General features: G+C 44.3%; 3 protein-coding genes across 8 annotated transcripts; 2 read left to right on the plus strand and 1 right to left on the minus strand.

Moving 5' to 3' along the window:
- The first annotated feature begins 9073 nt into the window (after window positions 1-9073).
- LOC109883347 (small nuclear ribonucleoprotein E) lies at window positions 9074-12784 on the plus strand. The gene is made up of 5 exons (XM_020475367.2): window positions 9074-9372; window positions 9843-9869; window positions 9989-10051; window positions 10173-10251; window positions 12543-12784. Exons 1-5 carry the CDS (start codon window positions 9319-9321, stop codon window positions 12596-12598), a joined length of 279 nt encoding a protein of 92 aa, XP_020330956.1. The 5' UTR covers window positions 9074-9318; the 3' UTR covers window positions 12599-12784.
- A 10979-nt stretch (window positions 12785-23763) lies between these two features.
- Window positions 23764-74239, plus strand: LOC109896257 (transcription factor SOX-13). Of its 5 annotated transcripts, none has more exons than XM_031817691.1 (14): window positions 23764-24023; window positions 59715-59934; window positions 60135-60249; window positions 60656-60742; window positions 60914-61086; window positions 61197-61265; window positions 61379-61493; window positions 63200-63273; window positions 65249-65411; window positions 67270-67388; window positions 68169-68274; window positions 68526-68696; window positions 71061-71277; window positions 71719-74237. In XM_031817691.1, the coding sequence occupies exons 2-14, from the start codon at window positions 59716-59718 to the stop codon at window positions 71990-71992; spliced, it is 1902 nt and encodes a 633-aa protein (XP_031673551.1). In that variant the 5' UTR covers window positions 23764-24023; window position 59715; the 3' UTR covers window positions 71993-74237. The 5 variants fall into 5 exon arrangements, with proteins under 5 accessions (XP_031673551.1, XP_031673658.1, XP_020346130.1 ...); XM_031817798.1 differs by having other exon boundaries at window positions 23787-24023; window positions 61382-61493; window positions 71719-74238; XM_020490541.2 differs by lacking the exon at window positions 23764-24023 and adding an exon at window positions 37441-37648.
- A 406-nt stretch (window positions 74240-74645) lies between these two features.
- LOC109896245 (ethanolamine kinase 1) lies at window positions 74646-100188 on the minus strand. Of its 2 annotated transcripts, XM_031817890.1 has the most exons (10): window positions 100079-100188; window positions 99772-99945; window positions 82302-82439; window positions 81962-82083; window positions 81457-81597; window positions 80358-80500; window positions 79632-79715; window positions 78876-79036; window positions 78702-78775; window positions 74646-78152 (listed from the first exon to the last, which is right to left on the minus strand). In XM_031817890.1, the coding sequence occupies exons 2-10, from the start codon at window positions 99916-99918 to the stop codon at window positions 78080-78082; spliced, it is 1083 nt and encodes a 360-aa protein (XP_031673750.1). In that variant the 5' UTR covers window positions 99919-99945; window positions 100079-100188; the 3' UTR covers window positions 74646-78079. The 2 variants fall into 2 exon arrangements, with proteins under 2 accessions (XP_031673750.1, XP_031673714.1); XM_031817854.1 differs by having other exon boundaries at window positions 99772-100135.
- Window positions 100189-115432: the final 15244 nt, after the last annotated feature.

Below are 115432 nucleotides of genomic sequence, written 5' to 3' on the forward strand. Positions count from 1 at the left end.
AATGAGCGAGCTAGGTCGGACGTAGTCAATATAAGTTCAGCACCTTTGTAATGTACAGCAACATAATTCAGAACATGTGCCGTTCTTACAGTGTTCTCCATGTACACCAAGTCAGAACCATAGGATAAATAAAGGGGTCATACAGTATAAGCAGACAATGAAATCTCTTAAAATATTTGATGATTACATTTCTCTAAAAACAGGTTATAGGCTACATGTGCACCACCAAGTCAGAATATTAGGTGAAATTAAGAGGTGAAAATAGACCAAATTATTAGGGTGAGGCACATGGGCTACTAACAGCTTACTACACAACATACACTTAATATTACTTTCTTAGCTACAGTATACATATCTCCCTGGCATATTACATCATTTATGCAGCAGCATACAAGACATTTTTGGACTCACCTTGTGCTGTGCTCACTTGAACAGGAAGGTGGCGCGGATGTCCTTCGTGTGACAAATTTTGTCATCAAACTTTGTCATCAAAGTCTGGCATTCTCTGGATTTATGGTGCTTTCAAGACAACTGGGAACTCAAACAAAAAAAGGGTTGATTCATGATGACATCAGTGATCTTCAGGTCGTATCTCTAGAAAGAGGCCCAAGTTCCGAATGTACAATTCCGAGTTGGATGAAAGTTCAAAACGTATTTTCCCAATCGAGTTCCCAGTTGTCTTGAACTCACTGAAGTCAAATTTTGCAGTTCTGAGTTAACTTGTTTTGAGCGCGGCACAAATCATGCTTCATTGACAGCATGGCCAATGTTGAATGTTTATCATTTTAAATTAGGAAATGAGACCCTTAATCTTAGACTTGGGACCACACAGTCACTGCACTGAATAGCAGGATAATTATTGCTTTGCAATGCTTGCAGTTAGCCACTGATTCCTTCCAAACCACTCATTGTTGAATTTGCGATTTCCAACTTGTGTAATGTTTATGTCCAATGGCCGATGAGCACTGATACGTTTTATCTATTATTTCTCTTAATTATTTCTCTTCATATGTCAAGGAATAAAAAGGATTTGCCAGTAGATTGTCAACTTGATTCACAATGATGACTGCTAGCTAAGATTTGAAAGTATGATGTTGACATGATCAGTCCAATCTGTAGATATGTGATTTAATGTAATTTTATCTGTGGCCAATGACCTTGAGCCTTCTTGGATGGGCACTTCTAATGTAACTCTATGGCAGCACCCAAGGGGTTTGAATTTTCTAGCTCCATCCTTAGACTTGGAGGTGACTTAGTGTCCCCATGAGTGACAGAACACTGAGTAAATCACGGCGCAACGCTCCGTATTTTCTGCTGGCTTGCCCCATCACAGAAAGCACCGAGCTAGGCTGAAACACTTGCATTTTGGAGCTGCCTTACTCAATAAACAAAAGAGACCATGTTTGTATGCAGCTTTAACTCAGTGATATCAGTTTGCAAACAATGTAAAGAAAAAGTGACATATATTAATGTCAAAATAACATGCAAAACAGGAAAGAACCCCAAAATTTTATTTTAGGCTCTGTCCCACCTGCACTGAATGGCCAGTTGCTACTGCTTACATTAATTTGGGATCCTAGGCCGAAAGCAGACATTTTGCCAATCATTAATAGACAGGACAAAACACATATCACAGAGACAATTATAAACAGCTGCCTCTGATTGAGAACCAATCTAGGCAACCATAGACATAAAAACACCTAGACTGGAAAAAAAACATAAACATACAAAAACCCTAGACAGGCCAAAAACACATATATCACCCTCGTCACACCCTGACCCAACCAAAATAATAAAGAAAACTAAGATAACTAAGGTCAGGGTCTGACACTGATGGCAGCACATTCTTGCATAATCAATGCTTGGAGTTTGTCAGAATTTGTGGGTTTTTGTTTGTCCACCCGCCTCTTGAGGATTGACCACAAGTTCTCAATGGGATTCAGGTCTGGGGAGTTTCCTGGCCATGGACCCAAAATATTGATGTTTTGTTCCCTGAGCAACTTAGTTATCACTTTTGCCTTATGGAAAGGTGCTCCATCATGCTGGAAAAGGCATTGTTCGTCACCAAATTGTTCGTCACCAACCTGGATGGTTGGGAGAAGTTGCTCTCGGAGGATGTGTTGGTACCATTCTTTATTTATGGCTGTGTTCTTAGGCAAAATTGTGTGCCCACTCCCTTGGCTGAGAAGCAACCCCACACATCAATGGTCTCAGGATGCTTTACTGTTGGCATGACACATGACTGATGGTAGCTCTCACCTTGTCTTCTCCGAACAAGCTTTTTTACGTATGCCCCAAACAATTGGAAACGGGATTCATCAGAGAAAATGACTTTACCCCAGTCCTCAGCAGTCCAATCCCTGTACCTTTTGCAGAATATCAGTCTGTCCCTGATGTTTTTCCTGGAGAGAAGTGGCTTCTTTGCTGCCCTTCTTGACACCAGGCCATCCTCCAAAAGTATTTGCCTCACTGTGCGTGCAGATGCACTAACACCTGCCTGCTGCCATTCCTGAGCAAGCTGAATTAACTTTAGGAGACGGTCCTGGCTCTCCTTGAAGTTCTTGATGATCCAATAAATGGTTGATTTAGGTGCAATCTTACTGGCAGCAATATCGTTGCCTGTAAAGCCCTTTTTGTGCAAAGCAATGATGATGGCACGTGTTTCCTTGCAGTTATGTCACGACTTTGGCCGAAGTCGATGCCTCTCCTTGTTCGGGTGGTGTTCGGCGGTCGACGTCACCGGTCTTCTAGCCATCGCCGATCCATTTGTAATTTTCCAGTTGTTTTGTCTTGTTTTCCCACACACCCGGTTTTCATTTCCCAATTACTGGGCATGTATTTAACCCTCTGTTTCCCCCATGTCTTTGTGTGTGATTGTTATTTGTTCAGGTCGGTATGTTCCGGCTGGTTTGTACCGGGTGCTGTTTATCACCCATGCTTTGTGGCAACCGTTCTTTTTGCACTTTGTAAATGGTTTACTTTGTGCTGTTGAGTAAAGTGCGTTGTTTCACTCATCTCTGCTCTCCTGCGCCTGACTTTATACACCAGCTACACCCACCATCCTGACAAGTTAACCATGGCTGACAGGAAGAACAATGATTCCAAGCATCACCTTTTGAAGCTTCCAGTCTGTTATTCAAATTCAATCAGCATGACAGAGTGATCTCCAGCCTTGTCCTCGTCAACACTCACACCTGTGTTAAGGAGAAAATCACTGACATGATGTCAACTGGTCCTTTTGTGGCTGGGCTGAAATGCAGTAGAATTTTTTGGGGGGGATTCAGTTCATTTGCATGACAAAGAGGGACTTTGCAATTAATTGCAATTCATCTGATCACTCTTCATACCATTCTGGAGTATATGCAAATTGCCATTATACAAACTGAGGCAGCAGACTTTGTGAAAATTAATATTTGTGTCATTCTCCAAAATTTTGGCCATGACTTTATTGAAGTGTCACTGAATAATAAGGTATCTCTGTAAGATCTTGGTCTGTACCAGTGTTTTCAATAGGAAGTTATTTTCAACCACAATCTTACACAAGTGGCAATACATTACCCCACTCTACTCCATGCTGATCATTCATTTACACAGGAGAAGTAATGCATAGTGGGAAACGTACTGCAGCGTCCCCCCTTAACACGATTCTGTCTGGAGAAGCCCCTGACTGCAGTGTGCAGTTCGGGGCAGGGCTCAATGTGGGCGGAGTCAAACGTCGGGGCCGGGCTCAATGTGGGCGGAGTCAAACGCGTTTAACCAGAACCCTTCCCGTCTCCTTCAAGGTCACCCAAGTTGAGGTAAACGTCGAAGGTATCAACGTCAATGAAAGCCAATCTTAATCGAACCTAACCTACATGGATAAAAATATAAACCATGGAAGTAAGTGAGACTGTCATTATGCATAATGTACTTTGTAATATTCATGTCATAACAATGCAGTGGTATATTTTTATATGACCAACTACGGCACCGATGTTAGCATGGCGTTAATTAGCACCCATTTGCACGTGAGCTAGCTAATTGCTCACAATTGGGGAATCTTATTTGGACAAATTTGCCTACTTGAGCAGTAAGCCTCGGTTTACATGTATCGTTATGTAATCGATTTGATCATTGATTTTCTTCTGTGTTTCTTCAATGTCTGCCTTGTTGTGATTGGCTGGCTCTAAATGTGTATCGTTGATGCCATTCCCTTAGTTACACATAGCGAGTCTACACAGCCTACACATAGTATATACAATAATGAAATCCCCTGGTGCCAACATAAACTCAGCAAAAAAAGAAACGTCCCTTTTTCAGGACCCTGTCTTTCAAAGATAATTTGTAAAAATCCAAATAACTTCACAGATCTTCATTGTTAAGGTTTTAAACACTGTTTCCCATGCTTGTTCAATGAACCATAAACAATTAATGAACATGCACCGGTCGTTAAGACACTAACAGCTTACAGACGGTAGGCAATTAAGTTCACAGTTATGAAAACTTAGGACACTAAAGAGGCCTTTCTACTGACTCTGAAAAACACCAAAAGAAAGAATCCCAGGATCCCTGCTCATTTTCTTGAACGTGCCTTAGGCATGCTGCAAGGAGCCATGAGGATTGCAAATGTGGCCAGGGCAATAAATTGTAATGTCTGTACTGTGAGACGCCTAAGACAGCGCTACAGGGAGACTGGACGGACAGCTGATCGTCCTCGCAGTGGCAGACCACATGTAACAACACCTGCACAGCATCGGTACATCCGAACATCACATCTGCGGGACAGGTACAGGATGGCAACAACAACTGCCCGAGTTGCACATCAGTGCTCAGACTGTCCGCAATAGGCTGAGAGAGGCTGGCCTGTTGTAAGGCGGGTCCTCACCAGACATTACTGGCAACAACATCGCCTATGGGCACAAACCCACCGTCACTGGACCAGACAAGACTGGGAAAAAAGTGCTCTTCACTGACGAGTCGCGGTTTTGTCTCACCAGGGGTGATGGTCGGATTCGCGTTTATCGTCGAAGGAATGAGCATTACACCGAGACCTGTACTCTGGAGCGGGATTGATTTGGAGGTGGAGGGTCCATCATGGTCTGGGGCAGTGTGTCACAGCATCATCGGACTGAGCTTGTTGTCATTGCAGGCAATCTCAACTCTGTGCGTTACAGAGAAGACATCCTCCTCCCTCATGTGGTACCCTTCCTGCAGGCTCATCCTGAGATGACCCTCCAGCATGACAATGCCACCAGCCATACTGCTCGTTCTGTGCGTGATTTCCTGCAAGACAGGAATGTCAGTGTTCTGCAATGGCCAGCGAAGAGCCCGGATCTCAATCCCATTGAGCATGTCCGGGACCTGTTGGATCGGAGGGTGAGGGCTAGGGCCATTCCCCCCAGAAATGTCCGGGAACTTGCAGGTGCCTTGGTGGAAGAGTGGGGTTACATCTCAACACAAGAACTGGCAAATCTGGTGCAGTCCATGAGGAGGAGATGCACTGCAGTACTTAATGCAGCTGGTGGCCACCCCAGATACTGACTATTACTTTTGATTTTAACCCCCCCTTTGTTGAGGGACACATTATTCAATTTTGGTATTGTTATTATTATTTACTATGATCATTATTGTTGTTATCATAACTGTCAAACTTAACAACCTATTATTTCTTAACTTACAGTACGCTCTATACATTGAAATGGAAGCACAGTGTGATTTCCCTGAGGTATGTATAAATTATGAAATTCTCATCACTAATGGATATAATGTTTTTTGGGATCCTCATTCGATCGTGTGATTTTCTTTTTCAAAGGAAAACATGCAGTACATTAGGCGATGGTGGTGCCTAGTTCTCCTGCAGAACTTTCTCATGCCGTAAGTCTTGAACATTATAAAAACTTGTCATTTGCATCCTTAAAATCACATGTTTCACTGTAGCCAGACTGACCTGAATATATGTTCATATTGAATGTATGTCACTCACTAAGGTCTGAAGAAGAGGTTGAAAGATCGAAAAAGGCAGCGAAAACAAAAACACACTTCAGGTAGGAGGTGTCATATGATGAGTGGTATAGTCTAAAACCCATGTATAAAGACGTACCCCCCCCCCCCCCTCTCATATGATGAGTGGTATAGTCTTAAACCAATGTTTAAAGACTTACCCCCCCCTCTCTCATATGATGAGTGGTATAGTCTTAACCCAATGTTTAAAGACTTACCCCCCCCCCCTCTCATATGATGAGTGGTATAGTCTTAATCCAATGTATAAAGACTTACCCCCCCCCCCCCCCCCCCTCTCTCATATGATGAGTGGTATAGTCTTAAACCAATGTTTAAAGACTTACCCCCCCCTCTCATATGATGAGTGGTATAGTCTTAAACCAGTGTTTAAAGACTACCCCCCCCCCTCTCATATGATGAGTGGTATAGTCTTAAACCAGTGTTTAAAGACTTACCCCCCTCTCTCAAATAATGTGGTATAGTCTTAAACCAGTGTTTAAAGACTTACCCCCCCCCCCCCCCCTCTCTCATATGATGAGTGGTATAGTCTTAAACCAGTGTTTAAAGACTTACCCCCCCCCCTCTCAAATAATGAGTGGTATAGTCTTAAACCAGTGTTTAAAGACTTACCCCCCCCTCTCTCATATGATGAGTGGTATAGTCTTAAACCAGTGTTTAAAGACTTACCCCCCCCCCTCTCAAATAATGAGTGGTATAGTCTTAAACCAGTGTTTAAAGACTTAATCCCCATTCTCATATGATGAGTGGTATAGTCTTAAACCAGTGTTTAAAGACTTACCCCCTCTCTCAAATAATGAGTGGTATAGTCTTAAACCAGTGTTTAAAGACTTACCCCCCCCCCCCCCCCCTCCTCTCATATGATGAGTGGTATAGTCTTAAACCAGTGTTTAAAGACTTACCCCCCCCCCCTCTCAAATAATGAGTGGTATAGTCTTAAACCAGTGTTTAAAGACTTAACCCCCCTCTCATATGATGAGTGGTATAGTCTTAAACCAGTGTTTAAAGACTTAATCCCCATTCTCATATGATGAGTGGTATAGTCTTAAACCAGTGTTTAAAGACTTAAACCCCATTCTCATATGATGAGTGGTATAGTCTTAAACCAGTGTTTAAAGACTTTCCCTCCCCCCTCTCATATGATGAGTGGTATAGTCTTAAACCAGTGTTTAAAGACTTAACCCCCCTCTCATATGATGAGTGGTATAGTCTTAAACCAATGTTTAAAGACTTACCCCCCCCCCCTCTCATATGATGAGTGGTATAGTCTTAACAGTGTTTAAAGACTTAACCCCCCTCTCATATGATGAGTGGTATAGTCTTAAACCAGTGTTTAAAGACTTAACCCCCTCTCATATGATGAGTGGAATAGTCTTAAACCAGTGTTTAAAGACTTACCCCCCCCCTCTCATATGATGAGTGGTATAGTCTTAAACCAGTGTTTAAAGACTTAACCCCCCTCTCATATGATGAGTGGTATAGTCTTAAACCAGTGTTTAAAGACTTTCCCTCCCCCCTCTCATATGATGAGTGGTATAGTCTTAAACCAGTGTTTAAAGACTTAACCCCCCTCTCATATGATGAGTGGAATAGTCTTAAACCAGTGTTTAAAGACTTACCCCCCCCCCCCCCCCCCTCTCATATGATGAGTGGTATAGTCTTAAACCAGTGTTTAAAGACTTAACCCCGCCGCCAATATATTTCAGGATGTAGAAGATGTCCCCCCTAAGAAGTCACAGCGTGTCACATCAGCATCCAGCTCTGCAGGAACAGGTACTGTAAAGGCTATTAGCTAAAGTAAGGTGCACTCTTTTACACACATCCCTAGAAGTTCCCTTACATTACTTAATGACCACAATCTGCTTTCTTTCTAGATGATACTGAAAACAAAATGCACGACAAACTGGGAGCTGTGAACTGGGTATGTAGTCTGTGTGTAATGCTGAAGGCTTGATGCATGGCAAGATATAATAGTTGTGATGACTTGTTGAGTAGTTATAGATATCATTGAAAACCCCTTTAGTAATAGTGTTTTTTGTTTGCATGGTGGTATTGTGAAAATGGGGTGTAATTTGTCTTGATCACCCAATGAGGCACTACTCTTAATATTTATTCTTCCTTTTTCTTCAAGGAAGCAGATGTTCTTCTGAGGGACAGCCTAGAGGCAGCAAGGTGGTGCGAACGACAAACATTTAAAGGCACCATTTCCCTCCCAGGTGTAATTGGGATGGACGGGGAAGACCGTATTACACCTCTTAAAGAACTACGGTTGTATGATGGCCTGGATGAAGAGGAACATATTCTCCTCAAGGAACCATTCATGTTCTCATTCAAGTTAGAGAGATGAGATGTTCCATGTGGAGGCAGTTGACAAGAAAATGACTGTCTGCCTCTTCTGAGGAGCAGGAGTGAAGCCATTTTTGAGGAGTGGTCAAACCTTGTTTTTGTCTGCTGTGTAAATTGTGTTATGTTGTTTAGTAAAGATGACGTAGAAGTCACCCGAGTCTCTGATCTCTGTACTGGAGCTGGTATAACTCAATGTACAAAACACATTCAGCTTGTCAGTATGTCTATATGGTATAGTCTGTCTCCATTCTCATGAGGAAAGTAAATAGCATTATAAATCAGGATAGGTAGTAACAATGTATATATATATATATATGTATATATATTCTCAATGAAATAATATAATCAAGTTATAATATTTATCAACACAATTTTAACAGTACATGACATAATTCTGTTGTTCACTGCAACAATATCAGTAGCTTATCTCAAATATAGTATCAAGCAAAAAGTGTTACAACACATCTGCCGGACCACTTTATATAATATTTCTTATGATCTTCAAAAATTAAATATGTTTGTATTCAATGTGTCTTACGCAAACGTGTGTTGTTTTTATTCAGTGTGTGACTGAAACCTCAGATGGACAAAAAAGTGGGTGGGGTCAAACGTGGGTGGGGTCAAACGATTGACTCCGCCCGCACCGCTCCGAACTGTACAGTGCAGTCAGAGGTACTGTCTGTCTGTGTCTGGTAGGGAATCTGCAGTAACTACCTCCCGCCCACATTGAGCACTGCCCCGAACTGCACAGTGCAGTCAGAGGGTCTGTCTGTCTGTCGGGAATCTGCAGTAACTACCTCCCGCCCATAGGGGCACTGCAGCACAATCACTCTGCTTGTGCACGCGGAAGGCCTAGAGCGCGCCATTGAAGAGAACTCCAACGTGATTATTTCAATTTCGCTGTCGGACTGCGACTGAAATGTTTTGCTGAAAAAAAAGGTTTTTAGACAACTAAGCGTTAAACCGACAAGGAGGATGGCGTACAGAGGACAAGGGCAGAAGGTCCAGAAGGTTATGGTGCAGCCAATCGTATCCTTTTATCATGAAATACTCTGTGCAGTATTGTGTTGTAACGTTAGCCTGCTATTTTGCTCTGACTTGTGTCTGAATCACTGTAGCTAAGTTAGCAGGGTAATCATAACTAGCTAGTGGTACGTAGCTAGCTAAGTTAGCAGGTTGATCATAACTAGCTAGTGGTACGTAGCTAGCTAAGTTAGCAGGGTAAACATAACTAGCTAGTGGTACGTAGCTAGCTAAGTTAGCAGGGTGATCATAACTAGCTAGTGGTACTTAGCTAGCTAAGTTACTCATTAATGAGCCGTTGCTATTAATACACATGGACCTTAGAGTTTCAGCAAGGAACTGAAATACTATGGCCGGGTATGTAGCTAACTTAAATTAACTATTGAGATAGTAAGGTTGCAAATGGCCAGAAAAACCTGTGTAGCCAGTTAAGAAATATGTTTGTAGTTTCCTTGACCCTCCCCTCTGTCCACCAGAACCTTATTTTCAGGTATCTACAGAACGTAAGTATTTCAGTCACATGATTTTATGTTCATGGTTGTAAATAGTCCTCGTACTTTCATAATACGTTACCTAGCGAGCGATCTCTCAAATGTATTCAAAGCCTCTCTTCTCCTTGCAGCGTTCTCGGATACAGGTGTGGCTGTATGAACAAGTGAACATGCGGATAGAGGGCTGCATCATCGTAAGTCCTCTTCCTCCTGTGTTTCCTCCCTTATCCTACTTGGCCAAGGCTCCTGAAACTATATCTTGGCTGCTGATGCCTAGCTGTGTAGTTGAAACAAGCAAATCTCTCCCTCTTTCAGGGCTTTGACGAGTACATGAACCTGGTTCTGGATGATGCTGAGGAGGTCCACATGAAGACCAAGAACAGGAAGCCCCTGGGTAAGTCAGTTTTTCTGTCTTTCTTACCTCACATTTCTCAGTGTCTGTAACTGTGTATTACATGTTGATTCATACACATTTCAGTAATAAGACTTGCAGGCTATTGTCCACATTCCACTATCAGTTTGTCTGGGACTAGCCTCGGAGCCCCAGGCTTCTCACATTCTGTTTGAAAGCCTGGGGAAGTTCTCCTGAGGAAGATTATTTAAAAAAGGGGTGATACAGTGGGGCAAAAAAGTATTTAGTCAGCCACCAATTGTGGAAGTTCTCCCACTTAAAAAGATGAGAGGCCTGTTATTTATCATAGGTACACTTAAACTATGACAGACAAAATGAGAGAAAAAAATCCAGAAAATCACATTGTAGGATTTTTTATGAATTTATTTGCAAATTATGGTGGAAAATAACAAAAGTTTATCTCAATACTTTGTTATATACCCTTTGCTGGCAATGACAGAGGTCAAATGTTTTCTCCAAGTCTTCACAAGGTTTTCACACACTGTTGCTGGTATTTTGGCCCATTCATCCATGCAGATCTCCTCTAGAGCAGTGATGTTTTGGGTCTGTTGCTGGGCAACACGGACTTTCAACTCCCTCCAAAGATTTTCTATAGGGTTGAGATCTTGAGACTGGCTAGGCCACTTCAGGACCTTGAAATGCTTCTTACGAAGCCACTCCTTCGTTGCTCGGGCGGTGTGTTTGGGATCATTGTCATGCTGAAAGACCCAGCCACGTTTCATCTTCAATGCCCTTGCTGATGGAAGGAGGTTTTCATTAAAAATCTCACGATACATGGCCCCATGCATTCTTTCCTTTACACGGATCAATTGTCCTAGTCCCTTTGCAGAAAAACAGCCCCAAAGCATGATGTTTCCACCCCCATGCTTCACAGTAGGTATGGTGTTCTTTGGATGCAACTCAGCATTCTTTGTCCTCCAAACATGATGAGTTGAGTTTTTACCAAAAAGTTATATTTTGGTTTCATCTGACATTCTCCCAATCTTCTTCTGGATCATCCAAATGCTCTCTAGCAAACTTCAGACGGGCCTGGACATGTACTGCCTTAAGCAGGGGGACACGTCTGGCACTGCAGGATTTGAGTCCCTGGCGGCGTAGTGTGTTACTGATGGTAGGCTTTGTTACTTTGGTCCCAGCTCTCTGCAGGTCATTCACTAGGTCCCCCCCATGTGGGTCTGGGATTTTTGCTCACCATTCTTGTGATCATTTTGACCCCACGGGGTGAGATCTTGCGTAGAGCCCCAGATCGAGGGAGATTATCAGTGGTCTTGTATGTCTTACATTTCCTAATATTTGCTCCCACAGTTGATTTCTTCAAACCAAGCTGCTTACCTATTGCAGATTCAGTCTTCCCAGCCTGGTGCAGGTCTACAATTTTGTTTCTGGTGTCCTTTGACAGCTCTTTGGTCTTGGCCATGGTGGAGTTTGGAGTGTGGCTGTTTGAGGTTGTTGACAGGTGTCTTTTATACTGATAACAAGTTCAAACAGGTGCCATTAATACAGGAAACGAGTGGAGGACAGAGGAGCCTCTTAAAGAAGAAGTTACAGGTCTGTGAGAGCCAGAAATCTTGCTTGTTTGTAGGTGACCAAATACTTATTTTCCACCATAATTTCCAAATAAATTCATAAAAAATCCTACAATGTGATTTTCTGGATTTTTTTTTTTCATTTTGTCTGTCATAGTTGAAGTGTACCTATGATAACAATTACAGGCCTCATCTTTTTAAGTGGGAGAACTTGCACAATTGGTGGCTGACTAAATACTTTTTTGCCCCACTGTATATGGCGGAGTCCAGATGGAAACTACTGATGTGTTACCACTTATTAAACCAATCAAATGTTTTGCATGGGTGGAGGTCCAAACGGAGGTGTTTCTGAACATTTGTCTGACTTGCAAAAAGCTAGCTCGCATACGATATACAATTCGCACAGGATAGGCTACCAAAAAGTTGTTTGATGCGATAGGAAAAGAGCCACGGACCAAACAAGGAAATGCAAGGATGTAAAATGCCTCTTCTGGTGGGGAGCACCTTGAAGAAAGCACTTCAAACCAGATGACTCTTGTGGCCTAATGCCATCAAATTGATAAAGGCCACTCCAGTTGACTAAGTCTGTAGTTTCTCATTCGTTGTCTATGATTAGTCATCTTTTCTTTGTCGGCAGTCTGAACAAGTGTCTCCTGCTGAAGTGTCAGTTACTCTAGACTGATCACCTGTCTCTATCTCCTCCTATCCACCTCCTCTCTCAATCGCTCCCTTACATCTCTCTCTCAGGGAGGATCATGCTGAAAGGTGATAACATCACCTTGCTACAGAGTGTTGCCACTTAACTCAACAGGACAACCTCCATCTACAGCCAGCAGACAGATTTGTGGATGTTTTTCCCCATTCTATTTTGTAATGTTTTTCTTTTTTTTTTGCAAACAATGTTGAAGCTTGATAGTGTTTGGTACATGAATAATGTAATTTTCCATTTATTAATGTTTCCTCTGAAATAAATTGAGTTTTGTTTCTTAGTGGTTCTCATTTCAATAATGAAATATCTATTTACAACCAATTCCTCTTTATTATCCCAAAGGGAACATAGCGAGCATGGATCATATACGCATCTCTTATTCTGTTGACCTGTATTCCTTCTGTTAATTGCAAAAGACAACAAATAGAAAAATTAACAGTTGAGTGTTACTTGGTTTCATTTGGCTACAAATTCAATTGGAGCATGCTGCTAGATGCATTTTATTTGCAAGCAATATTGACCATCATACTGGCATCCACTTTTATGGTCTTGGGTTAATACTGTGAGGATCCACCAGGTGGCGATATGCGCTGTGTACTCTTGAGAAATGTAGATATATTTTCAGCGTGGATTCTATACTTCTCTCAATTTTTTTTGCATCCAGGAAACATTGCCTGCGACATTTCAGATACAAGACTGCTGACTGCATGGTACCATTTACGTCAATCAACATTTCCACACATCTTACCATAAGTGGCCATAATATTTCATACGGTATTAATAGAGTATTATATAAAGCAGGATTGGCCATTTCACTGTTGGGTACAATATACCTGTAACATGATGATCGGAGTCAGCGAGGCCAGCCTTGAGTTTGCAGTTAACAATAGTATTAATAACATGCAACACTAGGCCGGCTGGCTATCTGGGGGAAGTGTGATGGAAACGAGCAGCCGAGGACAGACGGGAGTTCACAAGTGGGAGAAGGAGCAAGGAGCTTCAGCAGCGAGGGCTGAGGTGTCGCCTTACTGGTCAGGAGCCCTGCGCCTCATCTTAAAAGGAAGGGGTGCCACAGCTTGTGGCAACATGCGTCGCTCATCAGGCATCGTCAAGTGCCAGATGACTCTTTGTGCTATGAGGGGAGGAATGGGCTGACTCTCAATGCCACACGCCTCCCACACATTCTTAAGTCAGGCTGAGAACAGTGAGGCTCTACAGACGTTGGCAGTTGACTGTCACAGTGGTGCAGTTCAAGCAAACTAGTTTTACTTGAGGATTTCTGTATGTTGTAAGCCAATTTAAATGATTTTGGTGGCCTTTCAGCCATAGAAAGCTTTACCGGACACACTCATACGTAACATAGCATGCATATCATACAATGACATAACATAGTCCTCCATAGGAGTGTTAGGGCCAACTCCCCTTCTCATCCCTCTCTGTCTCCCCACTTCCAGACAAAGGACACAGTGCACGGGGTAAGATGCCCCCCCCCCCCCCCCCCAGAGACTATTTCCCCTCCTTAGACCACTCCCTAAGCCACCTGACCCCTCTCCTACCTTGGCTTGGCTCAGCAAGGTGTGGGTCTGTATCCTGCCTACCTCCCTGCCTTTCTCTCATTCTGTCTATTCATAGCACCTTCATTGAACATGTTTTGGGGCTCAGACTTGTGTGGTGGTTATTTCTTTTGACCTCTGCTCTGTCTATGGCCTATATCAAAACTTCATGAATAAATATAATTCAAAAAGTTCAAATACACAACATCAATACAGTAACAGATGTATTGTGATGGGATTGTTATTTCAACCTCTGGGTGGCCTTGGTACCTATTCTGACTCGCAGGGTAGTATGTTTGTTAGTCTGTGTGTCTCCCTCTAAAGCCAGCACCCATTGATAGCATCATATCATGACCTGGACTGAGACTATGAAAGAATAGGACCAATAGGTATTAATACATGGCTATTATATGCGTGTTTATTTAGTTGATTGAAAACGTGGGTTGGAGGTCCACCTCTTCTTGTTTAAAATAAAAGGTGCTTTCCGTGGAGTTTTTTTCTTTCTTTATTTTTAAAGGTTTATGTTTCTCACAAATAAAGCATTCAAATTCATCTAACCAGATATGATGTGTTTTTAAGTCAAACTGGAGCAGCAGATGCAGCTAGCGATAGCTTGTGGTAATGAAAATACTACTTACTGTGTCAGCAGAAAGATAGACAGCCATCTCTGTCTTTTTTTGTTTTGGGGGTAGAAAGGGGGAATGTGTGTAAGTTTGTAACATTAAGCAACGTTAATACAACATCAGTTTAGCTAGTGCTTAGCATGATGGAATGGCGATAATTCATTGAGAAAATGTATAAATCTGGTACCTCAGATTGCTCTCTATGTTCATCTCCTCAGAATCAATCAAATGTACAGGTGTATGTATGACATCTTACCTGCAGAGATGCATTGTGTCAAACATAGCAATCTGTCACCATCTCTGACAGAATCCAGGAGAAACTGTCAGAGCAGAGCTGGGGAACTTCCAGACTGTTCACCTCAGACAGGCAGACTTGGTCAGAGCAAAAAGGAAAAAGAATCTGTTTTCAACTTGTTCACAATCTTCATACCAAACAATCCCATTGAATGGCCATCGGCTTGGACCTGTTCACGAGGCCCTTATCTTGTTTTCACAGGGCCGTCGCGATGCACAATACATGTATTTCCCCCCAATTAACACCGTGAATAATACACAGGTCGCCTTTAAAAAAAAAAATAGAATTTGTGAAAATGAGGAAATGTGGAGGCTTTTTAATTGTGTGACTTTGGCTGGAACACAGAATCTGATCTACAGTGGCAGGTTTGTTGAGGCCAAACCTGTACCAGAGGTGGGAAAGTCACCCCAGAATTTTGGGAAAATAGGCTGCAGGAATCATGTTAACATATGAATCCTGATGCTTATTGATCCTCTATGATCAGTTATTCAATGTCTTAACGGTCTGTTGATATCTTACTGAATCTCGTGTATTAGAGCTAGGCTGGGATGAAGGCTAGCACACATAATACAGTAGCTCTTCAGGACCAGGGTTAGTGACCACTTCTGTGGTTCACTGTGTTCAAACAAGATCTATTGATTTACAATGGATATTTCATAACAATGGAAAAGGTCCTAGCTGTGCACGGCCATGCGATAAGCCTGTGAATAGATTACTACTTCTCTCTTCACAACGACCCTTTATTTTCTCTGCAGATACTGTATATGTAGCTGTTTGTAGCTTTTTGTGATGTTACAGAATGAGAGACATATCTTTTCAGATGATTTACTTCCTGTTTTATCTCATCATGAAACTGACACCTGTTTAGCACACAGACACACACACACACATACAGAGAGTGGCGGTGGCTCCAAATGAAGTGCCTAAATGTGTGGAACAAAAGATCTGCAGGGGAGCAAAAGGAGAAGCGGAACAAAAAACAAACGAGTAATGAAATTATAACAATACGGAGAGAGGGAGAGAGAGGGAGAGAGAAAGAGAGTTGGGTGCGGGTGCCACAATGGCAGGGAACAATCGTGCCGCGTCAATGGAAAAAGAGAGGTGGGGGAGGGCTTTCTGGACAATAGAGCCGGTGACAGGAGCACAATGGCTGCAGTGTTTTCAATTAGACATTATCTCATAGACAGAGTGGCAGGTCTCATTGTGTGAGGGGGCTATTTCAGGGCTGCCTTTGTGTGGGGCAGTGCCGTACCCACCTTCCCTCAATCCCCCTCAACCCTGCCGAGAGACTGTACCCCTCCTGCGCCCCTGTGTGTGCGTGTGTGTGTACACCCATGGAGAGAGAGCAGGCCTTTATGCAGCCCTCCGTCAGGACAGGGGAGAATGTGGGTGGCTGCTGCGACTGGACCTCAGACCTAAATGTGTGGAACAAAAGATCTGCAGGGGAGCAAAAGGAGAAGCGGAACAAAAAACAAACGAGTAATGAATTATAACAATACGGAGAGAGGGAGAGAGAGGGAGAGAGAAAGAGAGTTGGGTGCGGGTGCCACAATGACAGACAGACAGACATGACAGACAGACAGACAGACAACAGACAGACAGACAGACAGACAGACAGGACAGACAGACAGACAGAACAGACAGACAGACAGACAGACAGACAGACAGACAGACAGACAGACAGACAGACAGACAGGACAGACAGACAGACAGACAGACAGACAGACAGACAGACAGACAGACAGACAGACAGACAGACAGGACAGACAGACAGACAGACAGGACAGACACGACAGACAGACAGACAGACAGACAGACAGACAGACAGACAGACAGACAGACAGACAGACAGACAGACAGACAGGACAGACAGACAGACAGACAGACAGACAGACAGACAGACAGACAGACAGACAGACAGACAGACAGACAGACAGACAGACAGACAGACAGACAGACAGACAGACAGACAGACAGACAGACAGACAGACAGACAGACAGCCAGACAGACAGACAGACAGACAGACAGACAGACAGACAGACAGGACAGACAGACAGACAGACAGACAGACAGACAGACAGACAGACAGACAGACAGACAGACAGACAGACAGACAGACAGACAGACAGACAGACAGACAGACAGACAGACAGACAGACAGACAGACAGACAGACAGGACAGACAGACAGACAGACAGACAGACAGACAGACAGACAGACAGACAGACAAAGACAGACAGACAGACAGACAGACAGACAGACAGACAGACAGACAGACAGACAGACAGACAGACAGACAGACAGACAGACAGACAGACAGACAGACAGACAGACAGACAGACAGACAGACAGACAGACAGACAGACAGACAGACAGACAGACAGACAGACAGACAGACAGACAGACAGACAGACAGACAGACAGACAGACAGACAGACAGACAGACAGACAGACAGACAGACAGACAGACAGACAGACAGACAGACAGACAGACAGACAGACAGACAGGACAGACAGACAGACAGACAGACAGACAGACAGACAGACAGACAGACAGACAGACAGACAGACAGACAGACAGACAGACAGACAGACAGACAGACAGACAGAAACAGAGATATATAGATAGTGAGAGATAGTAAGAGAGAAACAGAGATATATAGATAGTGAGAGATAGTAAGAGAGAAACAGAGATATATAGTGAGAGAGAAAACATAGAGATAGATAGCACACCTGATAACACACCTGATTCCAACCATTCAACAGCAATAACACACCTGATTCCAACCATTCAACAGCAATAACACACCTGATTCCAACCATTCAACAGCAATAACACACCTGATTCCAACCATTCAACAGCAATAACACACCTGATTCCAACCATTCAACAGCAATAACACACCTGATTCCAACCATTCAACAGCAATTACACACCTGATTCCAACCATTCAACAGCAATAACACACCTGATTCCAACCATTCAACAGCAATAACACACCTGATTCCAACCATTCAACAGCAATAACACACCTGATTCCAACCATTCAACAGCAATAACACACCTGATTCCAACCATTCAACAGCAATAACACACCTGATTCCAACCATTCAACAGCAATAACACACCTGATTCCAACCATTCAATAGCAATAACACACCTGATTCCAACCATTCAACAGCAATAACACACCTGATTCCAACCATTCAACAGCAATAACACACCTGATTCCAACCATTCAACAGCAATAACACACCCGATTCCAACCATTCAACAGCAATAAGAGGCTTGACAAGCACAAGGGCCCTGGTTTGAGGCCTTCTCTTGGCTATCACCCAAATTGTTGTCACAAATAGATTGGCTGTCACATCAAAGACATTTTTTTAATCAAATAAAAATAAAATATTTGTCACGTGCCGAATACAACAGGTGTTGACCTTATCGTGAAATGCTGAACACAACAAGTGTAGACCTTATCGTGAAATGCTGAACACAACAAGTGTAGACCTTATCGTGAAATGCTGAACACAACAGGTGTAGACCTTATCGTGAAATGCTGAACACAACAAGTGTAGACCTTATCGTGAAATGCTGAACACAACAAGTGTAGACCTTATCGTGAAATGCCGAATACAACAGGTGTAGACCTTATCGTGAAATGCCGAATACAACAGGTGTTGACCTTATCGTGAAATGCCGAATACAACAGGTGTTGACCTTATCGTGAAATGCTGAACACAACAAGTGTAGACCTTATCGTGAAATGCTGAACACAACAAGTGTAGACCTTATCGTGAAATGCCGAATACAACAGGTGTAGACCTTATCGTGAAATGCCGAATACAACAGGTGTTGACCTTATCGTGAAATGCCGAATACAACAGGTGTTGACCTTATCGTGAAATGCTGAACACAACAAGTGTAGACCTTATCGTGAAATGCCGAATACAACAGGTGTAGACCTTATCGTGAAATGCCGAATACAACAGGTGTTGACCTTATCGTGAAATGCCGAATACAACAGGTGTTGACCTTATCGTGAAATGCTGAACACAACAGGTGTAGACCTTATCGTGAAATGCCGAATACAACAGGTGTTGACCTTATCGTGAAATGCTGAATACAACAGGTGTTGACCTTATCGTGAAATGCTGAACACAACAGGTGTAGACCTTATCGTGAAATGCCGAATACAACAGGTGTTGACCTTATCGTGAAATGCCGAATACAACAGGTGTTGACCTTATCGTGAAATGCCGAATACAACAGGTGTTGACCTTATCGTGAAATGCCGAATACAACAGGTGTTGACCTTATCGTGAAATGCTGAACACAACAGGTGTAGACCTTATCGTGAAATGCTGAACACAACAGGTGTAGACCTTATCGTGAAATGCTGAACACAACAGGTGTAGACCTTATCGTGAAATGCTGAACACAACAGGTGTAGACCTTATCGTGAAATGCTGAACACAACAGGTGTAGACCTTATCGTGAAATGCTTACTTACAAACTCTTAACCAACAATACAGTTCAAGAAATGGAGTTAATAAAATATTTACTAAATAAACTAAAGTTGTAAAAAATCGAATCAATCCAAAAAGTAACAGGACATTTACATAACGATAGCGAGGCTATATACAGGGGGTACTGGTACAGAGTCAATGTGGAGGCTATATACAGGGGGTACTGGTACAGAGTCAATGTGGAGGCTATATACAGGGGGTACTGGTACAGAGTCAATGTGGAGGCTATATACAGGGGGTACTGGTACAGAGTCAATGTGGAGGCTATATACAGGGGGTACTGGTACAGAGTCAATGTGGAGGCTATATACAGGGGGTACCGGTACAGAGTCAATGTGGAGGCTATATACAGGGGGTACCGGTACAGAGTCAATGTGGAGGCTATATACAGGGGGTACCGGTACAGAGTCAATGTGGAGGCTATATACAGGGGGTACCGGTACAGAGTCAATGTGGAGGCTATATACAGGGGTACCGGTACAGAGTCAATGTGGAGGCTATATACAGGGGGTACTGGTACAGAGTCAATGTGGAGGCTATATACAGGGGGTACTGGTACAGAGTCAATGTGGAGGCTATATACAGGGGGTACTGGTACAGAGTCAATGTGGAGGCTATATACAGGGGGTACTGGTACAGAGTCAATGTGGAGGCTATATACAGGGGGTACTGGTACAGAGTCAATGTGTGGGGGTACAGGTTAGTCCAGGGCATTTGATTAGTTGTTCGGCAGACTTATGGATTGGGGGTAGAATCTGTTAAGGAGCCTTTTGTTCCTAGACTCTGGTACTGCATGCCGTGCGGTAGCAGAGAGAACAGTCTATGACTTAGGTGACTGGAGTTTTTGAAAAAAATGTGGGCCTTCCTCTGACAACGCCTAGTATAGAGGTCCTGGATTTCAGGAAGCTTGGCTCCAGTGATGTACTGGGCCGTACGCACTACCCTCTGTAGCGGTCAGATGCCGAACAGTTGCCATACCAGGCAGTCATGCAATTGGTCAGGATGCTCTCGGTGGTGCAGCTGTAGAACTTTTTGAGGATCTGGAGACCCATGCCAAATGACGACAAGACCTCAAAACAATTTCTGTTAAATTGCCTGCGTTCACTAAAACTATCAGTTCAATCGGGTCCCTGCGGTCTGTCTCAATAGGGTAATGTTTGTGAGAGGGAGTGGCACTGTGGCCGTATGTTTTTCCGATGGCAGATGTGTTGTTTTGCTCGAATCTGCGGAAGTGGTGTCAGAACGGGGGTGTTGCGGTCCCTTCGCTTCTGAGAAATAATGCGAGCGCTTGTTATCGTTTAAACACGTATGACGCACACAAATACACACAAACACACACAAACACACACACAGGAGTGATGTTTTTGCTGTTCTCGATAACAGCCTACTTCTCCCATGCGGTTGGTGTGTGTATCCGTCCTCTTCTGTTTCCCACCCCGCCTTTTTCATGTTGGTGAAGACACCTTGGTTTGTGTAAGTGCACACATAGGCACATCTGCTTCATCGCTTTGGCTGCTATCAAATCTACTGGAGTGTCAGCTAAGCAAAATAAAGTCAACCTCACGAGGAGCCACACAGCTTTGACTGTTATCTCTGTCGTCACTGGGTCTTCCTTTGATGCTCACAAGATTCCATGGTTTTGCTTGATGTTCTGGCTGACATTGTTAAAATACACGTTCACAATCATATTAGTCATACGGATGGTTATTCCATTTGGCAAAATGTGTGTGAACTCCTCAAGGAAAACATGACCCATCAGCCCCCTCTGCTAGGGTGCGTGATACAGCACAACAGGGCATTGTGAGTATGATTGTCCTTTATCCCCAAAACATGTAGAGGCCTATCATAAGCTTTTAGGATTGTCCTATGGCCCACTCATTACTAACCAAAGGCCCCTGCAGACCAATGTCATGGTTTTGGTGGTTTAGTGGTTAAGGTCTTCAGTACATTGTGTTGTTGTGAACACTGGTTGGGATTGTGGGTCTGCCGTGTTAGAGATGGACTATGTTCCACCAGCACCACAGGGAGAGGCAAACAGTGTGCTGATATTCACTTGCTTCAGTCCAACCCACCAGTGGTGCTGAGAGTGCTGTTAGATTAGACAGACAGGCAGGCTGACAGATCAGATGCAGGAGAGAACAGAGAGGCCCACAGTCAGATAGACATCTAATGAGTGAGGGCAGAGAGCAGGCAGCAGTGTGGTCTGATACAGATCTTAGCCATCAGGGAGGGCAGGGGGCTGCCAACCTCACAAAAGGGGGGCAAAGAAACAACCTGGCACACAGGAAGAGAGTGTGGTAATCTCAGTCAGTTTGGATCGTGTCTGTTATGACATATATCACATGGTGCTGATGTGCTGATGCAAACACACATAACGGACATAAATTGTTTGGTTTGTGGGGATAGGTCGGCTGAAATGTGAAGTTTGACTCTTTACTTTGCCTAGGGGCAATTCTGGTCCTAGGAGGCCATTGTGTGCAGGCTTTTGTTCCAGCCCAGCTCAACGCACACATACCAGATTAAACTAATCAAAATATACCAGATTAAACTACACACATACCAGATTAAACTACACACATACCAGATTAAACTACACACATACCAGATTAAACTAATCAAAATCGATGATAAATTCATTATTTGAATCAGGTGTTCTAGTGCTGGGTTGGAATAAAAGTGTGCCCACCCCTGGAATAGGGTTTTCACACTCTCTCACACTCTCTCTCTCTCTCTCTCTCTCTCTCTCTCTCTCTTTCTCTCTCTCTCTCTCTCTCTCTATATATATATATATGAAAGTGGCTTAACAACCTTGGCTCAGCTCAACTCAGTTCGGTTGGTTTAAGCAGGCAAGGTAGAGAAAGATGCATGGCCTGAAAGGCAGAGGGGAGAATAAGGGTGCCAGATCCTGAGCCTGGCAAACAGTCTCACTGCAGCTCACTGACACCAGAGTGACTCACAAATAAACAGAGAGAGTAGAGTGCACAGAGAGGAGGGGGAAACAAAAAAACAAATAAAAAATAAGGAGATGGGGAGAGATTGTAAGAGAGAGAGGGAGAGAAGAAAAGGAGAGAGAGCGAGGGAGAGAGAAAAGACGAAGGGGAGCGAAAAGGAGAAGTGGAGAAAGGGTTCTGTAATCCCGCAATAGTGGTGTTGGGCCGTCACCATGGTGACAGGCACAAAGGCCTGTGGTTGGCCATTGATGGCTAATTGTATTCTTCACAGCTCTTTTGTTAATTGTTGTCTGCCCAGCTCCTACTTCCTGCTGGGCCACAGCACAAAGGCAGGAACAGGGGGGATTAGAAATGGCACATCAGCTCCCAGCTAGCTAGCTATAGTCTCTCTCCCTCTCTCCGAGCCCTCGCCTCTCTCACTCCCTGTCAGTCCTTGCCCCTCTCTCTCTCATCTATCCGAGCCCCTTTCTTTCTTTCTTTCTTTCTTTCTTTCTTTCTTTCTTTCTTTCTTTCTTTCTTTCTTTCTTTCTTTCTTTCTTTCTTTCTCTCGCTCTCTCTCTCTCTCTCTCTCTCTCTCAGAGTCCTTGACTCTCTCTCACTCTCCCTGCCAGAGCCCTCGCTTCTCGCTCTCTCTCTTTCTCTGACTGACTGATGGACTGACTGGGTGAATGACTGTCTAGTTCTGGCATAGGGCCTCACTGTATTTCTCTGTGCTTCTCTGGTCCACCACTGTATGGCTCCCATCCATGTAACAGATGAAGCACTATGTGGTACAACTATTAAAAATAGGCTTCTGTTTCTAGCTGCAGACAGTACTCTGAAGTCTTACTCTAAGGTGCCACTTTAAGGTGATAGTAGGCACACTTACACTTCCACCCAGTGTAAACCAACATCACACAGAAGGTCATGGGGATCAAACACTTTTCTCATGTTTGGAATACTTTCTCCAATAAGGGATGTTGTGTCCCATGTATGTTCAGATTATACACACCTGTTGCTGAGCAGTTTTAGGTTAGGTACTTTTCAGCACTAATGTATGCTCTCCTTTACTGTGTGTGTGTGTGTGTGTGTGTGTGTGTGTGTGTGTGTGTGTGTGTGTTTTGGAGGGTAGGGGATGGGATACCTTATTGACAGTTTGATTATTGTGTCAAATGAGAATCGAGTGCAGAAAAGACCTTTCTTTCCAGTCTAAAGATCATATTGATTGGATACCCGGGCCCTTTACTCATTATCCTCTATCTTCCAAGCCCGCTGCCGCGACAGTTAAATGAGTCCTTTGCCTTTAAGGGGGAGGTGAATGGCAGGGAGCGTGAATGTTGGACACAAAACACCAGAAAGTAATCGGGGAGAAAGCGGGGTGAGGTTGTGTGAGCGTTGGGGAGAACTACCGCGACGCTGATAGCAACTATAGGCGCTCATGTAACTCTGTCCTCGTCTTCTCTGTAGACCGAAGAGAACTCGACACAACGCACCCTCTTGTGCTTTGCATGCGGTGAGCGATCAAGCGCGAGGGCTCGGAAAAACAGCGGTGGAGACGGAAGTTTGGAAATCCCGGGCGCCTCAGGAGTGGTGAGTGAACAGCGCGGCACTGGAAAGCTCCAGACGCACATAGTATTTTTACATTTCACTTGATCCAGGATTGGTGTGATGACTCCCGACACACTGTCCTACTTGTTATCGACAACACATACAGTATTATCTATTGTCTATACAATGACATAAAGCATAACTTTGTGTGCTTCGGGATGTTTCCCCCCAAATAGAATGCGCCCGTCCTGGATCGCGACTGTTTCGAATCACAAAGGACAATTTGCAACTTTCATATGTGCACCATATTCACAGCTAATATCATATGTATCAATTACTCAGATCAGGCCATCTTGCCTATTCTTCAGTTTGATTCTGTGTGAGTGTCAGTTAGTGTTTTTATAGGCAGAACAGTGACGATGAACGCAATAAGCAAGAGGAGAAGATGCCAGTTCTGTTGGCAAATGCAAATTAAACAGTTTCATCTACTTTCCAGAGAATAGTTGCTAGTGTTAAAACGCAGATGTTTTAAATATGTGTTCTCTCATGGGTCATGGAATAATTATTATATAAATACTTTGCTGGGGAGGTGTTGGGTGTTTGCATGGGCAGGCAAGGCATCTGGCATAATGGCCAAATGCCAGACTGCTAGTCCATTTTGGGCTCATTGAGGAAAAAAAGTGGGCCGGTGTGTGGGCATCAAAGAAAGAAATTGGCTGGTGTGTTTGAAATGCCAGGGGCGATTTCTGGTCCCAGTCTGCCCCTGGGTGTTTGGATGTGTAGATCTTGGTAGTTTTGGTAGAGTTGGAGGATTGGTTGGAATAGGTAAGGAAAGAGAACATGCTTCATAATTCAGTAAAGTTTTACCTTTTGTAGAGTCTATGTGCAATCTGCTCTTCTAGATCATATGGACATAGCTCTGGGTGGAGGTGACAGAACATGCCCATTGAGCCAGATGAGGCATCTTTAGTGGTGTCCAGTCTTGATGGTTGGAATGAGTCGATTGACAGCACTAGACAGCAGAGACGTCTTCATGGACAATGTGTGTGCATTGTGTTTTATAAGCAAAGTATGTCACTAGTGTGCAGGGTCTGGGGTAGGCATACCCTACTGTGTGTTTGGTTATGTGTGTTGAGCATGCTTGGTCTGGGTAGTGTGTGTGTGTGTGTGTAATGGGACTGTGTGTGTGTGTGTGTAATGGGACTGTGTGTGTGTGTGTGTGTGTGTGTGTGGTAATGGGACTGTGTGTGTGTGTGTAATGGGACTGTGTGTGTGTGTGTGTGTGTAATGGGACTGTGTGTGTGTGTGTGTGTGTGTGTGTGTGTGTGTGTAATGGGACTGTGTGTGTGTGTGTAATGGGACTGTGTGTGTGTGTGTAATGGGACTGTGTGTGTGTGTGTGTGTGTGGTGTGTGTGTAATGGGACTGTGTGTGTGTGTGTGTGTGTGTGGTAATGGGACTGTGTGTGTGTGTGTGTGTGTGTGTAATGGACTGTGTGTGTGTGTGTGTGTGTGTAATGGGACTGTGTGTGTGTGTGTGTGTGTGTGTGTGTGTGTGTGGTGTAATGGGACTGTGTGTGTGTGGTGTGTGTGTGTGGTGTGTGTGTGTGTGTGTGTGTGTGTGTGTGTGTGTTAATGGGACTGTGTGTTGTGTGTGTGTGTGTAATGGGACTGTGTGTGTGTGTGTGTGTGTGTATGGGACTGTGTGTGTGTGTGTGTGTGTGTAATGGGACTGTGTGTGTGTGTGTGTGTGTGTAATGGGACTGTGTGTGTGTGGTGTGTAATGGGACTGTGTGTGTGTGTGTGTGTGTGTGTGTGTAATGGGACTGTGTGTGTGTGTGTGGTAATGGGACTGTGTGTGTGTGTGGTGTGTGTGTGTAATGGGACTGTGTGTGTTGTGTGTGAATGGGACTGTGTGTGTGTGTGTGTGTAATGGGACTGTGTGTGGTGTGTGTGTGTGTGTGTAATGGGACTGTGTGTGTGTGTAATGGGACTGTGTGTGTGTGTGGTTGTGTGTAATGGGACTGTGTGTGTGTGTGTAATGGGACTGTGTGTGTGTGTGTAATGGGACTGTGTGTGTGTAATGGGACTGTGTGTGTGTGTGTATGGGACTGTGTGTGTGTGTAATGGGACTGTGTGTGTGTGTGTGTGTGTAATGGGACTGTGGTGTGTGTGTGTGTGTAATGGGACTGTGTGTGTGTGTGTGTGTGTGTAATGGGATGTGTGTGTGTTTGTGTGTAATGGGACTGTGTGTTGTGTGTGTGTAATGGGACTGTGTGTGTGTGTGTAATGGGACTGTGTGTGTGGGTAATGGGACTGTGTGTGGGTAATGGGACTGTGTGTGTGTGTAATGGGACTGTGTGTGTGTGTGTAATGGGACTGTGGTGTTAATGGGACTGTGTGTGTAATGGGACTGTGTGTGTGTGGGTGTGTGTGTAATGGGACTGTGTGTGTGGTAATGGGACTGTGTGTGTGTAATGGGACTGTGTGTGTGTAATGGGACTGTGTTTAGGTCTGTGTGTAATGGGACTGTGTGTGTGTGTGTGTGTAATGGGACTGTGTGTGTGTGTCTGTAATGGGACTGTGTGTGTGTAATGGGACTGTGTGTGTGGTGTAATGGGACTGTGTGTGTGTGTGTGTGTAATGGGACTGTGTGTGTGTGTGGTGTGGTGTGTGTGTGTGTGTGTGTGTAATGGGACTGTGTGTGTGTAATGGGACTGTGTGTTTGTGTGTGTGGTGTGGGTGTGTGTGTGTAAGGGACTGTGTTTCTGTGTGTGTGTGTGTGTGTGTGTGTGTAATGGGACTGTGTGTGGTGTAATGGGACTGTGTGTGTGTGTGTGTGTAATGGGACTGTGTGTGTGTGTGTGTGTGTGTGTAATGGGACTGTGTGTGTGTGTGTAATGGGACTGTGTGTGTAATGGGACTGTGTGTGTGGTGTGTAATGGGACTGTGTGTGTGTGTGTGTGTGTGTAATGGGACTGTGTTTAGGACTGTGTGTGTGTGTGTGTGTGTGTAATGGGACTGTGTGTGTGTGTGAGTATGTGTGTGTGTGTGTGTTGTGTGTAATGGGACTGTGTGTGTGTGTGTGTAATGGGACTGTGTGTGTGTGTGTGTGTTGTGTGTGTGTGTGTGTGGTGTGTGTGTAATGGGACTGTGTGTGTGTGTTGTGTGTAATGGGACTGTGTGTGTGTAATGGGACTGTGTGTGTGTGTGTAATGGGACTGTGTTAGGTCTGTTGGTGTGTGTGTGTGGTGTGTGTGTGTAATGGGACTGTGTGTGTAATGGGACTGTGTGTGTGTGTGTAATGGACTGTGTTTAGGTCTGTGTGTTGTAATGGGACTGTTGTGTGTGTGTGTTGTGTGTGTGTAATGGGACTGGTTTGTGTGTGTGTCTGTGTGTAATGGGACTGTGTGTGTGTAATGGGACTGTGTGTGTGTGTGTGTAATGGGACTGTGTGTGTGTGTGTGTGTGTGTGTTGTAATGGGACTGTGTGTGTGTGTGTAATGGGACTGTGTGTGTGGTGTGTGGTGTAATGGGACTGTGGGGTGTGTAATGGGACTGTGTGTGTGTGTGTAATGGGACTGTGTGTTGTGTGTGTGTGTGTAATGGGACTGTGTGTGTGTGTGTGTGGTAATGGGACTGTGTGTGTGTTTGGTGTGGTGTGTGTGGTGTGTGTGTGTGTAATGGGATGTGTGTGTGTGTAATGGGACTGTGTTAGGTCTGTGTGTGTGTGTAATGGGACTGTGTGTGTAATGGGACTGTGTGTGTGTGTGTAATGGGACTGTGTGTGTGTGTGTAATGGGACTGTGTTTAGGTCTGTGTGTGTAATGGGTGTGTGTGTGTGTGTAATGGGAGTGTGTGTGTGTGTGTGTGTGTGTAATGGACTGTGTGTGTGTCTGTGTGTAATGGGACTGTGTGTGGTGTGTGGTGTGTGTAATGGGACTGTGTGTGTGTGTGTGTGTAATGGGACTGTGGTGTGTGTGTGTAATGGGACTGTGTGTGTGTGTGTAATGGGACTGTGTGTGTGTGTGTGTGTGTGTGTGTAATGGGACTGTGTGTGTGTGTGTAATGGGACTGTGTGGTGTGTGTAATGGGACTGTGTGTGGTGTGGTAATGGGACTGTGTGTGGTGTGGGTGTGTGTGTTGTAATGGGACTGTGTGTGTTGTGTGTGTGTAATGGGACGGTGTGTGTGTGTAATGGGACTGTGTGGTGTGTGTGTGTTGTGGGTGTGTGTAATGGGACTGTGTATGTGTGTGTAATGGGACTCTGTGTGTGTGTAATGGGACTGTGTGTGTGTAATGGGACTGTGTGTGGTGTAATGGGACTGTGTGTGTGTGTGTGTAATGGGACTGTGTGTGTGTGTGTAATGGGACTGTGTGTGTAATGGGACTGTGTGTGTGTGGTTGTGTGTGTGTGTAATGGGACTGTGTGTGTGTAATGGGACTGTGTGTGTGTGTAATGGGACTGTTGTGTGTGTGTAATGGGACTGTGTGTGTGTGTGTAATGGGACTGTGTTTAGGTCTGTGTGTAATGGGACTGTGTGTGTGTGTGTGTGTGTAATGGGAGTGTGTGTGTGTGTAATGGGACTGTGTGGGTGTGTGTGTAATGGGACGTGTGTGTGTGGTCTGAATGGGACTGTGTGTGTGTAATGGGACTGTGTGTGTGTGTGTGTAATGGGACTGTGTGTGTGTGTGTGTGTGTGTGTGTGTGTAATGGGACTGTGGGTGTGTGTGTGTGTGTGTGTGTGTAATGGGACTGTGTGTTTGTGGTGTAATGGGACTGTGTTTAGGTCTGTGTGTGTAATGGGACTGTGTGTTTGTGTGTGTGTGTGTGTGTAATGGGACTGTGTTTCTGTGTGTGTGTGTGTGTGTGTGTGTGTGTGTGTGTGTGTAATGGGACTGTGTGTGTGTGTAATGGGACTGGGGTGTGTGGTAATGGGACTGTGTGTGTGTGTGTGTGTGTGTGTGTGTAATGGGACTGTGTGTGTAATGGGGACTGTGTGTGTGTGGTGTGTGTGTGTGTGTGTAATGGGACTGGGTGTGTGTGTGTGTGTGTAATGGGACTGTGTGTGTAATGGGACTGTGTGTGTGTGTAATGGACTGTGGTGTGTGTGTGTGTGTGTTGTGTAATGGGACTGTGTGTGTGTGTGTGTAATGGGACTGTGTGTGTGTGTGTGTAATGGGACTGTGTGTGTGTGTGTGTGTGTGTAATGGGACTGTGTGTGTGTGTGTGTAATGGGACTGTGTGTGTGTGTAATGGGACTGTGTTTAGGTCTGTGTTGTGTGTTGTAATGGGACTGTGGGTGTTGTGTATGGGACTGTGTGTAATGGGACTGTTGTGTGTGTGTGTAATGGGACTGTGTGTGTGTGTGGTGTGTGTAATGGGACTGTGTTTAGGTCTGTGTGTGTAATGTGTGTGTGTGTGTGTGTAATGGGACTGTGTGTGTGTGTGTGTGTGTGTGTGTGTAATGGGACTGTGTGTGTGTGTGTAATGGGACTGTGTGTGTGTAATGGGACTTGTGTGTGTAATGGGACTGTGTGTGGGTGTGTGTGTGTGTGTAATGGGACTGTGTGTCTGTGTGTGGTGTGTAATGGGACTGTGTGTAATGGGACTGTGTGTGTGTGTGTGTGTGTGTGTGTGTGTGTAATGGGACTGTGTGTGTGTATGGGACTGTGTGTTGTGTGTGTGGTGTGTGTGTGTGTGTAATGGGACTGTGTGTGTGTGTGTGTGTGTGTGTGTGTGTAATGGGACTGTGTTTAGGTCTGTGGTGTGTAATGGGACTTGTGTGTGTGTGTGTAATGGGACTGTGTGTGTGTGTAATGGGACTGTGTGTGTGTGTGTGTGTGTGTGGTGTGTAATGGGACTGTGTGTGTGTGTAATGGGACTGTGTTTAGGTCTGGTGTGTAATGGGTGTGGTGTGTAATGGGACTGTGTGTGTGTGTGTGTAATGGGACTGTGTGTGTGTTGTAATGGGACTGTGTGTGTGTGTGTGTGTGTAATGGGACTGTGTGTGTGTGTGTAATGGGACTGTGTGTGTATGTAATGGGACTGTGTGTGTGGTGTGTGTGTGTGTAATGGGACTGTGTGAGTGTGTAATGGGACTGTGTTTAGGTCTATGTGTGTAATGGGACTGTGTGGTTGTGTGGGTGTTAATGGGACTGTGTGTGTGTGTGTGGTGTAATGGGACTGGTGTGTGTGTGTGTGTAATGGGACTGTGTTTAGGTCTGTGTGTGTAATGGGACTGTGTGTGTGTAATGGGACTGTGTGTGTAATGGGACTGTGTGTGTGTGTGTGTGTGTGTGTGTGTAATGGGACTGTGTGTGTGTGTGGTGTAATGGGACTGTGTGTGTGTAATGGGACTGTGTGTGTGTGTAATGGGACTGTGTTTAGGTGTGTGTGTGTAATGGGACTTTGTGTGTGTGTGTGTAATGGGACTGTGTGTGTGTGTAATGGGACTGTGTGTGTGTGTGTGTGTGTGTGTGTAATGGGACTGTGTGTGTGTGTGTGTAATGGACTGTGTGTGTGTAATGGGACTGTGTGTGTGTGTAATGGGACTGTGTGTGTGTGTGTGTAATGGGACTGTGTGTTTGTGTGTGTGTAATGGGACTGTGTGTGTGTGTAATGGGACTGTGTGTGTGGTGTGTAATGGGACTGTGTGTGTGTGTGTGTGTGTGTGTGTGTGTAATGGGACTGTGTGTGTGTAATGGGACTGTGTTTAGGTCTGTGTGTGTAATGGGGTGTGTGTGTGTGTAATGGGACTGTGTGGGTGTTGTAATGGGACTGTGTGTGTGTGTAATGGGACTGTGTGTGTGTGTGTGTGTGTAATGGGACTGTGTGTGTGTGTGTGTGTTGTGTGGTGTGTGTGTGTGTGTGTATAATGGGACTGTGTGTGTGTGTGTGTGTGTGTGTGTGTGTGTTGTAATGGGACTGTGTGTGTGTGTGTGTAATGGGACTGTGTTTAGGTCTGTGTGTTGAATGGGACCTTGTGTGTGTGTAATGGGACTGTGTGTGTGTAATGGGACTGTGTGTGTGTGTGTGTGTAATGGGACTGTGTGTGTGTGTGTGTGTAATGGGACTGTGTTTAGGTCTGTGTGTGTAATGGGACTTTGGTGTGTGTGTTGTAATGGGACTGTGTGTGTGTGTGTAATGGGACTGTGTGTGTGTGTGTGTGTAATGGGACTGTGTGTGTGTGTAATGGGACTGTGTGTGTGTGTGTGTGTAATGGGACTGGTGTGTGTGTGTAATGGGACTGTGGTGTGTGTGTAATGGGACTGTGTGTGTGTGTGTGTGTGTGTGTGTAATAATGGGACTGTGTGAGTGTGTAATGGGACTGTGTTTAGGTCTATGTGTGTAATGGGACTGTGTGGTGTGGTGTGTGTGTGTAATGGGACTGTGTGGTGTGTGTGTGTGTGTAATGGGACTGTGGTGTGTGTGTGTGTATGGGACTGTGTTTAGGTCTGTGTGTGTAATGGGACTGTGTGTGTGAATGGGACTGTGTGTGTAATGGGACTGTGTGTGTGTGTGTGTTGTGTGGGGGTGGTGTGTGTGTATGGTAATGGACTGTGTGTGTGTGTGTGTGTAATGGGACTGTGTGTGTGTAATGGGACTGTGGTGTGTAATGGGACTGTGTTTAGGTGTGTGTGTGTAATGGGACTTTGTGTGTGTGTGTAATGGGACTGTGTGTGTGTGTAATGGGACTGTGTGTGTGGTGTGGTGTGTGTGTGTGTGTAATGGGACTGTGTGTGTGGTGGTGTGTGTGTGTGTAATGGGACTGTGGTGTGTGTGTGTTGTAATGGACTGTGTGTGTGTGTAATGGGACTGTGTGTGTGTGTAATGGGACTGTGTGTGTGTGTGTGTAATGGGACTGTGTGTGTTTGTGTGTGTGTAATGGGACTGTGTGTGTGTGTAATGGGACTGTGTGTGTGTGTGTAATGGGACTGTGTGTGTGTGTGTGTGTGTGTGTGTGTAATGGGACTGTGTGTGTGTAATGGGACTGTGTTTAGGTCTGTGTGTGTAATGGGTGTGTGTGTGTAATGGGACTGTGTGTGTGTGTTTGTAATGGGACTGTGTGTGTGTGTGTAATGGGACTGTGTGTGTGTGTGTGTGTGTAATGGGACTGTGTGTGTGTGTAATGGGACTGGTTTAGGTCTATGTGTGTAATGGGACTGTGTGTGTGGTGTGTGTGTGTGTGTGTGTGTGTGTGTGTAATGGGACTGGTGTGTGTGTGTAATGGGACTGTGTTTAGGTCTATGTGTGTAAGGGACTGTGTGTGTGGTGTGTGTGTGTGTGTGTGTGTGTGTGTAATGGGACTGTGTGGTGTGTGTGTAATGGGACTGTGTTTAGGTGTGTGTGTGTAATGGGACTGGTGTGTGTGTAATGGGTGTGTGTGTGTAATGGGACTGTGTGTGTGTGTGTGTGTAATGGGACTGTGTGTGTGTGTGTGTTGTGTGTGTGTGTGTAATGGGACTGTGTTTAGGTCTGTGTGTGTAATGGGACTTTGTGTGTGTGTGTGTAATGGGACTGTGTGTGTGTGTGTAATGGGACTGTGTTTAGGTCTATGTGTGTAATGGGACTGTGTGGTGTGGTGTGGTGTGTGTGTGTGTGTAATGGGACTGTGTGTGTGTGTGTAATGGGACTGTGTGGTGTGGTGTGTGTGTGTTTGTAATGGGACTGTGTGTGTGTGTGTAATGGGACTGTGTTTAGGTCTTGTGTGTAATGGACTGTGTGTGTGTAATGGGACTGTGTGTGTGGTGTGTGTGTGTGTAATGGGACTGTGTGTGTGTGTGTGTGTGTAATGGGACTGTGTGTGTGTGGTGTGTGTGTGTAATGGGACTGTGTGTGTGTGTAATGGGACTGTGTTTAGGTGTGTGTGTGTAATGGGACTTTGTGTGTGTGTGTTGTAATGGGACTGTGTGTGTGTGTAATGGGACTGTGGTGTAATGTGACTGTGTTTAGGTCTTGTGTGTGAATGGGTGTGTGTGTGTGTAATGGGACTGTGTGGTTGTGTGTGTGTAATGGGACTGTGTGTTGTGTGTGTGTAATGGGACTGTGTGTGTGTGTAATGGGACTGTGGTGTATGTGTGTGTGTGGTGTGTAATGGGACTGTGTGTGTGTGTGTGTGTAATGGGACTGTGGTGTAATGGGACTGTGTGTGTGTAATGGGACTGTGTTTAGGTCTGTGTGTGTAATGGGTGTGTGTGTGTAATGGGACGTGTGTGTGTGTAATGGGGATGTGTGTGTAATGGGACTGTGGGTGTGTGTAAGGGGAGTGTGTGTGTGTGGTGTGGTGTGTGTATAAGGGACTGTGTGTGTGTGTAATGGGACTGTGTTTAGGTCTATGTGTGTAATGGGACTGTGTGTGTGGTGTGTGTGTGTGTGTGTGTGTAATGGGACTGTGTGTGTGTGTGTAATGGGACTGTGTTTAGGTCTGTGTGTGTAATGGGACTGTGTGTGTGTGTGTAATGGGACTGTGTGTGTGTGTGTGTAATGGGACTGTGTGTGTGTGTGTGTGTGTGTGTGTGTGTGTGTGTGTGTGTGTGTGTGTGTGTGTGTGTGTGTGATGGGACTGTGTTTAGGTGTGTGTGTGTGATGGGACTGTGTTTAGGTGTGTGTGTGTGTGTGTGTGATGGGACTGTGTTTAGGTGTGTGTGTTTGTGTGTGTGATGGGACTGTGTTTAGGTGTGTGTGTGTGATGGGACTGTGTTTCGGTCTGTGTGTGTGTGATGGGACTGTGTTTCGGTCTGTGTGTGTGTGATGGGACTGTGTTTCGGTCTGTGTGTGTGTGATGGGACTGTGTTTAGGTCTGTGTGTGTGATGGAACTGTGTTTAGGTGTGTGTGTGTGTGTGTGTGTGTGATGGGACTGTGTTTAGGTGTGTGTGTATGGTGGGACTGTGTTTAGGTCTGTGTGTGTGTGTGTGTGTGTGTGTGATGGGACTGTGTTTAGGTGTGTGTATGGTGGGACTGTGTTTAGGTCTGTGTGTGTGATGGGACTGTGTTTAGGTGTGTGTTTGGTGGGACTGTGTTTCGGTCTGTGTGTGTGTGATGGGACTGTGTTTAGGTGTGTGTGTGTGTGTGTGTGTGTATGTGTGATGGGACCTGTGTTTAGGTGTGTGTGTGTGATGGGACTGTGTTTAGGTGTGTGTGTGTGATGGACTGTGTTTTAAGGTGTGTGTGTGATGGGACTGTGTTTAGGTGTGTGTGTGTGTGATGGGACTGTGTTTAGGTGTGTGTGTGTGTGTGATGGGACTGTGTTTAGGTGTGTGTGTGTGTGTGATGGGACTGTGTTTAGGTTGTGTGTGTGTGTGTGTGTGTGTGATGGGACTGTGTTTAGGTGTGTGTGTGTGATGGGACTGGTTTAGGTGTGTGTGTGTGTGATGGGACTGTGTTTAGGTGTGTGTGTGTTTGTGTGATGGGACTGTGTTAGGTGTGTGTGATGGGACTGTGTTTAGGTGTGTGTGTGTGTGTGTGTGATGGGACTGTGTTTAGGTGTGTGTGATGGGACTGTGTTTAGGTGTGTGTTTAGGTGTGGTGTGTGTGTGTGATGGGACTGTGTTTAGGTGTGTGTGTGTGTGTGATGGGACTGTGTTTAGGTGTGTGTGTGATGGGACTGTGTTGAGGTGTGTATGTGTGATGGGACTGTGTTTAGGTGTGTGTTTAGGGTGTGTGTGTGTGTGATGGGACTGTGTTTAGGTGTGTGTGATGGGACTGTGTTTAGGTGTGTGTGTGTGTGTGTGTGATGGGACTGTGTTGAGGTGTGTGTGTGTGATGGGACTGTGAAGCCTGAAGTTACATAATTTAAGATGATTTAAGGCTTTAATTTCCAGCCTATGGCCTCCGTGTGTATCTGAGAGAGCCAGAGAGTGTGTGTGTGTTCGCCTTTACAGTGACTGGCTGCACACAAAGCTGTCCGTCAGTGGGGAGTCCCTGACCTTTCTGTCCATATCTATTCCTCACTCGCTTTTCTTATTCTCTTTTCTTTGCCGTCCTCATTCCCACTCTGTTTTCTCTCATTCTCTCTGTGTGTGTGACTGTGTTTAGATGTGTGTGATGTGACTGTTTAGGTCTCTGTTTTGTCTCATTCTCTTTCTCTCTGACACACACAGCGAGAGAGAGACACACTCTTGCCCAATGGTTGTGTTGAGTTCCAGTTGTCTTTAGCCTACAGAGCAGAGAGGGTCTGTGTTAAAGCAGGCAGAGAAGGGAAAAGGGACTGACAGTCTGTCAGCAGCAGAGAGCTGACTCCATGTTCACGCTGTACTGTCTCAGCTGTCACTGTCGCCACTGTCAAACATTTCAGCGGGCGCACCTACCTCTGTAGAACCACACACACAGTTCCACCTACCTCTGTAGAACCACACACACAGTTCCACCTACCTCTGTAGAAACACACACACACACACACACAGTTCCACCTACCTCTGTAGAAACACACACACACACACCAGTTCCACCTACCTCTGTAGAAACACACACACACACACAGTTCCACCTACCTCTGTAGAAACACACACACACAGTTCCACCTACCTCTGTAGAAACACACACACACACACACACACACACACACACACACACACACACACACACACACACACACACACACACACACACACACACACACACACACACACACACACACACACACACACACACACAGTTCCACCTACCTCTGTAGAAACACACACACACACACAGTTCCACCTACCTCTGTAGAAACACACACACACACACACACACACAGTTCCACCTACCTCTGTAGAAACACACACACACCACACACACACACACACACACACACACACACACACACACACAGTTCCACCTACCTCTGTAGAAACACACACACACACAGTTCCACCTACCTCTGCAGAAACACACACACACAGTTCCACCTACCTCTGCAGAACCACACACACACAGTTCCACCTACCTCTGCAGAAACACACACACAGTTCCGGTGTGGAAGTGAACCAGTAACTGAAGGGCTGTGTGCTGCTCTAACAAGGAGAGGGTTGACCTCTAGCACCCCCCCTTCTCTCTCTGAGGATGCGCTTCCAGGTGAAAGGGTTCACACAGGATGAGAGGTGACCTGGATGCACTTTCTCTCTCCATGTCCGTCTTCGAGTCACCTATCCAGTTTGACCTATCGGTCCAGTTCTATTGGAAGAGTCTTTAAACCTTCTTGCTAAATAAATCATTGTCAATGATTACCTGCCTGATAGAGACATGATGAATGTCCAATTGTTGAAGTGTATCCAGCTGCTCTATAGGCTATCTCGCTAGCTCTCTGAGTGTTGGTCTGTTGAGTGACACGGTGCATATATGTTTCTGCTCCACTTCATTTCTATTGGCAAAGTTCAAGAACTCAGGGCAGTGTTTTTCTGTGTGTGTGTGGCCCATCTCCTCTACACCAAGCAGGTCCATAAGGGCAGCAGAGCAGACAAAGATTGTCCTCTTTCTTCTTCTGTGGCAGTCTGCATTGTTCTCCCTGTCCTATTGAACCAGGGGTCCACAGAGACACACCACTGTGGAGACGGAAGTGTGTGTGCTCCCCCTGTGTGTTGCGTTGTGTGTTCAGATCAAATAAAAAGTGATAGATTGGTTGCTGTGATCCATAGAATGTATTATGCAAATGTCCTTGGATCATCAAGTCATTAAACAATACGATGAATTTGTCATTAAAAACTGAATACACATGGAACACACACTTATTCAGTCCTTGACAAGTTAAGTGGATGTTTTAAATCACCTGACACCTTTTTTTTATTGTTGACATTTGTGTGTCAGTGATGTTGTGGGAAGGGTGTCACAGGGCAGAGTGATAAGGCGTGCTTGTGTCTATAATGAGGGGAGTGAAAGGCCTGTGGTGAAATGGAAGTGCATGTTGTCTCCTGTTGGATCTGAGACTCAAACCCCATGATTAATGAGCCAGGCAGATTTCTGTATGTGTGAGAGAGGACGAGAATGATAGAATATTGACAAAGAGGGCAGTAATCATTGACTACATTTTACTAAGTGTGTTCGTTCAGTGCAAACTAGGTTCAAGAGGCATTGCAATGGAAGAAAATGGTTTTACACACCATTGCTCTGTGTGTGTGTGTGTGTGTGTGTGTGTGTGTGAGAGAGAGTTCACATGGTTTTGGGCTCTCTCCTTCTTGAGGCATGATATGATTTAGAGAGATCTTGAGGTAATATTTTATAATATGCTTTGATTTCATTAGCTACCTGATCTTTGTACCTAACTCTGAAATGCACCACTTCAGGGCTAGCTATCTTAACACAGTGGTTTGCTAGAGAAAAGGGTTGTGTCATGATGCTGGCTTTCAATGGCCTCATCACAGGAAACCCAGTTTAGTGTGGTGTTTCACTGATTGGTCGATGCAGACTTCATACTCTGGAGGAGAGTTAGAAGATCATTGACTTTTGATGAATCTCCGACCCCTCCCTCTAACACCTAATCTCATGAGGAAACACAGTCTCCACCTGTTGTCTCGTGGTGAGTGGTGCCTTATTGGGGAAAACAGATGAGGATGTCTCAGACTCGGCATTGCTTCTAGAGCTCTCAGACAGTCAGTAAACTCGGTTAAAATAGCTGTCAGTAGAGTCCAACAATAGAGAACACATCTTACCTGCTGCCCTGCATATCAGCCTCTCTAAGACATTTTAAGGTAAGACTCCTTTCCACCAACTGGTTCCACTTCAGTCATTAATATACAGTATTATGAAGCAAAACTACTGAAAATAAGTTTAATCCATGAGTGTTTTCAACTTGCGATGTTCTAAAGTTCCAACTAAAACAGTAACATCTTGTTTGTGGCGCACTGAACTTTGTTTGTTTGTTGGGTTAAAGTTGCACTTTGCCTGTGACTGTATTTTTCTGTTTTCCAGTCATCTCATTTGCATGGTGTCTTTTCGTTATGTTTTTGTGCCAGTTATTAATACAGCATAATGTCACAACGGTCTGTAACCGGCATCGGCATCTACATTCAGCCGCAGGCCAATTTCTTTCTTGAGGGGATGGTCAGGGGCCCGGAACATAATAATAATTTGGACTGCAAATTGACAGCAAGAAGCCCAAACAGACACTGTATAATATTTGACTACAACAATCATTTCAAACTCCATTTACATTTGTATATGATCACATGTATCTCTCTCTTATGGGAATACTTGAACAGATTCCCAAAATTTTAAATCACTTTGAGCAAAAAATTGCTCAGAACATGGCCTGCGGGTGAAAACATTTTTGTTCACCCCCCCAAGTTTTGTCAGCAATTCTATATATTTTTCTTCTAAATGTTCCCCCAGATGGCGAACCCTTGTCTTTTAACATCATACAGTCTATGATGTCTTTTCTACAGGTGTCTGAATGTGGTGTTGTTGAAGGATGCTTCATGGTAGACACATCTCTTCCTGTATCTCCTAACTCTGGTCATTTCTGGGAATGATGTCAACCACACCTGCTGTTGTATTGTGCATCTTTACCTTGGTGTGAACCGTGGGTGTAGCTTCAGGGGTCTGTAGTGCTGTTAGAAGCCGGTGACGTGTTCTACTATAGGGAGATATTCACTAACGGTAATAAATCAGTCTGAACAAGAAAGAACGGAAGCTGCTGTGAAGGCTGCTTTGACTTTCTCATGCCACAGCTAAACAGCTTTTAATCCCTCTCAGAATACATACGTGTGTGTGTGTGTGTGTGTGTGTGTGTGTGTGATCCTGTACCCGCTGCAGGTGTGTGTTAGTGCAGAGGGCACTAGGTGGGGCGCTGCTTCAGAAAGCAAGCTGCTACAGGACCAAGGCGTGTTTCGCCTTGCCTCTATCTAAATAGATTTCAGGAGGATCTTTTGTTGGTTAAAATGTTTTGTTTCGCCCATTTCATTGTTTGTGTAACGTGAGCGATGCAACATCAGACAGTGGAATTTGACTTAATTCATTCGGCAATGTGTGACTGACTCTTCTCTCACAAGTCTATAAGAAAAAAACAAATGATATGGAATTGCCAAACATACTATTTAAGTGTTGAATTGTTAATTTATGTTTAGACAACCATAAGCAATATATTTTAGACAGTCTTCCTGTAAAATCCAACCACATAAAAGACTATGTATTATTTCCCATCACCATAAGTTGTTAACGGGTGCCTGGTGTGACTAGGTAACAATATTAGACTGCTCTCGCCAATGCATTTTCCAAGACACAGATGGGGAGAGGCAGTACATTTCACACAATACAAATCGTTCCATCTCTTTATGTTGTTCTGTGGTTAATGGAATGTCACTGTATAGTCCTTGTATGGATGATTGTGATGCCAACTCTCGATTGTGATGCTCCCTGTTCATAAGTAGCGCACCTCAACCATTCGACCCCAGGGGCCACCATCATACGTCAGCAAAAATATTTTTTTCAGGTCTAGTCTTATCATCAGGTGAATGATCATGACAAGGAGAAGTAATCAACATTTTTAAAATGACTAGATTTCGTAGATTAGTTAAAATTATTTTGACCTTCCCGGAAGAATAATTTTCAACTCTAATATAGCTAATATTTCTAATTGATTAACTCAACAGGTTTTGCTAACAGCAGCTGGTTAATGGGCCATGTGTTGGCAAATACCAGCAGCTAGCGGCACTTTCTGCACTGGTAGCCTGTTCTGCACTGGTAGCCTGTTCGCGGGTGCTGTTTCAAAGCCTATGTCAGATACTCCAGTGAGTGTAATTGGCTCCAATGAGTGTAATTTGATCAATATGAGGAGATGAGATATAAAGTTGACATCATTATGAAGAAATTCTATTTTTATAGGAATAACATTCAAAATGTGTTTATTCTGTTGTTACTTACGATACTTTTAAAAAAAAGACCTAAATAAAATTGTGGGTTTTGGGACCACCAGTTGAATACCCCTGCTATCAGAGTGCGCTCTGGGTCTTCTTAGAAACTCTGAGAGTTCAGAGTGCACACTGGCCACTCTGGCTGAGGAGTGGGGTTGATCCCAGCGTTCTGACCTCACAACTGCAGTCAAGCACCCAAGCTAACTGGCTGAAGTTGGCTAGCTTGCTACTTCCAGACACAAATGTGAGAACACCTCACTAAACATTTTACTCTCCCTAGCAGACCTGGTTAGTGTTCACGTTATCAAGAGGGTTAGTGACTGAACTGTGTTACTGGCAACAATTTAATTCCGTTTTAATGTTGTTTTTTTTGCAGATGTTTACTGTTCATCTTTTATAACAACAGAGTTTAGGGCTTCTGTTAATTGCTCAATTATTCTGCGCTCTGGTACTCTCAACCCAGAGTGCTCTGAAATCAGAGTAGATTGCCAGGGTGAATTTACAAATACACCTGATTTATCTCAATGGGACTGGCCTTGTTCAATGAAGTCTAAATATATACACAAATACACCTGATTTATCTCAATGGGACTGGCCTTGTTCAATGAAGTCTAAATATATACACAAATAAAAATACATGAACTATTGACAGAATATGCAATATCTTAATATTTAGCAACTTTACAGTATTGTACTGTAGAAGTTCTTGATGGAGTAGTTATAGTTAAAAATGGCCTACTCCCAAAATATTCTGTATTTGCTTCTGATACACTTTTTTTGTTATTATTAACCATGAACATTTGCATGGTTGCCGTCCTGGTGTGGCCCCTCAGATACAAATATATGTGTTGTGGCTGTCAGGTGTGTGAGGGGGGTGAATATCACCTGTTGGTTGTCACAACCCAGTGTCCAGTGGATTTGTTTATCTCCCATCAGGAGAATTCACAAACACTCTATTGATCAGCACCCACCTAAACAGCACAGCATTATAGCCCACTAGTTTCCTGCTCCATTTACATGTCTTTCCCCTGGGTGTTTGAACAACATACACAACAGATTGCTTGTACCGTTAAGTTGAATTCATCATCGCCGGACACACACCTCAGTGTGTGTGTGTGTGTGTGTGTGGCAATTTGCAAATGACCAGAGACAGTTTTATATTTTTTTCCACAGCTGTCTGAAGAATGATTTGCATCTCTTTTGGAATCAGTGAAAACGAATAAAGAACTGTGTGTTTCTCTTTTTTTGTTATGCTTTTTGTTTGTCGGTGAAGTTAATAAACAATCTGAGCCAGCACTAAATGTGTACGTAACAGTGCTTAAATAAATAACCTTAACTGTGGAAAAATAACCATATTACAGTCAATTCAGTAGGATTCATTCTCTCAAATCCTCTATTTAATTATTCAATTAAAGTAAGCACATTTTGGTTTAAGTGCCATCATGTCTTTTTTTATTTTATATTATGGTTGTTTTTTAAGATTTCCACATATTATATAGGTGTATTCCAGGGGCAGACTGGGACCAGAAATCGTCCCTGGCATTTAACACACTGGACCAGGTTTTTTTCTTCTTTGAGGCCCCCACACCGGCCCAGCAGATAATGCACCGTATCAGATATTTATGTAGTTGGTGCTGTATAATTAAGCAATAAGGCATGAGAGGGTGTGGTGTATATGGCCAATATTTCAGGGCTAAGGGCTGTTCTTAGGCCCGACACAATGCCATGTTGGCCATATATCTAACCCCAGAGGAGCCTTAATGCTATTATAAATTGGTTACCAACGTAATTAGATTAGTAAAAATAAAATGTTGGTCATACCTGTGGCATATGGTCTGATACACCACCTGTTCATCCAATCAGCATTCAGGGCTCTAACCACCCGGTTTATAATAACTAACTTGACATTATTTTTGTTTTCAATTGTACAAAAAGACTGCCAGAAAGCCAGAAAGCCAGATTGCAAGATCGTAATTTTGATGATTCATGGTTAGCCTACTGTACATGGTAAGCTAGTGCACACCAAGTTGTACTTCACATTTTTAGTATGGAAAACATCTGAGGATTTTTCTGCAATATTCAGAACATATTGACACAATTACATTTTTTATTGAATAATAATCTAATTTCCTCAATTACATGTGGAAAAACATATTTGAGTGAACAGTATCAAGCCAACAGCTTCTCCCTGGTTTTAGCTTGTGGCTATCACTGTCTAGCTGACTAGCTTTAGGATATTTTCTAGCCCATACCAGTGACACACTTAGTTATGATATCGATACGTCAGTACACAAACTAAATCTAGCTCACTTTATTTTGCCTGTTAGAAAGAAATGGCCACAAATTCATTCAGAAACGGAAGAAGATGATAGCTAGCTATAGCAAGCTAATGTTAGCCGATGCCTCTTCAACAAGAAGCAACTGTGACAACATTGATCCTAAGATGATAAAAAAAGAGAATTCCCACTGAACAAAATCCACAATCCATCCCTCCAAAGAAAGCATGTCTTCTCCAAAAGAAGCACCACAGACACCATCCAACGGGTCATCCACACACACCGAGAGCCCAAGTGCAGACAGCCAAAAACACAACTCTCGCGGCAAGCTACAGAAATAAACTTTGAGCAAAATCCACAATCCACTCTTTTAAAGAGAACCTAGCTCCTTTTCTCCGGAATGCCATCAGATCCATGAACGAAAACAATGCCGACACGTTGAATTTAATTTTAGCCCGCCATCCCCACACACAGACACACATACAGGTTTGGCCCCAACCACAGCGCTCTATACAGAAACATTGACCTCCGTCTCAACCAAAACTACTCTTTCCCATAGTACAAGCCCATCTATAGTATGACAGCACCAGCAGTTAGATACTAACAGCTGGCAGACAAGATCATATGGTTACTTTAGCGTTATTTAGATGAGCTAAATGCCGTAGCTCTATAGCTAGCTAAAGTTAGCGTAGAGGGAGCTCTTTCACTTACCCGGTAAAGCCCTGATAATGCTCTCTCTTTTGGTGCTGCTGGCTGTTTGTGATACTTTATATGCCATGCTGTTGGTAATTATACCCAATTCGCCCAACTCATTCTCACAAATGTAACCCACTTTTTACTAAGTGTTTTTCATGTGTGTAGCCATAGAGACATAACATACATTTGCATAGTAAGTGTTGCTACACCCTACTTACCCACCCTTTTTTGTAATTGTTATATGAAGCACTTGATGTGACGGGTGAGCATGGATTTTTATGTCCTCACTGTGTGATGCTGTCCAGAGGGCATTGTGGGATTGTTAGAGCTGATTTGAGGAGAACCTCAAACCAACCTTTTTAGAACAATACAGTATTATAAAATTGTATTTAATTTGGGAATGTTTTCTTGGGGTTCTCTAAGTTAGTATTATATGTTTTTCTGGCATTGAGAAACGGCTGCTACATGCCCTTTAAGGCCTCTGTTACCAGCGAGATAATGATAATTTGTCTGAAAAAAAACTATTTAGACAGGCCCACTGGGTTAAAAATGGACCAACCATCTGGCATTTGCCCGAAATGCCAGCTGGCCAGTCTGCCCCTGGTGTATTCAACTGGTAACACAAAAACTTCAGTTAGGCAAACTCTAAATAAGGATGAGGGTTAAGATTAAAGTTAGTTATAGTTCCAATGAGGTTAGGGAGAGGCATACAAGTTAACATTGGGTAAGCAAACGTCGCCATTCATTGCTCTGTCAGTTTAATATACCTCTATATCAGGGGTAGGCAACCCTGGTCCTGGAGTGCCGCTGGCATTTCTGTTTTTGATTCAACCAACCTAGAAGACCAGGTATGTTTTAATTTTTTTTGTCAATAACTGAACTGATAAATGAGCTCAGTTGGTCTGCTGTGGTGCCTAGTTGGAGAATGTTGCAGTACCTGGTACTCCAGGAACAGCATTGCCTACCCCTGTTTTACATTAACAGACAGAAAATGTCACACTGTAGAGTATTTCTTAGAGTGTAAATGTAGCTGGTAAGCTACAAGTGATTCATAGCCTATCTTTATCCATCATAGCTATCGCACCTCTATTTAAATATGGATTTGGACAGCATGTAAAATACCAGGAAACACATCTGAAAAATAATAATGTATTGTTACTGTAAATCTGTCCAAGACCATTTCACCAATTACAAAGTTTGTTCAACTGATAAGCAGTGCAAAAGAGTATATTATAAATCCAGAAAACAGACTATTTTAGGCTATAGATTAGACTCTAAATAAAAACTTGATCAGAGCAGAACTTAAAAAAAATACATCTTTATTTAACTAGGCAAGTCAGTTAAGAACAAATTCTTCTTTTCAGTGACGGCCTAGGAACAGTGGGTTAACTGCCTGTTCAGGGGCAGAACAACAGATTTGACCTCGTCAGCTCAGGGATTTGATCTTGCAACCTTTCGGTTACTAGTCCAACGCTCTAACCACTAGGTTACCTGCAGCCCCCTTTATCAAAATGAATTACCCTTCATTCCATCTTGGACAAAGCAAAAAAGAACACTTATCTCATCATGTGTTGAAAACAGACTTTTAGCCCTAAGTTTCCATAAGAGAGTTGATTCTTAAACCATCTATCTGTGCACACCCCTTTAAAGAATTGGATGATTGATTGGTTCATTGGGTTCGTTTTTTATTTTACCTTTATTTAACTAGGCAAGTCAGTTAAGAACAAATTCTTCTTTTCAGTGACGGCCTAGGAACAGTGGGTTAACTGCCTGTTCAGGGGCAGAACAACAGATTTGACCTCGTCAGCTCAGGGATTTGATCTTGCAACCTTCCGGTTACTAGTCCAACGCTCTAACCACTAGGCTACCCTGCCGCCCCTTGTTGTCAATCCATAGCCTATGACCTTGTCTTGTTACTTAAGTTGCTCTCTGACTGCAGAGGCTTCGATGTTTGTTTCATGTAATTTATGTCGGTATCTTTCTGACATGAATGACAGTATATGCGTATGGCTGGCTTTGGCTCAGCCAAGTTTATCCAGTCCAAGGAGAAGAACCAGTTTTGTATCTCTCTCTCTCTCTCTCTCTCTCTCGCTCTTTCTCCCTTTTATAGTTGATTTCGCAATGCTAAATGTGATATGGGGGGTTTTACACTCTTGGAGTTGAAGATATGATAAACTCTGATGCGTATGCACACACACCCTCTCTTTTGGTGAGGTTAGATACATGTGTGTAAAGCAGTGTGGCCCGGTAAGCCCAAGCGATTTTAGACATGATATGTGTATAAAGGAGCTAGTTAAGAACTCTGGGCCAAGCTGGATCCTAAAACGGCTAACACCTCGTATAATCTCACTCACTCACTCACTCACTCACTCTCACCTCCCGCAGTTCTCAATACTGAGACCAGCTCAGCTAGCCTTCTTTAGAATCACCTGTTGTGCAACTTACTGCACAAAGACATCTCCATGGCAACGCCTTAGAGCCATGGCCTGTCAGTCTATAAGGCCCTCAGCAAACAGGGATCTATACGGACACACACATCCTCTCTCTCAGCCACATATGCTCTGTGCACACATGGGTGCCCTAAAGTAGTCGTCCTGAATGGGGCTAGGATATAAAGTGTGTCGGGGCTAAAGGAAACAGCACATTGTGTGTGCCTGTCCCTTTTGAGGGAGGAGGGGGCAAGGGGGGGCTTTCTGCGAAAGGGGCCCTTCATACACATCCTTTCTTCCCCTTCTCTTGTTCTTTCTCTTTATTGGGGAGTATGTTTTGTCCTCCTCCCCCCTCCTCTCTTTTCTGATAAATACCACAGTACCCTTCCGCTATCCACCACAATACATTGCCTGTTCCTAAGTTGGAGAGAGATGACAGAGCGAGAGAGAGGGGGATGAGAGAGGGATGAAAAGGCTGCTTTTTAACCTGCGTTTCTGAAAAGCAGAAGAAAGGAGCCACTGCACCCGAGCCAGAGATCCTTTCTCTTCTCTTTTCTCTCTTTTTGTGAAAAGTGCAGTTGTGTCATCAGCCTATTTATATGTCTTATTTAGGAGAGAGAGAGAGAGAGAGAGAGAGAGAGAGAGAGAGAGAGAGAGAGAGAGAGAGAGAGAGAGAGAGAGAGAGAGAGAGAGAGAGAGAGAGAGAGAGAGAGAGAGAGAGAGAGAGAGAGAGAGGCGCCCTTAAACTATAGGTTTAGATAAATAACAAAGTGAACATGTGACAGTGGTAACAGAATGTGTTTTAGATGTTGAAAAGTCAAGGGTAATCTACTAAGTTATTTTAATTAGTCGTGTGTGTGGTAAGACAGAGGGGGAGTCCTTGGGGCTGTCCCTATGCTCCACACGGAAAAAGCTGAGGAAAAAGAGTGTTTATTATCAGTGTATCCTGGAGCTCTCAACGCTGGTCTTTGTGTGGTGAGATCTGGCTATCAACCACAGAGAAACACGAAACTGATTCAACCTCGACTACCTCTCCTCTGCCCTTATCATGCTTTTACAACTCTCATCGTGTGTGTGTGTGTGTGAAAGTGAATGAGTCTGTTGTGTGAGCGTATTCTGTGGCCAGAGTGGAGCCCCCTGGGATTGGCACTCTTGACATCAAAAGGCCAAAAGAACAGAAAAACAGAGAGGAAGAGGAGAGCGAGGGAAGGGAAGCTTTTGTGTGTGTGGCCCTGAGAGCTCAGTTCCTAATGAGACGCAGTCAGCAACACAACACAATAAACCTGCTTCAGGCCCTACCCATTCAAAGAAGGAAAGCAAGAGTGTGTGTGAGAGAGAGAAACATTGTATGTCGGCATAACACTAAGGGAAACATCCATGACATCTACAACACCTGTATCTCATTTAGTTTCTGTCGTCTTGCCTCTAAAATCTCATGTCAAATATAGACACTCACACAGCAGCCGCTGCATGTCGGCCTCATCATGTCAGACAAATGGATGTGTTGACGTTGTTCTCTCACTACAAGGCTTAGTATACTAAATATCTGACACATGATCTGGCCGTGAGGCTGTCTATGATTCAGGGGAGACTGAGAGAGAACATGGTCCTGGGAACCCACTGTGGATCCAGGTTTTCATCTCAACTCAGTTAATTAGTCCACGTTAAACTATTATCAATATTATTGGTAAATATGCTTAGAGATGGCATTTGTCTATGTGTATTTTGGGGAGAGAATCTCTAAAATGAGGGATTCAAAGTTAATTGGTGGCCTTTAAAACAAGGCAGATCCTAATTGCTGGCGGTCTTCAGTGAGATCCAGCATCCACAGTGGGTACCCAGGACCAGGGTCGAATCCATAGGTGCATTGTGTGGGCTGAAGAGAAGCAGAGGGAATATGTTGTTTCACCAATGAAAGGCGAGTGAATGTCTGTCCGCCTGCTCTTTGCTGCTGCCGAGCGTGTTCTTCATATAACTATTAAACATGTCTTCTTACTAAACTCTCTGACTCCACAATCACACACTGATCACCAGATCAATTCAAATCATGCTTGGGAGCAGGAAGCACATATGCCTTTATTTTCCTTGACATGTTGTTTCTAGTCCAGCTCCTGTGCTATATTTGAATGTGCGATTTTCCTTCTTCTGTGGTGTCTCCGTTTCAGGCAGGTGGCCAGGAAACACACTTAGTGCATAAAGGTGACATTGTTAGGTGCTCCTGGACATCCCAGCGTGGTATCACACACCTGGATCACACCTGTGGGTCCAACTATTTGATTATCACATGTTAATGTTCTAGATAGGCTCACCGGTTGCAAAACATATTATGCAAATTAGTGGATTGTTTGGCTCAAAGATGCCAAAAAGAGGCTCTTTGTCACAATAACGGGAGGTTTACATGAACACACAGAGAGGGAGGTGGGATAGAGGGGGATAGAGAGACTGGGAGGGCGCTAGAGAGAAAGAGTTGAAAGGAACATAGAAAAAGAGATGTCACAGAGTTGAGACTGCAGATTGGCTTTGGGCTGTGCTGTCCTGAAAGAGGGAGTGTGTTAGACAGCTGTCCTGTGTGTGACTGAAGAGAACATGACGTGTTTCAGCATCACCAGTGCTCTACTGTGGAGGGGTCCTCTGGGTCTGGGGACCTCCGCACTCACCGCACCGAAGAGGTACCTCTCCCTTACTGTACCTTGCTCTCTGTTTCTCTTTCTGATGGGGTCCTGAATGAGGAGAGACGGAATGCTTCTTTTCCATAGTTGTCATTAACTCTGAAAGAGGGGAAGGGTTTGAAGTGTTTGTCCTATACCTAGGATATATTTAGTTTATTTATTTATTTGATTCTACCTTTATTTGACCAGGCAAGTCGGTTAAGAACAAATTCTTATTTTCAATGACGCCTAGGAACAGTGGGTTAACTGCCTGTTCAGAGGCAGAACGACAGATTTGGACCTTGTCAGCTCGGGGGTTTGAACTTGCAACCTTCCGGTTACTAGTACAACGCTCTATCCACTAGGCTACCCTGCTACCCTATAAGAAAGCTCAGGAAATATATATATATATTTTTTCTTTACATATTTAAGCCCATTTTTTGGGGGGGCACACAACTACTTCACACATACTTCCATGTGTTTTGTACCTCTTACATTGAGGAGCTCCATGACCCTGGTGGGGGTCGTAGAGCAAAACAGAGAACACCATCGTGTTCGTGCGAGTCTCCGCCTTCTCAGAAAAACAGTTTGACCTACAAAATATTATGGGAAGACTGATTTTCGGGACATCTCATGGTCTGACAAACACTGCTGTAGCTCGGACACCTTCCCACAGATGTGGAAGGCCGACATGGGCAGATTCAGTGGATTGAGACTCAGCCCACGCAAAACAACTGATATCTCTAGCTTGAACTGATGGATTTTGATGGGGTTGTTTTTATTATGTTACTTAGATTGATGCAAGGGTGTGTCAATAGACTCTTAAGGATTAAAAACTTGCTTGTGATATCACAAGTTAATGATTTGTTGTACTGCATAATTTAGCTGGTATAGAAATGTAGACATTTCATGGTAAATATTTTCAATTCAAGTAACAGTCCAGTGTTTTCAGATTTCTATGAAATATGACAGATAATGAATTACAATATGAGTTAAATAGTTTTCCTTCCAAAAAATTGTAATTAAGTATGTTAAACAGCTTGTCTGTGTTGGAATGGTGTGGGTGTACCCCAACAACAGAATGGTGTGGGTGTACCCCAACAACAGAATGGTGTGGGTGTACCCCAACAACAGAATGGTGTGGGTGTACTGTATACCGGTCATTCAAAATATTCATGCGAGTAGACGGCTGATTGGCCAGCTCATCATCCTCAGGAAATGGCAAGCATTTTTTTAAAACCTTGTGTTTGAGTTACAAGTTTGAGGTGGGGCTTTTCAAGTTTTTTTTTTTCTCCAATTGTCGTTTTGGCCACTTACGAGTAAAGGATTCAACTAAATAATTTGGGTATGAGTCAACAGACTACAAACGTTTAAAAGTGAGAATTTCACTGGACAGCTACTTAAACAATTACCTTCCTCTTTGGTTTGTTTGAGATTCAGTCAAACCACCACCACAACGTAGAATGTAGTTATTTCCATTTGTGTACTTATTACCATGTTATCAGTAATACCAGCTGAGATAGGCCTGTTTAATAAAGTGTCATTAAACATTAGGCAGAGGGAATGGCTGCAGGGGGGGTCCACAGGGCATCTAACTTCATTCCCCCAGGGAGGACCATGGTACTAGAGTCCCACTAAGCGTCTGAACCTGTACTATAGTGCACCTGCTACTTTACAAGGGTTCTGTCCCAGCCACCAATCAGGCTTTAATGTTGCCATCGCCAGCCTCACCTGCTACTATACCAGCCCTCAGAGTTTAAGGGAATCAACCACTCTCGGCTGGCGAACAACTGCATGTCAACATGCTAACTTTGCCAGAGTATTGAAACATTCCTAAAGCAGGATGGATTGAATCCAGCCATAGGTTTATAATGGCTCGTGGTGCCGTGACACAACATTAAACAAACCTTTATAAAGACTTGTCAGTTCTGTCTGTTTGTCTCTCTCTCTCTCTGCCCCAAGGAGTCCATGCAGAGCTTCTGCCTTTACATTTGTCAGTCTCAGAGTTCAAAGGCAGTTTTTTTATTTGTTTAATAAAATAATTCAGTCACTTGATCAGCCGCCGTGTGCAGGAATGGAACGGACTCCTTGCTCAACTCCGTCTCTGTCTCTCTCCCTCTACTAGTCCCCTTCAGGCCATGTTTGGAAAACAATAGACAGTTTTCCCAGCACTAACTGCTCCTGTCAGGGATGGAGGGATGTGTATTTATTTTCCCTTTTGTACTTTCACTATTTGCATCATTACAACACTGAATAAATAAATAAATAAATATATATATATATAACACACACACACACACACACACACACACACACACACATATAATGACATTTGAAATGCCTTTATTCTTTTGAACTTCTGTGAGTGTGATGTTCATTTTTATTCTTCACTTTTGTTTATCTACTTAACTTGCTTTGGCAATGTTAACATGCTTCCCATGCCAATAAAGCCCTTCAATTGAATTGAGAGAGAGAGAGGGAGAACAACAGATAACATTGGCATTGCAGATGCCCCGGGGTGAGATGTTGGGTTTGCATGTTACAACATGTTGTGTAACTGAAGCTTTTGTCTGCTGTTTAGTGTGTCGTGGGAAGTGTATGATTTCAGAGGTGTCGGAGCTCAAGACTCAGTGCTAATCTTATCTCTGCTCTTATCCTGCCTCCCTCCTTTCTTAGATGTAATCACTGAACTTGACTGGATTGGTGAAGGCAATGTATTGGAACTTGCTTTCACCTGTCTCCGAGTTTCCATTCCATTTGAACTGTCGATAAGTGCAAACTGTTTACGTGCTATACAGTTTTCCAGTCCCACTTCAATGAAATAAATGCATGGTGTCATGACAGTCCCAAGCAGCTATATTCACCAGGGGTCTTACATATAGGACTGTGGGGAGGCTCATAAACTCAACAGAAAAATACATGTCCCTTTTTCAGGAACCTGTCTTTCAAAGACAATCTGTAAAATCCAAATAACTTCACAGATCTTCATTGTTAAGGTTTTAAACACTGTTTCCCATGTTTGCTCAATGAACCATAAACAATTAATGAACATGCACCTGTGGAACGGTTGTTAAGACACTAACAGCTTATGTGCTGTTAGTGTCTTAACAACCGTTCCACAGGTGCATGTTCATTAGGCAATTTAGGTCACACAAACTTAGGACACTAAAGAGGCCGTTCTACTGACTCTGAAAAACACCAAAAGAAAGATGCCCAGGGTCCCTGCTCATCTGTGTGAACGTGCCTTAGGCATGCCACAAGGAGGCATGAGGACTACAGATGTGACCAGGGCAATAAATTGCAATGTCTGTACTGTGAGACACTTAAGACAGCGATACAGTGAGACCGGATGTACAGCTGATGGTCCTCGCAGTGGCAGACCACATGTAACAACACCTGCACAGGATCGGTACATCTGAACATCACATCTGCGGGACAGGTACAGGATGGCAACAACAACTGCCCGAGTTACACCAGGAATGCACAATCCCTCCATCAGTGCTCAGACTGTCTGCAATAGGCTGAGTGAGGCTGGACTGAGGGCTTGTAGGCCTGTTGTTAAGGCAGGTCCTCACTAGACATTACCGTGCCTATGGGCCTATGGGCACAAACCCACGATCGCTGGACCAAACAAGACTGGCAAAAAGTGCTCTTCTCTGGCGAGTCGCGGTTTTGTCTCACCAGGGGTGATGGTCGGATTTGCATTTATCGTCGAAGGAATGAGCGTTACGTCGAGGCCTGTACTCTGGAGCGGGATCGACTTGGAGGTGGAGGGTCCGTCATTGTCTGGGGCGGTGTGTCACAGCATCATCGGACTGAGCTTTTTTTCATTGCAGGCAATCAACGCTGTGCGTTACAGGGAAGACATCTTCCTCCCTCATGTGGTACCCTTTCTGCAGGCTCATCCTGACATGACCCTCCAGCATGACAATGCCACCAGCCATACTGCTCGTCCTGTGCGTGATTTTCTGCAAGACAGGAATGTCAGTGTTCTGCCATGGCCAGCGAAGAGCCCGGATCTCAATCCCATTGAGCACGTCCGGGACCTGTTGGATCGGAGGGTGAGGGCTAGACCCATTCCCTCCAGAAATGTCCGGGAACTTGCAGGTGCCTTGGTGGAAGAGTGGGGTAACATCTCACCACAAGAACTGTCAAATCTGGTGCAGTACATGAGGAGGAGATGCACTGCAGTACTTAATGCAGCTGGTGGCCACACCAGATACTGACTGTTACTTTTGATTTTGACCCCCTTTTTCAGGGACACATTATTCAATTTCTGTTAGTCACATGTCTGTTGTTGAATCTTATTATGTTCATACAAATATTTACACATGTTACGTTTGCTGAAAATAAACACAGTTGACAGTGAGGGGATGCTTCTTTTTCTGCTGAGTTTACATCTACACTACATGACCAAAAGTATATGGACACCTGCTCGTTAAACATCTCATTCCAAAATTATGGGAATTAATATGGAGTTGGTCCCCCCTTTGCTGGTATAACAGCCTCCACTCTTCTGGGAAGGCTTTCCACTAAATGTTGGAACATTGCTGCAGGGACTTGCTTCCATTTAGCCACGAGCATTCGTGAGGTCGTGCACCTATGTTGGATGATTAGGCGTGGCTCGCAGTCGGCGTTCCAATTCATCCCAAAGGTGTTTGTTGGGGTTGAGGTCAGGGCTCTGTGAAGGCCAGTCAGGTTCTTCCACAACGATCTCAACAAACCATTTCTGTATGGACCTCACTTTGTGCATGGGGGCATTGTCATGCTGCAACAGGAAAGGGCCTTCCCCAAACTGTTGCCACAATTTTGGAAGCACAGACTCATCTAGAATTTCATTGTATGCTGCAGCATTAAGATTTCCTATCACTGGAACTAACCATGAAAAACAGCCCCAGACAATTATTCCTCCTCCACTAAACTTTACAGTTGCCACTATGCATTCAGGCAGGTAGCCTTCTCCTGGCATCCGCCAAACCCAAATTCGTCAGTCGGACTGGCAGATGGTGAAGCGTGATTCATCAAGCCAGAGAATTTGAATGTGTGTTACAGTTTTGATCTGCATGGTCTCATAAAGAGAAGCATGTTAAACTAGCCCAGAGCCCTAGGTAGTCTATTAGGCCACTATCAGACACTACTCTGTAATCCTATTGCATATTTACCCCACCCTGTGCAACTGGGTCTTTGACTTCCTCACGGGCCGACCCCAGGTGGGTGTATGTGTAGGAAACAACACCTCTGCCACGCTGATCCTCAAAATGTGAGGCCCCCCAGGGATGTGTGCTCAGCCCCCTCCAGTACTCTCTGTTTGCATTTCCTGTACTCCCATGACTGCATGGCTACGCACAACTCCAACTTAATCATCAAGTTTGCTGACGACTGCTTACAGGGAAGAGGTTAGAGCACTGGAGGAGAGGTGCCAGGAAAATAACCTCTCCCTTAACGTAAAAAAACAACAAAGGAGCTGATTGTGGGCAACCGGAGACCGAGGAGGGAGGACCTGAAATGGTCCCACCACACCGACACCATGGGGAAGAAGGTGCATAAGCACCTCTACAACCTCAGGTGGCTAAAGAAATTCGGCATGGCCACTAAGACCCTGACAAACCTCTATAGAAGTGCACCACCCTAAACTGAATGGCTCTCCAGAGGGTGGTGCGGTCACCAGGAGCATGCTGCTTTCCTCCAGGACACTTCCAGCACTGTGTCAGAGGAAGGCCAACAGATCATCAAGGACCTCTGCCACCCGAGTCGCGGTCTGTTCACTCTATGACCATCTAGCAGAAAGAGACAGTACAGGCGCATTAAAGCCAAAAGACTGGAAAAACAGCTTTTATCTGGAGAGTATCTACTGCTGTACATATCATTCTTAGTATATACACTGCTCAAAAAAATAAAGGGAAAACAACAAAAATAACACATCTTAGATCTGAATGAATGAAATATTATTATTAAATATTTTTTTCTTTACATAGTTGAATGTGCTGACAACAAAATCCCACAAATTATAAATGGAAATCAAATTGATCAACCCATGGAGGTCTGGATTTGGAGTCACACTCAGAATTAAAGTGGAAAACCACACTACAGGCTGATCCAACTTTGATGTAATGTCCTTAAAACAAGTCAAAATGAGGCTCAGTAGTGTGTGTGGCCTCCACGTGCCTGTATGACCTCCGCCAACTCCTGGACAGTCTGTGGTGCAACGTGGCGTTGGTGGATGGAGCGAGACATGATGTCTCAGAGGTGCTCAATTGGATTCAGGTCTGGGGAACGGGCGGGCCAGTCCATCGCATCAATGCCTTCCTCTTGCAGGAACTGCTGACACACTCCAGCCACATGAGGTCTAGCATTATCTTGCATTAGGAGGAACCCAGGGCCAACCACACCAGCATATGGTCTCACAAGGGGTCTGAGGATCTCATCTCGGTACCTAATGGCAGTCAGCCTACCTCTGGCGAGCACATGGAGGGCTGTGCGGCCCCCCAAAGAAATGCCACCCCACACCATGACTGACCCACCGCCAAACTGGTCATGCTGGAGGATGTTGCAGGCAGCAGAACATTCTCCACGGCGTCTCCAGACTCTGTCACATCTGTCACATGTGCTCAGTGTGAACCTGCTTTCATCTGTGAAGAGCACAGGGCGCCAGTGGCGAATTTGCCAATCTTGGTGTTCTCTGGGAAATGCCAAACGTCCTGCACGGTGTTGGACTGTAAGCACAACCTCCACCTGTGGACATCGGGCCCTCATACCACCCTCATGGAGTCTGTTTCTGACCGTTTGAGCAGACACATGCACATTTGTGGCCTGGGCTCTAGCAGGGCTCTAGCAGTGCTCCTCCTGCTCCTCCTTGCACAAAGGCAGAGGTAGCGGTCCTGCTGCCGGGTTGTTGCCCTCCTACGGCCTCCTCCACGTCTCCTGATGTACTGGCCTGTCTCCTGGTAGCGCCTCCATGCTCTGGACACTACGCTGACAGACACAGCAAACCTTCTTGCCACATCTCGCATGGATGTGCCATCCTGGATGAGCTGCACTACCTGAGCCACTTGTCTGAGTTGTAGACTCCGTCTCATGCTACCACTAGAGTGAAAGCACTGCCAGCATTCAAAAGTGACCAAAACATCAGCCAGGAAGCAGATCATATTGGGGGTGTCTTGCTAAATGACTATAATTTCCACCTGTTGTCTATTCCATTTGCACAACAGCATGTGAAATTTATTGTCAATCAGTGTTGCTTCCTAAGTGGACAGTTTGATTTCACAGAACTGTGATTGACTTGGAGTTACATTGTGTTGTTTAAGTGTTCCCTTAATTTTTTTGAGCAGTGTATTTTGGGTGTATATACACATAGATTGCATTTGGATAACTGATAGTGTTATTTGGGTGGTTAACTGTATTCTTCCTGACATTCCTGAGTTATTATTTTTATATTGGATTATTATTATTTGTGTACTTGTTTTGACATTTGTACTTCATTTTTCAGAGGTAGTAACATACGCATTTTGCTGCACCCGCTAAAACATATGCTAAACTGTGTAAGTGTTGATATTCAATTTATTCAAATCACACTTTGCAATTCACAAATCCACATGCACACAAGTTCCGCATGGATGCAGTTTGTTATAAACATGGAAGGTGTACATTTAACTTAGATTTGTGTGGAGAGCACTGATAAGCTGTGGAGGGCTGAGGCGAGCCCAAGCATTGTCTGAGTTGTGACGCTACGCCATTGTTTAACTCTAAGATTAGATGTGTTGGACCCCAAACTCAGAAAACACACACACCTTAATGCATACCTGGCTGTCAGCAGGTCTGTGACTCAGATTCTGGGCATGCCTTTGTGTTGGACACACAGGCAGAGCGGTGAGACACTCTCTCGCGTGCACACACACACACACACACACACACACACACACACACACACACACACACACACACACACACACACACACACACACACACACACACACACACACACACACACACGGGTGGCAGTCTAAAGCCACATGTGTCAGCTCTATAAGCCAACCACTTTGGAACGCTGATGAGAATGCTGTTAAGAAGCCCAGGAATAACTTCCTGTGCTCCACAGCAGGATGCTGAATGCCACCAACACCCCCACAGGGAAACATCATCACTCCTTATTAAACATAGGAACAGTAAAATGAACAGAGTGTTTGAGGTGAAGAAGAAAAGCTTGAGGTGTGTAGAGGAAAGGGATTTGAGTGGATTCTGAAGGTTGTGGCATGTTTGCCCATCCTCTATAAGCTAGTGGTTAAGGGGGTTTGGTCAGTAACCGAAAGGTCGCTGGTTCGACTCGGAGTCCGCAAGGTGGAAAAATCTGTCATTCTGCCCAGTAGCCCCCAACAACAACTGCTCCCATGATGTCGATTAAGGCACCCCCCTGATTCAGAGGGGTTGGGTTAAATTCGGAAGACACAGTTAATCTCCACCCCCTCATATACACACCCTGGGACTGGTAATCTTGAGACCCCCCCCATATTATTTAAAAGGTTTTGGTGAATGGATTGGTTCATATCTCACTCACTCACTATAGCACTCACACACAGGTTTAGAGCCTTGGCCTCTGGAAGGCAGGTGGCTTTGTTAGAGACAGAATATGAGAGGGGGAACGGGGGGAGGAACTCTAATCACTATGCGCTCGGCAGAATGGTGGCGCTCTGCATTTTCCCCGGTCCCGGAGTCGGTCGGCACATTCCGCTGGCATTGTTATCTGCACTGTTTCCTGCGGCCCGCGGCTTTTGTCCGTCTTTTGCCCATTGTCCCGGCTTCCTTTGTTCCCTCCGTCTAACAATGGCTTTTTTCTCTCCCTTTGTTTATATATATGTGCACTTTTCGCCCTGTGTGTTCTGTCTGTTCTCCTGTCTGGCCTGCTTTTCGCCCTGTGTGTTCTGTTTGTTCTCCTGTCTGGCCTGCTTTTCGCCCTGTGTGTTCTGTTTGTTCTCCTGTCTGGCCTGCTTTTCGCCCTGTGTGTTCTGTTTGTTCTCCTGTCTGGCCTGCTTTTCGCCCTGTGTGTTCTGTCTGTTCTCCTGTCTGGCCTGCTTTTCGCCCTGTGTGTTCTGTCTGTTCTCCTGTCTGGCCTGCTTTTCGCCCTGTGTGTTCTGTTTGTTCTCCTGTCTGGCCTGCTTTTCGCCCTGTGTGTTCTGTCTGTTCTCCTGTCTGGCCTGCTTTTCGCCCTGTGTGTTCTGTTTGTTCTCCTGTCTGGCCTGCTTTTCGCCCTGTGTGTTCTGTTTGTTCTCCTGTCTGGCCTGCTTTTCGCCCTGTGTGTTCTGTTTGTTCTCCTGTCTGGCCTGCTTTTCGCCCTGTGTGTTCTGTTTGTTCTCCTGTCTGGCCTGCTTTTCGCCCTGTGTGTTCTGTTTGTTCTCCTGTCTGGCCTGCTTTTCGCCCTGTGTGTTCTGTTTGTTCTCCTGTCTGGCCTGCTTTTCGCCCTGTGTGTTCTGTTTGTTCTCCTGTCTGGCCTGCTTTTCGCCCTGTGTGTTCTGTTTGTTCTCCTGTCTGGCCTGCTTTTCGCCCTGTGTGTTCTGTTTGTTCTCCTGTCTGGCCTGCTTTTCGCCCTGTGTGTTCTGTTTGTTCTCCTGTCTGGCCTGCTTTTCGCCCTGTGTGTTCTGTTTGTTCTCCTGTCTGGCCTGCTTTTCGCCCTGTGTGTTCTGTTTGTTCTCCTGTCTGGCCTGCTTTTCGCCCTGTGTGTTCTGTTTGTTCTCCTGTCTGGCCTGCTTTTCGCCCTGTGTGTTCTGTTTGTTCTCCTGTCTGGCCTGCTTTTCGCCCTGTGTGTTCTGTTTGTTCTCCTGTCTGGCCTGCTTTTCGCCCTGTGTGTTCTGTTTGTTCTCCTGTCTGGCCTGCTTTTCGCCCTGTGTGTTCTGTTTGTTCTCCTGTCTGGCCTGCTTTTCGCCCTGTGTGTTCTGTTTGTTCTCCTGTCTGGCCTGCTTTTCGCCCTGTGTGTTCTGTTTGTTCTCCTGTCTGGCCTGCTTTTCGCCCTGTGTGTTCTGTTTGTTCTCCTGTCTGGCCTGCTTTTGGCCCTGTGTGTTCTGTTTGTTCTCCTGTCTGGCCTGCTTTTCGCCCTGTGTGTTCTGTTTGTTCTCCTGTCTGGCCTGCTTTTCGCCCTGTGTGTTCTGTTTGTTCTCCTGTCTGGCCTGCTTTTCGCCCTGTGTGTTCTGTTTGTTCTCCTGTCTGGCCTGCTTTTCGCCCTGTGTGTTCTGTTTGTTCTCCTGTCTGGCCTGCTTTTCGCCCTGTGTGTTCTGTTTGTTCTCCTGTCTGGCCTGCTTTTCTTTCCTCCTGCAGCGGAGATGGGGAAAAAACACAGCTAAAGTCAGAGTTCATTAAGGTTCAGCCTCTCTCTCTCTCTGCTCTCTTAGCCTGTCCTTCACTCCATCTCTCTCTTTCACTCTTTCTCTCCATCTCTCGGTCCCTTTCTGTTCGTGTGTGTTTGATGTGCAGTCTTCGCCTTGTCATGATGATTAACTTTCCCTGAGACCTACAATGTCTCCCAAACTAGAAGTTCGGTTTTCAAGGTACAGTTGACTTGTGTTTGTGTGACATATTCACAGTATGTCCTTTGTTCCCTACGCAAAGCAGGGGTTTCTATACACGCACACACACCCAAAGCTCAGAGACCCAGAGATAGTCACGCCTGGAAAGCTTATGGTCACATTACAGAGAAAGATGGTCTGTGTGTGTGTGTGTGTGTGTGTGTGTGTGTGTGTGTGTGTGATGCGCGGGTTGCGAACTTTACCAATGTCAACTAGATTGAATCCTTCCTTCTATCGATCTATTACATTATTCTGTTGAGCAAGTGTTAATATAACATTAGTCTTCTCGGGCAGCATAATGACAAAAGAGAAGCTGCATTTATCTAATTGTAGACAAGTTGCTTAACACAGCCTACCAAACTGTCAGAAATTATAAGCAGAAACATATGTATATCAGGCCCCAAAAAATATCCTGCATCCCCTGTCAAAAATTTGTGCTGTTGTGCAGTCACTCTAAGGCTAGAGGCATGAGGGCAGAACAGCATTTGCGTTGCTTTCCCCCTACGTCAAATCAAATGTTATTTGCCACAAGGGCCGAATAAAACAGGGGTAGTCCTTACAGTGAAATGCTTACATACAAGCCCTTAACCAACAATGCCGTTTTAAGAAAAATAAGTAAGTAAAAATAACAAATAATTAAAGAGCAGCAGTAAAATAACAGCAGTGAGGCTGTATACAGGGGGTACGGTACGGGTACAGAGTCAATGTGTGGGGGCACAGGTTAGTCGAGGTAATTGAGGTAATATGTACATGTAGGTTGAGTTAAAGAGACTATGCATAGATAAAAAAAACTGAGTAGAAGTAGCAGCATAAAAGAGGGGGGGGACAAAGCAAATAGTCTGAGTAGCCATTTGCAGAGTCTTATGGCTTGGGGGTAGAAGCTGTTAAGATCCTTTTGGACCTAGACTTGGGGCTCCGGTACCGCTTACGGTGGGTGCAGTAGAAGAGAGAACAGTCTGAGTAGGGTAGCTGGACTCTTTAACAATTTTTAGGGCCTTCCTCTGACACCGCCTGGTATAGAGGTCCTGGATGGCAGGAAGCTTGGCCCCAGTGATGTACTGGGCCGTACGCACTACGCTCTGTAGTGCCTTGCGGTCGGAGGCAGAGCAGTTACCATACCAGGCAGTGATGCAACACTCGATGGTGCAGCTGTAGAACTTTTTCAGGATCTGAGGACCCATGACAAATCTTTTCAGTCTCCTGAGGGGGAATAGTCCATGTGAACAAGCCTATCTATTCACCTGAACGGTTCTTCTGCCCCCCGCCCCCTCACACCACTATTTTTATTCCCCCCGTTTTCCTCCCAGAATGGTGGAGCCCAGTCCCCCAGCGCTGCATCTCCATGCCAGCGGTGATGTCAGCATGGTGGGCGTCAGTGTGAAGTTGGAGGAGTCTGGAGGAGAAGGGGGAGGAGCCCACACCAGGGCAGAGCAGCTCTCCTCTCCTGCCTGTGATTGGTCAGGACATCAGCCAATGGAACGACAGGAGTCTAGACAGCTGACTCCTCCCCTCTCCCGCTCACCCTCAGTAATAAACTTATCCCATTTTTTTCATGTTTAAACAATCTTTAAAAAAAAGTTTATCCAGGTCTGCTTCCCAATCCCACTAGTCCTTGCCTATATGCACTTGTGCAGATCTGGTTGTACTATGTTTATCACAGACAAGCTAGCTACAGTTTGTTAGCTATATGATTGTGTTCTAATAATGTTTTCCCCTGTCCTTGGTAGGAGGGCTCTCCTGGTAAGGAACAGCTTCTCAGACAGAGTCCTGTTGGGATGAAGGGGGGCAGCAGGGGGTACAACCACCGACCAGAGGGACACATGCACCCCACTGTCAGCGAAGGTATGGCAAACCTACACCTCGTCTGCGCCCCAGTGTAATCTGTTTCTGATCATCACTTTGCTCTATAGAGATCTCTCCCGTACATTGATAGAGGTGAAGGTGTTGAGTTCTTTTTTTTTACAATGCATCCCATTTAGACTCTGAGAAGGCCAGAAGAGTTTGCCTTAGCTCTGTGTGCTCCTGTTCATTGGCTACAGAATTGCATTACATTTCCCTTGGCTGTTTTTATTTTTAAAGAGAAAGTACACAAAGTACCTTTCTATTGGAATCCTTACAAAGTAGCAGACCTTGAAATTTGAACTACTGCATTGATTCATACACATACACAATCTAATTCCGTTGTTCATACAATATGGTGGCTGAACAACAACAAGTAACACATCTTTGTCCTGTTTCCTGTTGGCAGTCATGCCCACCATAGAGAAGCTTCTGAGTGTGGACTGGAGGGAGAAATTTCTGGACAAAAGCCCCCTGGGAGGCAACCACCTGAAAGGTGAGCTTTTACCCCTAACCCTTGACCTTTTACCTCTCACCCATCAGTGCTTTGTCCTTCTGGTCTCTCCACCTGTCTGTCAGTCTGCTTCCTATATCTAATTGTGTCTCTATGTATAATCATGTTTGTACTCCTTTCTCTTTCTTGTTCTCTCGCCTCCTTCCTTCCCAGGCACTCCAGAGTCTCTGGCAGAGAAGGAGCTGCAGTTGTTATTGATGATCAACCAGTTGGGTGGTCTGAGGGAGCAGCTGCTGGGAGCCCACTCTGAGCAGAGGAACATGGCTGCCTTGCTGCTGGAGAAACAACAGCAGCAGATGGAGCTGGCCAGACAGCAGCAGGAACAGGTGATCCTGACCTCTGACCCCTGGCACAACTCACACACTCTGACCCCCAAACCATAACATTGACCATAACCTGAGTGTACCTGGACTAAGCTTTGTGTGGTTAATTCCAGATTGCCAAACAGCAGCAGCAGTTGATCCAGCAGCAGCACAAAATCAACCTGCTTCAGCAACAGATCCAGGTGAGACGAGACCTCTACAAATGACATGCTATTTTCATAACAGAATTTAGAAGTAACTTTGGGGTAACTCTGAGTGGGACTGACCTTGTGCCCTCTGTCTGACCTGGTCTCAGCAGGTTAACATGCCCTACGTGATGATCCCAGCCTTCCACCCCAACACCCAGCAACTCCCTGTCACTGCCGACAACCAGATGACCATGCCTCTGCAGCCAATCCCCTGCAAGCCAGGTGAGTCACACCCGCTCTAGCTTTTTTGCTCGGTGTGGATGTTGCCTGTAATCCATGGCTTCTGGTTGGGATATGTATGTACGGTCACTGTGGGGACGACGTCGTCGATGCACTTATTGATGAAGCCGGTGACTGAGGTGGTATACGCCCTAATGCCTTTGGATGAATCCCGGAACATATTGCAGTCAGTTCTAGCAAACCAGTCCTGTAGTGTAGCATCCGTGTCATCTGACCACTTCCGTATTGAGCGAGTCACTGGTACTTCCTGCCTAGGTTTTTACTTGTAAGCAGGATTCAGGAGGATATAATTATGGTCAGATTTGCCAAATGGAGGGCGAGGGAGAGCTTTGTAAAGGTGGTCTAGAGTTATTTTTTTCTTTATTTTTTCTCAGGTTGCACATGTGACATTCTGGTAGAAATTAGGTCAAACGGATTTAAGTTTGTCTGCATTAAAGTCCCCGGCCACTAGGAGCACCTCTTCTGGATGAACATTTTCTTGTTTGCTTATGGCCTTCTACAGCTCGTTGAGTGCGGTCTTAGTGCCAACATCGGTTTGTAGTGGTAAATAGATGGCTACGAAAAAAATACATAAACTTTCTTGGTAGATAGTGTGGTCTACAGCTTATCATGAGGTACTCAGGCGAGCAATACCTCGAGACTTCCTTAATATTAGACATTGCGCACCAGCTGTTATTGCCAAATAGACCCCCACCCCTCATCTTACCAGACGTAGCTGTTCTGTCCTGCCGATGCACAAAACCCAGCCAACTGTATATTATCCGTGTCGTCGTTCAGCCACGACTCGGTGAAGCATAAGATGATATAGTTTTTAATGTCCCGTTGTTGAGAGAGTCTCGAACGGAGATCATCCAGTTTATTCTCCAGTGATTGCACGTTGGCCAATAGAACGGATGGTGAAGGCGGGTTACCCACTCACCGACAAATTCTTACAAGGCACCCCGATCACCGCCTCTTGTATTTCCGTCTTTTCTTCACGTGAATGACGGCGATTTAGGCCTGGTCTCGGAGAGGCTGTAAATCCTTTGCGTCGGACTCATTAAAGATAAAATCTTCGTCCAGTTCGATGTGAGTAATCGCTGTTCTGATATCCTCAAAGCTCATTTCAGTCATAAGAGACATTAGCAGCAACATTATGTACAAAATAAGTGTCAAACGATGTGAAAACACACCAAATAGCACAATTGGCTGGGATGGCTCCCGTAAAACGGCAGCCATCCTCTCCATTCATTCCAAGGCCCCGCTGCAGTGCTTCCAAAAAAGGAGGGTAGATTGGGGCCCATTGGTGGGCTGTGACATGGTTTAGATTACTCACTGGTTCATTATAAACACTCAATTCTCTCATACACTATGAACATGCTGAACATGCTGACATCAAGTGATCTCTGCAGACTTTTAATGTATCATCAATGTCAATCTGAAACATCAAAACAATAGTCAATTTAGCGCCTCTGTTTTGTTTATCTTGTTGCTATGTACTGTATAAGTTGCTATAGAAGGAGCAGCAGTCCCTTTCAGATTGTATTGTGGTCAGTAACCTCAGTCAAACCCCCTTTCCCCCTGCTCATACACTTCAATCTGTGGTGGAGTCGGCATGAATATAGTACAGATAATGTCTAGATGTTATTGATTCTGTTCCCTTCTGACAGAGATTGTGAAGCTTTCATCTCCCCATTCTTATTTTGCAGTGGACTATCCCATGCAGCTGCTGCAGAACTCTCACTCCACCCCTGTAAAAAGGCCCAGTGGTACCTTCCGTCAGGTAGTGCTTTTCATCTATTACTATACTAAAACTATACTGTACAGTAAGACCTTTTCCAGATGGAATAAAATAAGGTGAATTGGAAAGTAACCAAATGCTGTCAATAAAGACAGGTTCATGTTTTCTCTGCTTTATATAGTGCATTCGGAATGTATTCAGAACCTTGACTTTTACATTTTGTTACTTTACAGCCTTATTATAAAATGGATTAAATAGTTTTTTTCCCCTCGTCAATCTACACACAATACCCCATAATGACAAAGCAAAAACAGTTTTTTAGAAATTTTTGCAAATGTAATATAAATATTAAAAACGGATATCACATTTACATAGGTATTCAGAGCCTTTACTCAGTACTTTGTTGAAGCACTGTTAAAGGAATTATATTCCTATTTAAAAGCACCTTTGGCAGCGATTAGATCCTCGAGTCTTCTTGGGTATGATGCGACAAGCTTGGCACACCTGTATTTGGAGAGTTTCGCTGCACAGCTATTTTCAGGTCAAGATGTTCGATCGGGTTCAAGTCTGTGATCTGGCTGGGCCACTCAAGGACATTCAGAGACTTGTTCCGAAGCCACTCTGACGTTGTCTTGGCTGTGTGCTGTTAGAAGGTGAATCTTCATCCCAGTCTGAGGTCCTGAGCGCTCCGGAGTAGGTTTTCGTCAATGATCTCTCTTTACTTTTAGGTTTCATTCAGGCGTGACACTTGGCATTCAGGCCAATGAGTTCAATCTTGGTTTCATCAGCCCTGAGATAATTTTTTTTCTCTCTCTTTGGGGCCATGGACTCATGCTGCTTACGCCAAACCCCAAATTGCTCAGTTTGACCGGGTGGCCAGCTCTAGGAGGAGTCTCGGTGGTTCCAAACTTCCAAGAATGTTGGAGACACCTATGTTCTTGGGGATCGTCTAATGCTGCATACATTTTTTTCGCCAAATCGTTGCCTCGACACAATCTTGTCTCGGAGCTCTACAGACAATTCCTTCGACCTCATGGCTTGGATTTTGCTCTGGCATGCACTGTCAACTGTGGGACATTTTATGTAGACAGGTGTGTGCCAAATCATGTCCAATCAATTTAATTTACCACAGGTGGACTCCAATCACGTTGTTGAAACATTTCATGGATGATCAATGGAAATCTGAACTAAATTTCAAGTCTCATAGCAAAGTGTTTGCAAAAACGTTTTTGGTTTGTCATTATGGGGTATTGTGTGTAGATTCTTTCAGATTTTTTTCCCCCACATCAATTTTAGAACAAGGCTGTAACGTAACAACATTTGAAAAAAGTGAAGGGGTCTGAATACTTTCCGAATGCACTGCACCTAACAGCTGCAACCGTTGCACAGGTTACATGCCTAATACAGCACTATAGTACATGGATATTTGTATTTTGATAAGCAGGTCATGTTTTTGGTAAAGGCCTGAGGTATGTACTGTATGTACCTAGGAAGCCATCTCTCTTAATACTACAGATACAGGCTGGGAGATCTTTGAAAATGCTTTCAAAACAATGCACTCCAAATGAACAATGCATGTTTCTGGTATCTGGGACAGTGAACAACTGAACAAATACACCACACCCTGTTCACAGTTGTGTGTGTGGCCTTTGCGTGCACAATGCAGTCATGCTCTGTCTGCACTGTTGCACAAGTGGAAAAGGGCATCACGTAAATCACTAGACAATCACTAAACAAAAGAAAGACCGGAGAGAGAAAGCACAGACACAAAAAAAGGCTAGACTAAAGAAACACTACAGTGAAAGGAAAGCTGTGACACACCAAATCTGTCATTCATAACCCTAACACACACACCCACCCCATACATGGGTGTGTGGTTTTTTTATTACTTTGATGAGAATTGGAAGTTGTGTGTGCGTTTATATTGACTGAACTAAGCAGTGTATTCGGAATGTGTTTTTTTGTGTTGGACTGACACACCGCTAATTGTCTACTCTTTTGTCTTTCATCCCCTTAGGAAGCCAGCCAGCCTCTGAATCTGACCTCCAAGCCCAAGGGGATGGACATGGGGAAGAGCCCCAGCCCGCAGATCTTTGAGCTGGGCTCGCTGACTCTTCAGGGTGGGTACAGACCCAGGGACAACCATAGAGACAGCCCTTCACGTCCTGCACTTAACCTAGGTCAGTATACACACACATACACTACATTCAAAAGTTTGGGGTCACTTAGAAATGTCCTTCTTTTTGAAAGAAGCACACATTTTTTGTCCATTTAAAATAACATAATCATCACAACATTTTTTTGTGCTGTTCTGTGAAGGGAGTAGTACACAGCGTTGTACGAGCTCTTCAGTCTCTTGGCAATTTCTCACATGGAATAGCCTTCATTTCTCAGAACAAGAATAGACTGACGAGTTTCAGAAGAAAGTTATTTGTTTCTGGCCATTTTGAGCCTGTAATTGAACCCACACTTGCTGATGCTCCAGATACTCAACTAGTCTAAAGAAGGCCAGTTTTATTGCTTCTTTAATCAGAACAACAGTTTTAAGCTGTGCACATTTTCTAATGATCAATTAACCTTTTAAAATGATAAACTTGGATTAGCTAACACAACGTGCCATTGGAACACAGGAGTGATGGTTGCTGATAATGGGCCTCTGTACGCCTATGTAGATTATCCATAAAAAAATCTGCCATTTCCAGCTACAACAGTCATTTACAACATTAACAATGTCTACACTGTATTTCTGATCAATTTCATGTTATTTTAATGGAATTTTTTAAAATTTTCTTTCAACAACGAGGACATTTCTAAGTGACCTCAAACTTTTTAAAATGGTAGTGCGCACACACACACACACACACACACACACACACACACACACACACGCCGGCCAGTTTGTTAGGTACATGAAAATGCTACACATGGTTCACTCCTACAGACAGTCACAAGGTTGTAACATGCCATATAAAGTAGACAAACCGGCATCGAGGCATCCGGTTACTGTTTGATTGAACATTAGAATGGGCAAACCGAGTGACCTAAGCAACTGAGTCTGTTATGATCATCGATGAAAGGCACGCCATTTCCAGTATCTTAAACTGTCGACCTACTGGGCTTTTCACGCGCGAAAAGGTTTACCAAGAATGGTGTGACAAACAAAAAACACACTGTCATGGGCAGTCCTGTGGGCAAAAACAGCTCATTGATCGAAAGAGAATGGCGAGAATCGTGCAAGCTAACAGGCGGGCCACAAACAGACAAATAACGGTGCAGTATAACAGTAGTGTGCAGAACGGCATCTCGGAATGCACAACTTGTCGGTCCTTGTCGGGATGGGCTATTGCAGCAGACGACCACACCGGGTTCCACTCATATCAGCTAGAAACAAGAAGAAGTGGCTCCAGTGGGAACGCCATCACCAACACTGGACAATTGAGGAGTGAAAAAACATTGCCTGGTCCAACGAATCCTGGTTCCTGTTGCGTTCCTGTTGCATCATACTGATGGCCGAGTCAGGATTTGGAGTCCATGGTCCCATCCTGCCTGGTGTCAACTGTACAGGCTGGTGGTGTATTGGTGTGGGGAATGTTTTCCTGGCACCCCTTAGGTCTTTTGACACAAATTGAGCAATATTTGAAAGTCACACCTTGTAGAATCCACTCCCCGAATAATTCAGGTTGTTCTGGAGGCAAATAGGGGTTACGGGCCGGTACTAGATGGGTGTACCTAATTAACTGCCTTTATGTATACGCACACACACGCCTACCTCCGCTCATGCCATTCCTCAGCTTCAGACATGTCAACACCCTGACTGTGTGTGTGTAGTGAGAGAACCTGTTCCTCCTTTGACTTCAGGGCTTGTGCGCTACCATCCCCGTTTCCTCTCAGATGCAATAGGTTGTACTCCGATACTTTGACTCACTTTTATATTGACATTTGCAACCCATTGTCGGTGCCCTGCCCATTTAAGCTGTTAATGACAATTTTTCCCTGATTTTTCTTCTTTTTTTCTTTCACTCACTCACTCACTCACAGGTTTCCTGGGAGAGGGGGATGTGGTGACCCAGGCCATCCACGATGCCCAGCAGCTGCTGTGGAGTCATGGGCCGGGCGGAAGAGAGAGGGAGCGAGAGAGAGACTGCACTGCCAGGATGGTAAGCCATTGTCTAAAGTCACTCTCTCCTGTCACACACGCAGGCTTAGGGTCGTGGGTGGGTTCAGGGCCAGGTTTAGGGTTACAGGGTGGTCTCACAGTGGCTGTTATAGACTGGAGAATGTCTCAGCTACACACACACTGAGAAAGTCTCAGCCATGTCCTCAAGCAGGAACAACAGCTGCTGTAAACTCATAACAGTGTTCTTATAAACACTGGTGATGACTCACCTTTCTCCTTTGTCCACTGTAACACACCGCTCCCCTCCTCTCCGCCTTCTCTCTCTCCTCCTCCTTTTCTCTCCAGAGTCATAGATACAGTGTTCGGCCATGTGTGTTTGAAATGTAGTCTTTTCATGGACTCCACAGTGGCACCAACATCTCCAAGACAAGTCCTTTCTTCAGCAGTGATAATGTGGAGCATTTGGTGCCATCATAGAGGAGAGTCCTTATGTCTTTCACCCCTCCGCCATCCTCTCTTTTCTTCCCTCAGGTTGAAAACACAATTCTCTCCTCCTCATCCCTCTATTTCCTGCTTTTGCGTTCCACCCCTGCTTTCAAACACCGGCTGACATGAGAAACCTCTCCCTGCTCAGCCAGAAAGAGTTCTGTTCAACACACACACACACACACACAGAGAGAGAGAGACGGATAATGATAAATGCTCTCTTCAGACCTCTTTTTACAGCCACAACATTCAAATGTGTGTACCCATGTGGGTACAGGTGTCGGCCTGTGTCTGTCAGGTGTGTGTGTGTATTACTCTCTCTGTCTCTGTGTAGGAGCATAAGGAGTCTGGTCGCAGCGACAGGCTGCCACACCAAGACCGGGGAGAGAACAGACAAACCCGCCAAACCAACGAGGACCACCACAGCAGTGACTCTGAGGGTAGGCCCTCCAAAACTGCCTGATCAAAAATAACATGTGGTTTAGATGGTAGAGGGCAAGCATCATAGTAAGTCTAGAGCTTAAATGTGTTCTCCTTTCCTTTATCTACACTGATCTGAACACACAGAGTAGGGGAAAGCAACATGGAGGATTTCTTGTCCAGTATTTGTTTTCACCTTTCCTGTTCTTTTACCAGTGAACTTGAAGGAAAGTAGATTTGTTGTTGGCCATTGACTGTCCCCCTCCTGCAGGCCCCCTGTCTGCTCCTGGTGTGGGGTTGTTTGCAGAGGTTCGCAGTCCCCCCTCCTCCGTCCACATCAAGAGGCCCATGAACGCCTTCATGGTCTGGGCCAAAGACGAGAGGCGACGTATACTACAGGCCTTCCCTGACATGCACAACTCCTCCATCAGCAAGATACTGGGTGAGCATGGACACACACACACACACGGGACATAAAGCATGCACTAATTGGGATTAATAGAGTCGTATGAAATTGAATTGACATGCAAAACACACACATGTTGTCAGTCAATGAGCACTGTAATTGCGTGTTTGTGTATAGTCTTTGTATAAATATTGTTTGTGTGTGTGTGTGTGTGTATCTATTCCGGGTGTGTCACCTCTTGTAGTCCTGGCACAGAGGGGACAAGCGGGGGCACGATCTGCCACCTGCTTCCCCCGGTGACAGGAACCCCCCGCCCACACACACACACACAAATACAGCCACGCACCCCTTTCCTCTGACCAAACACTCACATTCCATTCCATTCCATTGTGGAGCACTGGAGACACTCATGCTATCCCTCCCTCCCTTCCTCTCCTCTCCCCCCTCCGTCCTCTCCCCCCCCTCATCCCCTCCCCCTCCTCCCCCCCTCCCCTTCCTCCCCCCTCCCCTCTCCTCCCCCCTCCTCCCCCTCCTCGTCCCCTCCCCCTCCTCGTCCCCTCCCTCCCCATCGAACGTAGTTCAGCTAACTCCTTTCTCTGGAAGTCTGTGTCCAACTAGTTTCAAGTCTTAATGTCACGAGCACAAGTGCAGTGGAATGCCTTTCTTGCCAGCTCTAAACCCAACAATACTGTAGTACTAAAAATAACAGAAGGTAGAACAAAAAACATACGAGAAAAAAAAATTGAAATGAGAAGAACAGGAGAAAGTAAGAAGCTATATACAGGGTCAGTATCCAACATTATATTTACAATGTGCAGGGATACTGGAGTGATACAGTTGAAGTCAGAAGTTTACATACACCTTAGCCAAATACATTTAAACTCAGTTTTTCACAATTCCTGATTTAATCCTAGCATACATTCCCTGTCTTAGGTCAGTTAGGATCACCACTTTTATTTTAAGACTGTGAAATGTCAGAATAATAGTAGAGAGTGATTTATTTCTGATTTTATTTCTTTCATCGCATTCTCAGTGGGTCAGAAGTTTACATACACTCAATTCCTATTTGGTATCATTGCCTTTAAATGGTTTAACTTGGGTCAAATGTTTCAGGTAGCCTTTCACAAGCTTCCCACAATAAGTTGAGGAATGGGCCAAAATTCACCCATGACAGAGCTGGTGAAACCGAGTCAGGTTTGTAGGCCTCCTTGCTCACACATGCTTTTTCAGTTCTGCCCACATATTTTCTATGGGATTGAGGTCAGGGCTTTGTGATGGCCACTCCAATACCTTGACTTTGTTGTCCTTAAGCCTTTTTGCCACAACTTTGGAAGTGTGCCTGGGGTCAATGTCCATTTGGAAGACCCATTTGCGACCAAGCTTTAACTTCCTGACTGATGTCGCTTAATATATCCACATAATTATTCCTCCTCATGATACCATCTATTTTGTGAAGTACACCAGTCCCTCCTGCAGCAAAGCACCCCCACAACATGATGCTGTCACCCCCATGCTTCACGGTTGGGAAGGTGTTCTTCGGCTTGCAAGTCTCCCCCTTTTTCCTCCAAACATAACGATGGTCATTATGGCCAAACAGTTATATTTTTGTTTCATCAGACCAGAGGACGTTTCTCCAAGAAGTATGATCTTTGTCCCCATGTGCAGTTGCAAACCGTAGTCTGGCTACAGCCACGCACCCCTTTCCTCTGACCAAACACTCACATTCCATTCCATTGTGGAGCACTGAAGACACTCATGCTATCCCTCCCTCCCAACTAACTTACAAGGGTCAACTCACTGGTAAATAGCTAATGGCTACAGTCTTATTTATGGCTTGGGCATAGAATCTGTTCAGGAACCTGTTGGTATCAGACCATATGCACCGTACTTCTTGCCATGCAGAAGCAGAGAGAACAGTCTATGGCTTGGTTGGTTGCTGTCTTTAATGATTTTCTGGTCATTCCATTCACACCGCCTGATATAAAGGTCATGGATGGCAGGGAGCTTGGCCCCAGTGATGTACTGGGCTGTCCGCACCACCCTCTGTAGTGCCAAGCGATAGAGGGCGGTGCTGTTGCCATACCAAGCAGTGGTGCAGCTGTAGAACCTTTTGAGGATTTGAGGGCCAATGCCAAACCTTTTCAACCTCTGAGGGGGAAGAAGTTCTGTCTCGCTTTCTTCACAACTGTGCGCACGTGTGTGGACCATTTTAAGTCCTTAGTGATTTGGACACAGAGGAACTTGAAGCTCTCGACCCACTCCAATGCAGCCCCGTCTCCAATGCTGCCCCCCCCTTTCCTAACTAGGAAAAGCCTATGTATTCTTGTACAGAAAGTCCTCTGTTCTTTAGTCTGACATTGTCTCTCTCTCTGTTTTGTCTGTGTCCCTCCTTCCCTCCAGGAACTAGATGGAAGTCTATGTCTAACCAGGAGAAGCAGCCCTACTATGAGGAGCAGGCCAGGCTGAGCCGACAGCACCTGGAGCGTTACCCCGACTACAAATACAAGCCCCGCCCCAAACGCACATGCATCGTGGAGGGGCGGAGACTTAGGGTGGGCGAGTACAAAGCCATGATGAAGAGCAGGAGACAGGAGCAGAGAGGAGCATACACACACAGGTAACACACTGGAGATGATGTTCTGTTAGAGATCGGCTCTGATAGTGAAGACAACCTGAGTTGATTTTATGCAGAGAGCTCTTAGCAAAACAAACTCTGCTCTAGTCCCTCGTGCTTTTTCTGTAAGAACACAAACAAACCCACTGTGGTTAAATAGAAGGCCTACAGCTGGTTATGTCTTCTATCATAGACCACAATAGAGCAGAGTTTTATTCACTATGACTGTAAAACTGCTCTTGAGTAACAGCAGCTTCGAGGGGTTTGTTCTCTTCAGTCCAGTCCTCTTCTCTGGGTATGGACATGTCCTGAGACATGGTGGTAGACTCCTACATACAACCAGGCCTCAGGGCAAACACCTATCCAGTCCTTTCAGATTTAGACAAGGATTTGGGAATTGTTGTACATTCCAGCACCAACGTCCTGTCTCTGTCTGTCTTCCAGTCAATCAGAGCCGCAGAAGCTGCACTACGCCCCAGGCGAGGGCCAATACCCAGGCGGTGGTGGAACGGTCTCCATGCCGACGGTGCCATTCCACCCCGCGCTATTGGAGCACTACCTGCCACGAGGGTTGGAGGCTCCGCCTCCTCGCAGACTTGACGGGCAGATCACACCCACTCCCCTCCACAGAGAGAGGGAGAGACCACCGTACAGCGAGGGGGAGGAGAGTGACAGAGGAGAGAGGAGTGAGGGAGAGCTAGTTCTCCTCACTGACTGACTGAGTGGAAGGGAGAGAGAGAGGGAGAGTTTTTAATAGGGATAAAGGAGTAAGGGAGAGCTAGTTCTCCTCACTGACTGAGTGGAAGGGAGAGAGAGAGGGAGAGTTTTTAATAGGGATAAAGGAGTAAGGGAGAGCTAGTTCTCCTCACTGACTGACTGAGTGGAAGGGAGAGAGAGAGGGAGAGTTTTTAATAGGGATAAAGGAGTAAGGGAGAGCTAGTTCTCCTCACTGACTGACTGAGAGGAAGGGAGGGAGGGACAGAGAGAAAGGAGTGTGTGTGTAGACAACTGAATGAAAAGGTGTGTGTGTGATGAAGGGGATCTTGGTCCACATCAAGTGTGTCAGAGTTCAACGGTTATATCTTAGCCATGTGATATGACCATGTCAGCAGAGCCCATGACATGTTAGGGTTAGTAGGAGACAGTTGTTTGTTACGACGTTAAAGGTGTCTGACAGCTGAATCTAAAAGCTCATTGGTCATGAATCATAGATTGGTCTGTCCATGTTGCTCGTAATAAAGGTACATTCACAATGTGGAATGAGTTGAGATACACTGGATTAGACTTGGGGTTCATTACTGTCACCAACAGGCATTGACATAGATGTTTCCCCTAAACACACATCTATTATTTCTAGACCATATCCTTAAAAATATTAGGGCCAGGGTATGAAACATCTGATCTCTCCCTAACGACACGGGGCGGCAGGGTAGCCTAGTGGTTAGAGCGTTGGACTAGTAACCGAAAGGTTGCAAGTTCGAATCCCCGAGCCGACAAGGTACAAATCTGTCGTTCTGCCCCTGAACAGGCAGTTAACTCACTGTTCCTAGGCTGTCATTGAAAATAAGAATTTGTTCTTAACTGACTTGCCTAGTAAAATAAAAGGTAATGATTTTGATTCTGACGGAGAGTGCTGCCCTCTGCTGTTTGGGATGGGCACAGCACCATGAAATATCCCGATCGCTAGAAAGTATTTTTTTTTATTACCAATATTTACAGATGATAGAGGTTGAATAACCCCCATTAATAGCATAGGTAATGAGATGCACTCTGTCAGAATGCACTTTCACTGAACCCTCATCTCCTTTCCAAACAGACTCAGGCTGCACCAAAGTAGTCTAAAGTATAAACTTGTCTCCTTATATCCTCTCCTTCATATGCACTGACAACAAAACAGGACAAGGCAATATGGGGGATTCCTTGTGCGAGAGTTTCTTTCACTTGTCAAGTTCTTTCACATCAGTGCAGGTGGAGTAAAGGAAGCCACTTTAGACTATCAGGATGCACCCAGTGTTTCAGTTTTTGCACTTGCGATAGTAGTTGATCAGCAGTGACATCTAGTGTAATGAGGAGAAATGTCTAAGGAATCTCCCTCCAAGCCCTTATTCTAGATTGATCTCATCCTTCTCTGTTCTCTAGTTGTGTACAAGCTGTATGTGATGTGTGCATAATGTCTTTCAATCAATTTATTTTGAACGCGGGTTTACAATGTGCTTGTCACAGAATGTTATACAAATGTTCTGTAAAATGTGTGTTTCTTTGAGTGTGTGTGTGGGTATTGAACGCAAAGGTTGGCCTGAACCCTTTGTCTGTATATTCTGACACCCTGGCCTCTTGTCTTGACCACAGCTGTTGCTCTGTCCATGTACTGCAGTTTGCCTTGACACAACAGTGCTCCATCTCAATAGTCTTAATGTCGCTTCGTCTCCATCTGCACTGACCTGAAAGAACTGGACAGGTGAAATGAAGGTTTTCAACCCATGTTATCAGATCAGTGCAGATGGAGGAGAAAAACAGAATAGGAATCCATTTGACTGTTGGGATACAGCCTTCATCACAATGTACTGGACAGAAGAGAGGTCAGATTTGTGGTGTAATCATATTGTTAACTGAGGCAGGCCTGTGGTTAGTTGCTGTTACACTGTTGTAAAGCATTTGGTGAGCAGGATGAAGTGGGCACTGATCTATGGTCAGTTGTACATCTTTGCCTATAATGTTAAGGACAACTTCAACCCAGAGCCAAGGGGATGGCACTGTATAGAGACTGTATCAGAGAAACATGTTTATCTAATTATGACAGAAACCCAGAAGAGAACTGTCACCTGTTGTCACCCCTGCTGTTGTAAATATAGATAGATTTTATTTTGTTTATAAGAGCCTGTGTAATTTAAAGGTGTACCTTTTCTGTGTTTTTTAAGTTGTGGTTTTGTTTTTTGGAAAATAATAAATTTGGTTGTTATCTTTTCTGTGTGTTCAGCTGCAATCACATGCTCCTATATCCCCAAAGGAGTCCAATAATGAGTTCTTACCATACTGACTGAGGTTACCAAGGTGAATTTCCACCCCCAGTCCTCATCATGGTAACGATATTTGGGACCTTACATAAAGTTGCTTATCAGCCGGGCCTATAGTGAAACTAGAAGGCAAATACAGTCATAAATCATGATATATTACTGACCAAATGCATAGAAGTCAACTCCTATAGAAATGCAATGTCATCAGAGCAGTGTATTAGGATGTGTTTTAGAGGATATCTTCAGTAGTGGAGCCCCCTGGTGGTATTCCCAGGGCCAGACAGGTCACAGGAAACTAGTGAAGCCAAAACGTATTACCCCTTCAAGGTTGGTGTTCTGTCACTCACATACACAACAAATAGTTCAACGTTTAATGGAAATATTTACTGACCAATGTTACTCTCCCCAGCACTCAAGTGTGGAGGATCACTGTACAGTCAGATTCACAGTATTTACAACCGCTGACTCCCTACACTCACCTAAAATTCAACAGTCAAAAAGAAAATATGGAGAAAGTAGAATCTAGTTCTGTAGTGTTTAAGTTATTTGCAAATGAACTGCAAGCCTTATGAAGCTAACCATTTTGGTATGTGTATATAGAAAACATGAATACACCCTTCAACACATCTCTAGTCTACAATTACCACCGTCAGGATGGAACCCTTCCAGTCAGCACATATCCACAGTTGAAAGAATAGTGCACATTTAACTTCATACATGTGTATTATTGGCTATTTTTCTAAATGGGGAACTTACTTCCTTTACTTCAAATGTAAAGTCTTCTAGGACACATTCTTTCAACGTTTGTCCAGTGAAGGCATGTGCTGTAGTAGTGTATAAACTCTACTTTATAGATTTTACTAGTAGACCTACGGCCACTGCGATTCTTGAACCCGCTCCTGCTGACTTGCCCTCAAAGATCTGAGAGGATTGGATAGGTGTTAGGCTGGAGGGAGTTTCTAAAACGACTAGTAGTAGCAATAAGCATAATGGTTTACATTTTGTGAAGGGAGTTAAGGGCATATTTAAGAAGAGGAAAGCAGCCCTAGCCTGCCGTAGTTGGTCTACCACTTCAATAAGTGGGGTCATTTCTGGTTGTGCATTCAGGAAGCAGACATTTACAGTCATCTATCTGGCCATGCTAGCATGAAGTAGGCTGTTGCTTTCTAATCACAAATCTCAACCATTAACCTATGTTGCCACTTCTGTTTGTTGTAGCTTGGCAATCTAGTGTCTGACTAGTTTAGTTGAATGTAACCACAGACCACCAGGAGTGCATAGAACATCTTGACGTTCGACCACCTTGTCTCCCTCATACTCTTATGGTCAGTCTCCCTCTAGTGACTCCCTCATACTCTTATGGTCAGTCTCCCTCTAGTGTCTCCCTCATACTCTTATGGTCAGTCTCCCTCTTCTCTCCTTCAGCACCACACGTCTGAAAACAGGATGAAAGCAATATGGTGGATTCATTTGTCATCCATCTAATTGTTTCCTATTAGTGTAGATGAAGGAAAGGAATTGACTCTTAAGATGGTTGAGATGCACCCTAACAGGAATACAGTTAGTCTCACTGAAATGTTACGGTCAACTCAAAGGAAACACATTCACATATGTACATCTACGATAAACAGGAATTCATTGCACTTGGTCACCTGTTAGTTCAACCCTGGGCCGACATAGAACAGTTGGTGGTGAGCTGTGACTCACCTGAAGCCTTTCAAAGTGTCGTCTCTGTCCATAACGGCCTTTAAAAATGTATACAAGAGGGCCTTGACCATCCATTTAGGAAACACTACAAGATTCTCTCAACCCATTCCACTGACTCAATGACATAAATGGTTTGGAATGTTGCAGATAGAAATGTACTGTATAGAATAGACACAATCCTACATCAAGTATGAGTCATTTCCATTTGTTGCATCAATCTACTGCTATGTTGCAGATGCTCTGCTTAACACTATTCCAGTAGTCAAAAACCCTGGTCCTGGACAGTTACAGGGTGTGCAGGTTTGTTCCAGCCCAGCACTAACACACATGATTAAATGAACCAGGATAATGATGATTCGTTGAATCATGTGTCTAGACTGTAGCTCTCCAGGACAAGAGCTGGTGAAAATGGCATCTACCCTCCCTGCCTGTACAGCTAGTGACAAGGGACAAAAAGGCAAGCTCTCCTGAGAGCCAAGAGGCTGCTCATCAGTCTCACCGTGTAGCCAGAAAACACATTTTGGAGTGTGCTAGGGGAACTAAGAGGCCTGGCAAGCATGGCTAGTGACTCATCACAACAGTCCTTCTCTTCAACACCTTCATAGAGTTGGCAGCCTCCTATATTGGTGAATTATTAACCCTGTCAGTAACAGGAGACAGCCAGGGATCACAGGACAGGCTTATGATATCCTAATACGGCTCTCCTCTACTTTCCCTTACATGTTGATCTTCTGATCTGAGAGGGCTGGAGAGGAAGGGAGGGGGGACCGGGATAAAGAAAGGTGTTACAGAGTTCCTCCAAAGATCATGATGTCAGTCAGAGAAGGAAGTGGTTGCTGGCTCAGTGTGGACTTTACCCTGCTGTCTTGTCCTTGGCCACCTCACTCACATCCTGATAAGCTTCAGAACAACATTGGGGTTAGTGATTCCACACCCTTTGAAGCAGTGGCTCTGACAGTTTACGCAATAACCTATTGTATAAGATTCTGGCTCCTTTTTAGGGAAGTTATGACTGAATGGATGGAGGTTGGGATGTTACAGTGAATGTGCACTTCAGGCAAAAGTCCCTCCACCACCTCAGCCAATCAAGAGAGTCGAGAGAGGAGGAAGTGTAAAAGGGCAGAGGGAGGTGAGAGAAAGGGGGAGGAAGAGGGGTCAGATACTGGGGAAGGCAGGGGTGATTGAGGTTGTGATTCTCAGAGTAGTCTGAGTGCAAAGTTTAACAGAGCGAGTCACCATAACTATAAAAGCTAAAGTGGTGGAAAAGAGGCAGAGGGAGAACAGGGCCCTGGTTTAAAGTCTAGCACCAGTGACGCAAAGCTGCTCCTGGCCACAGAGGCAGCTCTGCTGTCACAGACATTATTAAAGGACCATATCACTGTCTTGCCATGGCTAGCCCCTCTAACCTACACGGCAATGCCACCTTCACTGCAAAGCAACTACAACTTCAGTTCTACGTCAACCCCTAGCCACTTCGTGTAGATCTGAGTTGAATGAATACACTATTTTCATGGTGAAACCATGACCATATTGCTTAAGAAATCCTCTCAGATCAGTGCCTACATTAAGGACAAGCTGGCTGCCCTCTCTCCTACACAACACGCCTTGAACACAACCACAGGGAAAACTCAGAGCCCATAAATACAGAACTGTCTGCACACTATTCCCCATGTTGGCACCAAATGCTCCCGGACTCAGCTAGTGTTTCAGCTACGCGTCTGCCTGGGGAATTAATCTTACATCAGTAGGTCAATCAATTCTTCACAGAATAAATAAATAAAGACACATTTACACACAGATCACCCCTGGCTGTTTTGGGGAATCTTGATGAGCTTGACTGGTGAGACAGAATTGAAGAGGAATTAAATAGTATTTGCGCTTGTTGCCAGGGACAGAGTTTGGAAAAAATGTTGTGGTCCATCCACACTCGGCCCTCTAAATGTTATTTACCCCACCCCTCGACCCCATTAATAATGCTCAACCCAAACTTTTGTCCCTCATCCCCCAGCACAGCCCTCTCCTGCTCAAAGTGTGTCTGCTCCACTGGTCAGTGCCAGTGATGGGGTCCCTCTCTTCTCCTCCTCTCATTCTGGGATCTGTAGAGCCATCACTGCAGGTTTGGTCTTGAAGTATTGGTTGAAGCGCAGCACAGCATACCTGCAGGAGAGATGGGGAGGGGGGAAGAGATAGGGAAAGGAAGTGTTGAAGGAGAGCGGAAGAGTTCCATTTTCACTTAATGAGAGCACCAAGTATCCAATAGCAGCCATAACAATAGCCCAGACAGCTCCAATTGACTGGTTGTTAAACTGTCAAGAGCAATATGTCATTCATACAGGTGACCGGGGGGGGGGGGGGGGGGGGGGGGGCAGTTCTGTCGTCACTGCAGGACTGATTGGGTTGCAGACACTCAAACCACCAGGTTCAGTTTCACCTCTGCAGGCCCAAGACGTGACCGCTCTCACTCTCTACGCCATTTTTCTTTTCACAGGCCCTCTCCCCTCTTTCTCTACTGGTCAGCTTTCTCTGCGTGTGTGTTTGTAGAAACTGTGTTGTACCACAGAGCTTGACCGTGCTGCAGGGTTTGTCTTTCAGTCTGTCATCCACATTAAATTATCCCTTTCACTCACATGCACCACAGGCAGACAGACAGGCAGACCAACAGCTTTTAACATCACAGGAGACCATTACACACAAACACACACTTACCCCAGGAAGTCAAAATCGATGGAGGAGTACTTGGCCTGGATGAGTGCCCAGAAGCCCCAGAAGAAGTGTGATGCCTACAGAGAGGTCAAAAGTTAGACAGGGTCAAACTAATCAAAGTTTCAGCCCAGCATCTACCAAGTCATCTGATGGAGAGAGAGAGTGTGTGTTCCTCACCAGAGCAAACTTGTTGACCTGTATGTAGAGTCTCTCCAGCTCTCTGTCGCTGACCTCCTCTCCTTTCTTAGTGGACAGTTTGTACGCCTGCAGATACACACGCAGCCACTCCAGCTGCATCTCACGGCTAGGATACAGCCCATAGTCCAGCTCACTCATACCTGTAAACACACACACACATTAATATATGGTGTACAGTACATCTCATGACTAGGATACAGCCCATAGTCCAGCTCACTCATACCTGAACACACACACACACACACACATCATGACTAGGATACAGCCCATAGTCCAGCTCACTCATACCTGTAAACACACAGGTTCACATACATATATATATACACACACACACGTCATGACTAGGATACAGCCCATAGTCCAGCTCACTCATACCTGTAAACACACACACGTCATGACTAGGATACAGCCCATAGTCCAGCTCACTCATACCTGTAAACACACACACGTCATGACTAGGATACAGCCCATAGTCCAGCTCACTCATACCTGTAAACACACACACACGTCATGACTAGGATACAGCCCATAGTCCAGCTCACTCATACCTGTAAACACACACACGTCATGACTAGGATACAGCCCATAGTCCAGCTCACTCATACCTGTAAACACACACACACGTCATGACTAGGATACAGCCCATAGTCCAGCTCACTCATACCTGTAAACACACAGGTTCACACACACACACACACGTCATGACTAAGATACAGCCTATGTATCTCCTCTTACCAGCAAACTCGTTGAAGTGGTTCCCGATGTCAAAGGCCTGATAGTTGTAACTAGAGTATTCATAGTCTATGAACCGGACATGGCCTGGAGAAAATGGAGAGGTTGGAAACAGTAACATTTGGATGTTATAATTAAGTGGATGATGCGATTTGTGGCTGATCACCTGGGGTGATGTTCTAAACTGATGACATCTCACCCTCTTTGCTGTTGAGGATGATGAGGATGATATTCTAAACTGATGACATCTCACCCTCTTTGCTGTTGAGGATGATATTCTAAACTGATGACATCTCACCCTCTTTGTTGTTGAGGATGATGAGGATGATATTCTAAACTGATGACATCTCACCCTCTTTGCTGTTGAGGATGATGTTCTAAACTGATGACATCTCACCCTCTTTGTTGTTGAGGATGATGAGGATGATATTCTAAACTGATGACATCTCACCCTCTTTGCTGTTGAGGATGATATTCTAAACTGATGACATATCTCACCTTCTTTGCTGTTGAGGATGATATTCTAAACTGATGACATCTCACCCTCTTTGCTGTTGAGGATGATATTCTAAACTGATGACATCTCACCCTCTTTGCTGTTGTGGATGATATTCTAAACTGATGACATATCTCACCCTCTTTGCTGTTGAGGATGATATTCTAAACTGATGACATATCTCACCCTCTTTGCTGTTGTGGATGATATTCTAAACTGATGACATATCTCACCCTCTTTGCTGTTGTGGATGATATTCTTGCAGAGCAGGTCGTTGTGACAGAGCACCACAGGAGAGCCCAGCTGAGACAAGTGCTCCTTCATCCACACCATCTCCTGCTCCAACACTGCCTGGCTGGGCACCTCCTGCTGGATCCTGGAGAGATGGGGGGGGGGGGGGCGGCAGGAAGGGAGAGGCGGCAGGAAGGGAGAGACAGGAGGAGGAAGTGGGGAGACAGGAGGAGGAAGTGGGGAGACAGGAGGAGGAAGTGGGGAGTAAGTTGGTTTATTGCTAGTCTTTATCTTAAAAGGATAATGTTTAAAAATCAGACACGGAGTGCGTGTGTGTGTACTGTGTAGAGTCAGAGTGCCCAGTGGAGCAGTGCTGAGGGGAAACGGACACTGTCCTGTGTGGTAATGGGCTTGAAGCGTTCATCCAGAAGATTGACCGACTCCCAGTGTGTTAACTCACCCCTCTGTCCAGGGCCTCCCACCTCTAACCTTCTTCCACTAGTAGTACAGCAACTACTGGCTGGACCTACCTCCCCATGGCCTATCACCACCGAGGACCATCTACCTAGGCCACCTCTCAACAACTGAGTGGCCAAGTCCCCAGAGCCTCACCCAGCTCTCTTCTCCCTGCCTGCCCAGATCTCTGCTGTTGGCTGGGTAGAGCAGCAGCCAGTACCCACCCACAAGAAGACAGAAGCCTCCTCTGACAGTGCTGGCTGGGGCACACTTGTTGAGTCTACGTGTGTGTGTGTTTGTACAGTGCAGGCAGGCTGGCTGAATGACGCATTAGCTCGCTACATTACCCAGGCATTCTAGGCAGGCCGATAAGTGGTATGCAAACATCTTATCCCAGTGCATACCTCCGCCTCCATAATCCACCTCTACCCTGTTGTTATGATCGCACTTATAGAAGAGTCTGTATAGAGGACTTAATAGCAGACCCAGGCATTGAGGACAGGACTGGGAGACAGCTGGCCAGCACATATATGAACAGTAAACTGTTTTAAGAAAATACCTTGAGTAAGAGGGGGCCAAAGTGTGTGTTTGTGTGTGTGTGTTCAGATTAACTGGTACAGAATATTGTGTTCAGGTTCCTCTTACCTGGCGTTGGAGGCTTGCTCTGTGAACTCGGTGGCGACCAGAGAGAAATATTTCCTCATCTTGATCCACAGGTTGGGTTTGGGGATGCAGCCGTTATGTGCGTGGATCGCATGGATACGAGCCATCTCCCTGGATATTAGCCTGAGGACACACAAACACACAATACATCATTCTGCAAGTATGATGAAATAGACAATCATTACAGAATGACTCCTATCCCCCAAAAATAGGTTTGTGTCCTGCATCCTGTTCTGATCAATGAAAAAGTAGTTTACTTGACTGTTTTTTGACCTTTTAAATGGTGTTTACTCTACACAGTTCTTATTGTAGTTCCATGGTGCAGCCAACAGGGCTTAGGACTGCCTAGAGTCGCAGTCCCCCTGGACTCATTAGCAGTCAGCTACGCTAGGAGCTTGTATATTTACACATCAAACCAGGCTTTCCCTGCAGACTAGACAGATACCAGGATCAGCTTGAAGATGGTTTTCTAGTAAAATGTCCTCACCTGAGTAAGATCGGGTCCCTGACGTCCTGTGTTCCGAGGGCGTCCCCCTGCATGAACTCGTAGCAGAGGCCATTCTGGAAGGTGCAGTAGAGGCGCGGCGCACAGCCATTAGCATGTAGCACCTGGAAAGACATGCAAAGGATTAGACACTGATGACCTCATAAGACACACCAGGAAGTAGCCTGCATATGGGTCCACGCACAGGGAGTTGAACTTGGCTACCAGTATAGATGCACTTAGTTCCTGAGTTTGATAGTGAAACGCTCTGAAGTGTCAAATGTGTGAACTGTAAACGGTGTGTGTGCGAACCAGGAAGCTCTTGAGAACGTGTATGGTGCACCTGGAAGCTCTTGAGCTCGTTGTCTCGGTCGACGATCAGCTCCGTCTTGTTCCCATACACACGCACCAGAACCACGTCCTCTGGACTGGCATCCACATAACAACCCACCAGCTTATTAGTGGTCCCATCAGTGAAGAGCTGAGAAAGGGAGGGAGATTAATACAGCAAAAATGCATCAGGTAGCCTGGCGGGTAGGGGTGTTGGGCCATAACCAAAAGGTTGCTGGATCGAATCCCCGAGCTGACAAGGTTAAAGTCTGTCGTTCTGTCCCTGAGCAAGGCAGTTAACCCACTGTTCCCCGGGCGCTGATGACGTGGATGTCCATTAAGGCAGCCCCCCCCCCCCCCCCCCCACACCTCTCTGATTCAGAGGGTTGGGTTAAATGGGGAAGACACTGACTAGGTATCCCCCTTCCACACCAGTGAAGGTATAGTTTAGTCGAGTCTACTCTAGTTAACTGTCACTAGGTCAGTTGAGGCACAAGCCCGTCCTTGCCAGGAGTCATATCAGAAGCTGGACAACTGGGCCAAAGGGCAAGGGCTTTCCAGCTAGGCTACTTGTTTAACGGCACCCAGACAAGGAAGCTGTTTGCATTGCCAGCCACTTCATTCAATGACTACTGTTGGGGGAGAAAGTAACACACAGGAAGTCATGGTCTGCATTTGTAGTCTTTAGTTACATGTGGCTTTCTTTCCCCATCTCCTTTCTGACCATTGAGATCCACCCAATGGCTAATAACTTACCATATTCATGCTCTCTGGAATGTGGACAATCTGGACTAGTGATTTTACAGTGGGCAGATATCCATCCCCAAAGCTAAAGATTGCAGAGCGACTAGCCCCATCCACATCGGCCCGCTCTCTGGCCGCCCACCCCTACATAGCTGGCATTCCTAGCATGGTTGACCAGAGAGCTGGGCACACCGGCACCATGTTATGACCACACACACGTATACCGCTTTGGACTGCTTTATCCCGTGGCAGTCTACACAGACCCAGAACACAACGCACCACTATGACCTGTGATCATCGTGTCTCAGTGTGTGGGAGTTTCTCCACGTATCACAGGCAATAAGCTCCAACACAACTGGGATAATTATTAACCAAGATTCTGTTTTAGGTGACGTGTTCTTTGAATGAGAAAAGAACGTCTGCATATCTTAGTAGGCTATCACTTTATTGTGGCTACAAATTAAAAAACCTTCTCCAGAGCATTGATCTTCTCTGTTGAGACTGAACCCTTCTCTCCGTTTCTAGCCATTCATGAGGCCATAGACATTCAAACACGCAAAATATACGAAGTATCTCTTGCACACACACATCAGAATTGGCCACATGGCATTAATGTGTGATAATAAGCAGGTCAAAGGTGATGGGAATGGGATGTGACTGGGGTGTTGGTAGGTTCTGGTGTTTGTAGGGACAGAGGGCAGGATGTTTGGGACTGGACACTAGATATTTACAGTAACAGAAAGCCCCCCGACCCCCTCCAAATCCTGTCCAGGTGGCTCAGTCAGTTCAGATCCAGTAACCCCCCCCCCCAACCTTCACTTCTCTCCAACTAGTTTCTCACACGTTCTCCCAGCTCTCCATCCATATAAGTCTACCACTCAGTCTGTCCTCCCGCTCTCGCTCAGTTTGTGCTCCATCTCTCTCGCACGTACCCATGCCTGGTGGGGGCTGTATTAGGCTGCGTGCGTTACAGGGACAAAGGCAGGGGGACAAAGCCTGTTTGGCTGGCTCCCATTGAGAAAAGCTGTGTTGGGAGGTCAACAGTATCACGTTCTCAGTCACAGGGCAGCCGGTGGGGGGGGGGGGGCACACACACACACACAGCTGAGAGACAGACACATTCTGGCCTCAATGTACCAAACACAGGATGACTGGAGTTAGACATGCCTAAGTTTGTCAGCACTAGGCAAGAGTGGGAAGTTAGTCTCACTAGCAAGGCCCTAGAGCTGGGCGATATGGCCACAAATCCACATCCCAGTAAATTGGCTAGAGTTGGGTGATATGGACAAAAAGTCATATCGCGATAAAGGTAACTATTTTGCTCGATAACACAACGATGAAACATTTCTTAAATGGATAGTTACTTTACATTAGCAGCAGGGCGCTACAATTTTTTTTTTTTGCCAGTGCCAAGTCTGACAAGTGAGATGGTAGCCGATGATTAAAAAAGTTAGCTAACATATCCAGGAAATGCATGATTGATATTTTGATGTGCAACCTCTCAAAATAGGATCCAGAATGATCAGATTTATTTTTTAGCTCTTCGGAGAATTTATTGACCTGTAGGCTACATTACTCACCACCTGAGGAAGTGGGAACTCGAAACCCTGAGCTAGATTGCTAACTCTAAATATGACATTGTTGCTAGCCATGTAGTCTAATTGAGTAATCAGTAAATGTAGGCAAATGTCTTACAAAAACTTTCCAGAACAACTGTAGTTGCTTTGAAAGCATTTTTCCCCGCAACAGCATTTTTTAAAGGTGTGGATCAGCTTAATATTGCAGAAAGATTGTTGCTTCCATCAATGTAATTGTCTGCATCATCTCCAATCCCCCATATCTATCTATATCTATCTATATATAGCCGCGTATATACACACTTATTTTTGTATTTTTTTAGAATAAACCTTTATTATTCCCCACAAACCCTACCACCAATTGGAGTAAACAATAACACTGCATTTTCCCCCGCAATAGCATTTTTAGCAACAGTCCTGCTTCTCAGAATGCATCTCTCCCTCCTCCATGCACAGAGTGAGGAGGGGGAATGAGAGTCAGCAGCCGACAGACAAACAGGGACAGAGATACTTTCATAGCAGGAATCAACATAATGCATACGCCATTACTGTTGACCGAATAATGGTTTTCGAACATTCTACAGGAATGTTGTGCAGCAAAAATCAATGAAAATGACCTGAGTAAACAGTGTCTGTAATTTTGGGTTTATCATCCCTGCTCTTCACGGCCCGAAAGAAACCAGTGTGTCATGTACCATTAGTGTCATCATCATACGTCAAACACATTGCCATAAAACAGCTGACAAGATACAAGATTCACCCGATAGCAGGCCTACCTACTGCTTAGTGCCAGTGAATAATGCATTTCCCCTTTCCCCGACAGGAACCCTAAACGTGGAAGACATCACACAGGGTCAGAAATAGGCCTAGGTATATTTATTTAACTAGGAAAGTCAGTTAAGAATCAATTCTTATTTACAATGACGCCTACCAAAAGGCAAAAAGCCTCCTGCGGGGACGGGGATTAAAAATATAGTACAAAACACACATCACTACATAAAGAGAGACCTAAGACAACAACATAGCAAGGCAACAACACAACATGGTAGCAACACATTGCAGCAGCACAACATGGTATGAACATTATTGGGCTGACAACAGCACAAAGGGCAAGAAGGTAGAGACAACAATACATCCCACAAAGCAGCCACAACTGTCAGTAAGAGTGTCTATCAATGGACATCATAACTCCAGTTGGTATGGAGATGAGTGAGTTGTGTCTTATGTGGGTGTGTGAGTATAGCTGGGGTTGAGTTGTGTCTTATGTGGGTGTGTGAGTGTAGCTGGGGTTGAGTTGTGTCTTATGTGGGTGTGTGAGTGTAGCTGGGGTTGAGTTGTGTCTTATGTGGGTGTGTGAGTGTAGCTGGGGGTGAGTTGTGTCTTATGTGGGTGTGTGAGTATAGCTGGGGTTGAGTTGTGTCTTATGTGGGTGTGTGAGTATAGCTGGGGTTGAGTTGTGTCTTATGTGGGTGTGTGAGTATAGCTGGGGTTGAGTTGTGTCTTATGTGGGTGTGTGAGTATAGCTGGGGTTGAGTTGTGTCTTATGTGGGTGTGTGAGTATAGCTGGGGTTGAGTTGTGTCTTATGTGGGTGTGTGAGTATAGCTGGGGTTGAGTTGTGTCTTATGTGGGTGTGTGAGTATAGCTGGGGTTGAGTTGTGTCTTATGTGGGTGTGTGAGTATAGCTGGGGTTGAGTTGTGTCTTATGTGGGTGTGTGAGTATAGCTGGGGTTGAGTTGTGTCTTATGTGGGTGTGTGAGTATAGCTGGGGTTGAGTTGTGTCTTATGTGGGTGTGTGAGTATAGCTGGGGTTGAGTTGTGTCTTATGTGGGTGTGTGAGTATAGCTGGGGTTGAGTTGTGTCTTATGTGGGTGTGTGAGTATAGCTGGGGTTGAGTTGTGTCTTATGTGGGTGTGTGAGTATAGCTGGGGTTGAGTTGTGTCTTATGTGGGTGTGTGAGTATAGCTGGGGTTGAGTTGTGTCTTATGTGGGTGTGTGAGTATAGCTGGGGTTGAGTTGTGTCTTATGTGGGTGTGTGAGTATAGCTGGGGTTGAGTTGTGTCTTATGTGGGTGTGTGAGTATAGCTGGGGTTGAGTTGTGTCTTATGTGGGTGTGTGAGTATAGCTGGGGTTGAGTTGTGTCTTATGTGGGTGTGTGAGTATAGCTGGGGTTGAGTTGTGTCTTATGTGGGTGTGTGAGTATAGCTGGGGTTGAGTTGTGTCTTATGTGGGTGTGTGAGTATAGCTGGGGTTGAGTTGTGTCTTATGTGGGTGTGTGAGTATAGCTGGGGTTGAGTTGTGTCTTATGTGGGTGTGTGAGTATAGCTGGGGTTGAGTTGTGTCTTATGTGGGTGTGTGAGTGTAGCTGGGGTTGAGTTGTGTCTTATGTGGGTGTGTGAGTGTAGCTGGGGTTGAGTTGTGTCTTATGTGGGTATGTGAGTGTAGCTGGGGTTGAGTTGTGTCTTATGTGGGTGTGTGCGTGAAGCCAAAGTTAGGTGTTTGTCGGGGATCAGATGTGAGGCAATTAAGGATGGGGATATGATGTGGTTCTGACAATGGTGACTCACAGGGTACTGAAATCATCTGGAAACGCACACTGTTTTGCCACTACACTGTCCATCTTATCTGAGAGGACAGCTTACAAAGTGTCTGTACTTACGTGAAGCTATTGAGGCAGTGGGGAATGCAAATGAGATAGCTAGCTAGGAGCTTTTGACTGTTCACTCTGGTGTTCCCTTTATAATCATGACATTTTGATCAACTGAATTAAATTGAAATATTTTTTGCACAGATATCTTCCTTGATATTTTTATTTATTTGTATTTATTTGACCTTTATTTAACCAGGTAGGCAAGTTGAGAACAAGTTCTCATTTACAATTGCGACCTGGCCAAGATAAAGCAAAGCAGTTCGACAGATAAAACGACACAGAGTTACACATGGAGTAAAAACAAACATACAGTCAATAATGCAGTATAAACAAGTCTATATACAATGTGAGCAAATGAGGTGAGAAGGGAGGTAAAGGCAAAAAAGGCCATGATGGCAAAGTAAATACAATATAGCAAGTAAAATACTGGAATGGTAGTTTTGCAATGGAAGAATGTGCAAAGTAGAAATAAAAAATAATGGGGTGCAAAGGAGCAAAATAAATAAATTAATTAAAATTAAATACAGTTGGGAAAGAGGTAGTTGTTTGGGCTAAATTATAGGTGGGCTATGTACAGGTGCAGTAATCTGTGAGCTGCTCTGACAGTTGGTGCTTAAAGCTAGTGAGGGAGATAAGTGTTTCCAGTTTCAGAGATTTTTGTAGTTCGTTCCAGTCATTGGCAGCAGAGAACTGGAAGGAGAGGCGGCCAAAGAAAGAATTGGTTTTGGGGGTGACTAGAGAGATATACCTGCTGGAGCGTGTGCTACAGGTGGGAGATGCTATGGTGACCAGCGAGCTGAGATAAGGGGGGACTTTACCTAGCAGGGTCTTGTAGATGACATGGAGCCAGTGGGTTTGGCGACGAGTATGAAGCGAGGGCCAGCCAACGAGAGCGTACAGGTCGCAATGGTGGGTAGTATATGGGGCTTTGGTGATAAAACGGATTGCACTGTGATAGACTGCATCCAATTTGTTGAGTAGGGTATTGGAGGCTATTTTGTAAATGACATCGCCAAAGTCGAGGATTGGTAGGATGGTCAGTTTTACAAGGGTATGTTTGGCAGCATGAGTGAAGGATGCTTTGTTGCGAAATAGGAAGCCAATTCTAGATTTAACTTTGGATTGGAGATGTTTGATATGGGTCTGGAAGGAGAGTTTACAATCTAACCAGACACCTAAGTATTTGTAGTTGTCCACGTATTCTAAGTCAGAGCCGTCCAGAGTAGTGATGTTGGACAGGCGGGTAGGTGCAGGTAGCGATCGGTTGAAGAGCATGCATTTAGTTTTACTTGTATTTAAGAGCAATTGGAGGCCACGGAAGGAGAGTTGTATGGCATTGAAGCTTGCCTGGAGGGTTGTTAACACAGTGTCCAAAGAAGGGCCGGAAGTATACAGAATGGTGTCGTCTGCGTAGAGGTGGATCAGGGACTCACCAGCAGCAAGAGCGACCTCATTGATGTATACAGAGAAGAGAGTCGGTCCAAGAATTGAACCCTGTGGCACCCCCATAGAGACTGCCAGAGGTCCGGACAGCAGACCCTCCGATTTGACACACTGAACTCTATCAGAGAAGTAGTTGGTGAACCAGGCGAGGCAATCATTTGAGAAACCAAGGCTGTCGAGTCTGCCGATGAGGATATGGTGATTGACAGAGTCGAAAGCCTTGGCCAGATCAATGAATACAGCTGCACAGTAATGTTTCTTATCGATGGCGGTTAAGATATCGTTTAGGACCTTGAGCGTGGCTGAGGTGCACCCATGACCAGCTCTGAAACCAGATTGCATAGCAGAGAAGGTATGGTGAGATTCGAAATGGTCGGTAATCTGTTTGTTGACTTGGCTTTCGAAGACCTTAGAAAGGCACGGTAGGATAGATATAGGTCTGTAGCAGTTTGGGTCAAGAGTGTCCCCCCCTTTGAAGAGGGGGATGACCGCAGCTGCTTTCCAATCTTTGGGAATCTCAGACGACACGAAAGAGAGGTTGAACAGGCTAGTAATAGGGGTGGCAACAATTTCGGCAGATAATTTTAGAAAGAAAGGGTCCAGATTGTCTAGCCCGGCTGATTTGTAGGGGTCCAGATTTTGCAGCTCTTTCAGAACATCAGCTGAATGGATTTGGGAGAAGGAGAAATGGGGAAGGCTTGGGCGAGTTGCTGTTGGGGGTGCAGTGCTGTTGTCCGGGGTAGGAGTAGCCAGGTGGAAAGCATGGCCAGCCGTAGAAAAATGCTTATTGAAATTCTCAATTATGGTGGATTTATCAGTGGTGACAGTGTTTCCTATCTTCAGTGCAGTGGGCAGCTGGGAGGAGGTGTTCTTATTCTCCATGGACTTTACAGTGTCCCAGAACTTTTTTGAGTTAGTGTTGCAGGAAGCAAATTTCTGCTTGAAAAAGCTAGCCTTGGCTTTTCTAACTGCCTGTGTATAATGATTTCTAGCTTCCCTGAACAGCTGCATATCACGGGGGCTGTTCGATGCTAATGCAGAACGCCATAGGATGTTTTTGTGTTGGTTAAGGGCAGTCAGGTCTGGGGAGAACCAAGGGCTATATCTGTTCCTGGTTCTAAATTTCTTGAATGGGGCATGTTTATTTAGGATGGTTAGGAAGGCATTTAAAAAAAATATCCAGGCATCCTCTACTGACGGGATGAGATCAATATCCTTCCAGGATACCCCGGCCAGGTCGATTAGAAAGGCCTGCTCGCAGAAGTGTTTCAGGGAGCGTTTTACAGTGATGAGTGGCGGTCGTTTGACCGCTGACCCATTACGGATGCAGGCAATGAGGCAGTGATCGCTGAGATCTTGGTTGAAGACAGCAGAGGTGTATTTAGAGGGGAAGTTGGTTAGGATGATATCTATGAGGGTGCCCGTGTTTAAGGTTTTGGGGAGGTACCTGGTAGGTTCATTGATAATTTGTGTGAGATTGAGGGCATCAAGTTTAGATTGTAGGATGGCTGGGGTGTTAAGCATGTTCCAGTTTAGGTCGCCTAGCAGCACGAACTCTGAAGATAGATGGGGGGCAATCAGTTCACATATGGTGTCCAGAGCACAGCTGGGGGCAGAGGGTGGTCTATAGCAGGCGGCAACGATGAGAGACTTGTTTTTAGAGAGGTGGATTTTTAAAAGTAGAAGTTCAAATTGTTTGGGTACAGACCTGGATAGTAGGACAGAACTCTGCAGGCTATCTTTGCAGTAGATTGCAACACCGCCCCCTTTGGCAGTTCTATCTTGTCTGAAAATGTTGTAGTTTGGAATTAAAATGTCTGAGTTTTTGGTGGTCTTCCTAAGCCAGGATTCAGACACAGCTAGAACATCCGGGTTGGCAGAGTGTGCTAAAGCAGTGAATAGAACAAACTTAGGGAGGAGGCTTCTAATGTTAACATGCATGAAACCAAGGCTATTACGATTACAGAAGTCGTCAAAAGAGAGCGCCTGGGGAATAGGAGTGGAGCTAGGCACTGCAGGGCCTGGATTCACCTCTACATCGCCAGAGGAACATAGGAGGAGTAGAATAAGGGTACGGCTAAAAGCTATGAGAATTGGTCGTCTAGAACGTCTGGAACATAGAGTAAAAGGAGGTTTCTGGGGGCGATAAAATAGCATCAAGGTATAATGTACAGACAAATGTATGGTAGGATGTGAATACAGTGGAGGTAAACCTAGGTATTGAGTGATGAAGAGAGAGATATTGTCTCTAGAAACATCGTTGAAACCAGGAGATGTCATTGCATGTGTGGGTGGTGGAACTAATAGGTTGGATAAGGTATAGTGAGCAGGACTAGAGGCTCTACAGTGAAATAAGCCAATAAACACTAACCAGAACAGAAATGGACAAGACATATTGACATTAAGGAGAGGCATGCTTAGTCGAGTGATCAAAAGGGTCCGGTGAGTGGAGAGGTTGGTTGGTGATTTAGACAGCTAGCCAGGGCATCGGTAGCAAGCTAGCATAGGATGGAGGTCTGTTAGCTACCTCTTGCGTTCCGTCAGTAGATTAGTGGGGTTCCGTGTGGTAGAGGGGATTAATCCAAATCACACAACAACAACAAAAATAAAAACAATAGATATAGTTATAGAGGCCCAAGAAGAAAACATAATAATAAAAAAATAATAAAAAAATAAAATTGTCCGATTGTCTATTCAGATAGCAGCCGGTAAGACAGCTAACGGTTAGCAGGCCGCAGATGGGCGTTCAGGTAACGTCGCGACGGAGGAGCCAGCCGAATAACTCCTTCGGGTAGATAAGTCGGCAGTCCAGTTGTGAAGGCCCGGTGGGGCTCCGCGAAGGCAGTAAAACGGGTCCGGATAGGTGACTGCAGCCCAGGTGTGATTGATGGAACTCAGGAGTGATTGACGGAGCTTGCTAGCTCCGGAATAATTGATGTTTGCTCCGGAATCGACGAAGGCCGATAGTCACACGGATAGCAGCTAGCTAGCTGTGAGATCCGGGTATGAATGTCCAGAGAGCAGTCGAAATCCAGGGACATGGAGAGAAAAATTGGTCCGGTATGTTCCGTTCCGAGCCGCGCTGCGCCGTACAGAACTGGCGATAGATTTTCGAGCTAAAGGATAGCTGATGACCACAAACCGTGGTTAGCTGAATACTAACGATTTGCCAGTAAAGGAGCTAACTAGCTTCTGAACTAGCTTCTGGATTAGCTTCTGGCTAGTTTCAGGCTAGCTTCTTGGAGTTTCTGGCTAGCTTCTTGGAGGATTACAGATCTGAGGTAAATAATACTTTTTTATAAATATACATTGGTGAGGCGGGTTGCAGGAGAGTGTTTTGAAGATGAGTTGATGGAAAATAAAAATAAAATGTATGTGAAAAAGTTGTAAATATATATATATATATATATACACAGGACACGACAAGACGAGGACAAAAGACGTCTGAACTGCTATGCCACCTTGTGAATAACGTGTGTAAGTGTCAATGTCTGATAAATCGTTTGTGAGCATGTCTCTGATATCGAAGGAGCTCCCTCAGTGGGGCCAGAACCGTTTGATACAACCACTTTGTGCTCTCCTGAAAATACAGCTTTCACATTCGTCCATTTAGATGTGACATCTTGTCCAATCAAACTATTTGAGTTTTGTGGAGAAATCAAAAAAATTTGAATGATCATTTTGCTATGCTGCTAATCAAGATTTAATGAATTAAAAATGGCATTCAGACATGAAACATGCACTCTGCATCTGAGAGTCTCGTTTCATTTGGAATCTGTTCAGTTCTAAAAGCAATGTTTATAACAACCCATCAGTAGCCATCTTTGCTATAACTTAACTGTGTCCTTCAAACATGTTCTTAAAATATGCCACATCTTGAAAGGTAAAGGTATGAATGATGCTTCACTCAGATGGAGTTGTTCTGGAACGACGTCTGGATGAGCAAGCATGGCATCAGTGGGCGACTCAATACTAAGTTTCCTGAAGTCCCAAACGGAGATGGAAGTCATGTCCGAGGACCAGGCAAGGTAATGGGTGGATGGCAAGTAGAAGTGAGGCAAAAAGGCACGAGGTCCAAACCCGAACTGGCTGAAATATAAGCAGAGTACTTTCTCCTTTGGATCAAGTACAGGAGAGAAAAATGCATTTTACCCACCAGAAGACCCTGGCCAGTCGACAGAGTGAACTTGAAATTGATCCTGACAAAAATGAGGAGAAAGAACCTACGTCGTCAGGTGAGGTGAAGGCTTCCAAGCCACCCAAATGATCAGGAAAATGCCTGAGACGACTCTGGCCCAGTGGGAATACGATTCACAGAGAAAGTGGCTCCATGCCTTTTGGCTGATTTGTTTGTGGTATCAGGCTGGGTGAAGAACAAGTTGGGGTCTGTCAATTCGGTCAAAGTACCCAGAGGTGTGTCTGCTGCTCAGAGGGAGAGGGTGCTATTCGTTTCGAGTCTCTGGACAAAAGTGGTGTCCTGCTTTGATCTCCGGAGTAGAGCGCCACTGAAAGGAGGTTGAGTGTTATACCCTGACTACACCGCTCGCGTCCTGTGCACAATCGTGCAAAAGACATTTTGGAATCTATATTATTAAATTATTGCGTCAACGAGCGTCTGCGTTGCCAAGGGCTAAAATAGAAGTCAGTGACGCAGATCGCGGTGCAAGTCATGACGCTCCCATCTCCTCATTAGTTTATGGAAGCAGATGCCCACGTGAATCTCCTCATTGGTTATACCCACGTGGGTGATTGAAAGACAAACTGTGTTGTCGGTCGTCATGGTAATACTATGAAAGTTTAGATGCCAATCACCATATAAGTTCAAAGAAGAAAAAACCTAGAAGGAGGAAAGATGACTAGAAACGATTCGGTTGACCATTTTATGTGTGGATTAATTGTCAGAGTAGAGGACCTTCTGCATTTCAGGTAAAATAGCAAAAATGTTTAATGCTTTTCGACATGTCCCCAAATTTATGTAAATGGTTCAGAGTAGAGGTTCGACCGATCATGATTTTTCAGCGCAGATACCGATTATTGGAGGACCAATAAAGCCGATACCGATTAATTGGCCGATATTTATTTATTTGTAATAATGACAATTACAACAATACTGAATGAACACTTATTTTAACTTAATATCAGTAAAATCAATTTAGCCTCAAGTAAATAATGAAACATGTTCAATTTGGTTAATAAATTTTTTTTAATAAAACTTTTTTACCTTTATTTAACTAGGCAAGTCAGTTGAGAACAAATTCTTATTTTCAATGACGGCCTAGGAACAGTGGGTTAACTGCCTGTTCAGGGGCAGAACGACAGATTTGTACCTTGTTAGCTCGGGGGTTTGAACTTGCAACCTTCCGGTTACTAGTTCAACACTAACCACTATACCCTGCCGCCCCATAATGCAAAAACAAAGTGTTGGAGAAGTAAAAGTGCAATATATGCTATGTAAGAAAGCTAACGTTTCAGTTCCTTGCTCAGAACATATGGTTCCTTTTAACATGAGTTTTCAATATTCCCAGGTAAGAAGTTTTAGGTTGTAGTTATAGGACTATTTCCCTCTATACCATTTGTATTTCATTAACCTTTGACTATTGGATGTTCTTATAGGCACTTTAGTATTGCCAGTGTAACAGTATAGCTTCCGTCACTCTCCTCGCTCCTCCCTGGGCTCGAACCAGCAACACAACGACAACAGCCACCACATCAAAGCGTTACCCATGCAGAGCAAGGGAAACAACCACCCCAAGGCTCAGAGCGAGTGAAGTTTGAAACGCTACTAGCGCGCGCTAACTAGCCAGCCATTTCACTTCGGTCACACCAGCCTCATCTCGGGAGATGATAGGTTTGAAGTCATAAACAGCGCAATGCTTGACGCACAACGAAGAGCTGCTGGCAAAAACGCATGAAAGTGCTGTTTGAATTCATGTTTACGCGCCTGCTTCTGCCTACCACCGCTCAGCCAGATATTTAGGTAAGTAGGCTACCCTACTTGGCAGGGTAGCCTAGTGGTGAGAGCGCTGGACTAGTAACCGGAAGGTTGCAAGTTCAAACCCCGAGCCGACAAGGTACAAATCTGTCATTCTGCCCCTGAACAGGCAGTTAACCCACTAGGCCGTCATTGAAAATAAGAATTTGTTCTTAACTGACTTGCCTGGTTAAATAAAGGTTAAAAAAATAAAATAAAAAGTGTATTTATTTATTTTATAATCAGCAAAATCGGCACCCCAAAATACTGATTTCCGATTATGAAAACTTGAAATCGGCCCTAATTAAAATCGGCCATTCCGATTAATCGGTCGACCTTATTTAACTAGGCAAGTCAGTTAACTTCTTGGATATAGGGGGCGCTCTTTTAATTTATGGATAAAAAAACGTGCCCGTTTTAAGCGCAATATTTTGTCACGAAAAGATACTCGACTATGCATATAATTGGCAGCTTTGGAAAGAAAACACTTGAAGGTTTCCAAAACTGCAAAGATATTATCTGTGAGCGCCACAGAACTCATGCTACAGGCGAAACCAAGATGATACTTTAACCAGGAAATGGGCAGAATTTTCGAATCTCTGTTTTCTATTGTCTCCTTATATGGCTGTGAATGCGCCGGGAATGAGCCTGCCCTTCCTATCGTTTCTCCAAGGTGTCTGCAGCATTGTGATGTATTTGTAGGCATATCATTGGAAGATTGGCCATAAGAGACTACATTTACCACGGGTCCGCCCAGTGTCCTTTGTGTAAATTGGTGCGTAATCTTCAGCCACAGGCATTTTCTCCTGGGATTCAGAGGGGAAAGCACACTTCCACGAATGATATATCATCGAAGAGATATGTGAAAAACACCTTGAGGATTGGTCCTAAACAACGTTTGCCATGTTTCAGTCGATATTATGGAGTTAATTTGGAAAAAAGTTCGACGTTTTGAAGACTGAATTAGTTTTTTTTTGGTAGCCAAACGTGACACACCAAAACGGAGCAATTTCTCCTAAACAAATCATCTTTCAGGAAAAACAGAGCATTTGCTATCTAACTGAGTCTCCTCATTGAAAACATCTGAAGTTCTTCAAAGGTAATGATTTTATTTGAATGATTTTCTGGTTTTTGTAAAAATGTTGCCTGCTAATGCTAACGCTAAATGCTACGCTAGCTGCGCTAGCTGTTACACAAATGCTTATTTTGCAATGGTTGAGAAGCATATTTTGAAAATCTGAGATGACAGTGTTGTTAACAAAAGGCTAAGCTTGAGAGCTAGCATATTAATTTCATTTCATTTGCGATTGTCATGAATAGTTAACGTTGCGTTATGGTAATGAGCTTGAGGCTGTATTCACGATCCCTGATCCGGGATGGCTCGACGCAACAGGTTAAGAACAAATTCTTATTTTCAATGACGGCCGAGGAACAGCGGGTTAACTGCCTGTAATGCAGGACAAGCTAGTTAAACTAGTAATATCAACCATGTGTAGTTAACTAGTTATTATGTGAAGATAGTTTTTTTAGAAGATATGTTTAATGCTAGCTAGCAACTTACCTTGGCTCCTTGCTGCACTCGCGTAACAGCTGGTCAGCCTGCCACGCAGTCTCCTCGTGCCATAAACGGCATCCAAAAATGCTGGTTGTTATGAAAACTTGAAATCGGCCCTAACTAATCGGTCGACCTCTAATGCAGACCCGGTGGCGAGCGGAAAGACTGAGGAGATCCTGTCTGTCCTGAGTTTTAATGCAAAGTAGAGGATAGTGGGCAAAGGGTAAGGGAGCCTGAGAGGATCCCTGTGAGTAGTAGGCCAGTACAGTGACCCGAACAGTTTGTATTAACTAGGTTGGTTTCTTGGCGTTTATTGCTAAGATCATTAATTGTACAGCACAGATGGAAAGGAAATCCAAGAAGATTGAATTGGTAGTAGCAGCAGCAGAGATGTTTTTGGGTATCAGAGATTTTAACTTCTTGAGTGTAGGGGGCAGGATTTTTGTTTTTGGCTAAAAAACATACCCATTTGAAACTGCCTATTTCACAGGCCCAGAAACTAGAATATACATTTAATTATCAGATTAGGATAGAAAACACTAAAAGTTTCCAAAACTGTCAAAATATTGTCTGTGAGTATAACAGAACTGATATTGCAGGCAAAAACCTGAGGAAAATCAAACCAGGAAGTGCTGTTTTTCCTGAAAGCTCTCTGTTCCATTGGATGCCGTGCCTCCATTTAAAGGGATATCAACCAGATTCCTTTTCCCATGGCTTCCTCAAGGTGTCAGTTTTTAGACAGTTTCAGGCTTTTATTGTGAAAAATGAGCGAGAAAGATAACATTGCATCAGTGGATAGCCGGGTGTTCGCAGAGTTTTGCTTGCGGTACAGAGTGGGGCAGCCATTGTCTCTCCCTCTCCTATTGAAAAAGCGACAGTACCAGTTGATACATTATCAATTATATATTTTTAAAACAACCTGAGGATTGATTATGAAAAAAACGTTTGACATGTTTCTGTGGACATTACGGATACTATTTGGAATTTGTCTGCGTTGTCGTGACCGCTCGAGCCTGTGGATTTCTGAACATAACGCGCCAAACAAATGGAGGTATTTTGGATATAAAAGTAATCATTATGGAACATTTATTGTGTAACTGGGAGTCTCGTAAGTGCAAACATCTGAAGATCATCAAAGGTAAGCAATTTAATCTATTGCTTTTCTGACTTTCGTGACAAATCTACTTGGCTGCTAGTGTTTGTAATATTTTGTCTACTGAGAGAGATGTTCTTACATGAACGCTTGTTATGCTTTCGCCGAAAAGCTGTATTGAAATCTGACACGCCAGGTGGATTAACAACAAGCTAAGCTGTGTTTTGCTATATTGCACTTGTGATTTCATGAAAATAATTTAATTTGAATTTGGCGCGCTGCAATTCAGCGGGTGTTGATGAAAATGATCCCGCTAAAGGGATGGGTGCGCCAAGAAGTTAATGCAGAAAAACTACAAGGGGTTTTGACAGAAGGGGTTCTAGCTTCCCAGGCTGAAGGCCTGGTGTAAGATCTGTTGGGGCCAAGTAGTGTTAGGGATAGTAGTATATATACAGAGTACACCTACCCATTCAAGTGTTTCTTTAATTTAATATTTTCTACATTGTAAAATGGCAGTGAAGACATCAAAACTATGAAATAACACATATGGAATCATGTAGTAACCCAAAAAATAAAATAAAAAAATAAGTGTTCAGCAAATCAAAATATATGTTATATTTTAGATTCTTCAAAGTTGCCACCCTTTGCTTGATGACAGCTTTGCACACTCTTGGCTTTCTCACAACCAGCTTCACCTGGAATGCTTTTCCAACAGTCTTGAGTTCCCACGTATGCAGAGCATTTGTTGGCTGCTTTCCTTCCCTCCGCGGTCCAACTCATCCTCAACCCAATTGAGATGGTTTGGGTCGGTGGATTGTGGAGGTCAGGTCATCTGATGCAGCACTCCACTTGCCTTTTGTCTCAAATTGCCCTTACACAGCCTGGAGGTGTGTTGGGTCATTGTCCTGTTGAAAAACAAATGATAGTCCCACTAAGCACAAACCAGATGGGATGGCATATCTCTGCGGAATGTTGTGGTAGCCATGCTGGCTAAATGTGCCTTGAATTCTAAATAAATCACTGACAGTGTTACTAACAAAGCACCACCACACCCCCTCCGTGCTTCACGGTGGGAACCACACATGCAGAGATCATTCGTTCACCTACTCTGTGTCTCACAAAGACACGGTTGGAACCAAAAATCTCAAATTTGGACTCATCAGACCAAAGGACAGATTTACACTGGTCTACTGTCTATTGCTTGCGTTTCTTGGCACAAGCAAGTATCTTCTTCTTATTGGTGTCCTTTTAGTGGTTTATTTGCACCAATTCGACCATGAAGGCCTGATTCATGCAGTCTCCTCTGAACAGTTGATGTTGAGATGTGTCTGTTACTTGAACTCTGAAGCATTTATTTGGGCTGCAATTTCTGAGGATGGTAACTAATGAATTTATCCTCTGCAGCAGAGGTAACTGAGTTTTCCTTTCCGGTGGCGGTCCTCATATGACAGCCAGTTTAATCATAGCGCTTGACGGTTTTGAGATTTCAAGAACTTTGAACGTTTCTTCTAGTGCAATGTTCCGGATTTACTGACCTTTGTGTCTTAAGGTAATGATGGACTGTCGATTCTCTTTGCTTATTTGTGCCGTTCTTGCCATAATATGGACTTGGTCTTTTACCGAATAGGGCTATCTTCTGTATACTTCACCTACCTTGTCACAACACAACTGATTGGCTCAAACACATTAAGGAAATAAATACCACAAATGAACTTTTAACAAGGCACACCTGCTACTTTAAATGCAATCCAGGTGACTACCTCATGAAGCTGGTTGAGAGAACGCCAAGATTGTGCAAAGCAGTCGTCAAGGCAAATATAAAATATTTTTTGATTTCTTTAACACTTTTTTTGGTTACTATATGATTCCATGTGTGTTATTTCATAGTTGATGTCTTCTCTATTAGTCTACAATGTTTAAAAAAATGTCAAACTAAAGTAAAACCCTTGAATGAGTAGGTGTGTCAACTTATGACTGGTCGTATAGTATATACAGTTAGACGGCGGTGCAATTTCTTTTTGTGAACACATGTGTAATGCACTTTCCAAACTGTGAAAGGCAGCAATACGCAACAAAGCGTCTAGTCTGCCGGAAAACCACACGAAGGGAGACGTATAACCTTTTTGTCAACGTATCCATGGAGCACAGAATACAGACATGAACATTCGTTGTTGATTCGACTTAAGTCTCCAAGAACGGCGTAGTGACTGACAGCTAGTTAAATGCTAACACCACTAGCTTAGAACTCAGCTTGAATAACTACAAACGAAGTAACTAAATGCAAGAAAAGCCAGTGTGATGCACGAAATAGATGTTTTACATGTATGCACGGGACGAGGAATATATCAAGGCCCCTGGACTGGTCTGATAGTTATGCTAACTTTAGTTAGCTAGCTAGTGATGATGGGCCATGGCGTTGGCGCATCATTCAGTGGAGAGATGTCGAACTTACCTTGGTCTTGACATGGTTTATGTCCCACGCTGGCCGAAGCTGCTTTACCAGCTTCATTGCCCCATCGATTACGTTATGTTCCTCCACGAAAATCGGGAATTTTCGAATTACCGGCGACCCCACAGGCACGTGTATCTCCGTCTCCATAATGTGGTTTATTTTCCGTTTCGAATTCTTGACAGATATGAATGGAATTCGGGACATACAAAAAAAAACAACAGCAATTGTTTGTGAGCTGGTTGGTATAAACGGCTAACGGTAGCTAAACAAGGTGCTTATAAATGGTTAAAGCAAAGGATGCAACTACCGGTGAGGTTCTCGTCGTCGCTGATCTCCTACTTGGCACCGCCCTCGCGTAATCATCCGACGCTAGACGCGCATAACCGCGAGCAACCGGCGGACTGGGAGGGAGCACGCCAACTTTCTAAGCCCGAGTTTGTCCGAGTGGAGTCGAAGAGCGTCAGAGTAGCCGTTTTCGTTTTTCGGTATTGTGACAAATAAACTCTGTGGGTGTATGCATATCCAAAGAGTCATTATCAAATAACATGAGAAAGGCGAAATTCATGACCTTGAATGAGGATCTACTTTTGATCAGAAAGAAACATGTAATTGTTTTTAAGCAACATTTTAGGCCCATTGATTGGTCCCAGACATTGACAATAACTTGGTCTGGGGCGCCCCCTATTCTTCTCAATATGATTAGAAGTACCAATTTTAGTCAGAGTGTGTCAGTGTTGTAATGCCAGTCGAATCCCAGTCGAATACCAGCACCAGCAATGTAATGGCGTTCAATATATTTTATAGGGTGTAAAACAAATAATGTATACCCTAAATATTTGCTAATTTAGGCTCACTCAAGCTCATTTCAGTTATAGTGTCACAAGTCATGACTGATGGAAGGAAACTCATTCAGCAATCACAATTTTAAAAAATTGTATTCCCATTGTTATTGGACCTTGAACCCATAGGAGGCCATTTTGAAATGTATAAAAGCCTTATCCATTTTTCTGTCTGTAGCTAGGTTTCCAATCAATTGGGAACAGATTTTAATGTGAATATTCTAAAATCTGCATGAAAACAGTATGTGCATTTTCCCACCAGAGATGAGTTTATCAAGCTGACTTGTTACAGATAAAAGGCTGTGCGTGATGACGTAGTGCACATACAAATACCTTTTGAGGTTAAATTCCCATGTACAGAATAACAAATACAAGTTAAGTGGGTTTCCATTGCATGTTCAATTCTACTATGGTTTTTTCACAAGAAATGTTGAGTTATATAGCTCACACCCTGGTATTGGCTGGCATGTACGCTCTAGCCAACACCTTGCGGGTATAGCCTACATCAGTGTTTCCCAAGTCAAGTCCTTAAGTACCCCCAACAGCACACATCTTTGTTGTAGCCCCGGACAAGCACACCTGATTCAACGTGTCAACTAATCATCAAGCCCTCAATGAGTTGAATCAGGTGAGTTTGTCTGGGGATACAACAAGTTGGGGAGTTGGGTAACCCTGGCCTACATACATGATGAGATTATTATTGGCAAAAGAGCTAGATTATTATTATTTGTTAAAAGGCAGCAAGCATCGATGATCATGTCACCAGAATGAGACCCTTGATATTTATACTTCAAATCAAAATCAAATCAAATTTATTTATATAGCCCTTCGTACATCAGCTGATATCTCAAAGTGCTGTACAGAAACCCAGCCTAAAACCCCAAACAGCAAGCAATGCAGGTGTAGAAGCACGGTGGCTAGGAAAAACTCCCTAGAAAGGCCAAAACCTAGGAAGAAACCTAGAGAGGAACCAGGCTATGTGGGGTGGCCAGTCCTCTTCTGGCTGTGCCGGGTGGAGATTATAACAGAACATGACCAAGATGTTCAAATGTTCATAAATGACCAGCATGGTCGTATAATAATAAGGCAGAACAGTTGAAACTGGAGCAGCAGCACGGTCAGATGGACTGGGGACAGCAAGGAGTCATCATGTCAGGTAGTCCTGGGGCATGGTCCTAGGGCTCAGGTCCTCCGAGAGAGAGAAAGAAAGAGAGGATTAGAGAGAGCATACTTAAATTCACACAGGACACCGGATAAGACAAGAGAAGTACTCCAGATATAACAAACTGATGCAGATTTAAAGAGGAGTCCGTAATTTGCTTTTTAATGATCATGATCTTTTCCTCAAAGAAGTTCATGAATTTATTACTGCTGAAGTGAAAGCCATCCTCACTTGGGGAATGCTGCTTTTTGTTATCTTTGCGACAGTATAAAAAATAAATGTTGGATTGTTGCTATTTTCCTCAATTAAGTTGGAAAAATAGGATGATCGAGCAGCAGTGAGGGCTCTTCGATACTGCAAGGTACTGTCTTTCCAAGGTAGTCGGAAGACTTCCAGTTTGGTGTGGCGCCATTTCCGTTCCAATTTTCTGGAAGCTTGCTTCAGAGCTCGGGTATTTTCTGTATACCAGGGAGCTAGTTTCTTATGACAAATGTTTTTAGTTTTTAGGGATGCTTCTGCATCTAGAGTATTGCGCAAGGTTAAATTGAGTTCCTCAGTTAGGTGGTTAACTGATTTTTGTCCTCTGAAGTCCTTGGGTAGGCAGAGGGAATCTGGAAGGGCATCAAGGAATCTTTGTGTTGTCTGAGAATTTATAGCACGACTTTTGATGTTCCTTGGTTGGGGTCTGAGCAGATTATTTGTTGTGATTGCAAACGTAATAAAATGGTGGTCCGATAGTCCAGGATAATGAGGAAAAACATTAAGATCCACAACATTTATTCTATGGGACAAAACTAGGTCCAAAGTATGACTGTGACAGTGAGTAGGTCCAGAGACATGTTGGACAAAACCCACTGAGTTGATGATGGCTCCGAAAGCCTTTTGGAGTGGGTTTGTGGACTTTTCCATGTGAATATTAAAATCACCAAAAATTTGAATATTATCTGCTATGACTACAAGGTCCGATAGGAATTCAGGGAACTCAGTGAGGAACGCTGTATATGGCCCAGGAGGCCTGTAAACAGCAGCTATAAAAAGTGATTGAGTAGGCTGAATAGATTTCATGACTAGAAACTCAAAGGACAAAAAGGTCTTCTTTTTTTTTGTAAATTGAAATTTGCTATCGTAAATGTTAGCAACACCTCCGCCTTTGCTGGATGCACGGGGGATATGGTCACTAGTGTAACCAGGAGGTGAGGCCTCATTTAACACAGTCAATTCATCAGGCTTAAGCCATATTTGTCAGGCGAATCACATCGAGATTGTGATCAGTGATTAGTTCATTGACTATAACTGCCTTTGAAGTGAGGGATCTAACATTAAGTAGCCCTATTTTGAGATGTGAGGTATCACGATCTCTTTCAATAATGGCAGGAATGGAGCATAATTCATTTTACCAACATAAAAAGATCCCACCTTGTTTAGCGTATTTTGATTTGTCACGTGGAAAGTTTAACAACATATATTTTGTTTCCATCAGGCCTGTCATGATTTTTTTTTATCAGACATGCACTTTACTCGCATAAAAAGGTTGGATGGAAACCTGGTTTGTATAATGGATTTTCTATCTATAAAACCCATTGGTTTTATCAATCAAGAAATGTTTTTTTTTATCAACTTCCACTGCTCTCCTAGCAGGGGTGGAAAGAGTATTGAAATAGTTACTTGAGTTACTTTTAAAATAAAAACATTGACCTTGATAATTAGCTAATTTAACTCAGGTTACCTGAATGTTGTTACATATGATATTTTCCATACATTAAATTGAAAAAGGAAGCGAGGAAATGAATGATGGGATTTGATTAATGCCCGGGCAATTAAGGGAACCGTGTTAGTGTTGATTGCATTGGATTTGAAACCGGGCTGCCTCCAGGGCATGAGCTGGAGGCCGACAGCAAAGTCGGCTCAAAGCAAAGGGGATGTAAATTAAGCACGTAGAGTAGCCTAATGAGTAGGATTCTCTAGCATGAGCTGCATACCAACCAGTACTCTACCCTGCACCTTAGAGGCTGCTGCCCTATTACAAAAATATAAATGCTTCATGCAACATTTTCAAAGATTTTACTGCGTTACAGTAAATAGAAGGAAATCAGTCAATTGGAATAGATTAATTAGGCCCAAATCTATGGATTTCACATGACTGGGCAGGGGTGCAGCCATGAGTGGGCCTTGTTGGGCATAGGCTCATCTACTGGGGAGCCAGGTCCAGCCGATAAGAATACATTTTTCACCACAAAATGGCTACGCAGTCGCCTCAGACGACTCTGCAGGTGAAGAAGCCGGATATGGAGGTCCTGGGCTGGCGTGGTTATACGTGGTCTGCGGTTAAGAGACCGGTTGAACGTACTGCTAAATTCTCTAAAATGACGTTGAAGGCAGCTTATGGTAGAGAAATGAACATTCAATTCCCTGGCAGTCAGCATGCCAATTGCCCAGTCCCTCAACTTTACATGTTGAGTTCATATTTTTGTTCAGTGTAAATTCAATAGGCCCTAATCATGGATTTCACATGACTGAAAATACAGATGTGCATCTGTTGGTCACAGATACCTTAAAAAAGGTAGGGGAGTGGATCAGAAAACCAGTCAGTATCTGGTGTGACCACCATTTTCCTCATGCAGCATAACACATCTCCTTCGCATAGAGTTGATCAGGATTTTGATTGTGGCCTGTGGAATGTTGTCCCTCTCCTCTTCAATGGCTGTGCGAAGTTGTTGGATATTGGCGGGAACTGGAGCATGCTATCGTATACGTCAACCCAGAGCATCCCATACATGCTCAATGGATGACATGTCTGGTGAGTATGCAGGCCATGAAAGAACTGGGACATCTTCAGCTTCCAGGAATTATGTACCGATCCTTGAGGCCGTGCAATCTCATGCTAAAACATGAGGTGATGGCGGCACGACTATGAGCCTCAGGATCTCATCACGGTATCTCTGTGCATTCAAATTGACATTGATAAAATGCAATTGTGTTTGTTGTCCATAGCTTATGCCGGCCGATACCATAACCTCATCGCCAGCATGGGGCACTCTGTTCACAACGCTGACATCAGCAAACCACCAACACACACAACGCCAGCATATAGAGAAATGAGCATTACATTATCTGGTAAATACGCTGGTAGGCATTCCAGCAGTCAGCATGCCAAATGCACGCTCCCTCAAAACTTGAGACATTGTGGCATTGTGTGACAAAACTAAACATTTTAGTGGCCTTTTATTGTCCCCAGTATAAGGTGCACCTGTGTAATGATCATGCTGTTTAATGACCTTCTTGATATGTCACACCTGTCTGGTGGATGGATTATTTTATCAAAGGAGAATTGCTCACTAACAGGGATGTAAACAAATTTGTACACACCATTTTAGAGAAATAATATCTTTGTGGGTATGGAACATTTCTGGGATCTTTCAGTTCATGAAACATGGGACCAACACTTTACATGTTGCGTTTATATTTTTATTCAGTGTAATTAGTCATTGAACACTAGCCACTTTAATAATGTTTACATATTGTTTTACCCACTTTATATCTATACACTGTATTGTAGTCATGGTTCATCCTAAATACAGTTGAAGTCGGAAGTTTACATACACTTAGGTTGGAGTCGTTAAAACTCGTTTTTCAACCACTCTGCAAATTTATTGTTAACACACTGTAGTTTTGGCAAGTTGGTTAGGACATCTACATTGTGCATGACACAAGTCTTTTTTACAACAATTGTTTACATACAGATTATTTCACATATAATTCACTGTATCACAATTCCAGTGGGTCAGAAGTTTACATACATTAAGTTGATTGTGCCTTTAAACAACTTGAAAAATTCCCGAAAATGATGTCATGGCTTTAGAAGCTTCTGATAGGCTAATTGACATCATTTGAGTCAGTTGGAGGTATACCTGTGGATGTATTTTAAGGCCTACCTTCAAACTCAGTGCCTCTTTGATTGACATCATGGGAAAATCAAAAGAAATCCGCCAAGAATTCAGAAAAGAAATTGTAGACCTCCTTCATCCTTGGGAGCAATTTCCAAACGCCTGAAGGTGCCACGTACAAACAATAGTACGCAAGTATAAACACCATGGGACCACGCAGCCGTCATACCACTCAGGAAGGAGACGCATTCTGTCTCCTAGAGATGAATGTACTTTGGTGCGAAAAGTGCAAATCAATCCCAGAAAAACAGCAAAGGACCTTGTGAAGATGCCGGAGGAAACGGGTACAAAAGTATCTATATCCACAGTAAAACAAGTCCTATATCGACATAACCTGAAAGGCCGCTCAGCAATGAAGAAGCCACTGCTCCAAAACCGCCATAAAACAGCCAGACTGCAGTTTGCAAATGTACATTGTGACAAAGATTTTACTTTTTGGAGAAATGCCCTCTGGTCTGATGAAACAAAAGTAGAACTGTTTGGCCTTAATGACCATTGTTATGTTTGGAGGAAAAAGGGGGAGGCTTGCAAACCGAAGAACACCATCCCAACCGTGAAGCACGGGGGTGGCAGCATCATGTTGTGGGGGTGTTTTTCTGCAGGAGGGACTGGTGCACTTCACAAAATAGATGGCATCATGAAGGAGGAAAATTATGTGGATATATTGAAGCAACATCTCTCACATGTTATTGTTTTAAACCAGGTAATGAGTGACAATGGCTATATTTTAACATCCAGTAGGACCCCGTCTACCTTCAGTGTGTACCAAGATTCTCTGATTTCTTTAACTATTTCCTCAGTGACAATATCTCTCATAAGTGATGTCATTTGAATATCATGTGACGTGTATGAGGCATTGTGGGGCATGGGGCTAAACACCGTGGCAAGTTCCTTGTCTTTCAGAGTATATACCATCATAGACAGAAAACGTCTACTGCCCTCTTGACACTAATGCGTCCAATGTCCCCCTCAGTGGTTGCTGGTTTGAAATAAGGAACTCAATGATGTCCACAATCGCCGACAAATACATGTGATTTCTTTCCAGCTGCCCATCATTAACAAGTGTTGACACCAATATTCCCAAGCACTTCAAACTAGGTTTTTCTTTCCGCAGTGCATTTCAAACGGTCCTTGCTTGATGGTGCCTAGCAAATCCTTTGGTACTATCAATAGAATTCTTCCAGTTAGAATACCCATCTTGGGTGAAGGCCTTGTCTGCATTATCATTGGACCCAACACAGAACTTACCACATGTGAAACGAAATGCAGCATATGCAGTATCTGAGTATTACTGCCACTTTCTTCCTATGAAGCAGTTTCTATTAAATGAGTGTTTTTGGACAGAACCTGCAGCTAGGGTATGATTCTAGGCCAACCTGGGCTGGCTCCTCTGTTCCAAGATAATCAGGAACAGTCAGAGGTGGAGGCTACTGTGAGCCATTATGGCAGTGTTTGTAAAAGGATGGGTAGGCTCTGCACACAGAACTAGCTGGAGCTCGGCAGAATCATCACTGTTGGGCTTTGCAGTGGCCTCAGTGGTGTTGCTGCTGCTGCTGCTGCTGCTGCTGCTCATTGCTCTCCTTCTCCTTTGTTTGGGTACTTTGGCAAAGCCAATTTCTGATATCCATCGTGGCAGATTAGCTGATTCGAGCTAGCTAAATAGTCTGAGGCTAATACCACTAACACTTTTTACAGCTATAGCTAAGAGGGAAGCAGCTTCAACTGTAAACTGGTGCTTAAGAACAGCCCTTAGGGCCTCCCGGGTGGCACAGTGGTCTAAGGCACTGCATCGCAGTGCTAGCTGTGCCACCAGAGACTCTGGGTTCGAGCCCAGGCTCTGTCGCAGCTGGCCGTGACCGGGAGGCCCATGGGGCAGCGCACAATCAGCCTAGCGTCGTCCGGGTTAGGGAGGGCTTGGCCGGCAGGGCTTGTCTCATCGCGCACTAGCGACCCCTGTGGCGGGCCGGGCGCAGTGCACGCTGACCAGGTCACTAGGTGTACGGTGTTTCCTCCGAACATTGGTGCGGCTGGCTTCCGGGTTGTATGCACGCTGTGTTAAGAAGCAGTGCGGCTAGGTTGTGTTTCGAAGGACGCATGGCTCTCGACCTTCGCCTCTCCTGAGTCCGTACGGGAGTTGTAGCAATGAGACAAGACAGTAACGACTAACAATTGGATTCCACGAAATTGGGGAGAAAAAAGGGGGTAAAAAAAAGCAAAAAATACCAAACATGTAAATAAAGCAGAGCGTTTGTGGTATATCGGCCATATACCACCAACCCCTGAGGTGCCTTATTGCTATTATAAACTGGTTACCAACATAAATAGAACAGTAAACAAGTATTTTGATTCATACCCGTGGTGTCTGATACAGTTAACACTGTTTCAGCCACTCAGCATCCAGGACCCAAACTACCTGATTTTTAATCTGTATTACACAGAAGCTTTAGCCATTACTCTATTCTGTTGTGTTTGTTACCAACATGGCACTTATCATACAGACACATTTATATACTTCTACTTATATTGGACAAGAAGGATTAGCTATGCAAATCACTGAATGTTTTGGTTTTTCTGTGTTCTTGGTCAGACTTGACATGTTTTGCCAGTCTAGTTCACAGCTTTGTAGAGGAGCACACCACTAGTGTGTGTATTGTATTATTCTGATTGACATTAGACACTGCTTACTCAACATCAGGTGCAGTAATTAGTTTATACTCTTTATTCATTATTTATCTCATGGAGACGACAAATTTTCACACGAGGGACCTAAATGTAATATATTATTGTAATTATTGTAGAATTACATTCCTAAATAAACATCATTAAATGTGTATGGTGCTCTAGGCTAGGTCATTTCTTTCACTTTTCAAATCCATATCTACTGAGGTTAAATAAAAAATAAAAAAACAGTTGTCTTCCAAGATTCAGTGTTGAGCTGATACATTGCACTGAGACAGTTGTATCTCTGATAAGAGAACCAGGACTCAGTGTGTGTGTTTGGTTGTGAACCAGATGACAGCACCAAACATCTGTGTGTGTGTGTCAGAGAGCGAGCTACTCCCCTCTATCACAAGGACACTCAATAACCCATGTCATACATAACATTGCATCTTCAGAAAGGCATAACACACACACACAAAGACAGAGGGACTCACAGAAGACCATTGGATTACTGAAGAGTGGTACGAAATGATATAGTCCTTTAATTCCAGCCATTTAGAAAGTCCTGCAGAGAGAGAACCCCACTACAGTCATGGGGTTACAGAGAGAGAGAGTGGAGGTATGTGTGTGTTTGTGTGTGTATATCTGTATGCATGTACAGTATGTATGGTGTGTGTGTGTGTGTGTTATGCCTTTCTGAAGATACAGTGTAGTGTATCACATGGGTATAGGTTATGGGGAAGGTTGATCAGTCCGTTATACTTTCTAAACCTCGGTGTCGTCCCACCACTGAGTCTGTTCCTAACCCAACCCAGAGTTGCCCACATGGGTATAGGTTATGGGGAAGGTTGATCAGTCCGTTATACTTTCCAAACCTCGGTGTCGTCCCACGACTGAGTCTGTTCCTAACCCAACCCAGAGTTGCCCACATGGGTATAGGTTATGGGGAAGGTTGATCAGTCCGTTATACTTTCCAAACCTCGGTGTCGTCCCACGACTGAGTCTGTTCCTAACCCAACCCAGAGTTGCCCTAGTCAGCGCCTTCTATTTACAATATCCATCTATTCATTTATGTTCTAAATAGAAGATTCTGGCCCCAGTGATTCCCAAACACTGCAGCCTTTACAGCCATGCAGCCTCTCTCTTAGACTGCTCATTCACTCATCAAATCAACAACATCAAATCAACATACATCAGTTATTACTCAAAGCTAATTAAAGAGATGCTACTCTGTGGTGAGCCTTGCTCCTGATTTATTACTGTCTTGAGCTTGGCTCTTGATTGGTTAAGGCCACCTATGTTTGGGCCCCTGCCCTCAGTGAGGTTCATGAGATATTAGGCACCACGCTGTTCTGTTCGTTAACTTAGCCGCTAATCTACCGCGGTTAGCGCTGAAGCTCTACTGGCCCGAGGCAAGAAAAAAGAATTAACAAAAAAAGAAAAGAAAATGTGATAAACAATTACAAAAAACACCTTATTTATAGAATAAATATAGTATGTACAATTTGCTTTGTGTGCATCTAAAAATAAATAGACAAAGCATTCCTTCCCCTGAAGAAGTATTCACAACCTCTGACCCGTGCTGGGGCAGAACGCTGGCACAGGTTCACTAACATCCAGGCTTCTGCTTCAAGAATCCAGAGGACTTTCTAGAATAGAATCTTGGATACAGCTTCTAGAATCCAGAGGGTATAGATTATATAATCAAGGATACAGGTTTTAGAATCCAGAGGAAAGGTTCTAGAATAGAATCTTGGATACATTTTCTAGTATTCAGAAGGTATATATTCTACAACCAAAGATAAAGGTTCTAGAATACCCAGAATCTAGAAAACACAGGTCCTAGATCAGAATCTTGGATACAGGTTCTAGAATCTAGATGAAGGGAATGGTGAACAGAGAGGCGATCAGCACAGAGGCGATCAGCAACATGACATGTTGCACTGTCTCATATTCACACATATGACAATCTCTCCATCTGGTGTCTATGTGTATACTACAGTACTTTCCACACAGTGACACTATAATCCACTGGGGCTGCCTCAATTATAGACATGACATAATCATTCTCTATGACCAACACACAAGATGACAGAAGGATTAGGAAAAATAATCAAGTTAAAGAAAAATCTAACAGACTCAACTTCTACTTTGTAAAATGGGTCACAAACCTAAGCAGGAAAAAAATTATAATTTTAAAGAGAAGGAAACTTAATTCATAACACACAAGTTTTGCATATTCATATTATGTGCCCTGCACATGCATTCTGCTGGCCCCTTAAAATCATAGAAATCTAACAAGCACCTGATAAGGAAACATCAGATGATAACACATGCATTTCACCATCAAGCTGGGCTCTGCTGCATAGAGAATTAGTGTCTATAATGACAGTAGGTAGATGAGGGTTGGATAAGAGACCATTTTGAAGCATGGCGTCTATCTGTCAGATATTGTAGGTCAGCTGCACATTGTGTGTGACGTTGTGTGTTGTACCATGATAAAGAGAAAGGGAAAGAGAGAGACATGAGATTTTGTTACACGATATCCCTAACAGAGAGAGAGAGAGAGAGAGACATGACATTTTGTTACACGATATCCCTAACAGAGAGAGAGAGAGAGAGAGAGACATGACATTTTGTTACACGATATCCCTAACAGAGAGAGAGAGACATGACATTTTGTTACATGATATCCCTAACAGAGAGAGAGAGAGAGACATGACATTTTGTTACATGATATCCCTAACAGAGAGATCGAGAGAGAGAGATATGACATTTTGTTACATGATATCCCTAACAGAGAGAGAGAGAGAGAGAGAGAGAGAGAGACATGACATTTTGTTACATGATATCCCTAACAGAGAGAGAGAGAGAGACATGACATTTTGTTACATGATATCCCTAACAGAGAGAGAGAGAGAGAGAGAGAGACATGACATTTTGTTACATGATATCCCTAACAGAGAGATCGAGAGAGAGAGATATGACATTTTGTTACATGATATCCCTAACAGAGAGAGAGAGAGAGAGAGAGAGAGACATGACATTTTGTTACATGATATCTCTAACAGAGAGAGAGAGAGAGAGACATGACATTTTGTTACATGATATCCATAATGGTGGGAATATTAGCTTGACAAATCATCCTTCAACAAACTTCAATTTTTGATAACGTTCATCTCACATCAGTTGACATCCTGTCTTCCCTCACTAACCACAGAAGCCCAGTTAAGTCTTCCAATCAGAACACACCAAACAAGTAAAGCCATCTTTTTTACAGATTCTCCTAATTTCTTGCGCTGGAAAACATGTCATACAATTTGGAGAGCAGATTTCACCTAGAAAGGCCTCTTTCTCAATAAGAGCTGTCTCTACCCTCTCTGGTCTCTCTCTGGCCTCCCAGTAAGGCCACTCTAACCTCGGTGAACCCTATGTGTGCATGGCCGCAGGAAGATGTTTTGGGCTGGGGGTGCTTGTTGACAGGGGGAGGAGGCAACGAATACACATTAACATTTTTAAAAATATTATTTTAGTTTTCTCTGATTTATCAGGGGGTGCTGCAGCACCCTCAGCACCCCTACTTCCTGCAGCTATGTTTGTGCATAACCGTCATCCTGCCAGAAACTTCGGCAGGCCGGACAAACATAGAGACAGAAATTTGGGCTAAGTGTTTGTGTGCAAAAAAAGTAAACAAAGAAACAACAATCTAATCTAAGACATTTCACTATCATAGCCCTTTGGGGGGATTTAGGGGAGAACAAGGAAGTGTTGACTTGTGGGGCGCTGCCGCCCCAGGGACCACTAAGGACAGGGTTGGCAAGAACTGGGCTGACTTTAATTCAAGCAACAACCCTCCAACTGAGTGTGAAACATGATTGTGTATAGAGGTTCCTGGCACCTGACCTTACGACCTGGCACCACGTTAGTGACCTCTGTCCACAGAATAGTTTAAAGTTGCCTCTCACTGCTGATATATGGTTAGGTATGTTTTCATCTCTCCCAATGGTTCAGGTTAGGATTTGGGAAGGGTAAGCTGATCCAAGATCTGTGCTTAAAAAGCAACTTCTACCCAGAGATGTTAACACTTCCTGTTTCTGTTTAGGTTAGTGTTCAGATGTCTACTGACTGGGATGGAAGGTTGTTACCTAAGTGGATTCAGGTCTATACATTCTGATCCGGGTCCCTGTGCAGCATACCCCACTGAATCACTACTCTAAAGGCAAGGCAATGGGATGGTCATTTAAGGCCCTGTGCACTCCCCTTCATCAAACATTTTTCACATGGGGACCGATTCCGACTTAGGAAATGAATGCCTTTGATACGCAATTCTCAGTAGTTGGTATTCAGACTTACCTTATGCAGGTACGAAACGGGCTTTGCAGACGTGGTTCCCTTGAGCATGCTGATTACGTTTAATTAAACTGCTAAAAACCCTACCGCTAGTTGGCCAACAGATTTTCTTGTGCTGTTTTCAATCAATACAGTTTTCAGTACATTTGTCTTAAGACATCCCTTAAATACGGGGTATTTGAAATTTGAATTTTGTCAACCAACTCATTAGAATACATTGGTTCAGAATAAAGGGATCAATGAAAGAAAGCCATCTAAATACACTACCTGTCAAAGGTTTTAGAACACTTACTCATCCAAGGGGTTTTCTTTATTTTTACTATTTTCTACACTGTAGAATAATAGTGAAGACATTAAAACTACGAAATAACACATATGGAATCATGTAGTAACCAAAAAAGTGTTACACAATTCAAAATATATTTTATATTGGAGATTCTTCAAAAAGCCACCCTTTGCCTTGATGACAGCTTTGCACACTCTTGGCATTCTCTCAACCAGCTTCCCCTGGAATGCTTTTCCAACAGTCTTGAAGGAGTTCTCACATATGCTGAGCACTTGTTGGATGCTTTTCTTTCACGTGGTCCGACTCATCCAAAACCATCTCAATTTGGTTGAGGTCGGTGGATTGTGGAGACCAGGTCATCTGATTCAGCACTCCATCACTCTTCTTTTTGGTCAAATAGCTCTTACACAGCATGGAGGTGTGTGTTGGGTCGTTGTCCTGTTGAAAAACAAATTATAGTCCCACTAAGCCCAAACCAGATGGGATGGTGTTTCGCTGCAGAATGCTGTGGTGGCCATGCTGGTTAAGCTTTACGGTGGGAAAAACACATGCGGAGATCATCCGTTCACCCACACCACGTCTCACAAAGACACGGCGGTTGTAACCAAAAATCTCCAATTTGGACGCATCAGACCAAAGGATAGATTTCCATTGGTCTAATGTCCATTGCTCGTGTTTCCTGGCCCAAGCAAGTCTCTTCTTATTATTGGTGTCCTTAAGTAGTGGTTTCTTTGCAGCAATTCAACCATGAAGGCCTGATTCACACAGACTCCTCTGAACAGTTGATGTTGAGATGTGTCTGTTACTTGAGCTCTGTGAAGCATTTATTTGGGCTGCAATTTCTGAGGCTGGTAACTATAATGAACTTATCTTCTGCAGCAGAGGTAACTTTGGGTCTTCCATTCCTGTGGCGGTCCTCATGAGAGCCAGTTTCATCATAGCTTTTGATGGTTTTTGAGACTGCATTTAAATCATTTTTTAAAGTTCTTACATTTTCCTTGTTGACTGACATTTATGTCTTAAAGTAATGATGGAATGTTGTTTCTCTTTGCTTATTTGAGTTGTTCTTGCCATAATATGGACTTGGTCTTTTACCAAATAGGGCTATCTTCTGTATACCACCCCTACCTTGTCACAACACAATTGATTGGCTAAAACGCATTAAGAAGGAAATCAATTCCACAAATTAACTTTGAAGAAGGTACACCTGTTAATTGAGATGTATTCCAGGTGACTACCTCATGAAGCTGGTTGAGAGAATGCCAAGAGTGTGCAAAGCTGTCATCAAGGCAAAGGGTGGTTATCTGAAGAATCTCAAATCTCAAATATGTTTTGTTTAACACTTTTTTGGTAACTACATGATTCCATATGTGTTATTTCCTAGTTGTGATGTCTTCACTATTATTCTACAAAGTAGAAAATAGTAAAAATAAAGAAAAACCACTGAACGAGTAGGTCTTCTAAAACGTTTGACCGGAAGTGTATATGCATATTCGTCTCCTTTTCAGCACCAACTGATAGATTTAGAAATACTGTGAATGTGTAGATTATTTGGGCACATTTTAGGGTTAGGAAAGTATGTATGAATCATAAGAAAAAATATGGTTTGGAGAGCCTTTACACACTAAACATATTGATGAATCAAAAATACAGTAGTTTAATTAATCCTGAATCAAGTACAATCCATTAAATATTGGAAGGTGGCCTCCCGAGTGGCGTAGTGGTCTAAGGCAGTGCATCGCGATTCTAGCTGTGCCACTAGAGATCCTGGGTCGAGTCCAGGCTCTGTCGCAGCCGGCCGTGACCGGGACAATTGGCCCAGCATCGTCCAGGCTAGGGGAGGGGTTGGCGGGCAGGGATGTTCTTGTCCCATCGCACTCTAGCGACTCCTGTGGCAGGCAGGGCGCAATGCACGCTGACACGGTCGCCAGGTGTACTGTGTTTCCTATGACACATTGGTGCGGCTGGATTCTGGGTTAAGCGGGCATTGTGTCAAGGGTTGGCTTGTGTTTCGGGGGACGCACAGCTCTCAACCTTCGCCTCTCCCGAGTCCGTACGGGAGTTGCAGCAATGGGACAAGACTGTAGCTATCAATTGGATATCACAAAGTTGGGGAGAAAAAGGGGTAACATAAAAATAAATAAATAATTTTATAACAAATATTGGAACTGTATGACTGGTCAAACTGCTACGTGTGGTCCGAGTTCCATAATGATTCAAATAGGCTACATGTCCCTAATTATTGGACAGCATTAACCTAATATGATCCAGTAATGCTAGCGACCCTCAGGAACAACTTCACGGATGTGACAGAGGAAAGAAAGGTAAACGGAATGGAATGATGCAAAGGGTAAGGTACAAATTGAAGAACTAACACTAAAGTGACAGTTATAAATGTATGTGGGTATTACTGATGGTG

Source organism: Oncorhynchus kisutch, linkage group LG1 (genome assembly GCF_002021735.2).
Source record: "Oncorhynchus kisutch isolate 150728-3 linkage group LG1, Okis_V2, whole genome shotgun sequence".
Lineage (NCBI taxonomy): Eukaryota > Metazoa > Chordata > Actinopteri > Salmoniformes > Salmonidae > Oncorhynchus > Oncorhynchus kisutch.

What these genes read in the sequence shown, in the direction of transcription:
- LOC109896257 (XM_020490531.2), top strand. Translation starts at nt 47,796, where the DNA reads ATGACGTGTTTCAGCATCACCAGTGCTCTACTGTGGAGGGGTCCTCTG. An exon ending in GCACCCCACTGTCAGCGAAG is followed by an intron (nt 60,250 to 60,655) that starts GTATGGCAAACC and finishes TCCTGTTGGCAG; the next exon opens with TCATGCCCACCATAGAGAAG. An exon ending in GGGAGGCAACCACCTGAAAG is followed by an intron (nt 60,743 to 60,913) that starts GTGAGCTTTTAC and finishes CTTCCTTCCCAG; the next exon opens with GCACTCCAGAGTCTCTGGCA.
- LOC109896245 (XM_031817854.1), bottom strand. Translation starts at nt 99,975, where the DNA reads ATGTCCCGAATTCCATTCATATCTGTCAAGAATTCGAAACGGAAAATA. An exon ending in CATCCACAACAGCAAAGAGG is followed by an intron (nt 79,716 to 80,357) that starts GTGAGATATGTC and finishes CATTTTCTCCAG; the next exon opens with GCCATGTCCGGTTCATAGAC. An exon ending in CCACTTCAACGAGTTTGCTG is followed by an intron (nt 79,037 to 79,631) that starts GTAAGAGGAGAT and finishes GTGTGTTTACAG; the next exon opens with GTATGAGTGAGCTGGACTAT.
- LOC109883347 (XM_020475367.2), top strand. Translation starts at nt 9,319, where the DNA reads ATGGCGTACAGAGGACAAGGGCAGAAGGTCCAGAAGGTTATGGTGCAG. An exon ending in TTTTCAGGTATCTACAGAAC is followed by an intron (nt 9,870 to 9,988) that starts GTAAGTATTTCA and finishes TTCTCCTTGCAG; the next exon opens with CGTTCTCGGATACAGGTGTG. An exon ending in GGATAGAGGGCTGCATCATC is followed by an intron (nt 10,052 to 10,172) that starts GTAAGTCCTCTT and finishes TCCCTCTTTCAG; the next exon opens with GGCTTTGACGAGTACATGAA.